Raw genomic sequence first — 140,414 nt, forward strand, 5'->3', positions numbered from 1 at the left:
GGAGCTGTTCACTGCACCCAAATAAGCTGGTTTCTCCTTGCGGATACACATCTCAAGTGAGCATCTTTTGCCTTCTAGGCAAACATGTTTGACGGTAATAATGATGGCCAAATGCGAGCAAAATCTTCTACTGGAGACGAGGAGGTGAGCTGATCGGTCTCTTCCAGCCAGGATTCTCGGTGGCTTTATGAGGGAGTGTGTTTGTGACAAGGACAATGGTTCCAAATCTATATCAGCAGTGCTTTGAAAACTGCTCCAAGCTGTTCTAAAACTAAACAGGGGCAGTACCTACCCTGCTGTGGCTAGCATCACCATGGGAAGGAAGGGTGGGACTTTTTCACCACTTTAATATCTTTCACTGGTTAATTAGCAGCAGCACAAAATTCTGGGCTGCTTGCAGTGGACAGTTATAAGTGTGCTACTGTAAAAAAAGAAATGCTGTGAAGGGGTGTCGGATGTACCTGGCTTTGGCATAAGAGGGTTTCTTCCCTGTGACTTCTGTTTAGTCTCTGATAAATGATTGCTCGATCAGCTTGTGGTTGGGTGATATTCATGGAAGCAGGGAAAATGTCACTTTAAGTGGAGTAACTTTTGCAATGCCATTTGTTAGCATTTCAAGCTCTTTAACCACAAGCCTTGAATGCCAATGTAGACATGTGTGAGGTCTTTCTGCAAACTGAAATGGACCTGCACAGGTTAAAGGAGGGAAAAGAGAAACTGAACTAATTAAAACAAAAAGCAGTCAAGTAGCACTTTAAAAACTAGCCAAAGAGTTTATTAGGTGAGCTTTCGTGGGACAGACCCACTTCTTCAGACCATATCCAGACCAGAACAGACTCAATATTTAAGACACAGAGAACCAAAAACAGTAAGCAAGGAGGACAAATCAGAAAAAGATAATCAAGGTGAGCAAATCAGAGAGTGGAGGGGTGGGGCGGAAGATCAAGAATTAGATTGAGTTAAGTATGCAGACGAGCCCCTATAGTGACTCAGAAAGTTCACATCCCGATTTAAACCATGTGTTAATGTTCCAAATTTGAATATAAATGTCAATTCCTCTGTCTCCCTTTCGACAAAGGAGCAATAATTTCTTTTCAGTAACACACATACCTTGAGGTCATTGACAGAATGGCCCATTCCATTAAAATGTTGACTAACTGGTTTGTGGATCTGGAGTGTTTTAATGTCTGTTTTGTGCCCGTTGACCCTTTGTCTAAGGGAGTTAGAAGTCTGTCCAATATACAAAGCATCTGGGCATTGTTGGCACATGATGGCATATATGATGTTAGTAGAGGAGCATGAGAAAGTGCCTGTGATTCTGTGAGTAACCTGGTTAGGTCCAGTGATGGTATTTCCAGAGACGATATGTGGACAAAGCTGGCAGCGGGCTTTGTTGCAGGGAAAGGTTCCAGGACTGGTGTTCCTGGGGTATAGACTGTGGCTGTTAGTACGGATCCTCATGAGGCTGGGAGGTTGTCTGTAGGAGAGAACAGGCATGTCACCCAGGGCCTTCTGGAGTGTAGCATCCTGATTAAGAACAGGTTGTAGGTCTTTAATAATTCGTTGCAGTGGTCTGAGTTGGGGGCTGTAAGTGATGACCAGTGAACTAATTAGTGGAGGAATGGCTCATTACAACCAGCCAGAGCATTGTTTGCACTAGGGAAAATGCTTTACTATCTGCATTGTGCTGTACACTGAGGTGCTAGCTCAACAACAGAGGCCAGCAACATGGCAGGCTGGTTGTGCATTGGGTTCTAGGAAGGGACGAGCACTGAGGGGTGAAGCCTCCTTTTCCTGGCCTTGAATTCAAAGGAAGTTTACAGGCGTATTTGGCCCGCCTTTAAATCATGCAGCAGAGAGGTTTAAGTGACTTGCCAAAGGCCACTCAGTGGTAGAGCTGGCAATACTATCTGGGAATCCTGACTCCTTGTTCCCCTGGTGCCAATTCCTGATAGAAATGCCTTTGCTTAAGTACTTGGCTGACTACTGGTGGACTTGAGCATGTACTGGATGCAAAGCGCATCTTGATGTGTGTGGTCGAATCTGTGCGTACGAGCTGTGGGTTCATCAAGTCTCTTGTCCCTGTCCAAAGCATCAGTCACCACTAAGGGGCACTGTTTGTACAGATGCCAAAAGCAGGCTGAGGTCCTGTGAGGGAGAAAGGACTGGGAAGCTCTAGGTATGACTGAGAGTTCTCTCTGGCTGCATCCTGCCTGCCCCTCTTGCTGGACAGCAGAGCTGGAATATCTCCCCCTGCTCTCCAGGAGCAGCAAAAACTCCGGAGGCCTGTGTGAGCACTCCCTGGGGAAGCACATCCCAGCTGAAATTAGGGGAGGTCAAGAGAGAGGTTGTCCCCGCTGGTGGAAGGGGCTAGGGGGGTGTGATTCAAAACCTGTCTGGTGTTCATGTCCTTCATAGCAGGGGGAAGCATTTCCTGGGCACTAGGAGGTCAGCACTAGCATTGTGCTCAGGAGTGGAGAGAGAGAGCCTCCACTGCCATTACTGCCAGCTCCACACCAGCCACCGGGAGCAGAGCGTGACTGCGTACACCCCCAGGGTCAGGACATACGCCCAGAACAGCCGTCTGTCCAGCCTGGAGGACAGCATGAGCCAGTTGACTTCCAGACGTCTGGGCCCATCCAGTGCATGGAGCTGGGATCTAATCAGCAAGAGCTGGGCCAGGATCTTCTCCAGTTGGACCATCTGGGTGCTCGTCACTGTCCAAGAGCCTTCTCCTTTCACTTCCTCCTTTTCCCCATTCCGCAAGACACCTGCGGTGACAGCAAAGCATGTTCAGCCAGGCAGCGGTTCAGTGGGCTGAATGTGCACAGGGTGCTCAGAAAACCCAGCCTGGCATGTACCTGGAATCTCTCTGGATGCTTGGGAGTCCTCACCAGGGCCTCCCCTGTCAAAGGCACTGCCCGCCCAGCAGCAGGAGAAGAGCCTTTCCCGCACAGGGTCTTCCCCAGTATGAAGGAACTTGAGTAGCAGAACAGACTTGGAGAGGCTGAGCACCAGGAAGGCCATACAAACTGTGAAGAACACCCCTGTGGCAATGAGGGGAGAGAGAGGAATGTTACCGAGCGCAACAGGCGAACAGAATCCCAAACTGCAATGGCTGAAGTAGTCCGTAAGGGTGTGTCCACACTGCGGTCACAGGAGATGACTGTTGAATGGGTAGATACACCTACGCAATGTTTGATCTAGCTCCGGCAAAGCTAACTTGAGGACCAACAGAAAGGAATCCATGGTGGCTACAAGGCATAGCCACTCGTGCACGTTCCTAGGGCCCTCAGTGTGTGGGGCTCGTCTGTGCTGCCACCATTTTACTGCTAAATCAAAGCGAGCTTCGGTACGTCTGCGCGCGTTGTAATCACAGCTCCTAATTTACAGTGGAGACGTACCCTAAGGCTCTGCCCGCACTGGGGCATCGAAGTGTTTTCAAACACTGCAACCACAGCCAGGCAAAGTTTCCGACAACTGTATTTAAAAGAATATGACTCCCCAGTATAACCTCCGTAAGCCCAGCTTCAACTAGCCCAGTGGTTGAGAAATAGAAAGGTAGTTTCCTCTGGGTTGGCAATCTGCTACAACTGGAGGCTGAGCATCAAGCAGAGCCATGCCTGATGATTGGCTGGGTAATGCCAGCGGGGTTTGCAGTGCACGCAGGGTGCTGGGCTGGCAGCGCTGTCGTTCTTTTCCCAGAGGTACGGTTAGCAACAGGTGCCTAAAAAAAGAACAATACAGGTTGAACTTCTCTAGTCCAGCACCCTCAGGACCTGACCAGCGCCAGATGGGAGAATTTGCTGGACCACAGGAGGTCAATATTGTCTGGCAGCATTTGCAAAACTTCACCTGCTTACTGGGCTCTAAGAAGACATTTAGGGGCAAATTAGAGCTAAATAACAGCACAGAACGCTGACAGCCAGGACTGGTGGCTGTAAATAAATTTTATGGGACTAGGGGAAACTTGGCCACACCCCTGAGAAGTGGTCGTCCAGCTAACTAAAATCATGCCAGATAAGGGATGTTGCCAGATGAGAGTGTGCCGGATTATAGAGGTTCAACCTGCACTGGCACCAGTGACTGGCTGCCAAAGCAGCCCCACCACGTCAGAGCAAAGCCCCAAGTCAGCAGGGAGGAGCTGGATAAATGTGGCTCAGTGTTTCCCTGCTAGAGGAATGATTAGACCATAGAAGTGTCTCCTCAAGGCAGGTGGCCTATTACTGTCCATTTTAAGCCTCGTCTGGAGACAAAATAGGTTAAACTCCTGAATCTTCGTCATTGCTGGCCTGTAGCATTTCCAAATCTACAGCCCTACGTGTTCCCTTGGGATGGAGTCCCTACCCTCACAACCCAGCCAGTCTATGATGCACCGGCCAAACCCAGCTCACCAATCAGGGGGCTGCTGATGGCACTGCCCAGAAGTTTGTCTGACATGTTGACTTGGAAGACAGTATAGCCGACCAGCACGCTGGTCTTGAAGGTTATCCTGGTGCCGCAGTTGGGTGGCAAGTAGAAGCTGGCCAGGTCGATGAGCATCAGGAATAGACTGGGGATCAGCAAACTGACTACATAGAGCAGGGGCCGTCTTCGGATAACCACCTGTGGAGGAGCAGAGAGGTCAGAGTCAAGCCTAAGCAGGACCTGAAAACAGTGGGACATGGTATTTTAACATTTTCTAAATTGCAAAGATGTGGAGGCCACTCGTGACCGAGACCTAAGTGCTGCAAGGTGAAGCAGAGGCCAGCATTGTTAATGGCCAAAGACTGATGTCGCCAAACCTTTTGTGACTTCACAACCAGCTTGAATTTTCTGCCCACAAATCTGGAACATTTTGAAGTTGGCAGCAGTTTTGGGAACGCCTGTTCATATCTCTCCACGTGATTTCTTTGCCTCTGGGCTTGGCAGAATCAGACAGAAGCTGAAATAGCTGAACACCAAGAATGGTTCATGTTGCCTTATTTGTGATCCAAGTGATGAGACTAACTCTCCCTGCCGTTCATCGTGGGTACCACTGTGCAAGCCTTCTTTCTGCTAAACCGTTAGCTCGTTGAATTTACCTAGTTTGGGGCTCAAAGGGGAAGCACAATCAACTGTAATTCATGCACTGGCTTTTTATGGCCCTGCGAACTTTTAATGAAAATTCAAAGCCAAACATTCGACTCTCTTTCTCTGTCTCAGGCTATGACTACGCTGTAGCCATAACGTAAAATAACTTACACAATATGCACTATGCAAACTGCATAAGTTATTTTGAGTTAACTTATTTTGAACTTGGTGTGTCCAAATGGCACCAGAGCTCGAAAGAAGTGGCTATTTGGAAGTTTCTGCTACCTCTGTCATGATGAGGAGTAGCGGAAAAGAAATACTACACTCTAAATAGCGCTACTATTTCGAGCACAATGTTAAGCTGCACAGTTGCTATTTTGGGATACGAATGTAGCCATAGCTTCACTGGGCATGACTTTTTTGAGACTCTAGTTCATGGCTTTGTAACTGGGTCCTTCATGAGATTTCTAGGTGGTGGAGTAGTATGTTCTGGGTCCACTGAACATTTCCAAATCCAGCCATAATGCAGTTTAACTCAGCTTGCTGGGTTTGGCTTGCTCGCCACAATGAGTCTGAAGGAACCTGAAATTTTTTAATCCAAGTCCCTGGATCTCAAAGCACCCAATGAGAGAACATTTCCCTCTAAAAAATAACTGCTGCACGCCAGAGAACATCTTTCAGTGGGAACTGTTTCCATGCAGAATGTCGGAATAAAAACCCGAAGGGATGAAAGTAATCCTAGGTAGGCTTCTCCCCCACTCCACTTTTGAGGGTCTGTGTGTATTTGGTCGGCACTGATCTAATTTGATCTCTGATGTCTCTGTCTGACCATTGGCACCATGCACCCCGGCATGGCTTTAAAGAGCAAAATGTCGGCCGGTGTGGCATGTGGAGATCACAGTTTGGATCTCACCCAGGAAAAGCAGGAGCCTTGCATGAGTTTTATGAGCGCAGCATTTGCAATTGGCTGGGGCCCTGCTCTCAGGTTCACAGGCAGCATGATACAACAGATTCCTACCAATTTCACTGCCTTGGGTGTGGTAGCCAGACACCAAGGAAGATCTAGCTAGTCAGTGGGGCTCTCAGTCAGACATGGGATTTGCTGTGGCAGCATCCTGTGTACTCCATTAGGCTCAGAACAGGAGCTAGGTGGTGCGTGGACCCCGGTTCTTCTCTCTCAGCCACCAGGAGTCAGCAGGGGGTTACCTCCTCCTGCCCTGGGGGGTAGGAATGGCACTGGGCTGACCTCACACGGAGTCACTCTTTGCGGATCTTGCAGCAGCAACATTCCTTCCTCTCTAACAGGCAAAGAAGTTGATGCCTTTAAATTCTCCAGCACAGGAAGGAAAGCACTTGAGTTTCAGTTGTGTTCTCCATTAGACACCCTTCAGGTGTTAGCAATATTATGCCACAATTTCATTATCCATTAAAGCCAGGTAATAATAAGTACACAAAGGTATTTGCAGCCCATTGATGTTAATGAAAGAGATCAATCTCATTCCAAGCATGTACAGCAGCCGCACATTGGAGATGGAATATTACCCAAGGTGAGGCATGAATTGTCTCCTTGATAGCACAGCCCACCAGCACTTAATTTTGCATGACTGTCTTTATGGTGCAGACAGAGTTTGACACCTAGACATAGGTTGACTGCTAAGTTTGCTTCATGCTCTCCCCCCACCTCATCTGCAAGTGCTGTGATTTCTCTTGCAGACAGCCAACTTGCAATGCTCTCCTCTTGCCTGGGCTTCCAGGGCAGTAAGGAGTCAGAAGTGACTCCTGCCTGAAAGCTGCTCAGTCAGCGTGAGCTGGCTGGTGATGTTTTCAAATGAGATTGGCTCAGGACCAGGACTCCCTCTATTTTTGTCCATCCATGGGCAGAATAAATTTTATGTGCACCACCAAGAGCAACACATGCTGCCGGCTGTCAGTGCTCTGCCAATCAGCTGGGCAGCACCTGAATCTCTCCTGGGTAGCTGCCCTAGCACTCAGCTTACATGGAACACTGCTCAGTACCCAATGGGACCCTGCATGAGTGACGTGGGGCACAGCTCCCTTGGTTTGCTCTTGGGGAATGGGAGGGCAGTAACTTCAGTGTCTGTCAGTTCAGTGCATCCCTCCACCCCCAGATTCCTAGGGCATATCCCTGAATCTGTCACTCTCTAGTCCACTTACTGTCCTTCTGTCCAGGCTCCAGTGTTTTATCAGAATCATCAAACATTAGAACTGAAAAGGACCTCAACAGGTCATCAAGTCCAGTTCCCTGCCCTCTTGGCAGGACCAAACACCATTCTGCTGCCACCAGGACTCAGAGGAACAGGTCCCAAGCTCGGAACTGGCATCCTTGTCATGCAAAATTTCTTCACGTGGGGTTCTCCGCCTAAAAGCAGCCCCAGCTTCCGAACATCGCCAGAGTCCTGTGATGTACCCGGCATGTTCTAGGCGCAAAAGTGAAGGTGAGAGGTTTGCTGGGACCAAACAGGGCAGAAGTGGGTATATGCCGTCAGTAAAAGGGCAGGAAAGAGGGCAGCTTCAGTGGGAACGTTATACAGGAGATATGCAAGTTATGAGATAACTTAAGAGCAGGTGGTTCAAAACTAATGCATCTTAATGTTCACCCTACCAAGAGCAGGCACTGGATTTCCATGGAAAACCACACCCCCGGGTCTCATCTCAGCACCAGCGATGGAGCGTGAGCCACCAGAAAGGCTGCAACTGCCCCTGTCCAAGGCTGTGCTCTGTGTAGCTCCATGGTGCCAGCGTGCAGGTATAGTTCTAGGGGCGTGGGAGGGAGATGCTCATGATTTTTGCAGGAATGCAAATATGTAAAAAAAGTTAAATTCCCCATGGAAAATTTTCAGTTTGTCAGCAAAACCTTGGAACCAAAAACTGAAATGCTTCCACATTAGAGTTTAATAAACTGAAATCTTGTTTGCGAAAAGGATTTGTTTTTATAAAAACTGGACATTTTTAATAGAACAGGTGGAAAAATTTAACTGTGTCTTTGAAAAAGCCACTTACTGTCCAATCACCTTTTCAAGAAAATCAGGCCCTTTTTACTGGGACAGGCTGGACAGTTGGGAAGGCAGTTATATGAGCGTGTTGAGGTCAAGCAGCGTGGGCCTGCTTCCTCCGGTCGGAGACACTTGGGTAAATTGCAAGCGACTCCACTGAAGTCAGCTGAAATATCTTCTAGCCCAAACCTGGGCCTTAAACTCAGTCACTGTTCTCAGGATCCTTCCTGTGTGGTCTGATTCACCAGACAGGGTGGTGGTTTGCCTCTGTGTTTATCTGGGCTATGAATGGCAAGTGGGGTGAGGCTGAGCTTGCGGTGAGACTTGCTGGGAAGTTAGGGAGAGCTGCACAGCTGCTGGGGAAATGCCTAGGCTGTTGTCTGGGGCCCAGAGTCTCAGGGTTCCCAAAGCTTTCAGTGTGGCGTTTGGTGCTTCCATCAAAGGGGTGTCTATTACAACCGAGACCCACAGCCCTTCTCCTCCCCAGCACAGTTGCTGCTCTGAGTGCTTTTACCTTTAAGTGTTCTTCATTATTCGCACCGGCATTAATAATGTTTGGAGACGGCTCTCTTTAAAATTAATGAGGTGTTTAACTCTTAGTCAAGAAGCTCATCAAAACAACAACACATTTTCGTCCTCCAACAAGCAGTGTGGACAAATTAGCTGCTTCCCCTTCTCCACAGAGGAGACGGGAGTTGCAGGCTGTCTCCTAAACGCTGCTGCTTGGAATGTAGGTGCTCTAACACACATGACATCGATTGACAGCAAGTGTCCCTGCTGGTGCGACGGGGGGACAGCTGAAGCAGAGCACCTACAGCAGCCCTGCTCCGTGTCAGCACCAGCTGCTTGGTCCTGTACTACACACTGGAAGCCTAAATCGTTGTGTGTAGGTGTGATGATCCAGGGGCCCAGAAGCAGCAGTGTGGGTTCAAGCACCTCCGGCTGTCCCACCCATACAGGAGCCTACCACGTGTCTTGACTGCCTTAGGCACAGCCCTTTAGGCCGAGAGGAAACATCTGGAAGCTGTCCATGCAGCTTGGCACCTCCCTGGCTCACTGCAGCAAACAGACCTTGCTGTGCACTCCTCATACCTTGCGTTGCTCCTCCTTCCTGGCCCCAGCCCTGCTCCTTGTCCTTGGCCACATGCCTCATTCCTAGTTCTTCTACTGACTTCTTGCCCTACCAGCCCTCTTTGGCTGGCTCATTGGCCCTGATCCAGTCTGGTTCGTTGAGCTCAGCTCTGACTAGAAGCTATGGTGTGATGTGGTACAGGCGGCTGCTTCTGACCTTGACTCTCTAGACCAGGGACAGGCCATTATATTTTGTCATGGTCCAGATTTCTTCGACCAGGTACAGCCAAGGTCCAGACTTGAGAGACACAATTTCACTCCACGATAACAATACAAAGATTTTTCCATTCAAAAGCACGTGAACTTGGACTGCAGTGTTGGTGCCATTCAGACCTATGCCTCCTTGGCTGGGGATCCGGCGGTAAGTCACTACAGTTAACACTTTGATATCCAGCAGCCCTGCAACCAGGAGGTTGCCAGATATTCAAATATTATGGTTAATGGAGAACAGCTGGAGGGGGGAGGAACAGGCAGTGGGCAGTGCCCTGCCCAAGATCCTCCCACCCCTCAGTTCTAGCTCCTGCTCAGCTGCTGCCCTGTTTACATTTTGGTGGTGGCAGCAAGAGCTGCTTGTGGGGGGACATTGTCACACAGCCCCCAGGGAGCGTGAGGAGCATGGGGGAGGCTCCCACTCAGTTGGGGGGGCTCGTATAGCACCCCTGGACTCTCAGGGGGAAAAAAATGGGGAAGCTGCGTTTTCCAGCGTTATGCCGGTTATCTGAGGGTGCCGGTTGATCAAACAGTGGATAAACAAGAGTTTGTTGTATATGTGTCTGGGCACCAGGAGCAGGTGCTCGCTCAGAGCTGCTGTACCTCAGCGTTGGTCTAAATTTCACTTTCTCTTCCCTGGGAGTGAATTTGGGGTATTCAAGGACCAGGGCAGAGCTCCTTTCTTCAGACTCTCTTTGACTATTTCTCTCTTGGAGTTTCCCCAGCCTGCCTGACAGCTGGGGACAGGGGAACCAACAGCCTTGGAAAACGTGGGGGAAGGGGGTGACTCTGCACTCCTGGAAGGGGTGGGGCTTTTGGCAGAAGCCAGGGGGGCTAGGCAGTCAGGCTGAAGCATGCTGTGCTGTGCTCCCACACCCGAGCCATTCCTTAATACTGCCCGGAGAGCGCCACATGGTGCTCTGGTGGTGATTTAAAGGGCACGAGGCTCTGGCCACCACTGTTGCACATTGAAGGCCATGAGCCCTGGGCCCTGTTGAATTGCTGGGCTCTGGGGCAACTGCCACTTTTGTCTCCCAACTCCCCTTTGGTGAGCCTGGACAAGGAGCCTGGGCAAAGGCTGATGCTGACTCGCTTTGGAGGTTGATCTCCAAGAGCCCCGCTCTGGGGTTGGACTGTGTGGTAACCAAGTACATTCCCAGCATGCAGCTGGTGGTGCCTGTCTCATCTACTTCATCCTCTGCACTGGTACGGGGGCGTTTTGCAGAATAACGTCCTGCTTTCTCCCTCGCTGCCCACCTCCACTTCTCATCCACAGGGCAAGCACCCTCTTCCCAGCGGACCCCCACCCTTCCAGAGGCAGGAATTGCACCATGTTCCATGTCAGTGAGAACGTGAGGCACAGCAGGGCCCATATGCTCGTGATGGGTTTGAAGACTCTGAAGCCCAGCACGAATGGCTGAGAGAGAGAGAGAGAGAGAGAGAGAGAGACTAAAAGAAGGGAAGGGGGAAGATGCCAAGTGGAACGAAATCAGCAGATTAAAGGCAAAGGAGAAATTGTCGATACTTACATTAAACTGAATCTGGGCGAATCGTCCAGTCTCCATGCACAGGACCCGGGGATGTGAGGACAGAGAGAGCAGCTCCCATTCACCGTCATCCAGGAACAACATCTGGTCATCCTGAATGTCCTCATGGCTTCTCCATAAGGCCAGGTCCACATCCTGCACTGAGAATGACACAATCGAAGGTCAGGGTCTCAGAGGAAGGGAAGGACTGGTGAACATAGGATGTTCTCACACCATTTCCTCCACGAGCTGGCAGCGGCCACAGGACTGGGGAAGGCACTTGACTGGCTTTCTCCATAGTCCTGGAAAATGGCACAAGCTCCCTCTGCTCAGGACTGAACCGCTCCTCTGTGCAGCATGGATGCAATTTGTTCTGAGCGGTGCCTGAGGAGACCTGTTCCATTTTCCCTCGATTGGCTTTTCCAGCCCACCATGCTGTGGGATCTTCACTTTGGCCACTGCAGATGCAGTTGGTCACTTGTCCACCAGCGGGATCTCCTTTAGCTGCTAAGGGATCCAGAGTAAAGACAGAGTCAGACTTACAATGTCCCCCATGAGACGGAGCCGGCTCCCCCAATTGATATAAGAGCTCCTGCTGACTTGTGACATGCCTGGTATTGATATTAGCACTGGACCAGCCCTGGGTTCTGAGGGGGCGCTCAATGGGGCAGTGCTGCACTAGGTCCTGCAACACATGCAGTCACGTTCCTCTTTATACTCCCTCGTTGTGCCTCTCAAGAACACGAACCTCCCTGTCCGTGGGAGGTTGGCTGGCTCTCGTCTGTGGAAATCGGGTGTTGGATTTGCACGTTTCCAAGGCTGTCCTGCCCACCTGTGTGCCAGATGCTGCTGAAGGTCAGGCTGCAGTTCTGGGCATCCAGGGGAAAGGCACACATCTCCAACCGGCACGCGGACGCCGCTTGCAGGGGCTGGTAGTTCTTGATCATCCCAGCAGCATTCACAAAAACATAGGGGAGCTCAGGAGACCTACTGACGTCCACGCTACACAGAACAGGAGGGTTTGTTGCACGAGGGCAGAGTGGGAGAGACACCTGATGAGTTTGTTACACAGATACAGACCGAGAGGCGTTAAGGCTTCAGGAATAATGGCTGAGATTTTCCAAAGTGACGAGTGATTTTGTGGCCTGGCTGGGGACCCGATTTCCTGAAGAGCAGGTGTTTGGCTTGTACTGAAAATCAGGTCCCTTTCCAGTACTTCAGGTTGGGTCCCCAAAATTGTTTGTCCCTTTGAAAAATGGGAACTAATATCAGCACCTGCGCACTGCTCCTAACTCTCCCCCAACCCACCCACCCCCACACAATGAACTTTTCAAGCCACTCCGACAGCACCAGCATGCTGGAGCATGGGGAGAACAGTGACTCAGGCCCGCATGGTGGGCGTAGAGCAGAACTTGGGCTAACACCCTGTGGGGGATATGAAAAATGCTAACGATGTTTATCATATCACAGAATCCCTGGGCTGGAAGCGACCTCAGGAGGTCATCTAGTCCAGCCCCCTGCTTCAAGCAGGATCAACCCCCACAAGGTCATCCCAGCCAGGACCTTGTCCAGCCGGGACGTATGTCCATGCAGAGTGGGCAGGAGCTCAGGACTTCAAACTCTCTTGTGCTGCTACTGGTGCAAGGAAGGTCCAGTGGTCAGGGACTTAAGAACCCCCAGATTTAATTCCCTGCTCCATCTGGGAGACCTTCGAAAGGTCCCTGAGTGGTAGCTATGTTAGTCTGCACAGGAAACAAGCAGTTCTGTAGCACCTTAAAAACTAATTTAAGTATTAGATAATTATCTTTTCTGGGTAAGACCCACTTCTTCAGTCTTACCCATGGAAGCACATTACTTAAATTTGTTACTCTTTAAGGTGCTTCAGAACTGCTTGTTTTTAGGGAGGTCACTTAGGTTTCTGCCCCTGAGTGCCTCATCTGTAGAATGGTCATAACAGCAGGTCTGTGCCTCGCTCCAAGGGACACTGCGAGGATGAAGCCGTTGAAGTTGGCGAGGTGCTCAGGCACGACCGTCGTGGAGACCAGATACGTGTCAGTCAAAGAATCCCTGTGGCACTCAATGAATGAGGCTCAGCGGGATGAAGGGCCAAGCAGTGTTTGGAATCTCTAGCTCCATGGTGGCTAAGTGCCTCAAACCTGAGGCTCAGGCTGCCCATCCATCCCCTGCAAAGCTGTCATATAGCTAGTCCAGAGCCATTAGAAATAAGCAGCATTCTTTTCTTTCAGATGGAGCTTTGAGTTCTTGCTGTGGGCAGAGGGAGAGCTTGCACCGCTCAGCCAAAAAAAAAACCTGGAACCCCCTCCCCCAAACTACTGGCATGCAGGGAGACTCCGACCCCGTCCAAACTCACAACTCGTTGATGACGATATCCGGAGACCAGATGGCGCTGAGGGGCAGCGAAGTCTCCCTGATCCCACCATAGAGGCTGGAATTCCAGGTGAGAAGGTCATCTTTCCCCATCTGGAGGGGAGAGGACGGAGAGCATGACTGCCTGGGTAGTTTCCCATGTTGTGACTTGGCGAGGTGGGTTAGCTGGGGTGCTGCAGTGAGTCTGAACCATTGGCTTGCTGATTTAGGGGATGCTTTGTACAGAGACTGTCCCTGTATTGGGAAAGTGATTATCACATGATGGCCTGGGCTAAGACCCAAGAAAGAGAGGCTCATGCTAGCAAGCAAGTCCTTCTCCGCTTTCTAGGGGGCAGGTTGGTTTAGGTGTGCAAGCAGATATTATCATAGGAGCACAGCTGCTTCACCTATCACAGGGAGTCTGTACAACCTGGTCTGATGCAGCCACTCCTCTACTGCTTCACCATCCCCATTGCCAGCATGGCTCAGAAAATGATGCATTTCTCAGAGCCTGAATTCACTGAGATGTGCCTGCGTCCGGGGTGTGTTTAAATGTGAAGTGGACATTTGTTCCCCTTTTTTTCTTTTAGGGTTAAAATTTGAAACTTAAAAAATGCTCATGAATGTTTGAAATATTTTGAGCAGCACTGCCTGTGTGCTTGGCTCATCTACCCTATCCGATGCTCTAGAGAAGCCTTTTAAAATGCCTGATTTCTTTTCAATTCCCCTGGGAAGGGAAAAAGGCATAGATGTGAGAGCTAGACCCTTCTGCAGGTGAATCTGCTCTGGCTCCTGGAAGAGCCCTGCAAAAATGTGGTTGAATTATATCAAAGGAATACATTTTGAGCAGATCATAATCAGAAATTCTGCAAAGGGAAGAAGTTCAATTGGTTGCATCATTTATTGATTCCCCGCCCCCCAATTCTGTTCAGAACACTGGGGAATCTGTAATGGCTGGTTTAGGGTGTGCCCAGTGTGTGCAGGCATGGATGTACAGGTATGTGCTTTTAGAACATTGAAATACTTTTAATGTCCCAGTAACACCTTTTTGCTTTCTAAAAGCATCAACTCGGGCACACACGCGCAAGACTCAAAACTTCTTTCCCCTAAACCCACGTAGACAGATGCAAACAAGATAACAATCTCGCATTGTCTGTTGGTGAAGATGCACTTGGCACTGATCATTACAACACTAACTGAGTCAGAAAGTAAACTGTATAGTAAATGGTGTAGATTCAACAGTCAAGTTCTCTATCTGCTTTGGCATCATAGGTATTTGGAACAGGAAGTATCCATTTACCTGTTGAAACCAAATGCTTGTTGTTAGCTTTTGATTCTCTGTATCCTGTAGGGAGAAAAATCAAATCAAATGTTTAACAAATGACATAACCCACTGAATGAATTGCAAAGAGAGAAGGCAACTTAACAAATCACACTGTTCTCAGATCAGAGAGGCTCTGCTGTGTGTTTTGGTGCTGTGCACAAGATCTAAGGTTGCTCAAAATGAAAGAGATGGGCAAAGTGTGGCTCATTATTTCTTTATTGTGGTGTCTTGTACATTTCACCCATTGAGAGTCATTTGGGTTTTGTGCTAAATCTATCAGGGGATTTTGAAAATCTCTTCCACTCATCATTTCAAAAATACTCCCTCACTAACCAGGTAGCTCCTGCAATCTCTCCTCCTGTCTGTACTCTGCTACAAAGGATAGTCCCATTGCCTTTTACAGGATTACTCAAGGTTGGAAGCAGTGTGCCTGGTTACAGCAATTGGTAATAATGGGAGTTTCTCCTGTGCTTTCTGTGGGGCTTTCATGCAGTGACATGGGATTGAAGGCCATTTATGAAACAGGAAAATAGGGTGTGAAGGAATAGGATAAATATCTCTTTAAACAGCTGTTGAGCTCTCCAATGTTTCTCAGTGTGCTCCATGGTTTAGAAGCCATCAAAACCAGCCCTGCGTTTGCAAGTTTGTGTGTGTTTCGTAAACATCTTTGTCTGGGACTCAGCTATGCTCTTGTGATTCCTTCCTGTTGCTTTTGTTGCATGAAGAACTAAAGAATAAAACCACCAAACCTGCCAGGGGGCGCTCATGAAACACTTTCAACTCAGGTATTTGACTAGGTTTCAATTTGACTGCATCCCTGTACATTATTCTTTGATAAAGCCAGGCCACATAGAAGGATCCTTAGGGTTGTTTGGCTGTCACCTTGCTTCACGCCTGCCTGCAGCTCCCATTTCTTGTTCCTCTGTGGCTGAGCAATCCTCACCACAGTAAATTATCTTTGATCAAATAGCACTTTCACTGCACTTGATGCTCTAAATGAATCATCAGTCTCTCTTTTGCACCCTAATTAGTGACTGTGACATTAATCAGGCTGCTAAGCGTAATACCATATTCTCAGCAAATCCCGGGCTAAAAATATGAGGCTGAGCTTTTATTTGTAATCAGGATATTCATAATTTTTCAAAGGGTGTTTCTTCAGCTGCTACCAGCAGCCACTTGTGCTAAAACTTTGTGTGGATTTTCCTGCATAAAAGAATCTGTGACCTCAAGCGAGGTGTAATTTTATGGTACATAGAAATTGCCTGCCTTTGTAATGATTCCACTTATTTTCTTTTTCTTCTCTGGTGGTATTATTTGTACGGTTGTAGAATGCAGGGGCACCAAATAAACAAGTAAGTTTGGCAGTATGAGCAGGGCTGCTATATTACTAGCGTGATTCAAGTTAGGCATGTACTAATTGTGATATCAAGGCCTTAGTAATTCCTGAGGGGAAAGGTTTTTTCAAATGACTAGTATCTTGGGTTGAAGCAAAAGCATAAACTGAAGAAAGAGCGCTCCTTTGGACTGCAGGAGATCGTTTCTCCCAAAAGAGAAGGAATAAAGATGCTAGTTGTTAATGAAGTGTGACTCCCATCTTGGGGGAATAAAAGAGAATAGCAGGAATGCTTTGGGTCTGCTGTGGTATTCACCTATCTGTGCCATTTGGAAAGTGGATTTATCTCATTTTGCTGTGAAAAGTGAGGTAGGGGATCACCAGCAACAAGAGAAGGAAGTACAGCACATCTTTCAGAACCCTTGGCTTGTTGCACAAGAGGCTGCATTGAGAATTGAGTGTGCCTAATCAAACACTTTTGCACAAAATACAAATGACCTGTTTCTATATGTCCGTGGGGGGGGCGGTGGTGCTGCATCAGCATCCCAGACAGGACTTTCTTGGTGTATGCATGTAAAAGAAAAAAAAGAAAAGAAAAAGAGAAACTCACTTTTGTTTGGCCTTTTGGCTACTCTTCTTTGTTAGGGCTGAATACCCGATATGTCCTCTTTTGGGGAGCTAGAATTTGCCTGTCAAAAGGATGAATTCAGTGATCTGGCAGCCCCCCACACCCCCCCCCATGCATTGAGCATCTATGATGCTATGAATATGTATGATCTGTAAAAGGTGAATTAGATGACCGTAGCTTGGGCGAAGCAGGCTGCCATTTGGCTCCACTGATCGAGTTGCCTGCTACGGCCCACAGTAATAGTCCTATGCTCGATCAATGCCAGGCCAGATCCAGATTTGGACAAGGGATGGACTTAGCTCAAGATGAGTCACTTCTACCGTGTGGTCAACGAACATAAGGGATTCAGTTGACTTGCTGTGAAGATATTGATTTTTGCAGGAGAAATCAACATTTAACGCTCTTTCAACCAGTGTGCCCTGAAAGCTGTGCACCTGTGGGGCTGCTCAAGAGAGATCCAATTGCCATCCAGCCGATTAGCAGCGCACCAGGAGCAAGGGACTTTCTTTTGTTTTGATTTTGTACCAGTGGAGCACATTTGCACATGCCTCGGGAGACGCAAAAATTATTCAGTAGGGGTATGGGGAAAAAAAACCCACTATGAAAAGAAAAGATGAGAGGGAACTTTGCCTTCAGTCCTCTTCAATCCTTTGTGATTATACCTTGAACCAAAATGATCAGCTGCAGGACCGTCGGCCCACAAAATGCCAGAGCGACTGGACCAGCCCTTCCTTTTGTGGCACCACTTCTTCCATCGTTCCTGCTAATGTGTCTAGCTCTTGGGCACGCCTCCACTGTCTGCAGCGGCAGTGCCATCACCATTGTGTCTATTCCTTTGGTTCTCGCTATAAAAAGGCGTGTGCTAGTAGCTGTCCTGCACTTCCGGCTTTATTCCCCTCTTGGCCCACAGTGTTGGCGCAGGGTGAGAGAGGAGGAGAAAAGACATCTGCAGCTCAACTTGACTCTTATTTGTCAAGTGATACACGAAGTTCCTCAATGCCAGCTGGCTGGCGTAATTGGTTCTCTTGTGGTATTATTCACAGCTCTTCCCTCTTTCTTCTTCTGCTACCTTCCATCTTGCTTGTTAAAAGCGAAGGATATTTGGGAGAATTGGAATTGATTAGTCTTCCTAACAGAGGGAGACTACTTAGACTTAAATTGGTGGTTAGCAAATATACAGATAATTCCCACACATGCTTATTTATCGTCTCCAGTTCGGCAGACTATAGAAACAGATGCCTCAGCGTCTGTCTGGGAGGCTCTAGTCAATGGAGTGGAATACAAAGGTATCTGGGATTTGGAATTGACGAAACTCAATATAAACAAATTGGAGCTCTTCTCCGTTGACTAGATTATCTCCCTAATCAGGTTTCCCCAAGGTACTCATAATAACTTGATATTCTCAGACAAGACTAGTCTTTTATGTAGATGAAACAGGCGGCAAAAGATCACAATAGAAGTCAGAGGCAGTGATGAAGATGGGGTAAGAGCTTTTCACACAAAAACAATGGTTGCTGAACAGTTCGTCTATTAGCACAAGCACCTGCTGAAGTCTCTACTGCATCAAGTCCTTTAAAGCCGATAGCTTCTTGATGACATTGGCTCTGGAGCCAAGTCTCTCATTAGATTTATCTAACATGAATAACATGAATGTTATCTCACATGAATAACAATATTTTGTGTGTGCATTTGTTAGAGCCAAGTAAGCAGAGAACACTGTGACTTTTTGTGCTACTGTACTCCTGGTCTGGTGTAATCATTTTGCCCGAACTCCCCTTCAGCTGACATCTGGTGAAGTGAAGATGAATTGAGAATATGTGAAGGTTTTGCTTGCAGACTAGGTAATTTACCATTATCTACTGAGTACTGAACATAATGAAGGACTCGTTACAGCTGAGATGGATAAATGCAAAATCCTAGACGGCTGCTGTTGGAGTTCTTTCATTTTAGTTACCGTAACCAAAAGGCATTTTTCAACTCCCCTGTTTCCCATTTTCTCCTTGGACAATGCTATTGGAAAGTACATGGCAGGAGGAAGAGGATTCTGATGTGCTACACGCCTCTGGAAAGAAAGAGGTCCAATCGCTCACTTTATTAACACCCTAACTTCAGATCTTCACCTGCTCTGAATTGTAATCTCAATGCATAAGCAAGGAATTATATAGATGCACTATTAGAGGCAATTACAGTGCCTGTAGTTATTTGTTAATTCATGTAGCATATTTCATTTAATTAATACAGTGCCCTCCCTCTGCCTATGTTAATACGCTTGCCTGCTCCTCAAATACATTTCGGCAGCTCCCAGAATATCAGAGTGTCTCAGGTAGTTTAGAGGAGGCACTTTGATTGGCACAGACTTTCTGACCAGGCTTAAAGAGAGACTACCAAAATGAAAATTCCTATTTTAATGTGTGTGGCCGATCTGCACTATTAAGGACATTTTAGGTTGTTAAAAAAGTACACACTTCCGTAAGTCTAATTTAAATCAGGCTGGCTATTTTGGTTGTTTCTTTTGTTACTTGTGTTTTCTTCAGGTCAGATGGTATGATTGCATTGCTCAGTTTTACTTTGCTTACAGCCAAGTGTTTTCCAAATATATTGCAGGACATTGCCATATCTGGAACAACATCATTCCCAACGCACCAGCCCATGCACATTACTTTTTGGGTGTGATTATTTCCCTCTGTGTTCTGCTTGTGAAATATCAGGGGTAATAGGCTCTGAATGTTGAGTTTGCAATATCATCAATAGCACCCATGGAACACCTACATATAAGACCAGTAGACCCTGAGATACCAATGGGAACAAGTGATCGAGGAACTTTTGCATCATATCCCAGTAACAGACTCCTCTGATCTGATCCGATCTGATCTGGCAGCTGATGCTCCTTAAAAGAAAAGGCAGAGTATCATTTGCTCTCTCTCTGGTACTGAGGACTTTACATATAACACTCAGCACGTTGGGGCTCATTTGATCTTTTCCTTTCTGCTCTTTTCAGTTTCCCTGTCAATGGGGTCTTAGGTTTCTGAAGTCTCCCCAGTCTGTGTCTATTCACATCATTTTCTGATACCCTGACACACCAAAAGCATCCAAACCGCTTAAGCCAATGTTCATTATATGATAGCCTTGTCTGCTCTGAGCTCTTTGTGAAAATAGCCCTGCCTAGTTTTCTTAACCTACCACAAAGCTGTTTGACTGTGGGTTTCCAAAACTGCAAGGGTTGCTTTGAACCTGGGGTTTTCAACATAGGTTAAGGAAGCTAACACCCAAAAGATAAATCCCATTCAACTTGGAAGCCTGACTTTGTTTGGCTGTTCAGTAAATCCCGAGCCTCACTCCTTAATGCTGTTCTAAAGGAAACAAATCAAAATAGTGGATTTACAGAAGCCTGTCTGTAATTTGTCTGTGCAACCTGTTGTAAAACAATGTACCCGAAATATTTCTTCCTTGAACTGAGTAGTCAGGAATTATTTATACTTATTCTCGGCCTGAATTAAATTGACCATGCTGCTTTTAAAAACCTCTTTCTAGCATTTGGAAACTCCAGCAAGTCTTATTTAAAAGGAGCCGGGTAGCAGGAGCAAAGTGGTGTGTCAATAAACACACAGCTCCTTCTGCTGAAAAGGACCACATGCAGCCACTGACATGCATTCAACTCCGGTCTCCACCCAGCAGATTCTACCGTATTGTGAACAGCGGGACGCTGTTGCAAATGAGCTTGAGGTTCAGTTTACCACATCCAGCACTGCATGGAGAAAGAGATCAAGGTAAATGGTGGTGGCTTTTGACCAGTTTCTGACGGGTCTCACTCCTTTGCTGTAATTCCGTAAAAGGTGCCTGGTCAGACGGTGCAAAGTAGAATTTCTGGGCTGTTGGGCATCTGGGGCTGAGCTTCCTGAAAAACAAATGACTTTGGTTAACTAGGCCTGGCAGGCAGAAGAGGAATTGTTGTTAGTTCTTGTTATTGCTGAGGTTGGGTTTATTTTTGTGCAGGCTGACTGACTGGGAAAGGAGTTGGGGCAGAGAAGGCAGAGCTTATTGAATTTAAGTGATGTAATATTTTGGACCAAGACGGCAGGAGAACACATGACAGAAGTGAGGTCTGGGAATTTGGGAAAAAAATATTGATAATATACCTGACAAATGTGGACTTCTGGGGCAATATATGTTAAGTGGCTTGCCGGGACATCCCTAAAGACAGGTTAAAAAAAGTTCTTCATCCTTCTGATTAAGGAACTACCCAGCCTTTCCCAAGTGCTCTTGAGCAGTGTGGGGGTGCGGGGTCATGGTCTGACGTGTTACATTGTCCGTAAGACCAAGATCAAAGGCCCAAGCTGGACAAAGAAAAGGCTGATCTGCCTAGTCCTTGTTCTGGCTTCAGATCTAAATGGATGAATTTGTAACCACAGGGAAAACCCAGTTCCGGGCTTTCAAGGACTGACTCCCACCAGGGCCCTATTCTGGAGTCAGGGGTGATCTCTGTTAAGATTTTTTTCCACCTGTGTGTAGGTTCTGTTACTATTTCTGTTTTCTCAGTAATGTTTTTACCTTAAGAGTAATTAGCTTGTTTATAAGAGGCTTGGGGAGCTTGAAACACAGGTTGTACCTCTGAAATCCAGGACACTCTTGTCTGGCAACAGCTGTGATCTGGCAGGACCAGAGATTCCTGATGGCGGGAGGTCAGAGCGGGGCAAGATGGGAGACTGGTAGCTGGGAGCCACAGCCAGGCCAGCAGCAGCGTGGCCAGGAAGCAGGCAGCCCATGGCCGGGAAAGTGGCAGCTGGGGAACTGCGGCCAGGAAGCCAGCAGCCCACTCCTGGGGTGTCCAGAGGACCAGCAGCTGTGGCTGAAAAGCCACAGAAGCTGGAAGTTGCAGGCAGCTGCTTGGAGGAGAACCCAGAACTGGGGGTGGCAAGCCAGCATTGATCTTCCCGGGCCAGCAAAATCCCTCATATGGGACCACTCACGTCCTGAGGATACTGGATCAGGGCGGTCAAATCTGTACAAGCGATATGCTGGTCATAGACCTCAGAGTAAAAGTGAAGCTGAGATGCTGGCCTTTGCTTGCTGTGAGATGGGAAGCTGCGAAGCCCTAAAACGCCACTTTGGAGGAAGTGTCAGAGGGGCAGCCAAGCTAGTCTGTATTCTCAAAAACAACAAGAAGTCCTGTGGCACCTTCTAGACTAACACACATACTGGAGCATAAGCTTTCGTGGGCAAGCATCTGACGAAGTGGGTCTTCGCCCACGAAACCTCACGCTCCAGTATATGTGTTAGGCTATAAGGTGCCACAGGACTTCTCGTTTGGAGGAAGTGAGATGTGGGACCTTTCCCAAGAAAGGTGACAGCTGGGAGCCAAAAGCCTTGGTGTGGGTGTCCTCCAGGGAGCACAGATGGTGGACATACAGGTGTAGTTACCCTGAAACTGATCCAGGAGTGAAAAATCACTTTACATTTAGGCTGTTGGTTGGCTCTAGCATTGGTTTAGTAGTTGCCAAAAGTTTTCAGCACCTAATGGTAGTTTTGTGGCCTTTTGGAAATGAATTCGTTTCTCAGTGTACAAAATGTAACCTGTTAAAACAGTATCAACCCACCGGGCCGTGATTGGCAGCCTCAGAAGGGGAGCCTGGCCCAAAAGCTGATCTCTCCCATGCAGCTCCCTTTCGCCCCGCTGCAAGCCTGTACGGCAGCGCGTAGAGAGCGTCTGGTGCTGTCTGTGCTGTCGCTGCCCTGGGGGTGCTTGGAAAGAGTCGGTCTCCGGATGAAGTCACGATATTGTTCACTGGTGCTAAGATCACTGTGTTTATTTATCCTGATTGGTAATTGATCGCCTTCCTGTTTACGAACTTTTCCTTCTGTGTTCTGTGGATCTCATTGAAGAACTAGATGAAGCAGCAGCATGTGAGCTGGAATTTAGTGAACCCACGAATTGCTCTGATTTGGAAGCTAGTAAGGGTCTGATCTCTCTTCCTCACCCCTTTAACCCCCACCCCACCTTACAGACATGCTAATCAGGAAACCAAAAGCCCTGCTCGCATTGTAAAAAGAAGGAGAGGTGGGGGGGAATTCAGCTTGCGTCCTGCAAGAGGCCTCCCTAGCCCTCTGAGTGGTACAGGTGGAGGGAAGGAGAAATGAAGACCAGCAATTGTAAGTGACATATGGCTGAGTGCTCCTTCTGAAATGCAAAGCGATATTGTGCTCATGAGCTTTGCCAGGCCTCGGGGAGCACAGCCTCACCAATGCATTGGGCTGAAGCAAATTGCCCATGTGCTTGAAGGAAATCTAATCTGCGGTGTCCTGCATAGGCAGTTGCCGGAGTACTCGGTGCTTTTGATGGCAGTTTTGATGAGCTGCTGAAGGTATGAGAGAGCCAACAGAAACTGTAAATGAGATCTCCTTTCCCTGCATGCCAGACCTGCTTCTACCCATTCCTTTATGAAGCCCGTGGTGCCGCTAACTGCCAGAGGCAGCAATTTCTATGATTTATCAATGTCATAGAGAACAAAATACTACAGACTGTGCGGTAGGTGCCCTGGCGGGAGCAGGGAAAAGTCACCTTCGATCTCGTCAGAGCTATGGGCCAAATGAGAGTTTCATTCTCTAGTTACGCTCTCAGCAGCAGCCTCACCTGCTCAACACCCCCTGAGGGGGGCTCCCCTGAGTTTTCAGATATGGTCATTTAAATAAGAGCAGCATGTACAATCCCAGCTGAGGCCCCCCCTCACCATGGTTCCTGCCAGCTCAGCTAGGGGATAGGTCTCCCAGCTGAGTCCAGCTCTTGTATGGCTCCGATCAGCACTGGTGGGGAGGGGACAACCTCCCACCTGAGTCCCTTGCAGTACAGTTGTGAGCAGCATAGTCCAAGTGTTGTTGCCTTTGAGCTCAGCAAGCGAAGATGCTGCATATTGACCACAAGGATCTGCTTTGGGGTCTGGGTTTTGGAACGCCCATGCAACGTGCACAGCTGCCAGAGGAGTTTGTCTTTACATCTGTCCAGCTGACGAAGGTGAGACACAGCTCTTTGCAGTTCTTACCAATGCCTTTTGAAGTGCTTGCGAGCGGGAGCTTTGGACAGTAACATGAGACAGAGTTTTTCCTCCAGGAGCTGATACTGCTTCTTGTGTGAGCCCAGAGCATAAGGCCTAGTGTATAAGACCATGGGCTGTTGACCCAAGTTGCACAACTTTAGCTAAGTGAATAACATAGCTGAAGTTGACATATTTAGATCTGCTTACTATGGTAAGTGGACAGAGGATGCTCTCCCAACAACTTCCCTTCCTTTTCTGGAGGAGTACCGGAGTTGCCAGGGAGAGAGTTTGGACATGATAAATCAACTTCTGCGGGATCAATTGCAGTCTGTTGAATTGGGGGTTATTGAAAACATGTACTAAGATAACAGCAGGGATGGAGTTCCTCTGGCTGGAGATCATGTCAGCAGACACCCATCCTGAGGAGGGAGCATAGAAATTACCAGACCAGAGTAGATTTATCCATCTAATCCAGCATCTGTTCTCCAACAGTGGCCAGTACCACATGCTTCAGAGAAAGGTAGGGGTTTGGTAGATGTGTGATCATGTGCCCCATGTAAAAGTCTCATCCTTATTCCTAATGATTAGAGATTTGATTAAACCCTGGATCTTTGGTTTTTATCTCCCATCCAATACTTTCTTTTGTTAATATAGAATAGTCAATTGAAACTCTGGATATTCTTATCCTCCACAGAGGAGTCTAATCTCTTTGATTCTTGCTATGTTCTTTGCGTCCACGATACCAAGTGGCAATGAGTTCCACAGTCTAATTACATGGCAAGTTTAAAAACATGATCATGTGCCCATTTTGAAACAGCAGGAGCAACTTCAGGATTCACAGCCCCTGCTTAATCTTTCAGAAAACAGAGCCAATAAGGAGGTTTTTCAGCACCTTTTTAGCGATATCAATTGCAAAATAATAGCACTTCTGTTAGGAAAGCAAATTGGCCAGAGCAGGATTAATTACAACAGAGACAGATTAAGAATGTAAGTGACCATTAAGTAACACTAAATTATTCCACTGAGAGCTAATGTGACATTCACGTGAGCATTAAACCAATCCCATATCAGCACTGTCGGAACAGAGACAAAGAATCCATGAAGAGTGACTCACCAAGGGTATAGCAACTGTAAATTCTCAGGGCATATAATGCACTAATCCACACTGCTTATGATTGTTAGGAAGGGTCACCTGGAAATGGAACATCTTTGTATCATTGTGGATGTCAAGGGGTGGGGGTAGGGGTCCAGGGGACAGCAGGATGGATGTGAACGGAAACAGACTGGAAATTAGGCTGTTTTCTAATCCATCTTTTCGCTTGTGGATACTTGAGTTAATCAGTGTTGTCTGGGTCTGCCTCAGGCTCCTTGACCCAGATCCACAAGGTGCTTAGGCCCCTAACTTCCAAGTCAATTAATACAGTATAGATCAGAGTTACACACAACATTTTCGGGGAGGCTACTCCCAATGTGGCACTGCCTGCAGAGGGGAAGGGAGCATAGATCCTGGCAGGGTGGGCAGATAACTCATCCTTTTACACAGATCAGGATCAGTCCTGAGAGATGTACAGTACAGATGAAGGAAAGGACATTCTTAAATCTTCTGGATTTCCTGGCCAAACAGGCAAACTGTTAACATTGCTTCTGTGCCCAATGCCCATTAATTTAAGTTGGTTTAGGAGGGGCCTAAATGCCTTTTAAAATCTGGCCCAAAGTCCTCAGTACCTTGCAGAATTGAATCCATCAGAAATAAGTGAGTCTGTGCCTTCCATATGATTTGGAGGTAGGGGGAACACATGCATACTTTTTTCATTGCCTTTCAATCAGCTCTCTCTGGACCCTTGCAGGGTAGTTTGATGTTCATATCTATGCGACTGGGACGGGATTGCCATGACATTATAGTTCCTGTCTTCATTGACCCTGCACAAGTTCATCAGGTTTACATGAGTACGGTACGAGCCACAGGTCTTGTCGCACAATTTCACAACCACAGTGATCAGCACCTGGAAACACTTGGATATTGCCAGATCCTCAGACTACTGCATAACTACTGTATAGCCCACAAACAGAAGAATTAGTGAAATACAAGACCTACTCTGACAACGGCCACCACAGCACTGTCACTGTCCATGCAGATGGTTCTGGTTTTCAAGTGACAGTGGTAACAAAATCAGCAAGGAAGAAAACTCCAGTTGCACTTGTGAGAGAAACAGCCTGATACATGCAGAGTCAGATGCATGGAATTTCTGTAGATCTCTGCCACAAAGGGAGGAAACTGTGCGAAGATTTCATCTGTCTTAGAGGTAGCAAAGTTAGGTCCTGCAGAACAATTCCAGCCTGTACGTGGATTCTGAAATGTACGCTGCCTCTTCTCCACCCTACAGGCCAGTACCTCTCGTTGCTGCATGCTATCTTCTGGCTTCATAGAGTATTGGGATAACTGCACTCAAGCCTCATCTCTGCTGTGCTTTCACCATGTAACCCGTGGAACACAACTTCAGCCACGTAAACAACATAGCTGAAGTTGACGTACTTAGATCTACTTACAGCAGCTTCGTTTTGTTTTGGCCTCAGTTTCCCCATTATAAAATGGAGCTGAAGATACTTGCAGTGTACCTCTCAATATCATGCCTATTTATTTGAGTTCACGAGTGTTTGCAAAGAACTTTGAGATCCTCAGAAAGGCCGTTATTCTTTTGTGTGTTCACAGCTGTATGCATCTTCAGTTCTCCCTCTCTCTCTAACATGACATGCACAGTGTATAAATTGTAAACTCCAAAAGGAATCTGCATAGCAACATCAGGAGGCAAAAGCTCCCTTCAGATTTCACGGGGAGCATTCTGTTAGATGGAGTTAATGACAGCCCTAAAAATGATCAGTTGTAGAATGCTGGCGTGGAGTCCAGATTCTAAGCCTCTGCATCCCCCTGTCTCTCTTGTGGCAATGCATGAATTCCAGCCTCAGTTCTGAAAATGTTACAGGCTGAAACTGAAGTGAGTCCCATTTGTAGCCCTCCATAGATTCCAGAACAATCAGGATTTCTAACTTGAGCAACGTCTTTCATTCGACTGCAGAAGAAATATTAAAACCAAAATGAAACTCCATCTCCTTATTTACAAAGAGAGCTAAAAGACACGACTGCGTTGAGCATAAGTTTGGCTTAACCCCATGGAAGACCAACAATAAAATACGGGGGGAAATGGGTACTTTTCTGTGAAAGGAATGTCATTCAACATGAGATGTCTTCTTTCCCCTAAATTTTAACATGGACCCATCCACACCTCCCATCCTGAAAAACTGGTGATGAAGTGGAAAATAAACCATTTACACACTACATTTTAGAATCCTTTCTTTGCTCTTTTACACACCATAGACAGTCGTTTCCACATATACCTGCCCCAAGAGACCTCTGTACTACTGTACCAAGCATGTCTTAATACGCTGTACTTTGGTAGCTTGCCCATTGAAAGCACTGTAATTTTCCAGACTCCAAGTCATAGGAATGCTTGCAAAGATCTCGTACATCTGAATTACATCACAAAATAAGGCCAATCAGAAAGGAAGCAGGACCATGGGGGTCACCTGTCAGGGTGAGCACAAGATGGTCTCTTCTAATATGTATGCTAGTCTAAAGATGTACATAATCTGCGTGGGTAAAAATCATATGCTGTGTTTGCAGGCCTGGCTAACAGCATACATCTTATCCAATAAACTTACCTGAGGCTAAGAGGTTAAGAAGGAAGAGGGACATGAACACAGCTGCCATCTCGTCATCTGACTTTGTCCAGCACTCCCCGCATCGGAGACTTTTTCAAGTGAAAGGTAACAGTGTCCCCCGAGCGGGCTCCATTTCCCCCAAGAATGGCATTGTGTCGAAAACATGCAACAGGGGCTGAAGGCAGAAGCAGCTGTTCCTGAACGTTTCTGGGCTCTCCGCTAGCTCTGAAATACCCCAGCCCCTACCGATCTGGAATTGGATTATAGGCAGCATTTTAATTTCATTGACGTTCTAGCGCTAAGTGAATAATGGAATCCAGGACTGGTTCCCCTGGAGAGGAAATACCATGCTAATATGATTTCCTTTAGTGCTCTTACCTGCAGCTGTGCCTGTCGCTAACTTACAGCTTGCTAATTCCATTAATAATTGAGGCCCAAATAGCTGCCTTAAATCAGACATGTGCAGCAGCATCTTCAGCATTTGACAATAGTTACTGCACTCTTGAATTACCCTGGATAATGGAAACCTGCTATTGTTTAATGAAGAACAATTGCTACCAGTGCAGGGGGAAAAAATCCTGTCTGCTTTTTGTCTTTCCTGGCTCTCTTTAATTAAAAGATGTATTGCACTGTGATTAATGGGAGCACTTGTGCAGGGGTTTGTTTGGCACATTTCAGAAAGGGAACGAGACGCTACCTGACAGCATTTCAAAGCCCGCTTCTGAACCAGCATCTGCGAATAAAAGGCGGATTAAGTGGGACACGCACACTTGTTCTCTGTCTGGGTTTATGGTAAAAATGGCCCTACACCCAAACACCTCTATACCTTTGCAGTTTGGGCCCATTGCTGGGAGGATATGATGCTGGTTAAATCAAGGAAAGGAAGCTGGCTTGGGCACCTGCATATCTGTGCTGATGATGTCAAGTAGAGCTCCTAGTTCTGGCAGTAAAGTTTTCTCTGGACAGCAGAAGGCATGTTTCCAGTGCTGATTGGTATTCCCCTAGGCTGCCAGTGAAACGACAATGTGCCTTTTTCTAAACAGCTCCTAGTTCTCTCTGGACAGTGCATGTATCAGTCCAGTGGCTCAGAGGAATCCAAGTGCCCCTTCCTCTTGTTTGGTACCATGCCCAGCTGCCCCATCGCCAGGAGTGAGTGGTGGGCAGGGCATCTTCTGAAAGATGGCAAAGGCCCCTCCAAGAGACCGCGTCCGATAAGTCACCAGTATGGCAACTTGGACAGGATGGCAGAGTCTGCTCCCTTGCTTTCCATTCAGACACGCCCACCTCTCCTTTCTTTTTCCAAGCCCCATCTTCTTTCGAGATCACCAAAGACTCACAAGTTCATGGCATCATCCGTGATCTGCAAACTCTCTTCTCTGGTGTGTCCAACTCCCACTCACTCTGTCTGGGATGCTGATTGTCACCATGCAAAGGTGGAGGGGGTAAGTCTGAGAGATTCAATATAGTGGCATGCAGGGACATAGGAAACATTTCTGTGCTCAGGAACCTCCTCAGAGTGTCTGCACCACAGTAAAAGACGAATGGCATGGCTGAAGCTGGTCTGGGTCAGCTGACTTGGGTTTGTCCAGGGCTTGGGCAGCCGGCCTATAAAAAAGCAGTGTAGAAGTTTAGGCTGGACTCTGCGACTCTGTGAGGAGGGTGAGTCTGAGTCTGTGCGCCAGTCTGAGTGCAAACATCTATACTCCTATTTTTAGACTTGCAGCCTGAGCTCACGAAGCCTGAGGCAGCTGCCCTGGGCTTCAAGGCTTGGTGTGCTGAGTCTTAATTTCAGTGTAGTCATACCCTTGTCCTTCAACATCCTGCGGTCCTTACTTGGGCTAAATACCCACTGAAATCCTCCCAGTGACGTCAATGGAGGATTTTCCTGGCTGAGTGTGGCAAGGTCTGAATTAAATTGCAGGCATTTTGCTCAGCGTACAGTACGATTTTAAGTCCAGGCTCTCTGTGTTCTGTTCCTGTGTCACGAGATAAGTATTCCCTCTATAGCTATGCTGAGATCTTCACAGAGATACGTAGAAAGCCTCTTATCTGCCCTTCTTCAGTATTTTCTCTTGACTGTCTGCTTGTCACCGGATGGCCTTGGTTAATGATTTCCAATCCATCACAACCTTCATTAACTTAAGTACCACTAGCCTTGTGATCCCCAGCATTATCATTCCTAGTGGGTAGACAGTTGTTGCTGGAACTTGTTTAGCTTTTTGGTGACATTGATATCAAAGCAGTTTAGTGGATGCTAATCCCACTCTGTCCATCATTCTGGAATACACCACGTGAACTTGGCTTTCCAGTTCTGCAGTCATCTGCCTCTGCAGTTCACTTCCTTCCATAGATCCATTGAGCACGTCTCTAAATCAGTTGATATCTCTGTTGGGCATTAATTTGATGCAAGTGTGGTTTATGCAAAAACAATAAGGAGTCCGGCGATACCTTAAAGACTAACATTTTTATTATGGCAAAAGCTTTTGTGAGTTGAAACTCATTTCACCAAAGCATGAAGTGAAAGAAAAAGAAGTTGACAGTATCAATACAGAGATACATGTTGTACATCAAAGCTAATTCAATCAGGGTGGATGTGGATAAGAGAGTGACAATACTAACGTGGAAAATAACTTATTGCAATGAGAGATCCATTCTCGTTCTCTGTTCAGGCCCCTTCTGATGGTGTCATATTTTCATATGAATTCCAGCTCAGCAGTTTCACATTGCAGCCTGGTTTTGAAGTTTTTTGCTTGAGGATGGTAACTTTCAAGTCTGCAAATGTGCATCCAGGGAGGTTAAAATGTTCTCCGACTGGTTTCTGTATGTTGCCATTTGTGAGCTGTTCTCCTGGACTCCTTTACATCCACCCTCTCGAACCAAAGAGCAGTCCTGTCCTCCATCGATCCTGGCTGTGTTGGGGGAGCTCTGCCCCCTCAACACAGAATTCTCCAGTGCTATGTTCTCTCTGTGCTGCACTGGCGGGATTGAAGAGGGGGAAAGGAGAGGTTTTACTTACAGTAGACAGCTTCAGGAAAAGGTTCTGCTTGGCTTTGGAAAATGGCAATTACTGATGTCCTCTCAGAGGTTTCATAAGGGATCTGCTCCCAAGAGAGGGCATGTCCTGGAATCACTGTTGCATGCTGAAGACGAACAAGACTGGAGAAGGTGTCTGGAACAGCTTCTTCCCTCTAAGCGCTAACGCTGTCTTTTCTGATTTCCATAGGAAGGAGCCTGTGGCCGTGAGACTGTGCTGAAAGGAGAGGAAGCGTGCAACACTGGGAACCTGTAAGGAATGTGCGGCATTTGGTGCATGCCCTAGAATGGAAGTGTGTGGCAGGGGACGGGAGGTGTGACTGGGGTCTGCCAGCTGCTGTCTTGAGTTACTTTCTTCTTCTTCATTTCCAGGGAAGGTTCGACAGGCTGGGGTAAGTGTCCTCCATCGCTTGATGTTACCTGTTGATGGACACGAGCAGCAAGGTTCAATTGTTCACCCTCTCCCATGCCCGAACTATTTGAGATTAGTTCTGTCATCTTGGTTTTGTTCTCTGACACACATGCCACCCGTGTTTTCCTCTTCCCTGTGGGTTGCACACTGAGGTCGCTCTGTCCTCCTCAGCTTTCTCCAAAGCATGTCAGTAGTGCTCCTGATCTGACTGGCTGCAGAGCTGTAAGGTGTATCTTCTGCCACCCTCTCAAGAGCTAAACACACCTGTTCCTGGAAGCATGGGACAAGAGATGCCAGAAGAGCGCTGCACACTAGGACTACATCTACACTAGCCCCTTCCTTTTGGAAGGGGCATGGTAATGAGCGAGTTCGGAATATGCTAATGAGACACTGCTATAAATATGCAGCTCCTCATTTGCATAATGGCAGCCACGCAGGATTCAAAAGCCCGTGTAGATGGGAGCCTTCTGAAAGGATGATTTGGTTTTGGGAAGAAAGGGCTTTCGATGTCCGGGGAGTCCTTTTGAAAGGCCCCACCTACATGGATGGCACTCGATTCGAAATGCCTCATTAGCATCTTCCCAACTCACTCGTTACCATGCCCCTTCCGAAAGGAGGGGGCTAGTGTAGATGCAGCCTAGCTGAGGTGAGGTACTTGGGAGCTTCCCAAAAGAAACTGAATAGGTTACAACCACATGGGTCACTGTCTAGACCAGGGTTTCCCAATTTTATTTGGCCATGGAACCCTTTTAAACTCAAAAGGATTTTGTGGAAACCCTAGTAAGTCTTACATATGTTTAACCCCTCTCAGCCCCAAACCTACCTCCCCATCCCCAGAATTACCCTGCCTCGGCACCAACCCAGCTCCCAGGACTAACCCATCCACCCAAAGAGGCCACCTGTCTAACCCCGCCTGAACAAACGCTGCCCAAGTTATCTCCTCCCGTTACCTCATCCAGCTTGGTGGACAAACCTACCCGAGCCACCGCTGCTCCTCCGACTCTAGTCCCAAGGGCCTGATTTCATTGGATGCCTTTGGCAACATGAGAGGCGAGTCACAGCCAACGGAAGGTGAGGACAACGCAGGTACCACAGGACCTGTCTGGGCCCCCTTGCAGATAGCCATTGGCTCCCATTGCTCCGCCCCCATTGCGGGCACACCTGCTACTCTGCGAGTGAGGGACTCTGCACTCCCTGCCCTGCTGCCACTGAAATAATGGAACTAAATTCATTTGCTTTAATGGTTGGATCCTTCCCGCCGACCGTTTAAACCAAGCAAATTTAGTTCTACTGTTTGGGAGGCGGCAGGGCAGGGAGCCGCAGAGGAGTCAGTGGCAGCAGCGTGCAGAGTTGCAAATGACTCCTTAGAGCTGCATGTGGTGCCGGAGCGGCAGGTTGCCAGCCCCTGATGATTTTCTCACAGAACCCTTTTTTTCACTTCACTGAACCCCAGAGTTCTGCAGAACACCATTTGGGAAACACTGGTTTGGACACTACAGCTACGGGAAACAGGGAAATGCCAGACACTGGGTTAATTTACACTGCATTTAAAGGCCCGTAGCAGACCATGGTCTCCTAATTCACTTTTGTGGGCTTGAGTTCCCACAGCCTGGTCTCCAGACCACGCCCGAACATCTACACTGCAGTTTTTCATCCTAGAAGCCCGGACAGTCATGCTGCAGGTCTCTCACTGTAGTGTAGACATACTGATAGGGGTCACTGCCGAGTAACATGGGACATCTTCCTTCTGCAGGGGTTGGTTGTGCTGCCATTCTGGAGCCAGAGGGAGCCTTGAAGCTGCCCCCTTGTCTACTGCATGGTGCATCCTTGCCAAGAGTCCAGGGGTGAGCCCCGCTGGGAGTGCTTCCTTTCATATCCTGTGTGCAGTTGCCCTCTGCATTCAAGTTACTGTGAAGACAGTGAGGTAGCTGTGGCCCCTCTTAAATGGATGGCTGCCTTAACAGGCTGCCAAAGAGTTTATTATGCAAACGTAATAAACATAATAAGGGATGTGTTTATTATGCAAACAGCAACTGAATTATGTGTCTTTTAAGACTACTAAATAGTTTTTAATTACTGCTATATCAGTAAATCCCATAAATATGCAAATGCAATTAGTTCACAAAATAGGCCCTAAATATCTTTATTCCTCTCCAACAAAGTTCTTTGAAGTTAATCGCCAGCTCCCTTTGTTCACTCCCTTCGCAGTTGTGCTGAAATTGATAGGAATTATGGCAGATGTACGAATTCAGGGGAACCAGATTTTTTCTGAGAGCCACATCTGGACAGAAGACTGGGCGGGGCACACAGGGAGGTTGAGGAGTTGTTCCCTTCTAAACACCAAGCTAGATCACCTTGTTTTTGTGTGTCACATTTGTGCTCTGTGATCTTCAAGACCTGGATCTCAAGATAGCCCTCTGTAATGCACAGCTCACAATTAGAGCTGACCCAAAGGTGAACATCGTGGTTCTGGACAAGTTTTTGAGGCCTCAGAATTTGTTTGTTCTGCACTGGAATAAAAATGGAACCTTTCAAATGACTGCATGAAAAGCCAGTGTGCCAAAGGGCAGGCTTTCAGATTCTCTCTTGCTCCAGTTAGAAATGAGCAGAAAGCCTGGGGCCTCAGAAATGGTCCCAGCAAAAGCTTAATTGAAAAGGATGTGTCTGCGAAAATATTTTAACTTTGACAAAGCATCATAATCACTCACCCCGGGTGAGGGGCTTGGTGGTTAGTCCCCTGGGGCTCAGCATTCCTCCTGCCCCTTTGGTTTCACTCTTTTATGCATCTAACATGGAGATGTGGCTTTTTAGGGATGGCAAATCTCCTTAGGGTATGCCTACACTACAAAATTAGGTTGAATTTATTCAGGTCAATTTTTTTAGCACCTGAATTTTATGAAGTTGAAGGTGTATGTCCTCACTGGGTACATGAGGTCGATGGAGTGCATGTCCAGTAGTGTAGATACCTTCGACTTCAACAGGGATGCACCGTGGGTACTCATCCCACAGTTCCTGCCACTTCTTTGTGTTCTGGGTTAGGCTCCCAGTAGTGCCTGATGGGACAAATATATTGCAGCGAGTGGTTCTGGGTAGATGCCCTCAGCTTCCGGTTAGGCGCATTTCTCCTCCTCCTCCTCCAGAAGAGCCCCCTTCTGGAATGTGCTTTATTTACAGTGTATCAGCCATATTTTTAAAAAGCATTCATTTAGGCATTTTAAGGTGTAGACAGGAGTTACAAAAACACCTTGGTCTCTTAACTCAGTGGGACTCAGTACTTTGAAAAGAGTGGCCCTTTGTGCCTTGGAGGGAGAATCAGCTATTCACTAAATCTTACCACCAGTGAGTGGTTTCATGTATGCCTGGACTTAATGCATCTGACTTGACTCAGCGGTGTCTATTTTATAAACTGCATCTTGTCACCCTTTTCAGTTCAAGGTGATGTGAGCAGAGGAACCAATGCGGTTGAACGATAGCGCCTGACTTCGCTGAGCTCTCACACATCACTGAGAGATGGTGACTTCCCAGGAGCCTGAGGCCTACCCCGAATTTGCATAAGATGGAGCATGTTGCAGCTACCCATGTTTATAGCAAGGCAGTGCAACCTCGGGGAGAATCTCTCCCAGCAAGCTGTGCTTCATCATAAGTGGCTTCATGCTTGAACTTTCCACTCAGGTGCAGCTGAAGCCACTGGCACTGGAACCGGAACCATTTTTAGGGGAGGTGGGGTGCGAAGCTGCACTAGTTTTTATCCAGGCCCCTCGCTGCCCCAGGCTGGGTTCACAGCTTGGGATGCCTATGGAGCCCTGACCCTTGAGCAGGAGTGGAACCTGGTGGAACCCCAGGTGGGGCTGCCAGTACCCAAGCCAGTGGTTGTCAGGCCAACAGGTAGGACTCTGCGTGAGGAGGTGGTGGTCAGGACAGTGGAGTCCTGGGGCATGGGGCAGCCCGAGACCCCAGGTGGCAGTGGAGCTCCGAGATAAGAGCTGGTGGCTGGGACTCTGGCATAGGGGCATGCTGAAAGCAAAGCCTGCGGGTGTGGCAGCACCTCTCAAACTCCAACTACCCATGCCTACACCTGGAGCATTGAATGTTGGAAGCAGCAGTTTGCAAAGGATGCACCTAAATGAAGTAGAACCTCAGAGTTATGAACACCTCAGGAATGGAGATGGTTTGTAACTCTGAGGCAGCTGGGCTCCTGGCAGGAAGATCCACGCCTGGTGTCCAGTTGGCTGCCCTGCTGCTGGCAGGGAGCTAAGAAGCCCAGTGTGGCTGCCTCCTGGTCCTGGAGGAGGGAGAACCACACCCACAGGGCAGTCAACTGCTGTGCTCCAATAGGGAGACAAAAGCCGGAGTGTCAACCCAGCTGGGAGAAGGTAACTAAGATCCCTGAGCCAGGAGGCTGGGCAGCAGCCCGGCTGGGAAGCTGAGAGCCAGGCTTCTTGTCAATTTCACAGCTGCGTGACGACAGCCAATAAATGTAGGTGGTGCAGGGACACTGTGTCGTCACACACGCACCAATGGCCCTTGCAGTAGTGGGAGCGAAGTTAAGGTGTACGCTGACAGAATTAAGTCAATGTTAGGCAGCTTAACACTGTTGTTTAGATCAGGCCTAAATGGAAGTACCTGTTAAGCTAAACTCTTTGTTTATGAAGTCAGCGTTATCAGAGTGCCATCTTGTGGCCCAAGTGACAAATTCAGCTTTTTTTGGCTGTTACCATCATGAGCACCCCTAGAAAAATGCGATCAGTCTTGATTTAATTTGCGAGCCAGTGTGGAAGGGTGATCCCATACTGTGGAAACCAACTACATGAAATATGCTTCTTTTTGTGTCACAGGAAAGAAATCACCAATGACACGTAAGAAAGTGACCAAGAGAATCTGGATAAACGTATATGTCTTATTACGTGAGAGCGGCTGCATTCTCTGTGGTTATTGCTTTCATTTTCCTTCCCAGAATTGGGCTGATATGTTCTTGGGAATAAGGAGGGGTTGGACATGTCCCTGTAGATCCTGGACTGGGCAGAAGGTGGGGCTCAAGTAGTGGGCTCAAATATTGCCAGGTCGTGTCTAGTCATTCGACTGCATGAAAAGACCTGGGCTCAGGCCATTCACCAATGGATAGGAGTCTGCACCAAGTCAAGCCACCAATACAACCGGCCCTCTCGTTGTCCGTGCCAACAGGACTGCAGCATGTATTCCTCTCTCAACCTCGAGAGGACTCCTCCTGCAGTTTAGGAGAGAGGATGCAAGATGGCAGGAGCTTGCACTGCCTGTGCTTGTGCTGTATGTCCCTCCTGGATAAGAGGATTCTGCTCTCTGAGGTTATTTAACTGCTGTCATCACTGGCATGATGCTCACGTGTCTGTTTGAAAGTGAGACAAGAGAGTAAACCGGAGCAGCCTCAAGTTAGTGGTCAGTTATGTAACTTTTCTTATTACCCCTCCTGTGGGGCACAGCTCCTCTGCCACAGTCCTCTTGACAAAGGAGCTGTAGCTACGGAAAGGCGGTGGGCTTGATCAGTCCCAAATGCCTGATTGCCCCGTCTTGGCTGCCTAACTTTACACCACTGATTTCATCGGGCACAAAGCCAGCCCAAGGTCAGGAGCATACAGAAGGATTAAAACTAGTTTGACATCCCATCCTGTGGCCTATGCCATCACCCATAGCAGAGACTTTAGCTTCCGTAAGTATGTTTATGCAAATACACGTGCAAAACTGATTGAATTTTACCATTCCCCTTTACTTTCCCCCAGTGATGCAGGCATGTTTTTCACTGGAGGCAGCTGGGCCCATGAACAAAACAGATCACTGTCATTTCAGTTTCCTTCTGGATGCTTTCCTAGCTTTCCCATACCATCCCCAAGCTACCCTGTGTGTGTTTTCCACAGGGCAAGGGGCTGTTTACAAGCAAACAAGCATTGTCTTCACTGGCATGTTTTCAAAACAATTTCAGGACAATATTTTTGGAAAGATTAGATGTTTTCAAAATATTTTGGAACAAAACCTCATGTGCCAACTGCTGCAAGAGGTGAAGGCACCTGAAGCGGGCATGTTGCACCAAAGCTCTGAGAATTGCATTTTGTTAAAATGAGAGGACAAAAACTCAGCAACTCAACAGTCACAGTCCCACAGATTAAAATCTGTTGTCCTCCGGTTTAACATACCAACCAACAGAGAGTGTTTTTCCAGGGTCAATTCTCTCCCCGTTATTCTTTATATTGCCATTGTACCCAGGACCCCCAGTTTATGGGCCAGCACTGACCAGAAAAGATGGTCCATCCCACAGAGTTTACAGTCTCAGCAGGGAGTGTTCTGCTTTATATTTCTCAAAAATACGTGCAGAACTGGAGCTCGGCTTGTCGGTAAGATAGTTCATCAGCTCTGACAGTTGAGGATGTTTTCAGGTGATGGTTAGAAGCAACTCACTCAGTGATGTAACAATGCAGTGGTGTTTGGCCAGTCTGAACTAAACAGCATGTGCTGACTTTCAGAGAGTAGGGCCGGGCCCATCTTTTCATGAGGGATGTCGTGGAATGGAATATGCGTAAGGAAAGGGGGACATGGGCAACCCTGGTTTAAATCCCTGATCTGCCACTCATGATCTGAAAGATGACTGGTAGGAAAGTACCAAAGGCATTAAGGGACACGGAGATTGTCCATAAAATGGGAAAACAGCACTTCCCAACTTCAATTAAGGATTGAGAGGTGCTCAGATGGTGGAGGAACCAGCTAACTGCCTTAGATAGGGAGCATTAGGCAAACTATTAGTCCGTGTGTGCAAAAACAATGAGCCCCATGGCACCTTCAGAATAACAGATTTATTGAGGCATAAGCTTTCATGGGCAAAAACCTGCCTCATCAGATTCATCAGGGGTGTGCAACCTGCGGCTCCGGTGCCACATGCGGCTCTTTAAGGACTTCTTTGTGGCTCTCGATGCTATAATTGCAAAGTAAAAAAACAAAAACAAAAAAACCGTCTGATTATGTTCGATAAATGGTGAACAATCTAAAAGCCCAAAGATGAACGACACATACTGAAATAGCAAATGATATGTGATCTCCAAATACTGGATAGAGCCACCGTAAAATACTTGTAGTGCATTGCAGAATATGAGACTGGGTTTTGACTCTATTGCTAATTAAGTCTCGATTCTGAAAAGGAAAAGGAAGCTTGTGGTATTGCTGCTCTGAAGGGCAACATGTGTTTTAAGAAAGAACCCTCAGATTAAACATGAAGTAAAATTGGCATAATTAAAGTGGGGTTGGAACAGCTCCAAGAAAGAGGAACATGGAGGGTGAAAACAGAGAATTTCAGACTGAACTGGAGCCAGTAGGTCTCATTTATATTGCGTTCGGCTGGGCTCCCTTTGTCTCATCTGCAGTGGGCAATTCGCCAACAAAAAATGCAACCTGGAGAGAATGTGCAAAAAGTTTGTGAACGTCCTGCAGTAAATAGGAATCACGTTACAAATAATTGGGTGTGCGGGCTGCTCTTAAAGTAAGGGTTGCAAATAGGGGTTTGACCCTACTGATACAGGACAGACTCGTATTCACGTGCATTGCAGCTCTTGAATTACTGAGGCTTTTTTCAGTGTATTTAGGGGAAAAAAGGTCTCTTCTCGCTGTTGTGGTTGCTCTGGTTGTTTCTACGGCAGCTGGCTGCAGGGTGCTTGTTTCTTTTCACCTGGATGACAGAAGCGGAGTGTTCTGTGAGCTGCCGGGGGCGGGGACCGGGTCCTGCAGGCGCGGGGAGCACATGGCACTGACGTGGTGCACGGGCCCTGCTGGGGGGAGGCAGCGAGGTGACAGGAAGATAGAGCAGCGCCTGGGGGGGGGGTACTGGGGCCAGCGCTCCCCACTACCCGGGGGAGGTTCAGAGGCTGATGGCCCCTCTGCTTGACTGGGGCCTGGCACTGGCCCGGGGCGGGGAGCTCCGAAGGGCCACCCTGGGAGGGAGTAAAAGTGGGGTGAGGGCACCCTGTGAAGTGTGGGGGGGGCCCCCTCCTTCCTGACTCCCTCCAGGGCTGGGGAGGGGCTGCGAGCGGGAGGCGCAAGGGGCGGGGCTTCCCGCAGGCAGTAGCCAGCGGGGGCGCGCGGTCGGGGTCGGGGCCAGGCGCGCGCGCGCGCGGGGCGGGGCGGGGCGGGGCGGGTAGCGGCCGAGCGGGGCCCGGGATGACGGCGGAGCTGCAGGCCACGGCGGAGGGCGGCGGCGCGAGCCGGAGAACGGTGAGAACCCGGCGGCAAGGGAGGAGGCCCCGGCCCGCCTGTTGCGCCGGGCCCCGCGGGTCCCCTTTCCTCAGCACCCTCCGGTCCGCTACTCACCTGCCGCGCCGCGCGCAAGAGCCCCGCGGGGGCAGCCCGCCTCCTTCCTCGTCCCCGGCGCCTGTGCGCGAGAGCCGCTGCTGCCGGGGTGGGAGGGGGTGAGGCGCGGCCCCGCCCGCGCTCAGGGCCCCGCGGGCGGCGCGGTGAGTCTTCCCGGGCTGCCCGCGCGCGTGAACCGGGCGGGAAGAGCACGAGCACGAGCACCCGCCCCGCTGGGCTTTGCTATGTCCCCCCACCCCCGGTTGTGACCGCCCCGTCCTTTCGGCCCCAGGGGCGAGGGCAAAGTCCCAGGGGCCTCATCCCCCGCTGTGGGTTGCGGGGGGGAGTGTGGAAGGTGGTGGCCCCTCACCTGTGGACCAAACAGGAGGAGGGGCGGGGCGGCCGGATCAAAGGTGAGGGAGGTTTGGCTGCTGACCAAATCCGGTCCAAAATATTAACAAGCCCCAGTAATTCCTTAAAAAACAGCAAGAAGTCCTGTGGCACCTTATCGACCAAAACATCTGTCGTCCCCCCCGGCCCACAACACGTATGTTCGTTTGTAAGGGGCGGCAGGAGTTCTTGTTGATGTTGAAGTTATAGACTAATTCAGCCACCCAAGTAATTTCTGAGCGTCGTCCTATTTCTTCTCAGAATTTAAACTAAAAAAGTGTTCCACACCAGCTGCTAGTTCAGCCTGTGCTTTTTTTTTTAAATCCGTTAAATTAATAAATTGAAAGGTTAATAATGTTTGGCACTTGAGCGGTATGTGTCTGATCAGTGCATTTTACAAACTTCTTCGCTTTACATGCGTCTTACCAAGTTAACCATGTGGTGGCATTTACTTCGTCAGCCTTTCATGATGTAATCAATTTATTTTTTGAAGGGCGAGAGATCTCATTGGCAGACTTGCAGCATTTTTAAGGGAGGGTGATGTTTCTTATACGAAAGGGATGATTTGCTGTCTGGGAACAGATGCTAACGTTAGTCACGTTCTCCTTTCCCTGCGCTGCAGTAACATCCATCTATTTGTGACTTAAAGTTGTATGTGATTTTAAGACAGTCAAGATTAGCTCGCTTATGTCAAATTGGAAGAATTTTAAGAGTTAAGCAGTCAAAGATATTAATAAAGTTTTCTTCAGATAATTATGAATGTTATACTGCTCGGGTTGGACTGAAATTTTTTGTGATGGCTTCGTTTTCTTCCCCCTCCAGTGCATCTCGGATGGAATGGACCCAGCTTTGCTAACACCTTTACTTTGGAGCTTCATGTGTCTGTTGGAGATCTTGCTTGGGCGTGACTGTACCAAAAAGGCACACCCTTGTAATCACACCCTACAGACTGTCGTGAAAATCTTTTCACACAATGCACCTCATAAGGGAATGAGAGGGCAGCCTGCAGTCTGTGGACCACCTGATTGTTCCCCTCCTATATATGCCTCTCATGCACCAAGGCACTGGGATTCCACACTTACCTGCTTCTCCCCCTTTCTCCCAGCACTTTTGGAGGCACCACGAATCTCCTGAGATTCACATTCCGTCTCCACGCCTCCCCATCTTTCCCGGAGCTGGAATGCTGCAAATCAGCTGTTTGTGGCGTTTCCACTTCTGGGAGGAGCAGGGACAGAGAGCAGATCAGGCAATTGGCAGGCTAATAAAATGCTGGGAGTGGGAGGAGCAGGTAAGTGCAGGATGCTGGTGTCCTGGTTCAGGAGAGGTGCATGGGGAGGGAGGCAGCCAGGTGTGTCTGCAGGCTGCCCGCCACTGCCTTACAAGGTGTGTAGTGTGCAAAAGTTATTACCCTGGGGATCTGCAGGCCTCAGGTGGAGCCGCACTGGGCAGTGGACTGCTGCGGCCGACAGAGGAGAAGTAGGGCCACTCATGCAGCCCACGCAGTATTTGGGGTTGCCCATTCTTGTTGCAGAGTGTCATTAGAAAACTAACAATCTGCTGGTTAGTCATATCCCAGTGAAATGTATGTGACAACAATATAAGTAGAATTATGAACATAAGCTTAAAATCATGACTGAAGTGTGTTTACCAGACAAGTTTGGAGAGCGTTACACCAGTTTCTCAAAGACAAAGCTGATTACCTAGTCAGGTGTCATCAAACTGATGGGCATTCATTTATCACATGCCCCTTCTTTGGCAAAGAAGCGGGACAGGAACAAGCAGATCTGCCTCTTAGCAGACATCGCTATGGAACCTCGTTCCCCACCAGCTTTTTTGTTTCTAACCTCAGTGTAGGAATGAACTTTATTTAGGGGGCAAGCCTCAGGAAAGTGCATTTTAAAGGTTGATTTAACTGTAAAGGCCCAGAGCAAAAACACCCCAAGTTATCTTTCCTGATCCATTTTTCTCCTTTCCACACAAAACCCAAAAGAAACAGCCATTGGACTTGTCAGTGTTGCTGGAAGCAACCATTCGGTATCACTGGAAACAGTTTGGATTTTCTTGGGATTCCACTTTTAAATTGTTTAGGTATATTAGTAAACAGGGGTAAAATAATTTGCCAAAGAGAACTTTCTGGAAACCTCCTCTATCCTTCTAGGTCACTGCCCAACTGGGAAGAATGTTTGGGATTACCCGAGGGGAAGTAGCTATAAGGGAACAAATATTTAATATGTGCTTCTCAGTCTCATAGAGAAAGGCAAAACATGATCCAGTGAATGGATAAGCCATCCAAAACTTGATCCAAGTTAAAGCTAGACAAATTCAGACTGAAAATAAGGTGAAAATCTTAACAATGAGTGTAATTTATTATTGGAACCATGTACCAAGGACTGTGGTGGATTCTCCGTCAGTGGCAATATTTAAATCCAGATTGGATATTTTCTAAAATTCTAATCTAAGAATTTATTCTTGGGAAATTCTCTGGCGTATGTTATGCAGGAGGTCAGACGAGATGACCACAATGTTCCTTTGTGGTCTTAGCATTTGTGAAGTCTGTGGATGCCATTTCTGTCGTTAATTTCCCCTGTCCCCAGTTTATTTTACCTCTTGCTTTTATTAAAACAGCCGCCTCCAAGTTCAGTCCCATGTACAAAAGGTCACCTTCTAAAATCTTTTTGAATGTAGGTTATATTACTTGCACCACAATTAAAGGACCCAATTAAAATTGTTCTGAAGGATGCAAATTGTATGACCATAGACATCTGTAACATAGAGAAAATATGAATAGATTCACTCTGAAGCTCCCTTCAGTTTGAAAAGTCAGGGACTTGCCTAAGTACTTTTTTAGGAGTTAGGCCCAATCCAAGATATTCAGGGCATCTACGTTCCTGAATTTGGCTGTTCCTTTGCTCTTCACTTTGCTGTAAAACTGTGACATATTTCAAAGATGTTGCTGTCTCTGCATTAGAGAAATCAGTATTTGTGTTTATACAGAGTTTAGTCAGTCCTTAGGTTGACATAGTACAAGACTGGAAGTTTGTATATGTACAGTAAAGCCAGAGTCTGCAATTTTCATCCTTCCATCTAGCAAAGTATTGGATTCCAAAAGATCTTACTGCACAAATACTGAAATTGTTGTTAATGTCCATCTGTAGATTTTTCATCTTCTTGGTATCTGTTTTCCCGGCATGATATATATAAAGGAAAACTGAAATGCGTGAAGGTCACCTATTTTATGTGCTGCTTCCATGCAGGCTTCTGGGTTGTCCTTCATGCACTGTTACTTCTGTAGTCCCTTACTGAAACATGTATATCCTTGGATTATCCTTGCCCACTTTAAATCCCTCCTCAAAGCATATTACTTCAGTAATTTATATGCCATAGTCATTTTAAAACAAGAAATCTAAGACACTCATCATATTCTTCTTTGCACATCATTTGTTAATATTGGCTGGGCCTACACTTGCCCCCAACTTTGAAGGGGCATTGTAATCAGAGTGATGGGAGATTAATGAAGTGGTGTGGTGAGTCTGCAGCGCTTCATTAGGCTAATTCTACCCCCACTGTAACTTTGAAGTGCCGGCATGCGTGTAGTTGCGGGCACGTCCAAGTGCCTTTACTCCTCAGAATTTTGGGGAGTAAAGGCACTTCGAAGTGCCCGCAGCTACATGCATGCTGGCGCTTCAAAGTTTGACACTTAGAAGTTGCCACAGGGCAGAATTAGCCTAATGGAGCGCTGCATATTCACCACAGCACTTCATTCGTAATCTCCCGTCACCCTGATTGCCATAACCCCTTCTAAATTGGAGGCACGTGGAGACAAGCCCATTCTGTTTTGCTGCTGTGTAGACTTAACTTACATTGTAAGGTGTTCTGGAAGGGGCTTCCCTTTTCTTTTGCTGTAATGTGCTGGCAAATATCTGGTGCTGCCTTCAATTGTTTCCATTACTAATGTCTGGTTTCCAAGGTGGCATGACACAAAAAACAGAACAGAGAGGGATTTAAAACCTTTTAATACATACCACACTTAAATAAGCGAATGCAAATGTGTTGGCACCTGCCAGTGCTTGTCTGCCGTGAAAGCAAGCCCTCTTCATATGTTACACAGAGACAGCCTTCAGTTGCTAACTCCTAGTCTTGTGATTGACATGCTAAGGAACTAAAGTGTGCCCTTTAGCACAACACCTGGTGGACCATTGAAAGCTGTTTAGCAAGTAGAAAATATTTTTAACTAAAAAAGGTTTGGTAAAATTGCACCAGAAGCATTCGGGATAGTTTCAGAAAGGTCACTTAAGGAAGAGAGTTACTTGTTGACTCTAGGTATTCAGTCCTTCTTTTATGGTAAGATTGTGAGCACATAATGTGTCTTGTCCTAGCTTGTGTTTAGCTTGTTGTGTGTTTTTTATTAAGGTGGGTTAGATGGAGATAATTTTCTTCCAGCACCACTCCTCCCCTGGAAGAAAGGAAGAAAGGGAGGTGGGCGGGGGGGGAAGCCCTGTGGCGCAGAGTAGAGTTAAGCAACAGAAATATGACTTGGTGTGGCAGTAAAATTAACAACATGGTATAATTGATTTGCATTTGTGAAAGGCTTGCAACCTGATCCTCAGAATTTTGGCATTTGATCAGCATGTAATTTCCCATTGTACTGTTGCTAGTCGTAAGAATTTACTGTCTCTTTGCTATCAGCATTTGCTTTGGGGGTGGGGAAAATTTTCATACAAGAATTAACCTAAATGTATGGGCAGGCCCGTAAGATTGGTTTTTACTCAGTGTTTTCTCAAAAATTGTAATTTGTCAGTTGTATTTTTATATATTGTAGATTATGAAAAGGAGAAAGAATGTGAGTTATTCCAGGCGACCACTGTGCTTCCCTCATTTCTTCTGCCTCTTGTGCATGTACTTTGGCATTTTCATTTAGTAACAAAATTTTCCTGGTTTGTTTCTAAATGAAACAGCAGCAATTGAACGACTGCTGTTTGTACTTTTGATGGGTGGTTGGAAACAGGTGACTTGCGTATTTCCCATTGGAAAGCATGACCCCAATTAGATCTGAATGTGTAGAATTACTCCTAGTCTTATCAGATTGTGGGAAGAATCTAACAGTGGAATCAGAGCAGTACTTTTAGGTTCAAATAATTGTACAAGCTGTTGAGATTAAAATCCTCTGGATAGGACTGAGGGGAGATTCCAAAAGAGCCTCGCTAACACCAAGAATCTCAGAAGTGAGTGTAGGGATTTATCTCTGGGTGCTATCCTTCCGACATTTGTGATTGCAGAGCTGCATCTCACTCCATCAGTTGAAACCAAATGCTAGCACTAGAAGGATGCTGAAATGTTTCTTATGAAGGAAGAATTGTCGTGGACTTGCATAGTCAAGAACACTGACTCTTTGTGGAAAGTTGCCCCCTAGGTCACTTCTATCTCCAGTTATTCATACCTTTAGATGCTCAGACAGTAAAGCTGATGACCGCTTCTGCAAAAGAACAGTCCTTTGATTCAGTGTTTGTACCAGAAATGGCAGTCAATACGAAGTAACTAGGTCTGTATGAAACATTCATTAGGTTTCAGGTGTGCGGTGGGTGATTTTCATGAGGGTTGGCATAACTGAGTTCTTGTGTTTTTTTTATAATTGTGACGGATAATATTATTTTGATATTTTATTTTTGTCTGTTTAGATTTTCAGTTGCAGGAAATTGTGGAGCACCAGACAACGGTTATTTAATAACAGTAGATATTGAGAATCAGAAAGGTAAAGCTTAATAGCCATTAAATCACAAATTGTCAACATGATATGTCAGAATATGTAAAGTAAATATCTGTACTTCAATCTCTCATAAATTCTCAATCAGCCTTTTTCTCACTCTATTTGCAAATTTTGATAATTATCTGTGAAATTATTTTTGTCCATTTGTGCCTGTGAGATGAATTCCAAGTTCAATATTTACCAGTAAAATATAATCCTTCTGAACTTATTTATTAGAAAGTATAGGCTTTCCACAACTCATCCAGGCATTGTTTTTTTGGATACTGATCTTTCTCCTTTGACCACAGATTTTTTGCCCATTGATCCACGTGGATTTTGGAATTACGTCTCTGCAGTGGACAAATGTTTTTGTCTGCCTGTAAGACTGAAAGACAACTTTCCCCATTCTGTTGCGACATCCCTCGGCTTGCAGATCTGATAGACCAAATCCTGACCATTCCTGACTAATATTGCTTGACTCACTCTGAAGTGAATGGGAGTGTAGTCCTATTGTAGTTGTAGTGCAATCTGTAGAAAATGGGGGCAATGAGAACCCTTTGGCTAATAACTTTCAGCCGGACAGATTTTGCATTTTGCAACAGCTGTAGTGGTTAGGGGCAGCGCCATCTGCCTTTCTCAAGAATCCATACTGGAGGTTGGAAAAGCCTGGATTGGTCTAACAAGGACTCTCAGCAGAGAGACCCTATCTCAACTTCACACCAAAGGCCTGACAACTAAAGGCATCTGCTGCTTCTGATCCTTTTGCTGCTCCTTGAATTCCTCTCAATTGCAAATGTAATAGACAAAAAGTTGCTGTCTCCCAACATAAGAAGAGCATATACTGTCCCCACCATACTCTTGAGCTGCTTCTGCAGTCATCCAGAATCCCCTCCATCTTATCATCCCTGGCCATCTCATTATTATTCCAGCTCCCGTTTTGGCCGTGCACTGCAAAAGTAGACATGCTGATCCATCCAGACTCAGTGGAAAAAGACCTGTGAAACTGCATATCATCCCCGTATTGACAACACCACCACCCAAACTGCCCTGTTATCCCCCATAGCAACCTTGGACACACGTAAATAAAAGAAATAAGGAATAAAGCCCAGGAGAACCCTGCCTAGGGTAACATATGTGACATTTCTATTTTTGTGTCATAATTTATTCCTAATGTTAAGAGAAAAAAAATTGAAACCTAAAATAATGATTTTCCTGGTTGTGGTCTTTGCCTTGAAAGATTTTGACTTGATAACTCAAACAGCAAGCAGCTAGCTACCCAAAAATTCAGAGCTTCTTGTGGGAGGAGGGGAGGAGGATTCTCCAGAACCACTGTGCTGTATATCTCTGGCACCTTACTGTAAGTGAGAAGTGACACACACAAGTGGCATGTGTAACTAGGCTTAAAATAGTCCCCCACCAAACCCCCACAAATTCCTTGGACTCCTTATATGTCCTAAAACACATGCTGCTTCTCTTTGAGAGGATTGATTTACATGGGGCACCGGTGCCCTGCCCCTCTCCCCTGGTGTAACTAATGGTATTTTTACCATTTCTTCTCAGATAGGCTGTTTAAAGTTTGCTTTGAAATATAGACAAAAATTAATCTTAATCTGGGAACAAATTGGAAGAATTCTAAAAAGTTCAGCTTGAAGTCTGACTGCATCTTTATCTCAGATTGTTGGGTGTTGCGTCACTGTATTAGTCAAAATCATATATGAGCCCCTGGCTAGCTCCGTAGAAGCTCAGTGTCTTTCTCATTCACCTCTTTATTTGAGCTTTCTTTGTCCTTTGTAATACAGAATTGCCAAATGCTTTTAAACCGCTTGCAAGAAATCACCGGAATTCAGGATGCCTCATTCCTTCATGCAGCCCTGAAGGTTAGTATGGCTTTGCTGAGATGCTTTGTGACTGTCATCATTGTTCTGTTGAATGGAAATCTTTCCTGACTTTGTTTTGTTCTTTGTAGTAGTTCAAGCTTTATTCTGTGAATAAGTTTTCAAGAGCTTTCTGTAAATAGCATTTAAAGCCCCAGTATTTGTTTGGTATTTGTAATATGTAAATATTAGAATAATGCCTTGCTGGAAATGCTCAACACTGGACTTGACAGAAGTCGTAGAATATGTGCTATAGGTCACAATCCTGTCCATAGACCAAGTCACCCATTGAGTTATCCCCCGTTTAACTTCCGTCATTTTTAAAGGCATTAGATACTTACGTGAGTTGATAGGTGAATGAAGCATATCATGTTATGGATGAAAGGCAGTAAGTCATGTTCGTATTAATATTCATTTTTCTAAATTTTGACTCAAACTACAAACAGGAGAAAATTCCATACTTTTCCTGCAGTAAGTTCTAGGAACTTGTTCTGAAACTACAGATAAGATGAGATGCTGTAATCTTTTCCAGGAAACATGGAGGTTTGGCTTAAGTGAACTTTTCATTTATGTACTGAAGCATTACAGTACATAAAATTGTGGGGGAAAATAAGTTTTCTTTTAGCGAAACAGTCTTCACAGCTGAAACAACCACCACAGACTTGTGATTTGTGCTTTCAGAGTTGTGGTGGTTTTGCCGGGATTGGGAGCACAACCTATGCTACAAAGAGAGGAACACGAGTGGTCCTGGGTAGTTGTACAGGTTGAACCTCTCTGATCTGTAACTCTCTCATTCAGTAACATCTGTAATCTGGCATGATTTAACTAAACAAGATGACCACTTACCATGCGTGTGGCCAAGTTTCCCATGGTCGCATAGAGTTTGTTTCCAGCCACTAGTCCTGGCTCTCAGCTTTCCGTGCTGTTACGGAGCTGTAATTTACCCCTAAATGTCTTATAAGATCCCAGTAAGAAGTAAGAGTTGGTAACGTGCTTGACCGTATTGACCTCCTGTGGTCCAGCAAGTTCTCTTGTGCAGCACCGGTCAGGTCCCGAGGATGCTGGACGAAAGAGTTTCAACCTGTATTAGAATAAGAAGAAACACTGTTCTGGAAAGATCCCTGCTAGTTAATCTTAGTGCACATAATACATTGAAATGGAAAATTGAGAGGAAAAGTGCGTAGTACAGTAGTAATATTATCCAATCTGAGACCCCCGGCGATAGGCCTTCTCTTGAGGCCTGTCAGCCAGAAGATGACTGTTGATGCTGACTGTGGGTGAGGAGACCTTTTTTTTTTTTTTTTAAAAAAAAAAGGAAACAAACAAAAAAGACCCCTTGTTGGTGTTTGTTCAAATTTGAATTGTTGTAAAAGATTATATTCAAGGGAACTGATTACAGAGTTTTTCCGGGGAGGGAGCATTTTGTTAGTAAATTTTAGCATTGTTTTGTTCCCTAAATCTACATAGGCCGCCTCATGTTGTTATCAGATCCTTCTCTTGTGAAATGGGCCATACTGTCAGTATTTAACATGTATCAGAAGGGTAGCCATTTTAGGCTATATATGCAAAAACAACAAGAAGTCCTGTGGCACCTTCTAGACTAAGAGAGATTCTGGAGCATCAGCTTTCACGGGCAGAAACCCACTTTGAAACAGGTCTTTGTCCACGAAAGCGTATGCTCCAAAATATCTGTTTGTCTAGAAGGTGCCACAGGACTTCTTGACGTGTTTAACGTGTGGTTCTTGTCGATCATTTACTCATCCTTACAGTTATAAAGTATCAGAGAGCTACACTGAGGACATCTTCAGGACCCAGTGCTCCTACCCATTAATATGGCCCAAGCTGAGTGAAATGCTTGAGCATGTGCCAAACTTTAAGCACAAGTAGTTTCATTTCTGTGGGCTACTGACATGCTTAAGGTTAGGTATATGCTTCTGTACTTTGTTGACAATAGAACCTGTGAATGCTCTAAGCTCTTTTAAGGGAGCCAGGGTTGACTTGCGGACAGTTGTATAGATCAGCTGAGAAATTTCAGATTTAAAATCTGGCAGTTGGCTTTTTCCCATGGCTGGAGGCAGCTGACTTGGTGCCAGCCTGTTCTATTTCACGTGAATGGTCAATTTTCATTCAGATGTATATAAAAGAATCTAGAATAATGGGAACTTGGCAATTTCTCTCCCCGCTCCCCCGGCTCCCTTTCTTCCCCCAGGCCGCCAACGGTGACCTAACAGATGCAATCAGCTTCCTCACTGAAGAGCGTGCTAAAGAGCCGGCCCAAGAAGCAGTTGCTGTGGAACCATCTAACTGTGAAGGGAGTGCTGTGGGCAAAGAACTACCCACCAGTAGGTAGTTCATTCTTCCTGAGAGTGTTGTGTGCATTCGTGGTCTGCCTGATACAGAACGTCAATGTTATAGGGGCTTATCAATAGTAAGAAATTGCTGGGGGTGAAATATATTCCTCGTGGGCTAGCACAAGTCCTGTGCCCACTTAGACCGTCTTTGCCATGCTGAATTTCTGTAGCAAGGCAACAAGGAATAAATGAGTCCACTTCATAGCTTCTCCTTTTGGTTTCACCCTTTCTTTTGCCTATGCAAGGTAGCGCTGGTGACGTTTACTTGCTATTTGAAACCAGTGTCGGTTAAGTGAAGTGGTTAAAGATATGTAGTGTTAACAGGATTTGATGTTGCTGAAAATTGGTTCAGTTTTATGGGCCTCTTTATTAGACGGTGCTTATTTGTCTTGCACAAGTATGTGCTAGACTCTAAGATTATTGTTCTTTGGGTGTTCATTGCTTTACAGCATACTTTTTCTCATCAGATATTGGTGTGGCACAGTTGTGTAAATCAAGCAGTAACAGATTGCTTAGTGACTGTCGGCCCTACTTGGACACTGAGCATTTTAAATTGATTCTCATTTATAAGTTTATTTAACTCTTGTTCGTTTTCAGGTAGGTGATATTTCTCATTCAGAGTGATTTCTTTTGTCTTGAGTTGAGTTTTAATTTTGCGGCTCGCTTGTCTTTGAGGCTCCTGGGGTCAGATTCTGAGGGCCCAGTGTTTCTGAGGCCATGTCTGCACTTCTTGGAAGATCTATGTTGCCGTGGTCTTCCAGAATTCGATTGTGCCTCTGCTACATGTACTAAATCTAACTTACGGGGCACCTGCGTTGTGCTGATACTTCTGCCCCTCATTAGGAGTCAGGAAGGTCAACAGGCTAGAACTGCGTACCTTAAGTCGACTTTCCACTGTGGTGTTGACTCGCCCTGAGAATACTTGTACTTGACTGACATTTTTTCCCAGGTCAAGTAGACCCTCTGAAGTAATTGGCAAAACTCCCTGTCTTGCGTGAACTGTGAGTTGCATGGTAAAACAAACAAACAAACAACAAACAGTGGTTGCTGATAACATGAGGCTAAGACGGAAATCAAATGAAATAATTTCCAAGTAAGGTCCTGCCATCCCACTGGTCAGCACATAAAATACAGGTGGCCATACTGTACAGGGTTGGAACAGTTTGGTATCTGAAGGACCTTGGCCAGGACTGGATCTAAGAAGCACACATTGGAGTGGGAAAAGAGAGGGGGGGAATCTTGTAACTCAGCCATAAGGAGTTTAATGTTTTCCATCCATTTGTAGTTCTCTACAGGTAAGGGAGAGCTATACCAAAGACTGGACTGCATAACCATAAGCAGTGGTCAGGGTGCCTCTGGCCTGATAGTATGTTTACTTTTAAAATCACTTGTCTGCTAAGAAAAGTCTACATTTGTAACGACTGTTCCTTGAGGGTTATGGCCTTCACTGATCCCTTCCCGCAGCTTTGATAGCCTTTTGTGACCTTAAGGCACTCATATACCATAGCACAGAGAACTGAGCGTCCTTGTTAAGATATGTACTACTTCCTATGGATACCCCGTGAGCAGTCTGGGGAAATCAAATCCCTTCATCTGGTGTTTTCACAAATGTTGAAGCACTTTCTTTGAAGCTTGTGTTCCATTCATTGATCTTTTCCACCCACTGAACAACTCACTTCTTTTGTTGCCAGGACTTTCTCCTTATTCAGTTTCCTTTTTGGCTGGGGAAGTAGTTCCACATTCACTCTCTCACTTTCCATTTTTGAGCTTGCTCTAGCCTCTAGGGCTCCAAATACCAGCAGAATATTAGTCATAAGTACATTTGGGTGTGTCTGTATTGTAAAATGATACTGATGTTAGGGCAACAGTGAGCTACACAGGCTCTAACGGTAACATTTTCAAAAACATCTGAATGACTTGCATGGCTATAGGTCATTGAAAATCGACAGGGCTTAGCTGATTTTGAAAATTTTACCTGGAGCAACTGATTTAGACAGGCTTTGATGGCATAAGGTAAATAGCTGATGCTCCATGTGCATTATATATTACACAATCTCTACCACAAGCACAGCTGCATTGTTGATGTTAATTGCTGTAAAATCATTATTGATTTTTTTTTTCCCCCTAAGAATGTTGCTTACTGCAATCTCTTCCTGGAAACAAACAAACAAACACCAAGCGCTACTTTTTGACAGAAGTGTCGTTGGAAAGGATAATATCTGGCAAGGGCTGGGAGTTTTGCTTCATTTTTCTACTGATCAAATAAGTATTTTTAAAGTCTGGGCGGGGCTTACTTCACTGCATTTCAACAGGTTCAGTGTACTGCACAGCTGAGTAATGCTACTGACAGCTTGAGCACATACAGCCAAAAGGCCAGACAGGTTATTGTGAACTAGGAGTTTGATTATGTGGAAATTGTTTTAAAAGGAATTGCATGTTTTGAAAGCAAACAAACAAAACCAAACCCCAAATATAAATAAAAGGGAACTTGTATATAAATCTACACACACAAATAACTGGAAAGATTTTTTTTAAGACATGTAAAAGACAAATCTGCTGCATAACCAGTGTCTTCTCTAATTGAGCTGCCTGTTCTGTACTGAAGAGGTTTACAAATTAAGAAGCTCCATATTCAGGAGTAGCGGCGGGTAGGGGGAGGGCACTCACTTATATTTTGTTCGGCTGTTTAAAGCCCATCTGCTTCAAAACTGCTGCTTTCTTCACTCTATTATTCCCGAATCGGTGGCAAACAAAGTGAGCTTGTGATTGGCTGAGCATTCTTAAGACTCAGTATGGGACTGGCGGTACACAGTTTCTGACGTGAATTTGATTCCAAATCTTAGCACCAACCTGTAACAAATGAAATCCTTTACTTTCTTAAAGCCATTTTAGTAACTAACTCCAGGGGTGTGCTAAGTAATGAAGATAGTGCAGAGCAATCTGAATTTGGTATAGCCAAATGTAAACGTATATATATTGGAACAAAGATTTTGGACCATACAGACAGCACGAGGGTTATCCTAGGAAGCAACGAGTCTGAAAAATAGTTCGGGATTCTGTTGGATAATCAGCTGTACATGAACTTCCAGCATGATGCTGTGACCAGTAAGGTTAAAGCAATCTTTGGATGCATCAACAGAATCTCAAGTAGGAGTGGAAAGGTTATTTTACCTCTGTATTTGGCACTGGTGTGACTGCTTTTAGGCAGTTGTCTGGTTCTGGTGTCCATGGTTAAGAAAGTATGTTGATAAATTGGAGAGCGATCAGAGAAGAACCACAAGAATGATTCAAGGATTAGAAAACACACCTTGGAGTTATAGACTCAGAGAGATTAATCTGTTAAGAAGGAGAATGTTGAGGAATGATGATGATCAAAAAGTACCTAGGTGGGGAAAAATATTTCATATTGGGTTCCTGAATGTACCTGAGAAAGGGAAACGTGATTCAGTGACTGAAAGTTGAAGCTAGACAAATTCATCCTGGAAAGAGGCATACATTTTAGCAGTGAGGGTCATTAACCCTTGGAACTAATACCAAGGATTGTGGAGAAGTCTCCATCACTGACCATTTTTAAATTAAGACTGGATGTTTTCTAAAATATATGATTTAGGATTTATTTTGGTGGGGAAATCCTATGGCCTGCAGGAGATCTGACTAGGTAACTGTGGTGATCTGTGGTACTAACAGCTTCAGTTAAGACTCTTTCACTTTGTTGCCTTTTCTTAGACCAGTCCAAACTGTTTTTTACCCAGCTGCCATGTCCTAAGCAAGGTGTAAGGAAATCCTAATCTTTAAGTAGAACTGTGGAGTCCACTCTTTTTCCCTCAGATCACTTCCAGGTTAGAAAATATTTGTTTTGTTTTTTAAAGTAAAGGGACATGGATTTAGTTTAATTTTTCAGAAGAAAGATATGATGTTTCTACATTTTGATTTAATTGCATTCCTGAAGCAAAACTTTAATGTTGTTTGGTCCTTGGACGACTTTTAAAAATATTCCAGTGCTTTTAGTGTAGAACTGACAACTCCACTTCGATTCCCAGATGCGATTGATTTAACTCCTGATAACAAAGATGACCTCCAGGCAGTCATTGCTCTCAGCTTATTGGAACCTCTGGAAGTTCAAGCCGTGGAAAGAGATGCTAACAGGTCAATTAATGTGGATGTTTTTTTGTTTGTTCTTTGTGGACCCTGGGGCTTTATGCAGAGTGTCCTCGTATCAATTCAACTTAAGAGTGCTTAGTGATATTGGAAGGTGCTTAAAACATTGCCCTCTGGGGCCAAGATACATGTGTTAGTGTGGCAGTGCCACACTTAAGGAGGGCCAGTTCCTGTCCATGCCAATCCTACTGATGTGACCAGCATAGAGGTTTTGTGGCAGTTGTCCATTAAGAACTGTATGGAGGCCTGCCTCAAGTCCATTTTACATAGGTTATAAAGAGCCATTCATTTTGTCCCATTTAAACTGGGCTGCATTTGTAGAATTAACTAATAAAATATTCTCTGTCTACAAATGTCACGTAGGTTTGTGGGCGGAGGGGGGAAGCTATTATGCATTCTACCCCCCAAAGCCCCTCCGAGCCCTATGTGATTCACCCACTTGTTGCTGCATCTCACCTTAAAGAACAGAAGCTTTGTGAGGCCGGCGCAGTGGCTATGAGAGGATATCAGCACAGTGCCCAGCCAAAGGAGCCCAGGACTGTAATATAATAGATTAATAACAAAATACAGTAAATTCTTTCATATCCAGCAGTCCCAGGACCAGGAGGTTGCCAGATATTCAAATATTCCTGATTATAGAGAGGTGTACCGAGTAATGCATCATGCTTAAAAAAAAAAAAAAAAAAAAGTAACAGAGAGGTTAGTCTGTACTCCAACAAAACAAAACAGCAGAAATGTAACACTTTAAAGACTAATAACATGACCCAACATTTGTTGTTAAGGAACTAACAAAAATGTATGCAGAGTACTTTATTTACCAACAGTCCTGTTGTACACTGTAAACTTTGTTGTCAGATGCTACCAGCGTGGTGCTCTGCTCTCTCCAATGTTGGTATCACTCGGCTGCGTGCGTGTTCCCTCTGTGTGCTGCCCCAGCTCTGCAGATAGCCGACACAGCAGACCCGAAGAGAACCCCCCAATGACCACAGAGTCGAGTAAGGTGCGAAGGCACGTCGGCCAGGTTTATTGCCGTATTGGACACAATAGTAGTTCCCTGTAGACTTCTTAGTCTAAGTCAGGGCAGGCTACAAGTATGCACCCACGGTCAATGGACTCAGCTCAGTCAGTGGCAGGACTTTCCACTGCCCCCTCGGCTGGACCCAGACGACACCCCAGGGGTACATTCTTATCCAAACAATTTACACAGGTACAAACAATTTACACATCACTCTTGAAGTATTGAGGTACAACCCTTCTACGTAGTCAGGTGCCGCCTCTCACCTTGTACATGTTGGTTCAAACAAAACAACTCCATCCATCATATTACCCTTTTGCCCCTGTCATTGGGATGGGTCGGCCTGTTCTTTCTTATCTGTGGAAAGTTCCAGGGTCGGGTGTTCTGGTGCCATGTTCATACTTCAATATGCTAGGTAGATATGTTTATGCAACATCAACCCTCTTCTTGCCAACTTCTGTGAGCAATGCATTCCTTTAGCTCGCAGCTGAACTTTGCTTTCTGTTAGCAAAGTCTTGACCATTACTTTAGTTCAGGCCTAAGGCCTCATACTGGGCCTGTACTTACTACAAACTTCTTCCTATTTACTGTATTTATTTGCATTTACTTTCACTATCCTGTACCTATGGAAAACGAAACTAAAATTTACTTATGGTTAAAATGCCGATTATCTGAGAGGTCCAGATGATAGAATGCTGGATATGAAAGAGTTTACTGTAATAGTCCTAGAGGTGACAGGCACCGTATGCCAGTCTATGAGCCAAGACTATGTATGTCTTCCGTTTGGGACTGCAGTAGCATCCAAGTCCTTCTGCCTTGTTCTGTTGCAGTTACTTGACTAGCCAGGCTCACTTAGCAAAATGAGTGTTTTTCCCTTTCCACAGCAATGAAGGGTGCTGTGGCACCTTATAGACTAACAGAAAAGTTTTGAGCATGAGCTTTCGTGAGCACAGGCTCACTTCACCTGATGAAGTGAGTCTGTGCTCACGAAAGCTCATGCTCAAAACTTTTCTGTTCGTCTGTAAGGTGCCACAGGACCCTTCGTTGCTGTTACAGACCCAGACTAACACGGCTACCCCTCCGATACTTTCCCTTTCACATAGCTCTCAAGACTCTCATGTGATGCTTTCTTACAATGTGGTGTTTGCATTCTTCTACTCTGACAGGGCCCATAAAGGAAATGCTGCTGACAACAAAAATCGCCCCAAAAGGAAACGATGTGAAGTCTGGGGAGAGAATCCCAAGCAGAATGAGTGGAGGAGAGTGGATGATTGGCCTGTTGGCATGAAGAACATTGGAAATACATGCTGGTTTAGTGCAGTCATACAGGTAATGTGGTGGTAAGGGTAATTATTTACACTTTTGTAATACCTGCTATCTCGGGTTTCAAAACACTTCTTGCAATTAAATAAGCTTTGTAACATCTCTGTGATGGAAGTATTGTCCACTTTTTGCAGCTGGGCAATTGTTGGTACAGAGAGGATAGCTGCCTTTCTCAAGGTCACAGAGAGGCCAGCTTGCTATTCTGTGGTTCTCCATATTCCTATCAGTAACTTGACATTACTATAACAAGAAAAACTGGGTATCTTCACCTTGGGATGCATTTTTTCAGAGACTTCATTACAGAAATAAGATTTGAGAGCAGATTGTGCAGGCCTGCCAGGTTTCTGCTTCAGATTTTAAACAAAAATGATTAAAAGTGTATGTTTCTTTGTGTGGCAGCATATTTTACTCCAGTCCTGTTCAAAAACAGTAGCCAGGTAGTCAGGGGAAAAATGAGATACAGAAAACATATCCATGTCTTTATTATTATTTACAAGTGTGTGTTCTGTGTCATGGTGCAATGATAAAATACCAATGTCATAAAAGCCAGACTGGTAAAGTGGTGATAATGTAATTTTAGTGGAACGAATGCCAACTTCACAGCACATGGTATATCAGATTCCAGTTAATGGAGTACAGTGGCTTCAATGACTGAACTAATAAGAAATGAGTCTGGGTACATTATTAGGAATTATTATTAGTGATTAGTAAAATGAAAAGAGACAGCAGAAAGAAGCAAACACACTTAATTCTTCAGGCTTCTTTTTTGCATCAGCTGATAAGTGTTGGGAGCATTTCTTGTCCACCCCCTGTTTTGGGCGTAAAGGGGGAACAGTTACATAAATGCTTCTCTGGAGGAATGTGATAGATTCTTCTGCCCCATGATGCAGATTTCCAATGTGAAATGGAAGAGGAGCTCTCTTTCCCAAAATGTTTTCTCTTAATTACATGTAAAAATGGAGGTGATCCAGAGGGAGGGAATTGAGTTATGGGGAAGGGCAGAACTGTAAAAGGTTTTACTTCTTGAGGAAAAAGTCTCTGAAGAATTGGGGGGTGAGTAAGAAAAATATGCAGTCTGCAAAAAAGTGAATTGGACTGGGAAACGAAGATGAGACCCAAGTCTAGAGTTGAGTTGACAGCGTCTTTTAATGCTGCTTTTCTTTCAGTCTCTCTTCCAGCTGCCAGAATTTCGTAGGCTAGTCCTTGGTTATGCTCTCCCGCAAAGCATGCTTGAGAATTGTCGAAGTCGCAGTGTAAGTTCCCCTGGAAATGCCTCATCCTTCTGAGGGAGTCTGCCAGCATTGGTGACTCTGTAAACACTGATCTGCTTCTGGTAAGAAGGCTCTTTGGCTGAATCTGCACTAGAGAATTTCGTGGACAAAACTTTTGGAGTGTCCACACTAAAAATGCGTTCTGTCAACATGCTCTCAAGAGAACTCGGCACTTCTGTCGACAGCCTTCTGCTGCTTCTCCGTGAGGCAGAATGCCTTTCTCAACAGACTCTGTCGACAGAAAATCCCTGTGGACCCTCCAGAGGGCCCTCTGTTGACAGATAGGGCTTTCGGGTCAGTGGGTAGCCCTGTCTGCTGTGCTTCTGGCTAGCTGCTCTATTGAGAGAGTGGCTGGGCAGTCTGGCCGCTCTTGGTTGACAGAATGATCCGCCTTGCTATGTGGATGTACTCTGTCGACAAAAGTTTTGTCGGAAGATCTCTTCTGACAGTAACTTCTGATGACAGATCACTCTAGTGTGGATGTAGCCTTTGAGAATAATGAGTTATCGCAGAGGTGTTTGAGAGTCTTTCCTGTAACTTTTCTTAAAAATTTAGGCACTGCAGAGAGTGGAAAAACTGTCTTGTTAATCTCTTTTGGTGACTCCACAAATACAGAACTTGTTTCCATGCTGTCTTCCCCCCTCTCCCTTTAATGCCTAAAGTTTCCAGTTCAAGTTTGAACACCAGAATATTAGAATACAGCTTGGCTGCCTTGTTCTAGATGCCATATTACTTCTGGCACCTCTTCTAATCTCATATTTCTCACTTTGAGGAACCACTACAAATCCTTCAGTTCTTCCATGTGTTTAACTTGAGACCAAATCTGCTCTCAAGAAAGATCTTTACGTCTTTGGGAACGAGATACGGGTTCCTAAAACAAATCGGTCTCTTCTGAAACAGTCAATTGTATTGATATCCCTTGTGTTGGCCCTGTTAATTTATCTCTTCATATATGTCTGCTGCTTCTACTGAGTATCTTGTAATATACGTTCTTCTGAGTTGCTCTTATTTTTGAATTGTGGTAGCCTATTGTGCTCTCTTCTTTTTAATGCAGGAAAAGAGAAATATTGCATTAATGCAGGAACTTCAGTGTCTCTTTGCATTAATGCTGGGGACACAGCGTAAATTTGTAGATCCCACTGCAGCACTGGAACTTTTAAAAGGCGCGTTTAAATCACCTGATGAACAGCAGGTAAAATGTACAAACTGCCTCTTTGCTTTCCTTAGAACAGACCTAGCAGAGATAAAAATCATGTTTCACTCCATGCTACTGTAATTCCAAATGATTACCTGTCTTCATTTCACATATATGTAAAAAAAAACAAAAAAAAAAAACAAAAAACCAACCCACCTCTTAAGGTACATGACAGTGAAATGCACATGCAAACCAGAAAGACAATTTAAGTAACCAATGAGAAATTTCATGTGCTGGTGGGGACTGCCGGATTTGGAATTTGACTTCTCTGTCCCCAGCATAGTTTCCTGTGACTTAGTACACGGCTGGATAACTTGTTCGTCTTTGACCTAGAATAATGGTAATAACGTTGAGCTCGTCTAGTTTGTTCACATAGCTAGAGATACTACAATAGTTTTGTGAGTTTTGGAGATTTTAATAAAACCTGTTTATATCAAAACATTTTCTTTGTAGACTTTTTCATGCTCCAATTTCTGTCTCTCTTATAGCAAGATGTGAGCGAAGTCACGCACAAGCTTCTGGATTGGCTAGAGGATGCATTCCAGTTGTCTGTGAACACCAAGTAAGGTTTTTCAGGTTTGGGGTGTTCTTACGCACTATCCAGAAAAATGGGTTTTTAATGAGATTGTGTGGCTAATAAGTGCTAGAGCTTAAATTAATATTTTAGGCACACCCCCAAAAATTTCTTGACTGCACCAGGGAGGATACAGTAAACCCTCAAGGTACGTGCAACCCAGTTGCATGTGTCCTGGGTTCACGTGACTGCTGCCCCTGACAAGAGCGGGAAAACCACTTCTGTCGGGCAGCAGTCTGACTCTTGCTCTCCCTGACAGGAGCGGTTTCCTACTCCTGTCGGGAGCAGTAGCAGCAGCAGCCGCCACGGGTCAGGCTGCTGTCACTGACAAGCAGGGAAAACCGCCTGATCAGGGGCAGCAGCCTGACTCTTGCCACCTCTGACAGGAGCGGTTTCCCAGTCCCAAAGTGGCAGGGCGCTGGGAACCAGGTGGCAGCCTGGCTTCTGGCTCCCTTCCGCTTGCAGAGCCGGGAAACTGAGCAGAGCAGGAGCCCTGGTTAGTTTTCTGGCTCCAAGGAGTGAAGGACAGCCCAGAGCCAGACTGATTCTGGTTCCTGGCTCCCTTCCAGTGCCTGGAGCCAGGAAACTGACCAAGTCTGCTGTCCTGGTCAGTTTCCAGGCTCTGCATAGGTAGGGGAGCAGGAAGTCAGGCTGCTTCCTGGTTCCCAGCTCCCCACTTCTTGCAGAACCCACGAACCTGACCGGCTCATGGCTGGTCAGTTTCCCGGGTGCCCTAAGCCGCAGGAATCTGGGAACCAGGTGGCAGTCTGGTTCCTGTCTCCCCTTGACTTGCATGGAAATTTGAGTTGAGTGGGGATTGCAGGAACACAACCCTTGCGTAACTCGAGGGTTTACTCTAATCCCTTTCCAATAATATTCAGCACTGTGTGTTTGTATCAGCATTTCTTGACCAGATAGATGCTTTTATGCAATGTCATTATGATCTACAGAGAACAAAAGCTTTTACAGAACTCTTCAACATGTATTATCCACCAGGTAATAAACTCCATATTACATTATTTAGAATTGTGAGAGCTTGTGAGCTAAATCCATATTGAAAAGTGTATTAATTTGTAGTGTGATAGTTACAAATGTAATAAAAGGTCTTGACACAATCAGGGTCATGCTGCACGAAAAGCAGCTGTTTTTCACACTTCAGTAACTACGTATGGATTGTTTTAAATGCGGAAGAGTAATATTTTTGTCCTGAAGGATTAATAGGCATATTCAGTGGAAAGCATAACTTGAGTTCTGAGTGCAAACTTCTCCAGAAGCAGCAATTATGGGTTAGAGAAAAGGCTAAGTATCCAGGACTTGGGTGGATTGCAATCTTGATCCTGCCTCTGGTATACTCTGTAACCTGATCTAGTCAAGTCACTCCTACCTCTGATCCCTATCTGCGTAAAAGGGATATTTATAAAAGCACCACCTAGTTCAGTGGTTCCCAAACTTTTCAGCATCACGCCTCACCTTTTGAGTTTTGAGACCCTCATGCCCTACTGCCTCTTCTTTACCATCGTCCAACCCCCCTTCTAACAAAAAATTCAATTCATAATGTAAAATAAACACGCAAACTTGATATAAAAATGTTACTTGAAGTTAAAAATAAGAACACACAGTTTTTCTTGGCCCAAAAATTTAATAAAAAAGTAATTTAACATCAGAAACAGGAGAAGCAAAACTAATTTAATGTGAAGGATGATGCTGCATTTTTTTCACAAGCTGGGAAATCCTAGATTTGAAAGACGAAATTGTGCAAAACAAATGGCTTGTGACATCCAGTCAATTTCTTTTTTTCCTTTTTAATGTGACTTAACTTAAAAAGCTTTTTTCACAGAGGTACATTGACAAAAATGGAAGAATAATACGTAGCGCTGCTTCTTGAACTTTCAAGTACATTGGGAAATATTTTATCCAAAATCCCTCCAAGCTTGAGCTTTTGAAATTGTCTTTTGCACTTGAATCATATTTTATTTTGAGTGCTTGTTGCAGTACTTTTGGCAATGTATTGACATCAAAATTCAATGGATTGCTTACTAATTTATGAATGGGATTGCCATAAAAGTTGTCTGGAAAAAAGCGGATAGCAGACTTAATGGAGCCAGGCAGCCCTGCTCTAAGCTGCATGCTAACCACTGGAGCCTTATTGCCCCAGCTCAGCCCTGGCCCCCCCTTACCTCCTGCTGGACCTTGACCCCAGTGACAGCCCAGCCACAGGCTGAAGGCTGGTTCCAGCCCTGTGCTGGACGTGGCCCTGGCCCCATGGGAGCCAGCTCCGTCCTGAATGGGCTGCTGGCCTGGCCCTAGAGCTGCAGGCATGGCCTGAGCCCTGCAGAAACCAGCTGCAGCCCTGAAATTTCTTCAGGCCCCCAGTTTTGGGAAACGGTGAGCCTTGTAGCTTCATTTTGGGTCTTTTGGCTACCTTTTCCTCCAGTTACATTACTTTTGGTTATATTTAGTTGATGCCATCAAAATAAAAATCCTAATATGTAAGTGTGTGTGTGTGTATGTGTATATGTGTGTGTTCTTGGGAAGGCAGGCGTAATGCTCTCTTTCTGTCTCATAAATGTGTACATGCTCATTTTTCAAGCAGCAGCCCTCAAGACAAATCAGAAAATCCAATGGTGCAACTCTTTTATGGGACTTTCCTAACAGAAGGGGTCCATGAAGGTAAGTCAGGAATTTTTAGTTTTACTTTTAACTTCCTTTGCATGTTTTGATTGTTGCTATGTAGATTTATGATAAAATTTGTGACATTGTGTATTGTTAAAGTTTCTTGTGGGCTTACTGGTTTTTCGCTATTGGTGTAGGCGTAGAGATAAGATTATTACTATATAGTTGTCCTAGTGTGTTTCATATATGGTGAAGTCTGTTCTCCAAAGTGTAGAATCCTCATTAAAACCCAACCTTCACAAGCTTAGATTTGTAAAGGGTTTCACCTCTAGGAAAGATCAGCTGTAGGGAGCTAATTTCTTAAGGGTGAAGACATATCTCTAAACTGCCTGCCTGAGGAAGGATCTTGAGTGATTTGCTGGAAGATCTCTTCAAGTGTTACAAGCAGTTGTTCGAGTGGGAAACATGTACAGGTTACAACTCCCAAAATCGGCATTCTCTGGTCCGACAATGTCTGTGGTCCATTGGGACTGTGGATGTCACTGGACCAGAGATCCTGGGTTTGGAGGCTATTCGGCTAAGGGATGGTGTCTGGGAGCTTTGGCAGGTGGGACCCCAACAACACGGGAGCCAGAGGCCCTGTGCAGGGAAGCCTGCAGGGCCTGTGTCACTGGGGCTTCGTGAGCGTCCCCGAACTGAGCCAAATCTGTTTCCAGCAGCCTGGCCGGGGCTGAAGCCAGCCTCTGCAGCTGCGTCGGCTTTGTCCGCGTCCTGGGTCATGGCTGTGGTCTGGGGCCAGGGACCAGGCCAGAGGGAAGGGGGCCACTGGGACTGGAGTCATGGGGGCCAGTGGGGAGGAAGTGGAGCTGGTGACAGGACAGCGCAGCAGTCAGGGGGACTGGAGGCAGAGGACCTCCCATTGTCCAGCAAATTGCCATTTTCGGGATTGGCCCGGTCCCAATGGTGCTGGATGAGGGAGGTGCAACCTGTAGTTGCATATGATAAAATAAGTGACTGTTAAGAGGAGAGAGTTTGTTTTAAGGTGGCTTGTATTTTTCCTTCCACCTTACTCAGGCAAGACCTTTTCCAGGATAGAGACCTTTGGCCAGTATCCCCTTCAGGTAAACGGTTATCGGAACTTGAACGAATGTTTGGAAGGGGCCATGGTAGAAGGAGAGATGGAGCCACTGCCTTCTGATCAGTTAGTGAAGTATGGACAAGAGGTTGGTTGCATGTATCATTTGCTCCTCTTCAAAGGGTGCAGTCAGTGTAGTGCAGGGAGATCCCATTGTGTTCTGGTAACTTAAAATGCTGTCTGCAAACATTCTCTCTTTACCAAATGTAAAACTTTTCATGGTCAATCTCTTAAAGATACACAATATTAAATGTGAGTTGCTGTCTCAGCCACCAGGCCCTAGTTTGTTTGTAAAGACATTGATGTCCCAATATAACTTACTCCAGGAGTTCACCCTTTTAACAAGGTGCCTGCTGCTGATGTGTAAGTGTGAAACAGTCTCTCTCTTTCTATTGAAGCCTACCCGTACCTGAGTAGGAAAGAACCACTGCCTCCATATTTTTGGAGGGTAAAAGTACAGTGCTTAACTTGATGGTACGCCATTTGAAATTTGTACTACTTTCCTTCCTCTTATAGTGTGCATTTTTTCTCTCATTGTAACTCTTAGCCTTCTGCCTGTGCTGATGTTTTTTTCCCCTTCTTTAATTACTCAAATCATGAGCCATCGTAACCTGCTAAACTTTGCAACGTTGAATTTAGTCTTATTATATAGATCAGAGTAATGGGAAAATTAGACTGCAGAGAACGATTACTCAAATGATAGAAGATTCTTGTGTTGCAAAGGCAGACTGAGGGAAAAGAATTTGTAGACCATGTTAAAAAGCTGCTGGAAGACAACACTAAAGAGACTTTTGCAAGGGGTTGAGGTAAAAGTGGGAGGGCAGAACAGATTCGCTCGTAAGAGGAGTGCCTCAAAGAAGAGTGGCAGGGGGTTGGGGGGAAGAGAGATTAGAGTTGATGATGAGCTTCTTTACAAAGCCCATGTAACATTGGAATTGACTGCCTGATTGTAGTGATTGCTTCTCTTATATTAGTACCACGCAGACACAGCTGATGCAGACTTCTAGTTGGATTGGTTAGTGCAAAATCTTGGGCAGTGTGAGCAAGAGACAGCTCAACATGTCAAAGACTTTTAGATGGTCTAAGTTGTTAACTGAAAAGTAGGGGAAAGTGTCTGAAATAAGGCTGCAAGTCAGGGGTGGGGAGCCTATGTCCCGCAGTCCTAATCCAGCCTGCAGCTTGCCTGGATCCAGGCCGTGAGGCTCAGGGCTCCCCTTCTCTACCCCCACCTCCGAGCATCTGGCCTGCTGTGATGTGGGGGGTTTGGAGCCCCAAGCCTCACTGGCTGGAGTCAGACAAGCCAAGGCTGAGTCCAGCCCACTGACTCTACTTGGCAAGGGGGAAGAAGCAGCCTTGTGTGCTGCTGCCGCTGCTGCCGCCGCTCCCGGTCACCCAGCTGGAGGAACGGCAGCCCTCAGCACTGCTTGGCTTTTTCCCCACCACTAATTGTCTGAACTTGCAGCCAATAGGAGCAACGGGTTGTGGTGCCTGGGAGCAGCAGGTGACATGGAGTGCCCCTTATCGCCTAGACCCTCGCTGTCCACCCAGCCTGCTCCTCCACCCTCCCCTCCTGCCCATATCCCTGCCCTCACCCTGCTTCTGCTCAGACCCTCACTCCGCTCCTGCACTCCCCTCCCACCCAGGTCCGCCGCCTCCAGCCTGCACTTGCACCCCCCTTCCCACCCAGACCTCCAGTCTGCTCCTGCACCCTCCCTCCTTCCCAGACCCCAAAACCCAAGCCTGCTTCCTAGCAGCCCTTTCCTACGCTGACCTCCCTCAGTTTTGGCCCCCCCCCCAGAGCCTAAGGGGGCCCTGAAAATCTACTAGCCCTCCCCCTGCTAGGCTCTGGCCTTGGTGTGTGACAGGAATGTTTTTAGGTGGGGGCCACATCAAGTCAGCTGTGGTGGGTCTTTTGTGTTTCTCGCTTATGTCACTCCTGATGAATTTTTCTCGGGGTCAGTGGCCCTGGACCCCGGAAAGGTTCCCCACCCTTGCCCTCAGTCAAGGACTGTGGCTTTTATTTTTAAGAGATGTGAATAGAAAAACCTGTGCTCATTAATTTAACTTCCCAGGATACTGTGACTAGAGGATGTACTTAGGTGAGTGTTTTGAAGCCTGACATGCAGGAAGGTTAACTAGGAGTCTGTTTTTTCACCTAAGTAATGTGTATAAATACTTCCTGACTGGTGTTCTCTATCAAGGTGTTGGCTGACTTTTCTCAAAAGGGTCAAGCAAAATACAAAGCTTTCCTCACTGTCAATATGACTGGTTCATTTTGATTGTGTGGATGAATTGTGCCCTGGTTTTCTGATATGGCTCTTTCAGAGCAATATTAGTGTAATGTAATGTCAGGAGCCCCAAAAAGGGGAGGGTAAGGTCTCTCTGGCACTACGGAAAAACATGTGAAATAGTCTTCCTGCAATGGATGTCAGAAATATTGTTGAAAGCTAGGAGCCCGGGAAAGTATCACTGCTAATACAAATAAACTTTCCAGTGTGTTATTAAAATACCGAGAAGTTGGGTCTGTTGTCTTTGCCTGTGAAGCTAGAGAGTTTCTGAATAGACCAAGAGAATAGTTAAATGCAAAGAAGTTAGTTAAGGGCTGCCTTTGTTGATGTTAAGTAATTCTTTCTTTCCAAAAATTATTGCAGTGTAGCATCTGCCAGTTTTCTACGAATTTGCTCTTTGATTGGATGGTTGTCTCAGTCTGAGTGGCCTGGGCATGAAATATTTACATTGTGGAGTTTATTTAGTTATGGTCTGTATGGTGAAGGTCTAAATTGGAAGTGGAAGTCTTATACTTTGTAAAATTAGACTTTTTGAATAACAACTCATTTCAATTTGCTACACATTTTGTAAGTTTGGGGCGAAGGTTATTTGAGGGGCAGAATTACTTGTTGATATAAAACGTGCCATTCAGTAGTCCTCTCACAAAATCTATGCCCTTGTGGGGGCATTTCTGTTTGTTACAGCGTTGGTTTACAAAGCTTCCTCCGGTTTTGACCTTTGAACTCTCTCGGTTCGAGTTCAATCAGTCACTAGGACAGCCAGAGAAGATTCACAACAAACTAGAATTTTCCCAAATGATTTATATGGACAGGTGAGATGTTAAAAGACTGTGTTGCCCATCAAAGCTGCTGCTTCACACTTTCTCTGTTTATTCTAACAAGAGAAATGGAGGGGCCAGGGCTGAGTCTGGGATCAGGGGGATGTATGCATATGGGAGACCATGCAGAGTTTTAGAGGTGTACAAATCTCACACGGTCACTTTTGGGGTGGGGGTATTTGTTTAGGTACTTGTATAGCAATAAGGAGATTATTCAAAGGAAGAGAGTGGAGACCAGGAAGCTGAGGAAGGAAATCGCAGTTCTGCAGCAGAAATTGGAAAGGTAAGCAGATACTGTTACTCTTCTCCAGAATTCATGTTTTTCTCTTTAAATAAAGCAGGAAATTAAATAAGAGCTGTTTGCGTTCAAGTGCAAAAGGTAGTTATTAGCATAACCATCAGTTACAAGGCCTTTATTTATATTTTATAATAAATATCATGGCTTGCTCCATATTATTTTCCTTTTAGTTTAACATAAGTTGTGTGAGGACTCAGTTAACAGAACGCTGCGGTCTGCTTTTTTCGTTTAGATACGTGAAATATGGCTCTGGCTCAAGCCGCTTCCCATTGCCTGATATGATGCAGTATGTTCTTGAATTTGCCAGTACAAAGCTACCATTAGTGGTTCCCTCTGCTCAGGACTCTCAGAGGATGCCAGCACAGTCCCAAGTTGAGTGCTGTAGTCTAAATGAGCCTCTGCGCCAAAATAGGTGAGTAAAGAAAAAGGTCAGTTAGCTGAAGAGAGAGCTTTCACCTTTTGGTGTTACGGTCCTGGATTGTTGCTCCAGTATCTGTTAAATCACCTGATTCAGTTGTCTCAGAACCATGGGGAAGTGTACAAGAACTGACACAGATAGCCCATGCTATCGGGTATCCTGTTCCCAGATGAGTGAACATAAGAACAGCCATACTGGGTCAGACCAAAGGTCCATCCAGCCCAGTGTTCTGTTTGCCGACAGTGGCCAGTGCCAGGTGCCCCAGAGGAGGTGAACTGAAGACAATGATCAAGCGATTGGTCTCCTGCCATCTGTCTCCAGCCTTTGACTAAAGGCTTGGGGCACTGTACTTTACCCTTAGCTGATAGCCATTTACGGACCTAACCTCCAAAAATTTATCAAGCTCTTTTTTAAACTCTGTTAGAGTGCTTTGACTGTGCGCTGTGTGAAGAAAAATTTTCTTTTCTTAGTGTTGAACCTACTACCCATTAATTTCATTTGGTGTCCTCTAGTTCTTATATTATGGGAACAAGTAAATAACTTTTCAATATTCACTTTCTCCACACCATTCATGATTTTATGTACCTTTATCATATTGCCCCTCAGTCTCCTCTTTTCTAGACTGAAAAGTCCCAGTCTCTCTAGCCTCTCCTCATGTGGGACCCTTTCCAAGCCCTTAATCATTTTAGTTGCCCTTTTCTGAACTTTTTCTAATGCCAGTATATCTTTTTTGAGGTGAGGAGACCACATCTGCATGCAGTACTCAAGATGTGGGCATACCATAGTTTTATATAGGGGAAGTTTGATATTCTTCGTCTTACTCTCTATCCCTTTTTTAATAATTAGTGCAACCAATCGATGCAAATAACACTCTGCACCTGCTTACAGGTGTTTTTTTCCCCCTTCCAGAAACAAAGCCAATGTGTTAGGTTTAAGTGTAATCTTGAGATAAATTATGTGAAATCGTTGCACTGTGTTGTAATCTTTTGTTTCATCAACCAATAAAATAGTGCAATATTGAATTATTACAAATCTGACCGCCCTGGTTGGCTTGCACTTGAAATTTAGGCAAGCAAATAAATAAGTTCTCCGGTACAATAGGAAGGAATTGTTAGTGTTGTGAATTGTGGCTCTGTGCTTCACCGTGGAGGCCTGTAAGATGTTGAGCTTTTACATCATATCTTGTCTTAAGATCCAGTCTTGTTGGAATTGACTTCACTTTAAAAAGCTTATAGGCTGCCAGGCTGTTTCCTGGCTAGTGAATAAATATAAACCTGGCATCGCCTCAAATTGGAAACTAGCTTGTTTAGATCTTGACTATTTTTGAAAGCAATATCAACTTGAGCATGTTCCCTGAAAACGGCAACCTGAATAATGTGTCCATCAATGAATGGCTTTTGTTTCATAGTATACGGAAGAAAGAAAGTACTGAGAGCATTGAAGGTGCAACATCGACTGTGGTAAACCCTCTGCCCCAGCAAGAACGTATGAACAAGCTGCCCCAGCCCTCCTATTTACCAGCAGAAATACCTGAATGCCCAGCTCCCCATGTGGCCACAGAGGAGGAGGTGAGCCTGGTTAGGACGTGCCTGCAGCGATGGAAGAGCGAGATTGAGCAGGACATGCAAGGTTGGCCCCAAGTATTTGTGTATTTCTGTGTCTTGTTGACCTAAATTCCCTCTGGTAATTTCAGCTGGTTAAACCTGAACCATGCTCCACCCAAGAGGTGGCCGCTCTTCAGCGGTGAGTGTAGAAATAACCCATTTATTGTGATGTGTGGTATGTGCACGGGGCCCTGGTCTATTATAAGACATGTATGCACAACTTTCCATAAATGTCTGAGGTAGTAAGTGCATGATTGTGTCTGAGGGCTCTCTTGGGTCTGTATTCTCATTACCTCCGTGCTCCCAGGTCTTTGGGATGAGGAGTAGGGCTATAAAAACTAAGTTAATGATCAGTGTTTTCTCTCAATAGAGCTGAAGGACTGTACTACCAGACTCAACCAATCCATTGATCAAATGTATGGTGACCCTGTCCTCTGTCAGGTAGGAAGCATGGCTTTGCTAAGTTTACATACAGGGGCACATAAAAATGATATATTGCTGCTGGTGCATGCATGTAGTTCTCATTAATATTAGGAAAAGATGCATGTATGTACATAGGAGGGGGCCAGAAATGTCTAAAAATGTTTTACTGAGTTTGCTTTGAAACCAAACACAGGCCTTTTTCGGAAGAGAAATAGCTTATTTTGGATTGTGTTCTTGTTCGTTTAATACGATTCATGAATTTGAAAACAAACGATATATGATGTGTTTAATATAAGTTTATATGGAGACACACATCTCATAGAGCTGGAAGGGACTTCAGGAGGTCATTGAGTCCAATCCTCTGTCCTCTTCACAGGACCAACCACCATCCCTGAGAGGTTTTTTTTTTTTTTTCCCCCCCCCCCCCAAAAAAAATCTATTTGTCCCAGACCCCTAAATGGCTCCTCAAGGATTGAACTCTCAACCTGGGGTTCAGCAGGCCGGTGCTCAAACCACTGACTTATCCCTCCCTAGAAATGCTGGTCATTGTCACTTTCTCCCATTAGCACTCAGACTCCTGCATATGCAAAGGTGAATTTTTTAGGGTCATACACGTATCTGGATTGGTCAAAGACCCTGAAGGATGAGCTCCCTGCGTCACTGTAGGGTGGCAGGCTAGTTATGCTCCAATACATTTATCATTTGAAAAATGTCTATTGTATAAAGTGAAATCCAAGTATTTCCTTTGGTCAGTTGACTTTTTCTGCAGCTACATATTTCAGAAATTTCCCCAGGGAAATTTTGGCATAAGAAATTGAAAGATTTTAAAGAAACAGATTTTTTTTTCTCTACTAGCTTTTTTAATAAATTTTGAGGTAAACGATAAACTTTATTTTGCTGCACTTTCCCTTTTACGTTCTTTGTTGTGGACAGTGTTGTGGACTTGGAGTCGTCTTTGTTGTAGCCAGCTGACTTCTCAATGCAAGAAGGGCCTAGAATTCTCTCTGCTAAATCACAGTTTGTAGTTCTAACCTACTTCCGTGACACTGCTTTGGTTGACCCCTGATGTGAGACCTTCTTGCCCTGCCACACTGACTGGGCCCTTTTTCAAAGCTGTTGGGGTAGGGTAAGAGGTAATATAGTATGTCAGTGAACTGTCCTGCAGAGTTCTAGAACCAGGAGTCAAGAAACTCCTCCGTTGCCAGTTGTCTCATTTCTATGCTTTTCAGTCTCCATCGATGTAGAACCTCGTCCTCTCCCTGTATTAGTGTTTGAATTTAAAAAGTGGGGTTGTGGGAAGGGAGATTGTCATGAGCTTTTTCTTGTTTTGTGTTCGGACTTTTTCTGACGATTATATTTTCTGTGCCTGGGAGAAACGGTCAGTTTTAAGGACTAATGTTCCGATAAAGCCATCTTTAATGTTGATGCCCTGTAGCGTATGGCACCTTAGATTGGCAGTCGCTTCATCTGCCCACCAACCAGAACTGCATTGCCAGTAAGTACCGCAAACAAATAATAGAGGCTTTCTGTCCCACAAGAGTTGCCCTAGGAATGAGCATGGATCTTGGGCCCAAATAAGTAGGATGGGACTTTCAGACCAAAAAATGCTTTCTGGTCTTCGCTTGAGAAGTCTCTCATTGATCAGAGAAAGATGCAGTTATGTCATACTGAGTCTGAGCCCCTCTGGAGAAGGAATTCTTGTATCTACCAAGACAAAAGGTCTCTGAATCTTTATGTTTAAGCATAGCAGCCAGGTAGCAAGAGTCCCAGGCTCTTGTTGGATTCATCTTCTGTTCTGTATTGAACAACAGGAAGCATAGGGTGAGAATTACGCACTAGTCCTCTGAATCTGGTTCTCGTTATCCTTAGTGGAGATGACTATGTTAGATCCCATGAGACCAAATACATTAGGGTTTTATGTGCAATATGCTTCGATATGTATTGGAATTTGAGTGTTCAGGGAAGATTGAGTGAGTGTCCCTCAGACTTGTATCAGAGTCCCAAGATCTAAGAGTGATAAAGAATCCTCTGATCCATGTCACTCGGATACTTTGGGCAGGAAGGATCTGAGGAACAACCTTCCTCTGAGTGGATTCTATAGAGGGGGTGTTATTTTTAAATCAGTTTTGGGTATCAGGCCAGACTTTTCTGTGCTCTCTGGCATAGAAGGGGGTATAAGGATAATGTAGTTTGCAAAGGTTCTTTCTCCACATAGCAGTACAGATAATCTTGTATTTTGGAATTCAAGATGTATTCAGAGAATCGGAGACAGTGCAGTAACTTAATTTTTAAAATGTATATGACAAATACTTCTGGGGTGCCGCTTCTCTTAGAGTCCTGAAAATACTTTTTATGCCAGGTACAAGCACCCATGCTGTGGTGCTTGAGAATTTTTGTTACAGATTTGAATGTGGACAGGGACGGGAGTGTGGGGGTGAGAGGGAGCAGGCTTCAAGTTCCAATTACCTTACACACCAGAAATAGAAAGCCCTGTCTGGCAACTCCTGGGTCCTTGGCAAACATTTTCGAGAGAGCAGTAAGAAATTCATTAAATGAGATATGACGAGTTTGAATACCTGTGGGGTGGTCAGGCTTCAGATGACACCGTGGTAGTGGATTGAAGTATTTCTAAGCTAAGCTCGTGCCTGGGAAGAGAATCTGTTTACATCAGGAAGTTGAATATACGAATGGGCAATTTTTAAACATGTGACAGCTGTGAACGTCTTCATAGATTTTCATAAACTCAGATGACTTCATTCGTTAAAGGTAAGCTTGAAATCATGCCCGTGTGAATTTTCAGGTTCCGTATCACTTGCATGCTGTCCTGGTTCACGAGGGTCAAGCAAATGCTGGTCACTATTGGGCCTACGTATATGACCAGCCGCGGAAGAGCTGGCTCAAATACAACGACATCTCAGTGACAGAATCATCCTGGGAAGAACTAGAGAGAGATTCATATGGAGGTTTGAGGAATGCCAGTGCCTACTGCCTGATGTACATCAATGATAAGCTGTCCCACTATGTTGCAGGTACTAGAAGCAAAGCTGCTGGTAACACCTAGTCACTTGCATAATGTTTGTTGCCTTCGTAGCACTGGATTATCATTCATTTCTCAACACCATTCTGTGGGTGGTGAAGCTGTGTCAGGGGTTTTCATTTGGCCATAACCAAAGAGGGACTTGAAAGCAAAACTGAGATTTGTGGTGTGATCCTCCCAGTCTTGACTAACGAGCCCAGATGAGTGAGTGTTCAGACCTTTTGGGTTGATACTGAATACTGTCTGATCAATGTAGGCTCATGAGAATTGCCATACTGGCTGAATCACCCTGTCCATCTATCCCTACTATCCTGTCTTTCTGACAGTCAGCAGACTTGGTGCTTCTGAGGAAGGCAAAAGAAATCATGCAGCAGACAGAAGCGAGCTAATTGCTCCACCATTAAACTGAAGATGTCCTAATCCCTAATTGAGGGAGATGGTCTGAACCGCATGAGTCAGGGTTTTTCTTAGCATTAACTGGATCTATTCTTCTTACCCATCTAAATCTCTGGTCCTGCATTTCTGTGTCTTTCAGTCTGCATGTATTTTGGCATTCTCATTGTGTTTGGCTGCGGTCTGAAAGTAATTTAGAAGGTCAGACAGTGATTCCCACTTTGGCCCAGCCATTTACATCTTGCTTTCTGGTTTGGCTTCTCTCGATAGCGGTGATATAACATAGTGCAGCTGGTGTATTGCAAATGCAGGCTATGGTCTCTCTTGTTGTATGTGAGCGATTGCCATCTCTCTCTCGTCTGAGATGAATGATCACTAATTATAACTGATCTTTGTAATTTTGTGTTTGCAATGTGTGAGTGTATAAGCAACTACTTGCAAACATTATCATACATGTGGCATCATACAGCTGTTGGCTGTCTAGAAGAACCTAGTCGTTTCATACATGGCTAATTTTGGTATAATAGAAGCAAATAATGCAACAAGTGTTGCTGTAGAATCTATTTAATGGGAATGTGGAAGTTGAAAGAAGTTCTTGATTGTCTTCCTATGACTGAGACATTTCAATTTCTTAAATGAACATATCCTGCACTTCTAATGGAACTTAATGTACATTTAATGCCTTTAAAATTTCTAGTGCATTTGAATATGTTTGTAAAGGAAAGAGCCCAGGATAGGGCGTTGTTATTCATTGTTAGAGACACTCATTTAATAATGTTGAAGATGTAAAAATCAGTACACCTTGTTTTCCATTCTAATTATGTTTTCCCTTAAGCAGTCCTATACAGCTGAAATGCCCGTATTAACCAATGTCCCATTTTATCTTAATATTTTAGTACATATGAAAAAAATCACTGCCTGCCTTCGAATCTTTGCAGTTTCTTACCCTTGCGGTTCCCGTAGTTTTGAACTGTAGCGTTTTATGCTGATCTCCCAAGTTTTTTGTTTTGTGTCATTTTAAACCACATCTGTAGCTTCTGGTACGGAGAAATCTATACCTTTTGCTACTTTGAGTGGGTTTACTGAGCCCAGGAGAGCCATACAGCTATGCGTTTTTTCCATGCTTAGTTATTGTTTGTGTTAGCCCATAGTCATGGATTAGGACCCCATGGTGTTATGTTTTGTATAAACACAGAACACAAAGATATTTCTCTACCCAAATTTTCTTCTTGTAGCTTCTTTATACAGCACCTCGAATTCAAATTCCAAGGATATTTTTTTACTTCCTTATTTTTCCGAACCATTTGATCAATCTTCCTTAACATTTCTAGATGTTCCTCATTTGAATCAATATGATCAGGCCTCCCAACTGGGGGCAGTTTCAAAGGAGGGAGCATTGCGGGGGGGGCGGAGGAACGGGGCAGAGCTGTCTGCCTTAAGCCCCTGCACCCCTTCCGCTTTCATCCCTGCCCCTTCCAGGGCTCCCCTTCTACTGTCAGCCCCTCTGAGCATGATCTTGCTTCTTGCTGTGTGTTTCATTGCCAACTAAAAATCTGGCTTCTCTCCAGATGATGCTTCTGAAGTGGGAAACTTTCAAAGAGAAGTAGAAGCCCTGCCACCTGAACTGCAGAACTACATACAAGAGGACAACTGGAGGCTGGAACAGGAGGTAGAGGAATGGGAACAGGAACAGTCCTGCAAGATCCCTCAGATAGAGTCTTCAGTTAATTCTGCATCTCAGGATTTCACTTCTGAATCAGGACAAGGTAACAGAAGATCCTTGTGAATGCAGGTCACGTTTCCTGTCTCTGTAATAACTTCCCTGTTATAAATTCCACTGGTTCCTGGCCTTTCAGAACAATTTTGAACACCTGGGCAAAGCTGCGAACTAAGCTTAGTTGCTAAGTTCCCATCAGCAGGCAAAAGCTAATGTTCTGTTTCTTAAGTGAGGCGGTGCGGATGTCTGTGTAGTTCTGGAAATGTCAGGTTTGATCATATCCTGTTTTACATTCAGCTCATGGCAATGATCTCATCTCACTTCGATTTAATTATGTTACTATTTTGTGTGTTTGTTGCAGAATGTTGACGTAGTCACCTTTTGAAAGTGAGACCTCATTACAGCAGCTCCTTATAGCATGCATCTTGTTGAGCTTCACAGATGTGGTTGTGTATAATATTGCCGTTGAAACACTGTCACTTCTGTTTAATGGTACACAACAGTGTTCTATCTTTTAGGACAGGAAGTGAAGAAGAATCTCTTGGCAGTGCTGGGACATTGCTCATTAAAATATTACCTTTGGGGTTGCATTTCAAACTCCAGAATCAGAATTGCAGCTGTGCATCCCAGTTTGCTAACTGATACTGAAATCTCTCATCAGGAAAGGCTTTCTGCCATGTGTAGTCCATAATTCTGTCCACTGAAGTCACATACTTATTGTTCTGAGCAGCAGAATGTATGAGATACTGATCCTTGAGCAAGGGATCTGTTGAGCAGTGTACAAAAACCCGAGGCCCTAAGCTGTGAGAGCACTGAGACACCTGTTTAACTTGAAACGGGAAAAACGCCATTAACTTCAGCTTTACTATTTGTGTGCTGAAGTGCTTTGCTAGATAGGTCTTTTAGGGTATATCTGTGCTGCAGCTGGGAGCAAATCTTCCAGCCCACTAAGCAGATGTGTGCTCATGGGGTGCAAGCGAGTGTACCAAAAATGGCAGCACTTTCACAGAGATTTGAGTTATCCACCCAAATTAAGGTCTCGGGGGCCTGGTAAACTTGAGAGCCTGACCTGCCGCCCAAAGCACAGCATCCCCACGACTGTTTTTAGCATGCTAACTTGAGGCCCCTCGTAGCCCAGATTTGTCTCCTTGGGCTGGGAGGCTTGTTTTCAGCTGTTGTGTAGGTGTGTCTTAATGGTTAACCATGAGGCAGAAGTTGGTCCCTGTGCCTGGTTCATGCTAAGGTATTGTGCAACCATCCTAGTTACTATTTGCCTCTCTCCCGTTTGGATTTGTACCTAATCTCTCTCTAAATGTCCAATCAGACCAACCATTAGGCTGTGAACATAGCATATGCTCGCTCTCCTCTGAACATGCCAGGATTGCAAAGGACCAGACTGCGCAAGCCATTGCAAATACAGCTGATGCCTATGAGAAGAACGGCGTAGAGGCTGCTTTGTCTGAGGTGAGAACTCTGGAACACAGAGCCCTTGAGTCAGCTCGCTGTTTTCGGATCTTCGGGTGAACAAACCTCTGTTTCTCATGTGCTTAGAGTTCTGCAGCGCTGCTGCATTTGGGCCAACTCCTTTCTACTTTCCTGTTTGGGTTTTCTTTTCCTTTCTTATTTTCTTTGTCTTCTTTCCGCTGCCACAGCTGAAGGAGACTGAACCAGTGAAGTCCCAGCTGAGTGGAACAGCCCTTACGGTTCAGTCAGACCAACAACGAGAGACTAAGAGGACAGAGGCTGCTGCCCAGCCTAGCTCGCAGGTCTCTGAAGTGGAGATCCCCAGAGTGGGGAAGATTCTGGTTAGAGCTGATGCAGATGGATATAATGAGGAGGTACAGAGCCTAGTGCAGGCACTAATCTTTGCAGCGCAGCTGTGTGTTGCTTTAGGTCTTTCCAAAGATTTATGGCAAGTAGTGTTTTGGGCATGAGACTGCGTAGTTCAAATGTATTTTTCTCTCTGTAGTAAGCAGAGAGGTTGGGTCCAATTATTTAGCAATGTACTTTTTAAAACAATCTCAATTGTTGTCAGCACATAAGTCTGTAAAAACATACTCCCACTTCTTTCAAAACCAGAAAGCAGTAAAGTAGCATTTTGAAGACTAACACCAAAGGAAGAACAACTCTATGTGGACTCCCCCTGACGGTCATATTTATACATCCCACTTCTTTTTGCACAATAAATCCACTCATTTTGATTTTAAGTCCTCTTCTTCTTCCTGTCACTCATATCTAAAGTGTTTCAAGAGTATCTGGCTCCACAAGAAGGCTTCTGCGCTTCTCATTTGCCAGTATTCAATGGCTTTGATTTTACTTTTCACTTTATCATTATAGTTGTCAATGCCGTGTGATTCTTCCAATCTCAGGTACTGTATCAGATGCTGGTATCTCTGTTACGCTATGAGAAACACCAGATCAAGCATCTTAAAAATGTTCAGTCTTTTTTCTAAGTATAGTTGCACATCACTTACACGTTACTGTCTGCAAGAGAATTAATTTGTCCAGACAATTAGTTTACGTTGGTGTTGATAGGGTTCAGTGTGGGTTGAGTGTTGTGCTTTGCATAAATCAACGTTAATGTTTTGTCTCAAGTATTGTGTCAGTGCAACAGCTCCATCTGTTGAGCTGGATGTGCCCTGATTGCATTACACACACGCTTGCATTGTGATGATACCAGAATAGAATGCTCTGCCTCAGGCATTGCTCCTCTGTGAAATGATACTTTTACAAGTTTCTCCACAGTCACGTTCAGTGTGCTCTGTATTTTTACAGTTGATTTTTGGGGAGAGAGAATGCAGGACTAGCTGGGATGATACGGTGAAGGGCTCAGACATGTATAGCAGCATGGGCAGTGCATGCAAGAGGTGGACTTCTAATTATTCTGTTCAATAAAATGAAGTTTGTACAGGTTGAACCTCTCTAATTGGGGTGTCATGGGTGTGGCCAAGTTTCCCCATAGTCTCATAAAGTTTGTTTCCAGCCCTGAGGCCTGGCTTTCAGTGTTCTGTGCTATTATTTCGCTGTAACATTGACCTCCTGTGGTCTGGCAAATTTGTCAGGCACTGGTCAGGTCCTGAGGGTGCTGGATTAGAGAAATTCAACCTGTAATCAAATGGCAGCTCTGCGGTGTCCCATCTCCATTCATATACGGACAACTTTTCCTTAAAACTTTACCTTTTCTGAATTTTTTTTTCTTTTATCACTACAGCTTTTCTTCTGTTCCTCTCTGTTTTTGTGTGGATTTTTTGTTGTTGTTGTGGTAGGTGATGCTTAGTCCAGCCATGCAGGGTGTGATCCTGGCTATTGCTAAAGCCCGTCAGACCTTTGACCGGGATGGGTCTGAAGCAGGGCTTGTTAAGGTACCCTTTTATTTTCCTTCTCTTTGACCTTTAAATGCACAAGTCTGACATTTTCAGTGAAAAATGCATGATGTTTCAGCTATTGCAAATGTGAGCTGCCTGGTTCTCTTGCTTCTTGTGCAGCTAAGATTTCTTTTTTCTCCTCCATATTTCTATTTACTCATTTGGTTACTTGTACTGAGAGGACTCTATTAAATAGAGATTGTCAGGCTAAAACCATTACATTTTGTAACCAGCCATTGTAGATGATGCCTTGAATTGAAATAACTGTAAGATTTTCAAAACTCTGTTTTGTCTTCCATTGTTGCTACTCCTTGCTTTTCTATTTGTAGGTCTCTCAGTTTAGGCAAGGACAACAAACTAAGACAGATAATATAGAAATATTTCCAGTAGCCCTGGGTTGGGACAGCTCTGTTGTTGCTCCCTTTCCAAGCCTGCATTTTGGGCCAGATTCGACCTTCTGGGTGAAAAACCCCACAATATTTATAGCTAATGAAAAAGTGGAGTGTGGGCAGGTGTGATAGTCCAGGTCTGGCGAATACTTGTGGAGGTGTTCCCTTTTGTCAAATTTGTCAGTGCATCCCTTGAGTAAAGTTTAGCACTGCACTTGCTGTAGTTCAGTTTAAAGCAAAGGATTGAGAGTCGAGACCTGTGTTCTTGTCACAGCTCTGATCATGACTTGGTGGTGGGACCTTGGCCAAATTTCTCCACTTGTCTGTCTCCCCAAGAGCAAACATGACACTATCTCTCAGGAGCTTGTATGATTTAATTACGTCTGAAAAGCACTTTGAAGGAAGGTGGTTTTTAAGTGCTTGATATAATTATTGCCAGAAAGTACAAATTAAATTTTAATCATAGTCTGGCCATATGTGGTGCGTAATTAAATTTGGACCATAAATGTCCACATTTACTGGAGGAATTTCTGTAAAATATGTCCTCTTAAGCTTGTTTACCTCAGAGGTAAATATTCCTGAACAGAGAGTGAGTCATTGCTAGTTTGGGCTAGACTTTGTTAGGTTAACAACCAAAGTTAAGTAAAAGTTAAGTAAAAAGAAGGCGTAGGAATATTACCATCCTATTGGCTACCAATAGTCATAAATTCACACCAGTGACTTTGTATAGCTGCAGCTGAGAACAACAATCAGAGGTGGGCTTTTGGTTTACAGCCTGTCATGTATTATTGCTCAGAGTAACATTTTGCCAGCTGCATTCTTAATCCTCTCATATCTTAACAAAGGCTTGAGGTGTCTCTAAAGAGTTCCTTAAAATGAGCACTTGCAGCGGGATATGTGAAAATGTTTAAGAGAGTTCGGCTCCCCATTGAAAGTCGGGAGCTGGTGCCTGCCTTCCTTGGATTCTTATATAAAGATAAGGGTTTTGTTTAAGGCTTAAATTATGATTCATCTGTCCTTATGTAGTGAGAATAGTATATTAGTTGGGTGGAACAGTGCTCTGAGCTGGTACAGAAAATCCTCTAAGATGTCTGGCCTAGTCCGTCTTGCTCTCATGCCCAGGGTCAAACTTGGTGTTCCCTGCAAACTAAGCACTTGGGTGCATGCCCAGGTGATCTTCAGATGCCGCCCAGCTCACAGTGCCTATAGCCAGCAGCATGTGTTTCTGCTGGCGGCGCCCATCTCCACGTGCCTCGGTAAAAATAACAACATTTATTCTGCACATGGAGGGAAAAAAATGGAGGAACTTTGGTCAGACTGATCATTGTACTTGGAGGGAAAATTCATTTCTGACCCCAGCCAGTTTGACAGGGACTTCAGGGGATGTTTTGCTTTTTGTTGCCTTATGGGACATAATTTCCCTGCCTGGGGCGTCTGTTCATATCTCACCTAGTCTCTTCCCTGACATCCAAAGAGCCTCGGGCATTGGTGGCACCTCAGTCTCTCTCTCCTCTTCTCTGCCTGTAACACCCGACAGTGTAGTTTCTGGAGCACTAAAATACAGTAGTTTAACTGTTTTCTGGGCTCAGCGTTGGGTTATCTGGAGGATATATAATGGCATATCACATACAGGGCATCTAGTGAGCGCACCTAAGGGTCACTTCAGGCTTTAAACTCTAGAAACTGTGTACCTAATGGAAGGTACCCTAAACAATTGCTAGCTACTATAAGTAGCAGTTAGACTTCTCTGCACCAAATCTACCAAGTTACAGCGACAGTCATAGCCTTGTACTCAACCTTCCTGCTGCCAGTTACAAATTCAGTATGCAGCAATAAAAAGGAACAGGCGTTCAGTGTTTGCTTGACTTTGATAGGCATTCCGTGAAGAGTACTCCCGACTGTATCTGCTGGCCAAAGAGACCCCAACCCCTCAAAACGACCCCCGACTGCAGCACGTGCTCATATACTTCTTGCAGAACGGTGCTCCCAAACAAGTAGTGGAGCGGACCCTCCTGGAACAATTTGCAGATAAAAACCTCAGCTACGATGAAAGGTAAGTACCAGGGGATCCACTGTAATTACTTTCTGATTTAGGATTCTGTAGCTTTACCATTCTCAAATTTTTCTGTCTGTTTCCCTGAACAGGTCAATTAGCATTATGCAAGTTGCACAAGCTAAGCTGAAGGAGATTGGACCTGATGATGTGAATATGGAGGAATATAAGGTAAGGGACTGAACTTTTTCCTTTAGTCTAATGTCTCAGCGTTGGAGGTATACCAAAGCAGCGAGCAAGATGGCGGGTAGGGCACAGTGCAAATACAGCAACAATTACACACCCTTTGGTAGCAGTTGCATAGTCAGAAGCATTAGGAGCTGTTTCTGAGGAGTGATGACCAGGACAAAGGGGCTTTGGCTTAGCACTATATAATTTGAAAAGTACCGTGAGGTCTTTTAACCTGCTCCTGGAGCAGCTGGTATATATGATCAAAAAGGGAGCTTTGTAGCTGACCTCTTCCCCTGCCCCCATAACACAGCATCAGCTGGTGAAACACTTGTTCCAGAGAACAAGTTCTCATTTGGATGCTTTCACTTTGGAATAAAACACTGCCAGAGACTCAGTTGTCCTGGTGAATGTGTTCTTGTGCTGTACACGGGGAAGCGAAGAGGATGAGCATGGTAAGAATGTGGCTTGAGCTTGAGTGAGCTCATGTCCCATGTAAAGTGCTTTCCCTGACAAACGCTGAGTGAATGAACAGACCAAGTTTTGCAGGCTGCCAGGGGAGCGTGTGGGTAGAACTGTCCCAGACACACATGCACGAGGAAGCATGCTGTTGACTAACCTGTAATATTTCCTGTTACCCTAAACAGAAATGGCATGAAAACTACAGTTTATTTCGCAAAGTGTCTGTTTACCTGCTGACAGGATTGGAACTCTACCAGAATAGAAAGTAAGCTTAATTTAATTACTTTGAAATTTTGGGTGAAGCTATGGGATAACTGGTACCTAAAAATTGCCTGCTCCTCTCTGTATGGCAGTTTGGGGCCCCTTGTGTTTTTCCCAAGGTACTTTGTTCCTGACCTGCCAATACCCCTTGCTGGACAGGCTCAGAACTGACCTTGAGCTGGAGTGTAACGACTGTGCTGAGTTAATTGTGGTTCCCAGATCATTTTCCATGAGCAGAACTTTGCATTCCGGTTTCTGGAGAGGGTTTAGTGCAGGGGTCTCAATACTCAGGGCCCACAGGCCATCTGTGACTGGTGCGTTTTTGCGATCCACCCCAGGAGTCCATATCTGTCCCCCAGTCCCTATCCCTTCCCAACACTGCCCCCAACTCTCTCACACCCCATTGCACCCCTGCGCCCCAAGGGGTGGGTGCCTGGCTCTGCGTGGCTACAGTAATTGGGTCCTCCCATACTCAGCTGCAGAAGCCCCAGGAAGCAGAGCACCTTTTTCCCTGCCTCTCCTGCTGATGCAGGAAGTGTGGAGGGGCCTGAATGCTTCTGCTGCTGCCCTGTGCCAGACCCCCCTTCGAGGATGGCGTGCAGTTCCGGGGAGAAAGGACAGGGCGGTGGCGGAAAGGGGCAGGGCTTTGGGGGCAGACGTGCCCTCCCACCCCCCTAACCACCAGGACTTCTAGGTCAGATTGTGAAAACATTCTGGCTACCGATGGCTTGCGGGCCATGAGTTTGTGACCCTGCTTTTGTGCATATTGCTTAGCTCTCTGAAAAGTGGGCTGAAAATGAAACTCTTGTGTTGGAAAACGGTTCATCTTCTACCTTGAAACAAAGCCGCTTGGAACAATACATTGAAAAGCTGGGCTTTTGTCCCCTTCACACCTCAATCAGCATGTGGTTTGTTCCAGAAAACCCAGAATATTTTGGAATTCTCAGCAAAATGGGGTAAACCCTGGCTATGGAAGAGCTTGCTTGGCAGGCTGTCCTGGAGCCATGGAGCCTGGAAGCCCTGAGGTCCCCAACTCCGAGGCAGTCCAGCAGGCTGGTAAATTGGCAGGATATAGGGCAGGTCAGGGAATTCTCCGCCAGAGCATGATTGGAATTTTTTGGGACAACTGGGAAAAACCCGCATGGTGATTGAGGTATGAAGGGGACAAAAGCCCCACTTTTCAATGTAATGTCTCAGAAAAGTAACAGAGAGGTAGCCGTGTTCATCTGTACTCCAACAAAACAAAGCAGCAGAAGCGACCAGTCTCAGAAAAGGTTGAGATGTGGATGAACTGGTGAGTTTTGGCAAAAACAGATTTCATTAGAATATTTTCAACCAGGTTTAAATATAGCCCTTGAATCTGTAAGGCAAGTTCTGTCCTCCAAACTTCTCCTAGTGCCTTTCCCCTCCAAGTTCCCACTGGCACTGGGAGAAACCCGAATGCCAAAGCCTCCCTGATGCAAACCCGACTAGCATGAAGGCTCCTCCAGTGAGATTTGGTGAAGAAACAATAGAGGAGGGAGAAAATAATACTGTCTCTACTGGTAGGAAGCAGGGAATCTGGCCTGTGGGTGCCACCTGCCATGATGGGTTACTAACCCCTCCCCACTATTCTCCTCCTTCAAGGTACCAGGAAGCACTGACCTACCTGGTGTACGCCTACCAAAGTAATGCCACCCTGCTGATGAAAGGACCCAACAGAGGGGTGGATGAATCGCTGATTGCTTTGTACAGAAGGAAGTGTCTCCTGGTTTGTATCTTTGAGTTTTTAATTGAAAGTCAGCAGTCACGGTGGCAGACTGGTCAGCCTTAAATACTCAGCCCCTCTAGCTCAGTGATTTCGGTTCACGTCTGCACATTGTTTCTTTGCTCACCGTTGCCTACAGAGGCAAATGTGTCGTGTACCTCTTCACAGATGCTCTACAAGAGTATGTTGTTAAAATAGTCTCTCAGAGAAGCGGTGGGTGCTTTGGATTTCCAGCTATCTGCTTTTTGCAAAGAGTATTTCCAATTCTTCCTTCTCTGTGGGGAACCAGCATTGCTGCTGCTTTTGTGACCCATGTGTCTTTTGCTGGACACCGAGTGTTGTGTCTTGCCTTAGGGAAGGAATAAGCAGCCGCAGCAGCAGACGGAGGCTCATTTTTTGGTTCCTGCTTCACTGTGGCTGCTGACACTAGTCTAATTATAGCTAAGGCACTCATTATGATGGCATCTACCCCTTCTCTAGTGCCAGCACTAGTGTAAAAATCTTAGAAGCAAAATTCGCTGAAGTGATTGAGTTTGGCTCTCGGGGAATGCATTTGGTGTTTCTGGGTCGGAATCTTAGTGTCTCAAAGCTAAAGGGATGTTTGTACTGTAGAGAGAACTCTGGAGCAGTTTGTTCTCTATGATCTAACCCTTCTAAAGGAGAGGTCCTCAGACTGTGGAGCATGCCTGCATTTGGGGGGAGGGGCAGTGGCAGGGTCTGGTTCAGTCCTGCAGAGGGGTGGGGAGAGTGCACCACCTCTCTCTCTGTCTCAGCTTCGTTCCAGCCATACGTACCCATCAGAGTGAAGGCGTCATGGGGTCTTGTATAGTTTGTTTTTTTTTTTTTTCAAATGTCTCTGACCCCTGATTCTCCGACAGAAGCTGAATGACATGGCAGCTGCTCTGTTTGTAAGCCGTGCTGAGGCAGACGTGGTGGAAGGCACCAACATCCTGAATGACCTGATCATCCCCTGTATGCACCTCATTATCAATAATGACATCTCCAAGGATGACCTGGATGCCATTGAGGTCATGAGAAACCGCTGGTGCTCTTATCTGGGCCAAGAAGACATGGATGGTAGGAAATTGCTGCCTTGCTTGTTTCTTGTAAAATCCTATGTTCTGAGTGGTCAGGATGTTCATAGGTCTAAAGTACAAAAGTACTTTAGTGGCCAATTTAAAAGCCTTCCTAGCATTCTTAGGATTTGCCTTGTAAATGTTGTCTGTGTCTGCATTTGCAATTAGACTTGTACCAAAAAAACATGTGCTCTTATTTAGAGTGAACAGTGTTACGGACTAATTTGATTGTCCGACAACTGTAGAAAATAGATTTCTGGCTACTGAACTGTATGAAGTGAATGATTTCCAGACATGTTAATGCGGTCTCAACTGTTCTTTGTGATCAGTACTTCAAGCTACGTTTCAACCAGTGTGACTGCATTAACTAACTAACATTAGCCAATTTTGTTGGTTTGTATGTGAAATAGTGTGTAAATGCTTACCTGTAAGATAAGAGAGAAAAGGTTCTCAAATGACAGCGTGCATTTGTACTTCTGCGAATCCAGTTGGTATATGAAGCACTCTGACTTCATGCTGGAAATGGGAGACACTGACAGGAACTTATTCTAGTAGCGTACAGATCTGTCTACAGTACCCAGAGGGTTGGAGACATGAATGGGGGAAACTAGCTGTGTCAAGCTGTGAAGAAGCTTTGCAATGTATTGTCCATTAACCACAGGGTGTAATGAGGAGATGCTGGTCATTGTGTGTCTGAAGTTCAGTTTTGGATAACTCCGTTTGGTTCTCTGTTTCCCTTCATGGGCCAAAGTTAGGCCGTCAAGACTCTGCTCAGCGTGAGTAAGAGAACACGCTTGAGACTCTTACCAGTGCTCATTTTAACCAGCAGAGGGTAAACTTGCTGCAGGAGAGTGAGGTAGAAAGATGAAGGGCTGTTCGCCAAATGCTGTTGCAAAGGAGAAAACTGGGGAAGTTCAGGAGCTGTGTGACTTGCTCAGATGTGATCTTGTTGTGAGCTTCTCCCATGTAGTGGAATCCCAAGCAGTAAAACGGGAGATTTGAAGGGAGTAGATCTCAGCAGCTTCCATCTCTGGTTGTGTTGTCAGGGCCAAGTCTCTTGTCACCAGCTGGGCTTTTCATGTTGCGTGGAAAGCGGTTGGGGCATTAGGTTAATTCAGTTGATTTTTAATGGGTTAGAAGAGGAACAGGGTGTTGTGATAAAAGTTTCTAGAACATTCACCTGGAAAACCTTGAGTTCCTCACATTAATTACCTTAATTTTTGTACAGTAATTGGCAGTTCCAGTTAATATCATTACGCAGTACATCACCAATTAGAGGTCTAAGCCCTTTCCTGCTTGCTTTTCTGCTGAGGCTACAGTATTGTATTCCCATCACACACTGGGAGGGGGGTGTCTGCTTTTAGTTTTGCATTTTCAGGTGGTTGCAAGTTTAACTTGTCTGACATTGGAGTTTGCTGGTTCAGCGCTGGGAGGGTAGTTATTTGAGAATGACTAAATAGTGCCTGGTCCATACTAGCTCTAGTGCATAAATCTGATCACAAAAGCTGACTTGTAAAATGGAGCATGAGTGGACATGACATTCTGACACTCGAAGGGTAAGAGAATTCAGTTTGAGGTGACACCGTAAAGTGACCTGGATTGAGAAAAGCCAGAATGCTAGTGGCAGTGCTAACATAATCCAGATATATGCCTAGTAACTTCATCTTGCTGGTTTATGATATACAGTAAACTCTTTCATATCCGGCAGCCCCGGGACTGGGAGGTTGCTGGATATTCAGCTGTTATGGATGATAGAGAACTATACCCTAGCAATGCAAAACACTAAAGAAAAACAAGATTAGTTATTAAGAAACAAACAAAAGTGTATGCAGTGCTTTGTTTACCACCAGTAGTATTGTACACTGTAAGCTTACACTGTGTCATTATTTGTATTTACTTCCATTGTACTGCACTTATGGAAAACATATTTAAAATTTACTTATGGTTAAAATGCTGGTTATCTGCAAGTTCTGGACAACAGAATGCCGGATATGAAAGAGTTCACTATCGTTGTATATGTGTGCGGGGCTGCGAGAGGGGAGGAGTTTAGTTTGTGTTTTCTGTTTTTGCCCCGCTTTGAAACATATGGTATTGGCTACTGATAGCAAAAAGATACAGGATTTAAATAGGCCAGTGGACTGGTCTAGGCTGACACTGCCTCCCCACCATAAAACAGTACTCATCTCTGTATACTCATGGTGAGCAGTTTTGGGCTGTGATAGATAATTGCCTACAAAGCACAGCAATTTTTTTGCTTTTGCCACTCAACTCTGAAAATAGGTGCTTGGTAACTGCCTGTTCCAGTGCATTTGACTGTTGCATCCTCCTCCACAGCAAACCTTCAGCTGAAGCTGGGCGAATTACTTCCCAGGCTCCTGGACTCGTCTGCAGAGGTCATCATTCTAAAAGAACCCCCGAAGATCCGGCCCAACTCCCCCTATGACCTCTGCAGCCGCTTCGCAGCCGTGATGGAGTCCATTCACGGTGCCTCACCTGTGACTGTCAAATAAACATCCAACTTTCCAGCCCTAGATGCAATACATAGTATCTACCTACTGGCATAGTGACCTGCTGTCAGACAGTATTTGAATGGAAGAGGGAGGAGAAAAGGTAGATGATTCACATCCAGATACAAACCAAGCTCTTGGTGTTGATACAAAGGAATGAAAAGCAGTCCTGCATTTTTAACATACAATTGTCAAATGATAACGCAGAAGACAGGAACCATTGTGGTAAAGTGGCACAACACGTGGCTCACAATAACAGCTGCTTCTCATCCCTACAACAACAACAAATGGGTTCTCTCTCCATTTCTTGCCACTTTCAAAACACGTGCCTTCGGCACACGTACTAGGGATGGTGACGAGAGCCGAACAGGTTCATTGACAAATCGGTAACACTTGTTAGCTTGGTTCTGGCAAATATGTCCGCACATCTCTAAATTCTTAGCTGAAAGAGCTTATCAGTCCAGCTCTTGCCAAAGTACTGCTGGCAGGAGACTGAGCTGGGAGACTGAGAGACAGACGGTGAGGATGGATGGAACGCAGTGTGTATAAGACAGGTAGGCAATCATGCATGCAGATGCATATTTTCGTTGAGTGAAGTCAGTCAGGAAGTTAAGGTGTTCCCTATCTGTTTCACTGTCAAAGAAATATACAGGACTCTTTTTGTGACAGGCAGAAGCAAATACTGACAGTGTCGTATGATGAAACCTAGTTTTATAGATTTGTCCTCTGCACCATGTCACTGTGATAATCACTCACTGGTTAAAGCAAAAGCCCCAAAGGAAATTCCTGTTTCAGATCTGAAAATATTTCCTCCTTTGCCAAGGTCATTGATGAAAAAATTGAGCATTGGACAATAAGTTTAGAGTAAAAGAGTGCATATTTTGTATTTTTTGTAAAAGTGTACTGAAGGCACGAGAGGAGAGAACCACAGATGGACATATTTTAATGGCATTCTGTGTTTTATCTGAATAATGACAAAATTGTATGGGGGAAAAAAATTCCTATTTGATAGGATTCATGTAGATTTTATACATGTGCAATAAACCTATTTGTTTTATTTTAAACTGAAAGAGCTCCCTCTCTGTTTTTTTTTTTTTCATTTGCCATCGAGTTTTAATATACTTCTGTGACTCGGAATGAACAGAAGAAATAAAAAGGTCGGCCCACAAGATCATTTTAAACATTCGTAAATTACAAAGATTGAAACTGCAGGACAGCTTTTGAGCCTGACTTACCAAACCAGCATCTGATGAAGTGAGTCTGTGCTCACGAAAGCTCACGCTCAAAACTTTTCCCTTAGTCTATAAGGTGCCACAGGACCCTTCGTTGCTGTTACAGATCCAGACTAACACGGCTACCCCTCCGATACTTACCAAACCTGTGGCAGTTCCTCCATGAATAAAGAGCGACACCTAGTGGTAGAGAGGCTGCTATGCTTTGCTTTTTGTTGAGTGGTGTGTTGGAAATTTTGTGTGCGCACACGCGTACATTGCAAATGGTTCTGTAGAGTTTCTGTTGTGAGCTCAAGATTGTACTGTTGGTTTAACCCATCAGTCATTGACATTTAACAAATTGATCGCTGAAGACTTGCACCAGCATAGTTTGTAATCGCATATTAACTCTCTGTAGCGTAAATAAAGAGAAAAAATGGCACTAGATATGTTCTACTCTAGGGTTAAAAATGGCTAGTAACAAACCTAGAGTTTAAAAGCAGCCAGCATAAGCATTTATTATTTGAGTGCACTACAGTTTTCAATCTTGCTTCACACATTGAAATCATGATTACGAGTTAGCAGAGCTGTGTCTTTGGTGTTTGAGTCTCTTGCCTTCTCTTGAATGCAAATTAAATAAGGGTGAAGCTAGCTGTAATTTTGGGTTAACTTTGAGTTGTATTTTCTCCTGGTTTGTTTTGTGCCCAAGTCTTAAGAGTTGGGTTTTTCCTCCCCCAGTTTTGAGATGAGTAGTATAAAAAAGTGTAACTGCACATTCCCTTTTGCTTTGGATTAGTGGTTTTTTTTTTTTGTAAGAGACCCATTTCTTGAATCCTTTCTGTGGTTGTATTTTTTGTCCTGATATACATCAGCCCATTCATCAGGAATTGAGTTCTAGATAAATAGAGCCACTTGTAGAGAAGGTTGGTGTATCTTACCTCTGGGTGAAATTCACCCACATTGAATCCTGGGTCGCCTGAGGATCTTTAACCTGCCTGTCCTCTATTGTACATATTCCAAAAACTTTTACACATGCATTGCTTTTTGATGTTAACTAGTTTGTCTTGAAACCTTTAGAACAGGGCACCCAAGAGAGCTTCCTTTTGAGAGTCCCACTTTGAACCCCTTTCTATTTTGAGTCATTCTGCAGTAGGCTTTATGTATGCAGAATGCCTTCAGGGAAGAGCCATTTCCAAGCACACAGCAGTGAATAATTCAGTTGGATTAAATTAGCGAAGAGGCAGGAGAAACACTGTAAGCTCCTGCAGCCAAACTGTTTATCCATTTGGGACTGAAATGTTTGAGTTTCATATTCAGTTGCTAACATAAATCTACATTATAGCAGAACCATTACCCTTTTTATAGTTAAGCTTCTGTTAGCATTTCCCTCGCAAAAACATAGATTTATTCAAATAGTTCAAAACACAGCTGTAAAAATAAAATAAAATACCTTCCAGATGGGGACTCAATGGGCAAGTTGAAGATAGATATTTATAGGATTGGGTTAAGAGTGCAAAATGGTAATAATTAGTGGAGTTCTGTTTAAATCAGACAGGTGAGGATTAGTTGTCAGTGACAGGGTGACTCACATTGTCTGTTTCACCGTCACCTGATGGTTTTAGATGGTGGCTTCTGTGCTTTGATCTCAGTGTCACAGAATTTATTGTAGGCAAAGGTTTTAAAAAGAACAGAACAGTTGTTAAATAATACCGTAGCATGATATTTACTCCTGATCGTGCTAAAAGAATATTTAATAGGTTTCTTTCAGGTAACACTATTAGTAGCAACAGTAAGTGCAAACAACCAATTTTTTCCCCTTTGGAGCCAAATGGAAATTTAGGAGGTCTTTAAAGGAACGGTTCAATTCTAATTGTTATACACAAGTGATCTAAAAGAGAATTAAATTGTTTAACGTTCTAATTGTGCGTCTGATATTTTCGTGATTTCACTGACTAGCAATTATGGGTGAGATACTGCCACTGACTTTGCACCTTTCATAGATGTGGAAAATGCACTTTGTGTATGAATGACAATCTATAAGGAAATATTGCTAGATGAACTAAAACATACTGGTACTGCAACACTGCTTTTTGTAGCTAAAATCTTGTTCCCCTCGCCCATCTTCTCCTTTTATGCTGTTCAATATGAAGTTACTTTTGGAGCTCCCAGAGACGTGTTGCCATCAGACTGTGGTGATTTCATCCCTGTGTATAGATAGTATTGACCACATTGTCTCCTTATCACGGACAATTAAGGAGCAAGAACCATCAGAACCATGTACAGACACTACTTTCTGATCAGAAATTTGCAAAGCTGCTCAAATTGAAGAATCAGTAAAATGCTGCATTTAAAATGTTACTAGAAATATGAAGTGCTATATAGGTTTCTATGTTCACCCTGCTAATTTTACAGTCCTAAGTTCAGTTTGGAGGTGTTGCAGAAAGAATGCTGCTCTTTAAAAGTTACAAACGCACAGGAGGAGAAAACAAATGGCAAGACTTAATTTCTTATGCACAAAAAATAGCTAATTAATATGGGAACAGTCTCAAAAATCTGAACAACCAGGGAACAGAACAAAAATCTGTGCTGGAAGTCTTAGATTACCAGGTCCGTGTTTTTGGGGTGTGCACGTTTGCGCCAGTTTGGCTTTGCTACTGGATCTTGCACCTGTGTTGGTTCATGGCAAGGTCCTAAGGGCATTGATGGCATTTCTGTCCCTTTCAAAGAGCTCGAGCAGATGAGGAGAAACCCGCTTACAACAAGGAAAAATCCAGCAAACCAACCTAGGAACAGTGCTTCCCCGAATTCCCATCTTGGTACGATTTCTGAGACAGTTTCATCCCAAAATTCATTTACAGTGGTATAGGCGACCCAGGAAACTGGAATGAGGGTCATAATTCCTGAGATGCCAAAAATCACTCCTCCACAAAGCACTAGCTGTTTCTTTAGAGTGGATTTTTCTTCCCACGCCTTGCAGCAGTCCAGCCCACAGCTGCAAATCAATAATCCAAGAAGTCCTGATCCATTTGAGAGGGACATCAAAATCCTGGACACCCTCAGGTCCAGTGGTAGAGCCAAGAAAGACTCGTAGTTTTTACACTCCATAACCCCTTCCTCTTGCGTGACGCAGACCTGCCAGAGCCCCGTGGTCCAGACCTGCATTTCGTTCAGTTCCAGATTGAGATTCTTCCAGAGTGGCAGAAAAGTTGTCACGCAGGATGAGACCCATCCAAAGAAGGAGAGAAATATTCCCCCCACTTGAACCTTGGTGTGACAGCTCCACGCCATCCCGATGCTGTGTGAGGGAGCTGTGTGCTGGTCAGGATGAATTTGGGTGTTTGAGCAAAAGCTTTTGGTCTTAACTCATTTGAAGCAGTGCTCCAGAGTTGATTTCCATGAGTTTGCAGTTTCAATTGACGAGCTATTGACTGAGAGCTGCTGTTTGTTTCTAGCTTTCTCAGGAGTAGCGTGGGGGAAATTCAGTCTTATACCACTAATTCCTGGGTGTGGCCACAATTATTTTCATGTTTTGTTGGTTTTACCGGATTAAAAAAAAAAAATCTGGCAGCAGTGCCGTCCAGCAGTCCAGCTAATTCAGTGCTGTGCAGCAGGGTATCAGATGAGCAGTATGTGAAGACAGCACCTGTGTGACCCTGCAACTGCAGGTCCCAGCCAATGCATGCAAACGTAGCCCAGCTCAGCACTGTGGGCAGGTTCAGCTGCTGCCAGCAGGCTGCAAGAGTCTGCTGATAACTGCCGCTGAGGGTCCAACCTGCCAGGGGGTGTCCACCATGCATTCGGCAACTGAGGGATGGACAGTTGCAATTTTTGGATCAAGTCTGGTCTGGTGTCTGGTTGCTAAATGCTTTCTCTCCCTTCACTTTGGCTACTCGTTTGGGGGCGTTGTCTGGCACGACTGGCCAGGCTTTTAAAGTTAAAGACGGCTCTTGGAGCAATTCTTTAAAGGCCTTCTGTTGACTTTTCTACCTCTTCTGCCTATCCAGCTGATCCTGCTGTGAACCAACTGCTCCAGGAGCTGGGTGTGAGGGCGGGTGGCGTGAGCAAGCAAGTGGATGTCAGCAGTGAAGATGAGGAGAAAAGAGGGAAGCACTGTAAAGAACAAATTGGGAAAGGGGGAAGATGAGCATGTGGAGAAAAAGAGGCAGTGGAATCAGGGGATCTGTTTCTGGGGGGGAGAGCAGGACGGCAATGCAGAGAGGAAGAACAGAATTGGTGCGATTAGACTGCTTTCAATCAACATGTTTGAGAGGAGTTGCCACCAAAAGTTTTCGAGGGCTCAGAGGAGGGCCTGGCCCTCTCTAGAGCCTGTGCCATTGCATTAAATACAATCTTAACTACAGCTGGCACCAAGTTCCATGGAGTTCAGGCCACCCCTCTAGACACAAGAGAGTTAAGCAGAAGACTGATTAACTCCACTCCCACCAGGCTTCAGAACACCTGCAGTGAGAGGCTTGGCAGAGAAAGTATCTCTGAACCAATAACAGCTCTAAGAAGGACTAAGGTGGGATGGGGTGTTGAGAAGAACACCTGAACAGCTAGAGAAGAAGAGGAATACTTGAGCCAAATACATCCCCCACTCTCAGTGACTCCAGCCTGGTGGTGAATGATTTTCTGTCCCCTTCTCGGAGGCTTTTTAAAGTGTTGGCCCTTAATCAGTGAGTAAATAAATATGGAAGGAACTTGGAGTGCCACTGAGAAATCATTTGTGGACAGGCCTTTACGAGAAATCCCTTTGGCTGCATCTCCGGTGGCTCTCTGGACGCACAGAGGGGAAACACTCTCTCTTTGCTCAGGGCGGAGGTTGGACAGCGCTTTCATGATAAGTGTAATGACAGTAATCGGCTCAACTCTAGCACTTTGCCTTCAAAGGGCTGGAGGCCGTTTACAAACTCTGGAGAATTATACCTTGCAAAGTGCATGAGAGGGAGGTGCAGAGCGCGCTCTGAGATCTGATGCCAGGATGCTGAGAATGATGCAAAGATTTGAAAGGAAAGGTGGTGACATTACATGGATTGTGCAGAACAAGGCAAACCTCACTTGCCTGAGGTCCAATCCCCCATCAATGACAAGAGCTGGAAATTCAAGCTCCCTGACCCCCAGGCCTACTGTTTTAACCACTCAGAAAACTCACGTTGGTGCATATTCTTAGAAAACCAGTCTCTGAACTCATCTCGTTGTCTTGTAGGTGGTGTTGTCGTCTCAGTAGATGATGATAGTGTGGGGGAGGGACACCAGGGTCAGCGATCATTCAAGCTGAAGGGGAACACCAGTTTCCAATCAGAAAAATCCATCTGTTTTGCATGACTGTATTTCTGAGTCAGGTCCATTGGTCCCACCAGCTCCACCATCCCCTCTTCAACAATGACTCTAGCCTAGTGAATGACTGGTTACCAGTCGCTTCCAAAGGCGGCAAAACTTCCATCACACTGTTGGCCATCTTCATGCCTCCAGCTGATGAATAGCTTCTGGCTTGAGACTGTGCGCCAGGAGGTGGTGAAACCCATTCCCCCATCACTCCTTCAGAAGCTGAAAGTTTCCACCCTGCCACCAGAAACACTTGTCCAAGCCCTGTTTGTATAGTCCCACCAGGTGGCAGCCAACGTTGGCCATTCTAGAGGGGGAAACTTGAACGTTGAGGATCCCCAACTTTCTCTCCTTTCTCAGTGGGATCTCAGATGGTTCTGTGGAGTGCAGCTGCCTCTTTGGACTTAGAGTCTAATGGCACGCCTCACCCTCAGAAGATGTTTTGCAGGCATTCATCCTCGTGAGAATCCCAGTGAGCTGGTCTGTGCTGTAATCCCCATTTAAGGGACAGCGCGACCAAGACGCAATTTGGTGCACATGTATCCTGGGAGTTGGCAGCAGAGATGGGAATAGAAATGAGGAATTCCTGGATAGGGGACATGTTTTGCTGTTGGAACAAAACACCCAGTTTTTAAAAAAAAAAAAAAAAAATGATGAAATACGTCATCGGGAAGGTCTTAAGTTTCTGTTGACAGTCATTCCCCATCTGTTCCTCCATGCACAGACACACACAGGGAACACAATGTCCAGCCTTTAGCATTTTGTTTTTATTGGGAGATTAGTGACTAATCTCTCGCTCATCTGCTCCTTTGTTAAGGAGAAAGATATTAAGGGGCAAGACTGGTCAATGATTGTGTCTCCCTTGTCAGGGCGGTGATGCGGGCGATGCTGAAGCCATCCAATTCCCCTTGAAGGGTTGGTCTCAGACCGTCTACAGCTTGGGTCTTGTGGTTGCATGGGTTCCCCCTCCAGCCACCGATGTATTGAAGTGGGAGGTCAATATAGCCCTGAAAATCCACATGTGGCTGGAACGTAACCAGCAAAACAGAAGCTCCAGGGCTGTTTGGCACAATGAGGCAACTGGCTGCTGCTCAGGTCCTGCCCCCCTGAGATGTGGAGGGCCCTTTGTGGGTTGGCAAACATGTGGCTTCTTGCAGGCTGAGGCCTTTGTGCTGCAGGAAGGCCAAAAGGAAAATTCTGCTTGTTTAGCTGCTGCTTTGCATTGGATTTCTAAGGGCTCAGCACCTGCACCAGGGATCAGGTTTTTCCAAGGCGCTCGGTGTCTGGCATGTGCCACCATCAGAAGAGATCAGCCCCTCCTCCCGGACCCAGTGTGCCAAGCACCTAAGGCAATCTGGCCACTTACTTAGGAGCTACATGGGAGCAGAACCTTTCTGACAGTCCGCCCCAAGTTCTCCTGTGTCTCAGCTGAGACTAGCCACTGCTAATTAGTACCGCCATCAGGTGAGCTTTGGCACGGTGCAAAGGGCTTGGAAGGACCATGGCAGCCGGGGGAGGGAGGATGCCTGCCTCCCAACTGGCATCGCTGCCTTTATGCATCAGGTCTCTGTGCTGGAGCCTTGAGACGCTCTGCAGGTGCAAACCCTTGGGCTGCTCCCTAGGGAAGTAATTTAAGAAAAAAAAAAGTGTGCATCAGGGTGTGTTTGTTTTAGTTCGAACCGTTGCTCGCTCCATTCTTTTGGGTAAATAAGCCGTGTTTTCTAACCTCGTTGGAATGGTTTCTTTCTTCTCGCTTTCTGTGTTTGTTCTCAATTGTCAGTGCAGCTGCTTTCCTGCTCCCTCGGCCAGGCTCCCAGCAGCCTCTGTGGCGTCATGTCAGAGGAGAGCTTGGAGCCCGTGGGGTGGCTCTCGGCCAGCGTGCGGCACTGTATGCTGAGAAGCAGTTCTGCGGGGCGCAGCGAGGTGAGGAGACAGCTCTGGGGTGTGTAGCTTGGCATTCCTTCTGGCTTGTAAGGTGTGCCCTGACTCCATAAACTGCAGCAAGCTCCAGCTGCGCACAGGCATTCAGCCTGAAGACTAGCTGGTGCCTCAGCCGAGTCCAGACTGCCACTGGTGTCTGTGGGAGCCAGGACAAACCATCTTAGGGAAGTGCAGCTCCTCCACCCGCTGCACTCAGCCATGGGAGAGCCATTTCCTCTGACCTTTGGGGGAAAGGGCTCTGGCCAGGGAGTGTCAAAGGAGCCAAAAGGAGTTAGGTGCTCACCTGCCCACTCCCTGGGGAATTTCAGCTGGATTTGGAAGGCAAACGCCCCTCAGGCCCTTTAGGAAAGCCCAGCTTTTGTCACTCTCGGGGTTCAACAACCAAAGGCCGAGTGCAGCTGGGATCGAGGAGGGAGTACAGACGGGTCTTTGCAGACAGGCCTCCCCTGGCTTGTGGGCAGACAGATGGAGTCAGGAAGCACAGTAGCATGTGTTGGGGGAGTACAGTCCCTGTGGGACTCCTTAGGGTCAGACCAGCATGATGCTGTGCAGCTGGGGGGCCATTCCATGCAGCTGAGCTCAGTGAAGATGAGAACTGCACAAAGAATTGGGACAGGGGAGGAGCTGCTGCCTAGAAGCTCAGGGACAGCTTTGCTCTGGCAGCATTCAGGCCCCCTCCAGCAGGGTTCCCTTAGATTTTTTTCCATCCATGGGCAGAATAAAGTTTGTGATGCGCACCAAGCTGTGCGGACGTGCATCACGAGTAGAAGCACAGGCTGCCTGCTGGGGGTGGCTGTGGTCACTCTGCTGATTAGCTGGGAGGCATCCGAATCTCTTCTGGATGGCTGCCCCAGTGCTCTGCTTACAGAGAACAGTGCCATGCAAGGAGTGTGGCCAGAGGTGATGCTGGGAGTTAGTTTGTAGGTGTTCCTTAGACCATACAAACAAAACATGATACCCGAGGGAGGGTGCTGCTTAATGGGGGTCTCCTGGGACCGTTCCCTCTGGCTTCAGAAATTGTGGCCCTTCCTCTGCCTCTGCTCATGGCAAACAGCTCCACTCTTGTCTCTCCGCCATGCCTTGAGAGCAGGTGCTACTGCCAGCCCCTGCAGTGTGTCTTGGGCTCCAGGTTTGGTCAGGATCCTCACAGGGGGCTGTTCACACTCTTTTTATATTCTTTGCAGAACAGATCAAAGGCACCGGAACTGTGACGTTCACGAGCAAATCCTCCAAACTGATGCACTGGGCGATGGCTTCTGCTCCCCTTGTGCTCACAAGAATGCCGGCAGAGAAATCGGCACCAGGGGCGTCTCCCCACGGCTGCCTGCAGAGGTAAAGGGGACTGGCTGGGTGCACGTACCCCAGTGAGGTGGGAGGTGCTGCAGAACTCTCCTGAAGCACGAGAAGCCTGTTTCTCTTCATTTTTCAGCCCCGGCTGCCTGTCACTTCATTTGCAGTTGACACTTGGCTCTTTGTCTTGCTCACCCACCCATGCCTGCAGAGAGGGGCTGGCGCAGACTCTTGGGACTGAGCTTTGCTGAAAAATGGAGAGAGGCAGAGTCCTCGTGCTCCATGGCACCTCCCTGTCAGTGGGGTTCAGCCCACCCCCATTCTGAGCTTGGGGCAGCCCTGGATCACTGGGATCCAAGAAGAAGAGGGGAGTTGTTGGCCAGGGTGGAATTATAAGCGGCTTAGTTCCAGATAGCTCCCTCCTCCAAAAGCACCTGCAGCAGCCACCTGGGACAAGCTCTGAGGGATCTGGTCTGGTGCTCCCCCACAGATGTCACAGCAACCCACAGCCCTCTTAAGCCCCTGCTGCGCTGTCGGCATTGGGCCCGTGCCCGGTTTGTGGTGTGTAACTTGGGATCTCACTCGTGGGGAGGAAATTCTACATTCTCTTCTGGCATGGGGCCGTTGGGCTTGGATTTGGCAACTTTTCCGGTCAGAGCACATGTTCTGAGGCCCAGAATACAGGTGGGTGGGGGGGCGGGCGGTATGGGGGGCAATGCCAGACAGGGAGGGGGAGCGGTTCCTTGTGGACTCTGCAAGAGGCTCATTGAAAAGGGAGCCAACCCGCAAGTTGTCCCCATGATAGATCTGAAAGTTGCCCTTTGCCACTGGCATCGCAGTGTGGGTCGCTTCAGTGCTGCTAGGTAGCCCAGGAGACCCAATCTCTCAGCCCCCATAGGACAGATTCAGCGCAGGCAGCAGCAGAGCAAACTGCTGTCCTACCCCATCCCTTTGCTAGTATCGCTTATCCCGAACCCAAAATCATCCCTCTAGTGTGAGAGCTCCCTGGCCCCTTTTGGGCTCAGGATTCGCAGACGTGCCACTGTGTTTTGGATGTGGGCATCTGCCACCCGCACCAGGACTTAACTTCGCACAGGCTGCTGAGCTGACACCACTGACCTGGACAAATCAGATCTACTGAGCATTGAGTCCAGCTCATACGTCCCAGGCCCAGTCCCTTGTGGCCAAATGCTCACTTACTAGGAAGCGTGGTGTTTATTTCCATGCTCCCCTTCAGCCCCATGATCCCAAAGTGCATTGCAGGACTCCAGACTCTTCTTTGGGAGTGTAGGTTTAAACCTTACCGCGAAGGTATTAACCAGGAGGAAACTCTTGTCTTCCATACTGACCTGTAAATTCAGACTGAATCTGCTGTCTGATTGTTGACTTGAACTCTGGCTGAAAGTTACTAAGTGAAATTAAATTGTGCTGTATTAATAGCCCTCGAGCTATTTAAGGCACTGCTTAAGCGGCTATTTTAACTGGGATGCTACCTGTGCTATTTTTAACCTGCGCTCTGTGGGGAAGTAGGTTTAAATGTAGCCTCTGGCTACTTTTAACAGCCGGGGTAAGCTTACACTGCATGGAGATGATACTGGTAGGCTACAAGCTGTTTAGCCATTGCCAGCGAACACAACGCATTCGGTTTAGATCCGGGGTCATTAGTCAAGTCGCTGGACCGGCCTATCTTAAGCAATCATGTGGTACAATGGAAGTCATAAGATGTCAGTTCTCTGTGTATGCCCCAGGTGAGTGCTGGTATTAGCGGGGCACTGAGGGGTTGTGTTGTGTTTCCTAGCAGCAGCTGGCACCTCTCACTCAAAGACAGAGGGGGGGATAGCGGGTGATGGGTAAGCCTCTGAATGTCAGAGTAGGGAAAATCTCCTTTGGGGAACTCCGTCTTAGAGCTGGGAAATCCCTTCTAGTCCTTTCCCAGCAGGCCAGGGCCCTGCCCTAGCGACACATGTGGTTAGGCCACATACTGGGGCAGCTCTGGCCCGCTACCTGCTCTGACTGCGGCTTGTTACGCCCCCTTGCCGCTTTGTGGGGCGGAGACTGACCCCTCCTCTGGATGTGCGCACCTGCACAGCAGCCAGCACCATGGAGGCGCCTAGCCTAGCCAGCGAATCCAGTTGCTAGACAGTATGTCGTGCTCCCTTCAGGGAACGCAAGAGCTGCGTGGGGAATCCCCAGACATGCCGGAGCTGAACCTGTAGCCCCTCCCCAGGGGTTCTTTCCCCACCTGTCCCTGCCCCTTTGTGGCACTTCCCAGCCGAGAAGGAGCTCTGCAGTCCTGCTGGGTGGTTTAATCCCACTGTTCACAGCTGGGGAAATGAAGGGTAGAGAGTATAATCCCACAGGTGTGTGCAGCACACCTAGTCGTAGTAGGTGCTATCACAGCACAAAACCTACATAATAAACAGCACCCCAGAAGTTGAACCGAGAAGTCCTGTCTCCAAGTGCTTTAGCCAGAAGCCCTCTTGTCTCTGTCAGCTGTGCATCAGCAGGGTGCTGGGAAACACATGACTTGTTTCTTGGAGGGGGGTGGAAGAGGGTTAGCTAACCTTTTCCTCAGGGGCAGTGGCAGCCCCTTCTGTTTGCTGCACATGCTGGAAGCATGGGGCGATTAACCCTGCAGGCTCTGGCATCTCCCAGGCAGCAGGTCTCCTCCTGGCCCAAGCCTTCCTGGTTAAATCATCTTGAGGTAATTCTGCATGTCATTGAGACAGATTAACGGGTGACCTTCTTCTCCCAGAACGGGATTGGAAGCGGATGCCGAGCTCCCTTACGCTGCCCGCTGCGAAGGGATTTGCATCCAGAAATGATGGGAAGATACGTGGAGGTGGATGGGATCCTGAACCCTAGGCTGGCTCTGGCCCAGTGACCAAACTCTGGATTGAGTGGAGAAACTGAGCAGGAGAGCCGTCTGGAAGGAACAGGGTTGCACATCTTGGGCTCACCTGTTCCTGCCCTGGCAGGGCACTCAGCTGAAAAGATGAGGTAGGTGCCCTGTTCCCCAGGAAGTCTGCAGGCTGTGGGCTCTGAGCTGCTACTGCATGGTTCCCAAAGGGCTTCTCTTGGCTCATGCCAGTCCGGTGGGATTTGTCCCAAGTGGAAGGTGCCGGAATGGATGTCTGAGCTGACCTCGGTTATGAAAACTCCAGCAGATCTGCAGTGTTACTCTGTTCTGCGGGGGGAGTCTGGGGAAGGGGTGTCAAGTGTAGCTCAGAGGACGCTGATGCATAGGAGGGGAGCCTGCTAGGTGGGACAGAGTGGTTTGCAAGGCCCTTATCAGGTGCCAGTGTCCGTGGTTTCGCTCGGCAGTGCTGGGTCGTGTCCTGGAGGGATGTGGGTTGAGGCTAAAGTGCGGCTGCCTGGACAGAGAACCCCACTCATGCTATCTGAGGCCCAAACCAAAAAGTCCCCCTCTTTGTCCATTGCTACATGTAGCACTGTTTCCCTGGACTATCTGAGTGCCTGGATCCCATGGGCTGCAGTGTGGGACACCTCCCTATAAACCCAGCCAAGTCTTGGTAGGACACAGCTCGGGGAGCTCTCAGGGCGCTGTCCTTGTGCCTCTGAAGTACTTTGCAAGCTGGTGAACCTGGCTTAGTCCCAAGCCATTTGTAACTCACTGCTTAGTTTGGTGCACAGTGGGCAAGACCAAGGTCTGAATGGAGCCTGCTGCTTTGGGCCAGGCGCACGGGGGGGGATATTCGGCAATTGCATTGGCACATGGTTTCCCAAACTGGCGATGCGTGAAGAAATTCCGGGGGCAGGGGCCGGTGCACAAGGCAACCCTGACCCCCGGTGCCATCATACCCCACACCTGAAGAAAGATCCGGCCTTTGCTTCCGGCTCTCAGCCCCTGCCATTTTACGTGAGCGACCTGGCGCAGCCGCTATTAAAAGCAAGCAGCCGGCAAAGACCCACGTGGAGCGAGCTGCCTGCTGCAAATGAGACTGAGTGTGGGTTGCAGGGGAGGAGGAGAGAGATGGTGTTAGAGGGGGGTTTGGGGGTGCCTGGCTTTGTGGGAGTGCAGGAGAGGGGCTCAGCTGGGTGGCTTGCAGGGCTCGGGCAGACAGCCAGCTTGCGGTAAGTGTGGGGCTCAGGCAGCTAGCCCTGGCAGAGCAGGGCTTGGGTGGCTGGCCCCAGCAGCGTGGGCCTTGGGCAGGCAGCGCAGTTGGCTGGCCTGTGGCTGGAGAGGGTGGCTGGTGGGCAAGTAGATGGTCCTGGCAGCGTGGGGTTTGGGCAGCTAGTGGGCAGGTGGATGGATGGCCCCGGTGGCTGGCAGGCGAGCAGGTGGCTGGTCCAGGCGGTGTGGGGTTCGGGCTGGCAGCTCTGGCAGTGCAGGTCTCGGGCGAGGGGGTGGCTGACGCGGGCAGCTCTGGAGGCTGGCATGGGCTCAGGCAGCTGGCCAGCTGGGGCTGTACCAGGCACCCGAAAGGGGCAAAGAAAAATCATCTGTGCTTATTTGTAATTTTAAATAACATTTTTATATCAAGCTTTTGTGTTTATTTTACATTATGAATTAAAGTTTTTGTTAAAAGGGGGTTGGATGATGGTAAAGAAGAGGTGCCGGGACATGAGGGTTTCTCAGAAATTAAAAGGGGGGCATGATGCCGAAAAGTTTGGGAGCCACTACAGTAGCGGCTGTAGTTAGAACCTGGTTGTAGCTCCTGCTGGGACTTCCCTAAGTAGCAACTTAAAGTACAGGCCAAGCCGAGGGGGAGACAGTTTCTTCCTTTCTTACCAAGACTGAAATACTGCATCTCATGTCCCTTGTTACATGTGACCTTGATCCCTTCTCCAAAAATACATTTGGGCCCAGTTCACCCTCATAGGAATGACAGAATGTGGCTGTAGAGAAAACAAACCCAGCTCCCAATCAGTCCTGGGTTTCCAGAAGTGGGGTGACTCTGACTCATGGAGGATTGTTGAATAGAAACTCACAGGAAATCTGCCCCTAGCTGGGATAGAAATGTACAGGGACTTAGAATCCTCATGCTTCAGGGCATAAACAGATCAGCAGCTTAAAAGAAAGATGGCCCACTTTAGAGGGGGCGAGCCAGGCCCAATTGTCTGTCCTGCACAGACTTCCTTTGTGACCTTGGGTAAGTCACTTAATCTCCCACGGGCTCATTTTCCCATCTGTAAAATAGGTATAACAACACTTCCCATCCGTACAAGGGTGTTATTAATATCTGTAATAGGTCCAGATCTTAATGGGTGCTACATATGTACCTTAGACAGTAGTTGGGAACATGAAAGCTTTTCTCCATGGGGTTTGCTGGTACTGACCACTGAATATAAGACAGAGCTGGGTAGACCATTTTCCATTATGGAACTACTTGCTAAGTTACTGCATGGTGCACATAAAGCACTACTGCCAAGTGGCGGTGTGTAAGGACAGCTCTCAGGAGGCAGGATAACCCTTCAGGGAGGAGACAGGCTATCAGTCTTGAGCTGTACAGAGCTCTCTCTCAGCTCCGTCTCATCTCAGAAGCTTGTCTCTTCCACTAACAGAAGGTGATCCAGTAAAGACACTGAGCCACCTTGTCTCTCCGAGATCCTGGGGCCAACATGGCTACAAACACATCACGGAGAGCTGGAGGGGACCGTCTAAAGACCGGATGCCCAGCCTCTGTGACGCTCAGCATAGGGTCTCTGTGCTTCTTTGCTCTGCAGTTCTTCTCTTTGGATCTGAAGCCGATCATGGTGGTGACTGGTTTGGGGCACTGTAGACCAACCAGCTAATGTTGGGGGCAGGAGGCCCAACAGCTTCTGTGGGTCCCGGGGCAAGGGATGTGGGCAGGGTGTCATCTCTTCACACTGGAAGGTGCGGGGCCATGGGCAGAAGGAGCGGGAACCACAGCAGCCAGGAGCTCTGGGCGCCTTTGAATCGCCAGGCCCCAGGGCAGCTGCCCTCTTTGCCCTGCCCGTTGGTGGGCGCAATTGAGGATACAGCCCAGCCCCTATCCCACTAGAGCACGGATTGCCGTTTCACTCTCTCACTTTCCAGGGTGGATTTTCAGGAACTTGGCATTGGATAATATCCACCTCCCTGGGATTAAATCTGACACAGCTGAGCTGAGTGTGGAAGAGAGGAGCGGGAGTTTATTGGCGCTGTGCGGTGCAGATTGCCCTTCCCCCGGCCATGGCCTGTTGGATTTGAACCACAATGCTGAGGTGACAATTCTCGGGTAGACGGCCTATGGGGCAGCACACAGAGATGTGGGGGTGAGCGTATTGGAGCTACCAGCTCACCTTCTCGAGCCTAAACTGGGTCGGGTGAGTGTTGCTTTGCAGCCAGGACTGATGGATGCAGGAGGGGGAACCTGCACTGAGCTCGCTCTTCTCTCAGCGAGTGGGGTGAAGAGAGCGTCCCAGCGCAGCTGGGCTCCAGGGGGCTTGGCCGAGGGGAGGCCACTCCCCAACCAAGGCCAGCTTTTAAACACAAGGTGGCAAATCTTCAACGCCTGAGGTGCTGTTGGGAGCTGGGCCAGGGGCTGTCCAGGCGTGGAGCGATAGGAACAAGGAAGCTGGATTTCCATCTGGGATTTTGTCCCCTCGCACCGCTTTGCCCTGTAGAGACGTCCGCCACATGAGCCTCGCGTGTGTCTCCTGATCTCCCCTCGGTGAGCGGGTAGCACACCAGTGTGAAGCAGGAGAGTCGCACCAACCGGCGTTTCATAGCCTCAGTGCCGGGGTGCATCAGGGAGGTTAAACCAGGAATGGCATGGTGCTCAGAGCTCTGTCAGGGATGTGGTGGACTCTCTCAAGGGAGACAACATGGGTCCGTGTAGTTCCGAGTCCCTGCTGAGTTTTACAGGTCATTGACCTGCTTGTGTGCGCAAGTGAAATTTAAAACGGATAACGCTGTGCGAGCTGTAATCCTCTCCCGGCTGAGCGCCATGGCTTGAGGCTTGCCTGGATGAAGGGTCTGCAAGCTGGGTGCCAGCGTCCCGAGCTCTCACCTGCCATGCACGGTCTCTGCGGAGGCTGCTGCCATGCACTAGCAGCCCCCGAGTGTGCGTTGGAAAGGGAGCAGGTCAAAGCAGGAAGAGTTAGTGTGTGATGGCAGGGTTCACGTGGCCCTCTAGCACACAGCAGGCCAGCATGCGACACCCTGTGTGTTTGCCCAGACAAGGCCTTGGACATGCAGCACCTCAAAGGCCTGATAAGTTAGGTGTGGTATAAAATAGATAACCAGGAATACTCCCTTATCTGAAGAGCTTACAGTCTAAATAGACTAAAGGAGACAGGGAAAACAGTCACAGAGAGGTGAAGGGATTGGTCCCAGGTCACTGGCAGAGGAAGAATTGAGGTTTCCTGCCTCATGGAGCCATCAAGCCACACTGTTGTCTACAACAGCCCTATAGGCTGCATTTTCTGCAAGACAATCGCTTCCCTGGCACTGCAAGTCAGATGAGACAGCTTTCCCAGTGATCTGTGAGATATACGTGCACTTGTCTGGTCTTAGCTGGTCGCTGTGGCCAGGGAGAGGAAAGTAGTTCAGGGTGACAATTATTTCTGAGGTAAAATACCTGTCCCAAAGGACCTTGATATTCAGCTGTGCTCTGCACCATTATAGCTGCACCCAGCGCTTTCCGGCTCGGTTTGCACGTCAGAGCCCATCGCTGCCGTGTGCGAGTGCTCTGCCTTTGGGCTGTGCCTGTGAACGGTGACGGGGGAATTGGGTTACTGACTAGAATCAAAACGGGGTGAGCCCTGGGCCACACTACCTATCCTGAGGCTCTGCCCGCTCTGGCAGACCCAAGAGCAGCTCCTGGAGAAGGCCAGCTTGCCATGGTAGGATGCAGTAAGCACCCAGGCAGTGAGTCACTGCCCCCTTTGAGTCTGTGCAATGCTATTGTCATGTAATTGGCTTAGTCATCTGGTATCACACTGAAAACCTCCCCCCTATAAGTTTGAGGGCTTCCGGCAGAACTCCCTGCATAGTCCTACCCGATCCTGCACATCTGGCAGTGACGGGGGTGTCGGAAATGGGGTTTCGGGGAGGCTTGAAGTACTCACGCTCTCGACAATTAGCAAACATTGTAACTCCATTTTGTAAGCACCCTATAGAGAGCTCTGCTGGTTCCACGGTGGCGTTACTGCTAAGTGTTTTTATTGCTCCTAGCAATAGTTAGGATTATTTTATTATTTGTTCCAAGGAAGCAAATAGAGGCCCTGATCAAGGATCCTGGCTGGCTTCCCCTCTGTACAGGGTGAGTCTCTTGGTCTTTCTGTCCCTCGCTGTCCCATTATTAAAATGGGAATAATAGCACTGACTACCTCCCAGGGGTGTGGTGCCTCTTGGGCTCACCCCTTAAAGGTGGTGAAGTGCTGGGTAATGAGAGCCGTCTGTGAGCCATAGACAGAGGATGTTGAGAACTGCTGAGCTACATTCCATGTGCGGTGGATCTGGGTTTTAAATGGCTTTACCCCCTGGTTCTAGCAAACCTGCTTCAGTAGCTGGCTGGCTTTCAGGTAGGAGGAAATGTAAGCAAACCCTGTAGTTCTCACCCAGAACCAAGTGCCAAAGCCATTGTGACCTGCCACTGTGACATTCTTCTGGCTCTCCTTGGGACTGTTTGTACTTGTAAGTAACAGTTTGGGCTGCCTCCAGCTTCCCTTTCTATGAAAACCTCCAGTAAAATAAACACAACTTTTTGGAGCCAGTGAAACACAATCTTGAGATAAAGCACTCTCGTTCTATTGACGTCAGGAAGCTGGCAAGGGGGCTTAGAGGTCCATTTTCTATCAATGAAACCCTTCTTTATTTAACCTGTGGCTTTGGGCAAATAGAGGGGCAGTCATTAGGGAAGGGCCTGTCCCTTTCCGCCCCGCCTCCACTGAAGCAATCATGCAGAATGATAAGCCCAGGGGACTGATTTACTGGGGATTTGTGTCTTGCTTTGTTAATCCACTTCCCAGCCCCGCATTGTGTCCCCCTCCCTCTCTCCTCCCACCCAGATTGTGTCTGAATCTTGCGCAAGGTGCTGCCTCTGTGCAAATGAAAAGTCTACAGTTCATCTGGAGCTTGGCTTCCTGCTTCAGAGCTGGGGACAGATGCTATGTTGTTAATGGCTGCAAGTGGGGTGAACCGCTGGGGAGCTTTAGCTCTGTGGCCTTAGCACATGTGCAGAGGAAGGTGAGGGGGAGTGTCAGGGCACCTCACTCAGAGAGACTGGACTCCAGTGTTGGTGGGATAAGGCCCGGGGCAATGTTTGCCAAAAGATCTAAAGAACAGAGTCATTTAGGTCCCGTTTTCAAAAGAGGGTCGGGCACCTACATCAACACTGCCAAAAAGGATACACAGCAGCAAGAGTCCAAGTCAACTGGCTTGGACTTCCTGGGCTCCCGTTATGGGGCTAACCATAGCAGCGCAGACACTTGGACTGGAGCTAGTCTGGGCTCTGGTTGCTTCTGCCCTTGTTGCTTTCCTTGCCTAAATGCCAGCCCCTGCCTGCACGGCTTTTTTCAGCCCTGGAGCCAGTGCCCGCGCCCATTGAACAGGGCTTGGAGACGTGCTGTTGTGTTTTGTTGTTCTGGGATTTGCAGCGTAAGAGCCTGAGGCCTGGTGTACACTGAAAACTTGGCTCAGCCTTGTTGTCTTGCTTGGGATTGTGAGAAGGGATGTGCCCTGTGTGATGTAGACAGGTTGACCTGTCCCTCTCCCCCACCCCCCAGTAGACTCAGCCAAAGCGTCTCCATTACCATTCTACGCTGGAAGAACTACAGCAATAGCATTCCATTGGTGCAGATCTCTCCAGGCGAGGCCTGCCCTGAGGCTGGCTGTAGCTGTTTCCCTTAGAGAGGAAGAGGTTGTTAGGGCATTCGCCTGAACACCTGGGTTCCTATCCTTGTTCTTGTGTGACTTCAGGCGAGCCACCTAGCCGCTCTGTTGCCGGTTTTTCAAAAAGTGGTGAGGGCTGCCTTCGCTCTGAAAATCAGGCCCCCTAAGGTGTCTCAGGGTAGGCTTGTTGTTATCTCTTTAGTGATTATAGGGGGGGGATTCAGCAATCTCCAACCGATCATGAGGAGGGCTACAAGGGACTGTGGTGTTAGCACTTAGAACTCAGGGATTCATGTCCCAGATCTTCCACATGCTCCCTTTGTGACCATGGGCAAATCACTTATTCTCTCTAGGTCTCCGTTCCCAATCTGCAAAATATCAGAGAGGTAGCCATGTTAGTCTGTATCTTCAAAAACAGCAAGAACGCCTGAGACCCCTTACAGGCTAACAGATATTTTGGAGCATAAGCTTTTGTGGGCAAGGACCCGCTTCGTCTGACAAAGCGATTCTTTGCCCACAAAAGCTTATGTCTTAGGTTCCAAAATATCTGTTAGTCTGTAAGGTGCCCCAAGACTTCTTGTTCAATCTGCAAAATGGAGATCACGCTCCTTCCCTCTCTCTCAGCAGATAAAGCCACTGATGTCTGGGACGCACTTGGATGCTGCAGTGACAAGAGTTACAGAAGCAGATAGCTTGAGACAGACAGATCATCTGAACTTCCCTCCCACCTCAGCAATACTGGGTTCGGGAACTATACAGCTGCGACAAGTTTGGGGGCTTCTCTGCAGTCTGTCTGAGAGCAGGGTGCCTCCTGGCACTGGGGACAGCCTTTGGTACACCCGCTCAGTGCACCCAGCTCTAGTCAGCAGGACGAGTGTCTCTGCAACACTAAGCCATGTTCAGAGGTGACCATCTGGACTCTGCCAACCCAGCCAGGCTGCCTTCTACCCAAGAGGCAGGCAGAAGAATCTGACTGGGATCCATGTTCTGGAATAAGGACCCCATTGATAGTGAGCACTGAACTCCTTCACTTGCTGGTTAAAATAAGCCCCACCCCTGCTTCTTCTCTCTCATGGCAGGATTTCCCACTGGAGAAGGTGCAAAGCCCTGGGGTAGCTCCACCCACCCAGACCAGCCATGGTGCTGCCTGTGGCCAGCAGCAGCATGGAGCTGCAGCAGGACAACGGGCTGTGCGTCCACAACAACATCGGTGGCTGCCGGCTGAAGTACGAGGAACCTCGGAGCCGGAGGAACTCAATCCCCCCTGTGCAGACTCCCACCGCCAAGCACATGCTTGCCTACCTGCCCCGGCCCCCGACAGACAGCAGCAGATACGGCACCTTCCCTCAGAAGGTAAGGTAGCTTCCAATGGTAAAGGGCTTGGCGAGGCTGGGCCCCTCCGTTGGACAGGCAGCTCTGCCTGGAAAGCCCACAGCTTCTCCTGCAGCAACCCTGCTGAGTCCTGTCATCCCTGTACCCATATAGCTAAGAAGGCAGACAGTGGGACAGCCCTGGCCTGGGGCTCTCCCCAGCTCCTCTCGCTGAAAGGTTTTTGCCACAGCTGAGGGGCGATTCCATTCTGCCTTGCTCGCTTTACCCCCGAACTCCCTCATCACAGTGTCACCTCGACCCAGGACTCTTCTGCACTTCCTGTCCTGTGTCATTTGGCAGCTGGAAAATGGCCACCGGGTTGCTCTCCAGCAGTGGCTGCCTTTCAGCAATGCTATATAGGTACAGATGTTTGCAAAACCCTTTGGCTGAAGGGCGCCATGCAAACAAGATTGGCTGCAGCCGTGGTATATTGACTATAGGTGCAGTCGTTTGACTGCACTTGTGGTTCGTTCTTGAAAATGTTCAAGGACCACGTAACCAAACCAAATTTCTTGGCTCGAGGCAAAGCAGTACAAGGCAACAAGGAGAGGTACATGCGCTCCTTCCTGAAAGTAAGTCTTTTCTCGCAAAACATGTGCTGCAGGCAAATGTGTTTGTCGGTAGTATCCACAGTGTGATTTTACAGGTTACAAAGTTTTCTGCCCATCTAACCAACCAAGTGGCAGTCCCTCCTTAGATTACTTCTTCGCGTGTTTGCTCATGTCCATTCAACGTAGGTGTGTGTGCTCACCCCATGCACCATTATGGGAATATTGTTCCCTTAGCAGCATCCATAGGGGAAACTGGCTGAGGCACCCCCTGGAGTGCGGTGCGCATGCGGCACTGCAGAGGGCATATCTGGGGACACCCTCAGTCCCTTCTTGCCACCAGTGACGGTGCTTGGAACTTGCTCGTCTCGGCATTAGCTGTCACTCCTTTTTGCACTTTGTTGGACTCTGTTTTCCCTGTAAATAGTTGCTATTGTTACAGGTTCGTTTACTGTTCTTAGTTAGTGTTTGGTCCCATAGAGATTTAACCTCAGGTTGGGGCAGGCCCTGTTCTCTGGGCTTCAAGTCGCATTGCTGTTGCAATTGGCCCATGACAGGGAGCAACCCCTACTGCAAATGTTTGTGGTGCCTAGGAGAGGCACGTTACTGGTCAGTGCCGCATTTGCAAATTGCTTAAGCCTTGCACCAAAAATGAAAGGGACATTGGTCTACAAGCTCTCCGAATGGAATCCACCTCGGCTCTGGTGCGTGACTGGTTGGACTCTGCAGCGAGCTCCTGTTCTTTAGCATCGTGCAACCCAAGGCAGGGCTGCAGCAGATTGCCAGGGCCCAAGGAGGATAAGACCAAGATGCTGGCCTCTGAAGCCCCTTAGGAGCAAAGCTGTCCTTCTCACTCCCCCACGGAGTGGGTCAGATAGCTCCCTATGCCGTTGATGCAGGAGGCCCTGCAGGGGACCCAGGACATCCTGTTGATGCCAGTGACGCCCCACCTGGAATCGCAGGACGCTGCCAAAAAGAGAAGCCTACCCAGGCACTGCCCTGGTCTCCGCAGAGAGACTGCGCCCTCTTGAGGGGGACATGTAATGCTTCATCTCCACGTGGGTTCGGCTGCAGAGGTCGCAGCCCAGTGTGGTCCCACAAAGGGAGGCTCTCTGGGAGTGAGGCACAGATCTCCAGAGACATGCGCCCCCGGCACGGAGGACATACTGTGGCCTGGTGCTCATCATGGTTTGAACATTGTGCAGGACAGGTTGCTGGCACCCGAGCACTGTTCCCCACCACCGGCTTCCCCACAACACGTCCAGGAGTAGCGTATGGGTCAGCAGTCCTGTTCTGCAAAGCAGCACCACTCCACTGGAGATCAGCACCACTCTCACAGTGAATCTGCTGGCCACTGATGTCCATTCCACAGGTCTCCCAGCAGTCAACGTTCTCCAGGGGACCATTTGCACCAACCATCCATGTCTTGGGTGTTGGCATCCTCGGCCAGTGCACGGTATTGCACCGATACCAGCCCTCGCTCCTGCTCTCTCAGCATGACACGCTCCATCAGCTGGGCCTCGGATCAGGTCTCGGTTCCTCCAGCTCAGGCAACTTCCCTGATGTGTTCCTACCACAGACGGGTTCCCAGACTGCTGAGTGGCTGCAGGCCTGCGCAACCCAATGGTGCCCCTGGAACCCATGGGGGTTTTCTATCCTGATCCAAGTACTGCACTCAGTAGCTGGCCTGTTGATGGCACAGTCAGCCTCCTCTGGCACCGAATGTTTCGAGGGCTGCCATCCCCCAGGTGAAACTGGAACTGGAGTTGCAGCCTTCTGCCTGCCCGAGCCCTGAAGAGCCCTCCGCCTCCTGCTTCTCTGTGCAGGCCTGCTCCTCGCTTGATGAGGCCAGCATGGGATCCCTTTGGTGGTTCCCCAGGTCAATGCATGGGCTTATCAGGAGTTCCTCAAGATGGTGGCCACCAGTCTTACTCTTCAGGTGGAAGGAGTGTCTTTTCTTCAAGTACCTGCTCACGTCCATTCAATGTAGGTGACAGCAGGCAGTAGGTCGGGTGGATGGAGGAGCTAAGGACATATCGACTGCAACGCGGCTCTTCTCACGGCTGCTGCTTCTTGGGCTCATTGCACCTGGGCATAGTGAAAGCCTGCACTGAATGCCATGTTGCAGCTTTGCAAATCTGGACAGGAACATTGGCGAGGAAGGCCATAGAGGAGGCTTGTGCTCCGGTCGAATGTGTCTTGACAAGCAAGGGCGGCTGAGCACCCACCAAGCAGTAGCGCATCCAAATGCAGGAGGCTATCCAGTTAGAGATCCTCTGGGCAGTTATTCGGAGCCCATCAGTCTCTCTGTGCATGCGGCAAACAGCTGGGATAACGTACAGAACGTTTTTGTTGTGTCAGAGTAAAAGGAGAGCGTTCTATGAACGTCCAGAGTGGGCAGCTGCCTCTCCTTGTTGGTCACGTGAGGTTGTGGGAGAAGTCCGGGAGGAAAATGCCTTGACCCACGTAGAAGGCTGAGACCAGCTTAGGTAGTAAGGTGGATTGTGCCTACAGCTGGACCTAGCCTATACAGAAGGCAATGGAAGGGAGCTCTGAAGTCCAGGCACACAACTCAGAGACCTTCCTAGTTGACATAATCACCACCAGGAAGGCAACCTTCCAAGATGGGCGTAGAAGGGAGCACATGGCCATGGCGTCAAAATGCGGCCCCTTAAATCTGGAGAGGACCAGATTAAGGTCCTGTTGGGGAACAGGAGGCCCTGCATGTGGGAGCCTTGCAAGACCCCCTCAGGAACCTGATAGTCATCTCATATGAAAGACGGACGCACCATCGTGCGAGTTGCAGCATCTGCTATGTCCACAGCAACATGGAGCACTGCTTTAGCTGCCCTGGCACCGTCCTCTCCCAGGGCCCAAAATTCTTCCAGGTCCTTCAAGGCTCAAACTTGACTATCTCCTGCAACATGTTGACATCATAACAGGCTATGAAGGCTGGTGATTTGCCACCTGGACCTGCAGGCTAAATAAAGTTTACAATCAAACAAAATGAGCCTCTTTGAGTCTTCATTTTTTGGGGTTGACCCTGCCATTGAAGGAGGTTGGCAACCTTCACCACCAGGGAATTTGGGGCAGGGTTGGAGTAAAGGTACTTGTAGGGATGAAGTACTTGTGTTGTGCTTGCTTGGAGATGGGGGGACTAGAGGAAGGAGTCTGCCACAGGGCGTGAACAATCTTGGCCACCCGGTTGTGGAGTGGTAAAGCCACCTGGGACACGGTCACCTGTCGCAGCACCCCAAAAAGTGTAACCTGTTTCCATAACTAGTGATCTTTGAGACGTATCGCTCACGCCCATTCAACGTACCACCCTCCTTCCCCACCGAATGTGGAGCGGGCCCGGAGGTGCTCTCTATATATGCATATGCGTATGCGCACCACTCCAGAGGGCACCCGAGCTCGTTCCCCCACGGGTACTAATGGAAAAATCTTCTGGCAATGCTACGTGTCGCTAGAGCACACACCTAGGCTGAATGAATGTGAGCAATGCCTCTCGAAGAACACCAGTTATGGAGAATAGGTAATTGTCTTTCTTCTTTTTATTCTATGCTTTTCTTACCTCTGCTTTGGATACTATGTTCAAAACCAGCTGGGACACACCATTCACATGTGATCGTCTTGATGGGCTTCCTATTTTTTAATGCCAAAACTGACTGTTATCATGGGTGAATAGAACTGTAGAGAGAAAATAATACTCAGTTAGCATAACTTCCCAACTTGCCTAATGGATCTCTCTAATATATACCGCATTCATATTGTATGCACAATACCTATTAATGTACAGCATGCTGCCGATAGCATGTGGGTGTGGGTAGGTTGGTGGGTGGATGAATGGATAGATAGGCTAAGAGATATTTATGTGCTGTACAAGTATTAAAGATCTGACTGCAAGGAGTTTGCCCTACATACAAAATTCATGCAGTGTCCGCCCTCCTCCCTTCTTTAGCTCTTGCTTCCTCCCCCTCAGTCATTGGTTGTTCCTGCACAGATGCTGCTATTGGAATGGGAAAGGCTTTATCATCGAGATGAGGCTTTTATTTAACTCTGTCATGGTGAGGGCTGCGGACTCAATCTTGTAACAGTATTACTAATTATGCCTATGAAGATAACACATCGTGGCCGAGCTGAGATTGGGGCCCCATTGTGCTGTATCATACAAAGAGCTTAAGGTGCATTTCTCATGACTGGTTCATTTTCCCTTGCAGCCTGAAGTGATGGTCATCTCTTCAGGTCTGACAGAAGAGAGCCAACAGCAAACAGACCCTGCAGCTGAAAAGAAAAATGTCCTGGTGTCAGACTTTCTCCCTCACTCCTATGGCTCAAACATCCCCAGTAACAGGTCAGTTCTGCAGAGGAGACTCAGCTTGGAGGAGCAGATCCGTGCAGCGGTGGTCGTACCCATCAAGCACCAGCCTAGCATCGCCATCAACCCCAAGGAGCTGCCCAAGTATCGTCAGGCAGCACGCCATGATCCCCTGCCTCCACTCCGGGACACCAACGCCCACTGGTATCTACAACATGCCCTGAGTGTGCCCAACATCCCCAACTCATCACGGAAGAAAACACCCACCCGGAGCGTCGTCTCGGCACCCCCCACAGAGAAATCTCGGACCCGGCGCTGCAAGCTCATCGATGATGATCGGCAGTTCAGCTTGGCCAACAAACATCAGCGGCAACGCTACGTGACCAAAATGGGCAAGTGCCAGGTGAATCTGGGCCACATCCAGGAAAAGAAGAGGTTCCTGTCTGACATTTTCACCACCATTGTGGACCTCAAGTACCGCTGGTTTCTCTTTGTCTTCATGATGTGCTACATCATCACCTGGTTGGTTTTTGGCATCATCTACTACTTCGATGCCTGGATCCGGGACGACATGAGCCACATAGGAGACCCGGAGTGGAAGTCTTGCATCGAGAATGTGGACAGTTTCATCTCTGCCTTACTTTTCTCCGTGGAAAGTCAGAGGACCATTGGGTACGGCTCCCGGATTGTAACAGCCAGTTGCACTGAGGGCGTCATTTTGCTGATGGCCCAGTCCATCGTGGGGTCCATGATAGACGCCCTCATGGTGGGATGCATGTTCGTCAAGATCTCCAGGCCCAAGAAGCGCGCCCAGACCTTAATATTCAGCAAGAAGTGCGTCATCTCCCACCGGGATGAGAAACTCTGCCTGATGTTTCGAATCGGAGACCTCCGGGACAGCCACATGGTAGATGCAAAAATAAGGGCCAAACTGATCAAATCCAGACAAACAAAGGAAGGGGAGTTCATCCCCTTGGAGCAGTCGGAGCTGAACCTGGGCTACGACACGGGAGAGGACAGGCTTTTCCTGGTGGAGCCACAAATCATCTGCCACGTCATCAATGACCACAGCCCCTTCTGGGAAATGACGGCGGAGTCGCTGAAGCGGGAGCAGTTTGAGATCATCGTGATCCTGGAGGGCATCGTGGAAGCCACAGGTGAGCGCTCTCAGGAGGGCACGCAGGCGGGCTTGAGAAGGTGTTGTTTGCCACCAGCTCGGGTGCTACTCCATACTACCAAACTCATGGGTGTGGTGACTGGCTTACCTTCCTTTGCCAAATGATCAGGCAATGGCTGGCCACAGGAGTCGGGGTTCAGCATTGGCATGACAATGCTCAGTTCTCATACTGCCTCCGTCTGTGTCCTCAGCACCCCTGTCAGAATAACGAGCCTTCCCTGCCACTCAAGCTGGGCTGCGGGGGTGATGTTGGAAATCTGGGAGATTAGTATTTACGCATTGTTCTGATCCAGGGCATTGATGCCTCAGAGAGACAAGTGGGACAGGGGGGTTGAGGGCTTGCCAGTGTGATCTGGCCTAATAGGAAGTACATACCACCACAGCACCATATCAGACACTATCACCTGACCTAGTTCTGCAAATGAGACCTCACACTCTGTGGTCCCTTCATCTCTTGCAGCGAGGCTGAGTAGCTGGTCTGTCCCCCTGCTACAGGCTGGCGGGTGGCTGCATGACATGAATGTGGCTGTATCTCGGTTCCTGTGTTCCCATGACTAATTACTTAGGGCACTGAGGTAACTCCAACTTCGTTTGTTTGAAAGACTTCCAAAATCAACCACCCAGACAGCTGTTGGCACCAACTGCTTCCCCCACCCCCACGGGGCAGGTGGGCAGACTTGGATCCCACATTACAGAGCCTTGGGCCCATTTCACAGGCCAAGCAAAAGAGTAGCTGGGGTAGAGCCTGCCCTGAAAATGCAGCTCTAGGTGGTATGGGAGGAAATGCCCACTCACCTTCTGGGTGGAGCTGAGCAAGCCCCAGGTATGTGGGCTCACTGACAGTTGAGAAAAGTTGAAAAAAATCATTTTGGGGCAAACCAAAAATGAACATTGAAAAAACGTTCATCTGCTTAATTTTTCCATCTCCCTTTTAAAAACCCTCGATTTTTGGCTGTTTTCCTGCTCTCTACCTCTCCCTACACTCTTTCCTGTAGCTTCTCTTGGAGCACCCTGTATTTCTCAGACTGTGCTGCCCTGCTGATCTCCTCCCAGCTGCTGAATAGCTTGTCAGTTGATGTGAGCTCCCTCTGCTGGACCTTAACTCCTGGGCTTCCTTAGAGTTAGAAAAATGATGATTTAAATGCACAAGCTGCCAGTTTCCATCCGGTGTTCAAATTTGTATGAGATGGAGGAAGGGTGATAGTGACCTGGATGTCTCCTCTGAAGAGGGGAAATTTAGGAAAATCTTGCCACCTTATGAAGCAGTCTACCCCATTCTAAAGGCAAAAATATTGGTGCTTCACAAGTATTGCAGTAAAGCCCGGGGATAAAACTTCTCTAGCAGGGGCCTTTGCAGAACTATTTCCTTGCCACCTCTGTCAGGGGGTTAGGAAATCACCCTTGGAAACCTGGGAGCAAAAATTGACCAGGCATTTCCAAAACCTCTCCCAGTGTCTTACTGATCTAGTTCCTCCCAATGACCAACACAAGATTGTTCCCTAGAAAAAGTTCATCCTAGCCTAGTTTCATGGTGAGGCATTGGGAACATAAGCATGAAAATGGAAGATTAAATAGGAATTGTTCATCGACAAGAGTCTGAAAGCAATCCTAGGGGTTCTGGATTGAAGAGAAAGCCCTGCTGACCTGAAATCAGACTCTGTAGACATGCTAGTGCAGAGTCCAGGGAGCCAGCATCGGATTGGTTTCCTATTGTACATTGAGCATTTTATTGTCCAGTCTAGTGTTAAATGTCTCAGCTTTGGTGGTCAGATGAGCAGTGTCTAATACATGTTTATCTGGCTCCCACTGGTGTGTTTGTCTGAACTTAAACATCCATTTCATGCAAATCAGTAACTGGTCAAGTATCCCAGGAGCTGTACCCTTCCGAGGCTGAGCAGCCATGCAGGAGTTGCCAGGTTGGGCAGACCAGGGTTAACCTAGTTCAGTATCCTGTGTCTAACACTAACCAGTTGGCTCAGAGGAAGGTGCAAGAAACTCTGCAGCTATGGGATAACCTGTCCCCAGGCAAATTTTCCTCCTGACCCCGTAGTCGTCATGAGGCATGTGGGGTTACATCCATGCTGTGTCCCTTTAAACCGTGCAGTGCAGTACAACCTGCCCAGCTGATGGTCCTGACTGCATGTGTGTCTTTCTCACTGCAGGGATGACATGTCAAGCTCGGACTTCTTACACGGAGGATGAGATCCTTTGGGGATACCGCTTTGAGCCCTGCATGACCCTGGAGAAAGGAGCCTTTCGGGCAGACTACAGCAGGTTTGAGAAGACGTTTGAGGTGCAGACCCCAGCAGCCAGCGCCAAGGAGATGCACGAACTGAAGGAGACGGAACATCGGGATCAGTCGACCCTGAGCTTATACTGGGACCAGCTGGTACATCCCTGCTTCTCAGCTGAGCTGAACAATGTCCTGCAGGATGAGGGTCCCAGTGAGGAAATTCTGACCAGCCTGGGCATCTCCAACATCACAGAGGAGAGGAGTGCCGAGTTCCCAAACCCGATCAGTGTCTGAGCTCCCCCCACCAACACAGAGTGACAGGAAACATCCGACTGGGGATCACTTGTCTGCCCCAAGGACGAGTGCTGCTACTTTACATCCTGAAATCCTCCTAGGGCTAAGAGCGGGGGAAGATGTACTGCTGCTCTCCAGCCATCCTGAACATGCATTTGTCTCTTTGCTATGCAGGGAGCCAGTGGCCCAAAGAAATCCTGTGGCTCTGTTCCAGGCTGAGGCAAGGTGGAACCAGGACTTAAGCTATGCAGCCAAGGGGCTCAACAGCTGTTGGTATTCAGGGTGGAGGACACATCACCTTCCCTGCCACTGTCATGTGATGTCTTTGGCTGGTTCATTAGCACCAGGTTTCTAACTTGAAACCTCTAGGGCTGAAAGTTTGAGTGTTTACTGCCTGTGCCCACTGACCATGTTTCCAAGCCCCAAGGCTGCAGGGGACTGCATAGCTCAGGTTCCAGCCCCCACCCCATGGGCATGGGTCACAAGAAAAATATTAACTTGAGGTAAAAGGATGCAAAACTGGGGCAATCCCACCCTCAGGGAATGCTGTGGGGTGGGGGGACCCCTCCTCTCTGGTTCCAATTATGTCTCAGTCAGTCACTTGAGGGTGTGGCTGCCACCATGCTGTGTCCTTCATGTACTGTAGGTACCCAGGTTTGGTGCTCCCCTTAGACACAGCTCAGGCACTCCTATGGAAGTGTCTCATACTGACAGTGCCATATGGAACTCTGTGGTGTATCCCTGCCTCCTCTGCCCACTGTTCCTGAGCTTTGCACACAATCAGTAGCTCCACCTCTGGCTGCAACTAAGTGGAATTATATTTGCAAAGTCTTTTGTATTAAGGTCATGGAAAACAAAACAATTCAGGTGGTGATTAAAGTCTCTTGCTGCCATGGACACCCTTGTGAATAAAGGCACAATGCACCTATCAGTAGTTGCACAGGCAATGGTCACTGCTTCAGGCAAGAGGACCGGGGCTGGTGCAGGGGGCTAAGAAGGAGAAGTGGAGCCTTTTTACTACAGGGATACTGTTGCAACTCTTACCCCAGATCCTCAGAAGTATCAGGCGCCTTACTCTCACCAAAACTAACAGCAGTTAAGTGTGTAAATAACCTCTCAGGAGTTGGGACTTTGTCCCTCACTCCCCTGTTTAAGAGAGCAGGCTCAAGTAAGGCTGGAGACATACCTGCAGGTCAGTGCTGTGGCAGGAAGAGTATGGGGGAATGCTTCTGCAGCTGCTTTGCATGGTGCAGCATTCTTGGCAAATAGAACCAGCTCAGCTTGGCAAACTTGCTTCTACTTAACCTTGTGTGTAAGAGCACTTCCAGCAACTCAAAGATCCAGTGGCAGCAGCTGCTAACGTTTCTAACGAGCCAGACCTGCTGATGTCAGGAGGGACAATGGTCCTGTCTCCCCAAAGGGCCTGGAGGTCCAAGCTGACACAATAGCAGCAGCCAGAGCCCCAGGCCCTTTTAATCACCACTGTATCCTGAGATGACACACTCAAAGCAGTGCTGAAGGCTGCCTGGAGAAGGCAAGCTCCTAACTCCACCTCTTCCTTGTACACAGAGCCCCACTCAGACCAGGGGCCTAGCCAGTTTCTCTGCTGCCCTGCACCTATCTATTCAGAGCAACAAGATTTTCTTCCTCTACAGAATTAAAAAGGAGGAAATGCATCAATATTGCTCCTTCCAGCAGTCATGGGCCTGTGCCTTAGATCATTAAAGATGATGGAAAATATAGCCTAACTGTTCAGCCCCAACCTACAAAGCCAACAAGGGAGGTCAGCAGATACCCAACTTCCTGACTGAAAGGAACTGAGCATTTCTTTGCAGCAAGACCTGTAAACTGCATTATTTAGCTGGGATTAGCGTATACACACAGTAGTTGTGAGCATCAGACTAGGATAGAGGGATGGGCGATAACCTACTGCCAGGTATTTAATGAATGGTCAAGGAGAGAATATAGGTATGTGATAAAAGCTTATACAATCAAAGCAAATGAGAGAGATCCTGACTGTAACCTGAAGCATTTTCCCCTCCTCCAAGCTGTATTGGAAGGCTTGCCTGTACTGTCTGAGACACATGGTAGGTCTGGTAATTACAGCAGGGTGATAGGCAGATGTACAGATTAACACTATACATCTCCTGCATCCCTTGCAGAAGCAGAAATGCTGAGCCAATTGGACAGCTGCTCTTGTGCACACCCTGCAATTGCATAACAGAGAAGGGGAAGTGGGTTAATCTGTTTCCTTTGCCATTATTCCATAAAAGCAGTGATTGCAAAGGGTATTATCTGAGTCATATGTTCCTGGGCAGGATTATCTCAATCAGCCAAAAAGAACCCTATTTACCACTCCCTGATGCCAGGTTTACTTGGAGCTGGTTTTAGTATTTAACTCTACTGAAGTCTGCAGGAAAGGAATTTTCAGGCTGATGCAGCTACAGGCTGAATGTTCTAGCCACCGGTCAGCTGTATCTTTTAGCTAATCTTCCACTCATCTCCTACTCCACCTGAAACACACACTTTCTCTTTCAGTAAAGCACCAACATGCAGTTGCAGTGTGGAGAAGTGGATAAAGGCAGGTTTCACACCTTAAGAGGTTTCACTACTATGGAAGGGAATGTTCAGGATATATATATATATTATAGCCCCACAGGTTTGGTTTTAGGAGCAACACTGCTCAGATTTAAATGATTCAGGAGCCAATCAGCATTACCCGAAGCAGCCACAATTGAGTGAATTTAATTTTTAGATCTGCATCCATAGTAAATGGGATGGAAAACTTCTGATCTCCAAGCAACATACATGAGCCAGGGCAAATTAACCATAGCGAAAGCATCCTTATTACAACCAATTAAACAGCTGCAGGGAACAGAGATTTTGCAGGCCCTCAGCATCACTGCTGGGTTTCCCTGACCCCTGCTGGATAACCAGGGGAAGTGTCCCTCCGGGACACACGAGCTAGACCAGTTTGCAGGGAAGATTTTACATTCAGCTCCAAAACTGCGTGGGAGACCCCACGCTGCCACCCGAAGCTGGTGGGAAGTTGTGCTTTAAGCCCCACCCCAGAAAGAAAAATCCAGCACCCCTGTGGCTCGGGAAGCGTTTACTGGAGCACGGGACTGAAGTGCTTCTCACCCACACGGTCCCCTTCTCAAGGGGCGCAAGAGCGCGAAGCCGGGGAGTTCGCAGGGCCTCACGCGGTTTCCCCAAGCGCATCCCGCCGCCCCCAGGAGAGCCGCGGACACTCGCCTCCCTCTCCAGACAAGGGGAGAAGGTGCCTGGAAGCGCCCCCGCTCCCCGGGCCTTCGCCCTTCTCCCCCGCGTCACGGGCTGCACCGCCTCGCCGCGGCCCGAATCCACCCGAGCTGCTTCTCTGGCGCCTCCCGCTCCCCTTTCCCCGGCACCGGGCGTCAGCTTCGCCGCACCTACGAAAGCAGGACCGCCCACCAACTTCCGGTTTGTATGCCCCGCTCTCCGGCCGCGACCCAATAAGACGTCGGGGGTGGGGTTTCCTCACGCGCCGGTGGACGAATAGGAGAAGGGGGGGGAACGAAACGCTTTTTGTCCCAGGCCGGAGTGCGTAGTCAGGCCGGCGCGGTGCACGCTGGGGGTTGTAGTCCCGACTCTGGCTTCCTCGGATTCGTTCCGGAGCAGGGGCGGGCGGACTCGCTTTCCCGTGGTGCCGTGCGGTGGCGGGCCGCTGACTGAGGAGCTGGCTGCGGGGTCGGGGGGCTGTGGCCGAGCGCTGTGTCCCCATGGCCGCCCCGTCCGCCTCGCTGGTGGCTGCCGTGCTGGCGCACTCGGGCCGGCTGGAGAAGGAGGATCTGGGCACGCGGATCGCCCGGCTCTCCCGCCGGGTGGAGGAGCTGAAGGTCGGGGCGGGAGCGGAGCAGATGGGGGCTGAGGGGGAGCAGGGGAGATCCTAGGGCTGAGGGGCACAGGGCCGGGGCGCTGGGTGGGGCAGGGCTGATGGGGCGGAGGGATCCGGCCGCCTGGGAGCGGGGCCGGGGGCGTTGGGGGCGGGGGGCGGGGAGAACAGGGTGGCTCCAGGGGCAGGGGGGATTTGGGGGCGTCGGGTGCAGAAGGAAGATGTGGGGGATTGTGGGCACTGGGGGGACAGGAGCAGGGTGCTCACAGGGGGCTGCTGATGGGGGGCAGCCTGGGAGGCAAGAGCAATCCAAGGGACTGGCATATGAGGGGACCCAAGTGCATGTTGACTGGGGCAGAACAGGGGTGCGGAGAAGAGGGGAGGAGAAATGGGCGACCAGAGCAGGGGGCAGCCTGTGGGGGCCCCCGGGAGGCTGGGGAATGACTGTGGAGGGAAAAGCTGGGGCGTAAATTAAGAGCGATTAGAAACAGTGAGGGATCCACTTGGGACACCATTGGACAGGGTGTGAGGATGGTGATACTAGAGTGTTGGGGCAAGAGGCTTTCTAAGGGGCGGGGGGCGGGGGGTGGGGGGACACTGAGCGGCAGTTCATGGGGATCCGGATGGTGGGATGTTTTGTGTCAGTGACTCCTGCTAGTGTTTTCAGGCCGTAGTGGTGGGGAGAGCTGTGGGTGAGGAGCTGTACTGCTCCCATTCGTGGCCTGTGAGATGTTCCCTGTGAGCGACTTGCCTTTGTATCACTGACTGCAAAATCATTCTGCCCCATCTGTACTTTTGGTTGCAGAGAGAGCTGCCACCGGGGTAGGAGGTTTGGGTCCTGTGATTTCTCTCTGTGGGTGTTTGCTGTTCTGATCCTGAGTCCCTCCCTTCTGCTTAGGGCGAAGTGTGCAACATGATTAACAAGAAGTATAATGAGTTCCTCCCAAGCATGCAGAGTGCGGAGGACTTGGTGTCACAAGTGGACAGCCTGTGCAGCAACATTGACCTCCTGAAATCCAGGATCGAAAATGAGGTGACACACCAGGCGTTTTGCTTAATTTGTATCGAGCGGTTCTTGTAGTGCATCATCCCAAAGCCATATAACTCCACCGAGCTGCAGCGTGCTCATGGCTGCACAGAAAGGCAGGAGAGAGGGAAAGAAAGATCTTGGTTAAGGATTCCAGGATGAAACTGCATCTTTTACAAAGAGTGCCCTTGGTGGAAACATACCAATTTATGATGAATCAGAGCTGGGATTTAAATGAAGGGCAGGTTGTAGCTTATTCATTAATTGTATAGCTGTATGGTTCTCCACTGAGCTCAGCACAGTAGTTTCAGAACCCATCATGTATGTTGTTGCATTATGCTCTAAGTGTCCCTGCTGCCCGACTGAGATACAGAGGAATAATCCTTATTTTGCCGTTGGGGAAAGTGCTCCTGTCAGGGATGGCGAGAGTCAGGCTGCTGCCCCTGACAGGAGTGGTTTCTCTGCTCTTGTCAGGAGTGACAACTGCTTCTGTCAGTGGCTTTGGTCAGTTTCCCCTCTCCTGTGAGTGGTGGGGAGCTGGTGCCTGGCTGCCAGCTGCCTGCCGCTCACAGGCACCAGGAAGCTGAGCAGTGCAGCAGCGCTGGTCAGTTTCCCGGCTCCCCTGAGTGGTGGGCAGCCTGGAGCCAGGCACCAGCTCCCCGCCACTCAGAGTCGCATTAACCCTAGATACTCACAGCTCGAGTGCGCGTATCTCAGGGTTCTGCAAAAATACAAATTGCTATCAGATGCACTCGGCTAATAGACTGGAAAAACAGATTTTTTTTTTCCAACCAAATTCTTGCAGTAAGTCTAACCTTAGGTGGTGTTTGTAATTTTGGGAGGTACAGATGTTTGAGGCAAGCACAGTGGTGTTGCCATGTTGGTGTTGCTCCTTTCATTGAAAGGGCCATCACAGCCTTTGGTACTGTAAGTAAACTGATGAAAGCTTAATGTGCGTGCTGCTGTTTTAGGTCCAGCAAGATCTGAATGTGGCTGTCGCAGAATTTACTGAATTGAAGCAGCAGCTAGAACGTGACTCATTGGTTCTAAGTCTGCTGAAACAGCTACAAGAGGTGAGGAAGGAGGTTGGGAAAATGGCTTCAGATTATTAAATGTTGTGTATCAGAGGAGTAGCCATGTTAATTTATATCCGCAAAAACAACAGGAAGCCCTGTGGCACCCGAGACGAACAGATGTTTTGGAGCATAAGCTTTCATGGGCAGAAACCTGCTTCGTCAGATGCATAGGTGGGGAGTCCAGAGGAGGGTCTAAATGGACAGGCTCATGAAAAGGAGGGAGTCCAGGTCAAGAAGAAGGCCAGAGTTGACAGAGTCAATTCAGTCAGGGAGGATGTGGTCCATTTTTTCCACTGACATCTTCCTCTGAGTCCATAGTCAATAAATAATCATGATTTTTCTCTCTTCAGGCCTATAATGTTTTTAAAAGCTCTGTCTAATCTTAGAGCTCAAATGTAGGACTGGAAGGAACCTCAACAGATCATCTCACCCCGTTCTCCACAGTAAAAAGAAGCAAATATTATCTAGACCATCCCAGATGAATGTTTGTCCAACCTGTTCTTAAAAAACCTCCAGTGATACAGGTCCCAGGGTCATACTGGGTAATTTATTCCAGTGCTCATCTACCCTGGCAATTAAGATCTTTTTCCTCATGCCAAACCTCATTGTCCCTATCTGCAATTTAAGCCCCTTCCTTCTTGTCCTGCCCCCCCGGCCCCCTACACTCCCCTCAGGCTTTTTCTTCTCCAGACTAATCAGTCCAGTTGTTTTCATTCTTTTGATCATGACTTATCTTTTAATTATTGCTGATGTTGTCTCCCAATTGTTTACATCTTGCCCAAAATGTGATGTTGGGAAAGGGACACTGTACTGTAGCTTGGCCTTACCAGTGCTAATAGTGTGGAAGAATTACTTCTTATGTCTTGCTTACAACCCTGCTGCTTATGCACCCCAGAATGATGCTCGATTTTTTTTTTTTTTTTTTTTTTTTGTTTAACAGCATTATATTGTGGACTCATATTTAGTTTCGGATCCACTAGAACCTTCAGATCCTTTTCTGCAGTATTCCTTGCTGGGTTGTTATGTCCCATTGTATTTGTGCAACTTCCTGAGTGTGATACCTTCAATTTGTTTTATTTAACTTATACGTTACTTTTTCAGTTTGATACAGCTGTCAAAGACTACAAAACTGCATTACTGGAAAAGAAGTATGTTGCAGCAGCTTTCCATCTAGAAAAGGTACCAACAAATTTCTCATGTATTTAATCATCTCTCTTATGAACATTGTCAATTAATGTCCTGTGCTTCCCCTCCGTTTGCACTTTCATGCCATCAGCACAGTTTGCCTGGTGCCGATACTCTGTGCATAACTGTCTTCCTCTTATTCCTAGGCACGAAGCAGTCTGAAAACTCTTGAATCCCGCAAAGGCTTTGAGCTGAAGGTTCTGAAAGCACTAGGCACAGAGCTGACGGTGCAGACACAGAATATGCTCTATCACCTGGGAGAAGAGTGGCGGCAAATGGTTTTGTGGAAACTTCCTTCATCAAAAGGTGCTGAACATCTTGGTTTGGTTCAGTGACTGAAATGATTCTGGCTCAAAATCCTCTTCAGAGCTAAGAAATTAGTTAACAGAGGTGAGCGAGGGAGGATTCAGCTAGCCCTCTGCCATTGGCATATCCCTGATTGAGACCCTTTGACTGGAGGCAGAGCTCTTTGAATTTCACACCACATGGGGGCAGTTTGGAGCTGTCACAGGTTGCTTGATCCATTTAGTGGCTCTTAGAATGTTTTGGAAATGTTTTGTCTGGCCCATACAGCAGTATTTCCTAGGGACTAACAAGGAGAAGCCAGGAGAGTTCTCAGCCCCTAGGTCCTTTGTCAGTCATGAGGTGAAACCTGACAGGCTGTAGGGTTTCTCCAGACCTAATGTGTAGCTCCTCTGCTCCCGAGTAGACCAGTTTGGACAATATCAGGTTGGGCATTATTGAGAAACTGACCTGCCCCATTAGGTGGGTGAGGCTTCTGAAACTTTTCGTCCTGATGAACATGCTCACCCAGCAGCGACTTGTTTGGCAAGTTAAACCGCCTCCTGTGGCATCCCTGTGATGGGGAGGAGGAAATAAGGGAGGAGCAAAGTGTTGTTTTGAATATAAAACTGCAGTGAGGTTGAAGAATAAAATAGAAAGGGTGAATTTCCTCTGACTTATTTATGACAGAAATTGGGCTGAGTTTGTCAGACTGTCTGAAGGGGTACTGATGATTTAGTACCTCTGGGATGTTACAGCTTCCTTTATGCCATGTAAGAAGACCTTGTCTGTATCCCCATGTTAGCGTCTCTGTTCTGACCGAGCTGTGGGTGTGTAGTATGTCCAAACCGCAAGGATTCTTCCAATTCCATTTTCAAAAGAAGCTCTCATCCAAGGAGATACATTTCAGTTAGGTCTTTCACATGTCTTCCGTTCCATTTTCTTGTCTATAACTACAGCTCCTTCAGCATGTTAGGAAATCCAGATTGCTTAATCTCATTACCCAGCTGGACATTAAAATAGGCTCACCCACGATTACCATGACGAGTATGGACGTGCTTATTTGAACTCTGATGTATATTGAAGGAGGAAAACTAATTTTATTCTTTACAGCCTAAATTTGCACAGAAATTGACACGGGGAAACTACATCCAGAGCTGTGTAAAAGGCCAACAAAGGCAACTTGCAATTAGCTGCTGTTCAGTAAATATGGATTCTGGTGCCAGTTCCCTATGCTGGCAAGGGCTAATTGTTATATGGGGACCAGGAACATGATGCTGTATCCCAGCCATCCTTGAGATATTGCTGGCTTATGATCAGAGAAATGACAGGGGAGAAAAGGGAGCTTAAAAGTTTGCTTTAGTGCCCATCCAAGAAGTCCTGTAGGCTATCAGCTCCTGCTAGCTCGGTTCTCACTGTGACTGAGATGGTTATGCTCTCTCGTAGAAATCAGTGGTGCAGAGACAGTGTTGCAGATGGAGCTGCGCTTATGCACCATGCCACCGAAAGAAGATCAGGTCACTGGTCCACCTGTTGCATCTGTGCTCCAGGCATTTGCTGTCCTAGGAGAACTGCACACAAGACTGAAACATTTTGGTGAGAGGGGCCTTTGTGTCCCCATAAAATGAGTTGTAGAGACCTGCTCTGAGTTAATTTGTTTCAAGAAGCTATTTTCCCATTTCCTTGCCATTCTGTTTGCCCAGCGCTGTTGGTGCTAGTCGCAGTAGTGTGGTTAGCCCTGGTGTGACAGCCCTCTGGGTGGTCAGAGTGGTGGTACTGCAGGTCCACAGAGATTCCAGTACTGAAATGAAGCCTGCAAATACAAGCATCCTTCCATATCCTCTAGGACCTGTCAGCAGTTTTATTACTTCATGTTGATCTGGTTGCAGTCCTCTCCCTGGCAGCAGAGCCAGGTATTAATTTCTGACTGTTGCCGGTGATTATAATCACAGGTCACAGTAAGCTAAATAGCGAGCTCTCACTGTTCCCAACATGCGGTGTGACGTGGCTGTCTTTGTATATAGTTTATAATTTGAGTGATAAAATCATGGGCTCTTTGCCTGAGCCCTGCCTCAGAATGTTGCTATGAATGAAACATGCTTAAACCAAACATGCTGCCTCGAGACCTCCTGATTTTACCGCTGCCCAAGGGGTCTGTTCCTCATCCTTAATCTGAGAAACCCTGAGGCTAAGGTGTCCATGCTGGCTAGTCCCCACAAAGGGAGCAAACAACCTTCTTGTCTGTGTTCTGATGCTGAAAGTCATATCTCTCTCCCTTTGTCAGGCCAATTACTGCTGAAGTATATCCTCAAGCCGCTGATTGCTTATCCCTCCCTTCGGCCCCTGCTGGAGGAGCAGCCTGACACGGCCATCTTGCGCTTTGAGTCTGCGGAGCCGAATCTGGAGCATCCATCCCCTGTGGAGGTTTTTGACAAGATCAGGCTGGTGCTTGAAGCTCTTCACAAACACTTGTTGAGTAGGTCGTTCATCCCCGGGGTGAGACACTGCTTGCTACAGCTGGCTCATCTAGCTGTTGTGGAGGCCTCTTGGAATGCTAAGAGGGAAAACAGCCCTGGTTCACACCAGGGCCTGTGGACGCCCTGCTCGCCATAATACTCGAATGGAAGTGCCCTGAGATAGTCTCTTGTAGCTCAGTGCTGCTTTGCAATGCTTGGGTGGCTTTGAACACAGCAAAACTGCACTTGGCTCCTTCTCCTCCTTTTAATCTTTCCACCTCTGCTTCATCAATGTGGCTGTGCAGAATGGCTTCCCTCCACTTTTCATGAGGGACAAACTCAAAACAAAACTGGCCTGAGAACATCTGGGGGGGAACAGCCTAGCCTAGCCTGAGAGTGATGGGAGAAAACAGCCTAGGCCAGCTTGAGAGCGATTGGAAGAATAGCCTAGCCTAGCATGAGAGCGATGGGGGAAACAGCTTAGGATGCGAGCAATGGGGGAACAGTCCAGCTTAGCCTGAGAGCGCGTCAGGGATAGCCTAGTCTAGCCTGAGTGTGATGGGGGAAAACAAATTAGCCTAGCCTGAGAGTGTTGGGAGGGTGCTGCAGTACTGCAGGAGGATGGGAATTCCTGGGAATGGAGCTGCTTCCTGGAGACTAGTTAAATTTCCTGGCCTCTTTGAGGACTGAAATGAGAAAGTGGGGTGTGAGTGACAGTGGCAGCAGTGGCTCTGAGCACTCGGGAGAAACCCAAACCAGGGAGGGTGCATTCTTTTGAAAGAGGTATGCAAATGAGGTATACATTTGCATATCTGGCACCTCATTTGCATGTTCTAATTTCGAAAGAGGAAAGCCAGTGTAGACGCTGCTTTTTTGAAAGTAAACCCCATCTTCGAAATAATCCTTCTTTCCTTTATTTAATGGGAAGAAAGATTCTTTCAAAGATGGGGTTTACTTTTGAAAGAGCAGCGTCTACACGGGTTTGCTTCTTTCGAAAGAAGCTCTTTTGAAATTAGAATATGCAAATACATTCCTCATTTGCATTTTCAGTCTGCCTCATTTGCATGCCTCTTTCGAAAGAGGGATGCAAGTGTAGATGCACACAGAGTGTTTAGCTTGCAGGACATCTAAGAGGTGTTTTAGCTCTCTAGAGAAACAGTTATCAGCTGAGCTTTGTGAGCAGCTCTGGGGAGATTGCACCATGCACGCCAGCTCTTTTCCTCAATCTATGGGAAATCCTGTATAGGACGAGGCATGCGTGGGGGGTCACTTCAGAGTGTGTGAACGAGGGACGTTCCAGACGCTGAGCAAACTTCTGGGGAACAGAGGGGCAGGCTAAGAGATCTTAAATGCGGTGACTCCTGAAGCAGGCAATTCTGCAAGCCGAGACCAGAGAACATCAGATGTAATGGTTGACCCTTTGACACTTTGTTCTGAGCTCACAACAGCCTGTGGAAGGGAGTGGGTGGTACAAGGAGCTTCCACGTCCTGCAGCATGCGTGTTCTTTCTTTCGAATCTAGGTGTGTCTCTCAGTGAGTGTGGGGAAGATGACAAGAACTCCAAAGTGATATTGTCAGAGGTGCTGGGTGACATGATCTGGGAGGAAATGTGCGACTGCCTCATTCAGGAATGCCTGGTTTACTCAATTCCAGCAAGCAGTAAAAAACTCGTGCAGTACATAGAGGTAGGTCTTAAAACATGTAAAATCTACGTACCATAAAGTCCGGAAATGCATATTCATCAATCGCTGGAATAGTCTGATCTTTATCCTGTGCTACAACAGTCAATCTTTGCTTTAAGCAGTGCCTCCTATTCTTGCAGTGCCAAGCAGGGTGCAATTTTTTTTTACTGTGTGTTTTGCTTGTTTCTGTATCCTAGCATAAAAATCAGTCATATTCAGTTGAAGAGAGAAGCACCAAATCCATTTGCATGGCTCAAACTAGCTTAAGGCCTCTTGCTTTTCTTAGAGAGGCTGCAGTCAGCATAAGTCCCCAAGAAGGAGCACTCGTGTTGTAAAGAAGAAAGTGGAAATGAGGGCTGGGACTTACTCCCTCCCTTCCTCCCTGCCTCCCTTCCTTCCTCATTGGTCCAAAATAACCTAGATTTGTAGAGCCCAGTGCGGATACAAAATCTGTTTCCACAGAAATGAGCTGCAACACTGCACATGGATACTTGCAGACACAAAGCAGGTATCTGCAAATTTGCAGGGTGCTAGATGCAAAATTTGCATCCAAATCCATATCTGTAAGAACAAGCCCTGGATATCTGTAGGTCTGCAAGACTCTACAGATTTGGTGACTTGCGGCGCATGCTGCCAAGTTCCTGTGGAACTGATTTCAGTGCTGTGGAGAGTTAATTTAATTGTATTTATGGTATGATTAATGGTGTTACAGCTGTTAAAGCGTTGGGCAAAGGTCTGCATTGTTTTAAATCGAAAAAAATAGAACTTAAATCTCAGTTCACGGATGGTATTTGGTGCCAAATTCTTGTTGAACACAATGGGAGTTAGGGACCTGACTTCCTTTTGAGGTTTTGGGCCCTCGTGTTGGTGAAAGGTGCCAGCTTGTAATATTTTTGTACTGAACAGATGTTCATGGGCTTCGACTGAAACAGACATCTTCCGTGGGCTCTGGAAGTGCTGTCAGGTGGTTACAGTTTGAGTTCATTATTGACCTCAGCCAGATTCAAAGCTGTAACCTCGAACTGTTCATCCACATCTTGATTACGAACACACTGACTCACAACCCAGAACACTGTGAATATTGTGTGTGTTTCAATCTCTTCTCAGGTGATTAAATCCACAGAGGAATTTGAGAAAAGCTTGAAGAACATGGGATTTTTAAAAGGCGATGCCACGGATTTACTGAAATATGCCCGCAATGTCAATTCTCACTTTGCGAACAAAAAATGCCAGGACGTGATAGTGGCAGCCAGAAACTTGATGACCTCAGAAATACACAACACTGTAAAGGTGCTAGAGATGACAATTTATAATGTACACATTTGTAAGAAACCACCTAGCTACTGAAGGAGAGCAGCTTAGAAACAATATCTGGTTTTACAGAGGTTTGCTTTGGTTTTGTTACTTGTGTGAACTCTGCAAGAAACAGTTGTTTCTTAAAGCTTTGGGTGGCCCTCAAGTGCATTTTTTGTGGAGTTGATTTTCTAACTACCAAACTGAATATGTTTTTTTAAATAACGGGCTGAAGCCTTCCTCACAAGGAGATGGCTGGTCTTATGCATTATTCTGGAGAGTGCCATAGCGAATAGAAATGTAAATAGAAAAGATCTTTTAAATTGTGCTTGAGAATGCGATAGTTGACTGCTGTGTATCCCACCTTCAATTGTTATAAGCTATATAAATTTATGAGCCCCTCAGACTAGGTCTGGTGGAGTCCCATGGAATTCACACAGTGGTGTGTACATAGGGTCTTAGTAATTCATCTTTTGCTGTATCCATTCTCTAGGAACCACATTGTAATGTGTGCCTTTTATCTCCTCTTTTAGATCACGCCTGATTCCTCCATAGCAATACCAAAACTGCCTGATCCTGGCTCAGGGGATCATTTAAAAACACAAAAAGCCTCCAAAACGCCGCCCAATGAGCTGATACATTTGGAGAATGAGACTGGACTGAGTAAGCACACGTATTCCATGCCTTGCTGCCGCATCAGCGTGTCTGTGGAGAAGTTGATGGAGTTGGCTTATCAAACCCTGTTGGAAGCTACAACCAGCACAGATCAGTGGTACGAGCTCTGAATTGGTGGGTGGAGCCCAAGGGATGTTCCTGTTACCAGTTCCTGGTTACAGGCACCACTGCTAAAAGGGCAGAAACTGTAATTTACTTAAAAAGAATTGTTAGTGAAAGCTGCTGACTTGCAAACAGGTGACCATATGCCCATATTAATCAAGCAAACAGGAATATCTGCTGTGCAACCTGCTTTCCAGGTGCAACGTTGAGAAGTGATGGCCCCTGCGTGTCCATTGAGATGGGCTTTTTTAGCTTCCATGGTAATTGACACATGGCAAAATGCTCATGTGAAAAAGGCAGTTTAAGATCTTCATTCCTGTTAGCGGATCAGGGTAAAAACTGGTACCTTGTCCAAGCTAAGATCTTACTGACATGTGGTGAAAAGACGTTTCCACCTCCAGACATAAACTGTCAGGATGTCACTGCAGTGACAGGGAGGGGAACTGCCTGCTTTCCTCACATCATCAGCTGAGTGCAAAGAATCTGAGTTTCCCTTTGGTGGGGATTTCAAGGAGCCAAGCGTTCGAGGCTGTATGTGTTGGGCCTGACAACTGGAGCCTGTGGTTCTGGCAGGGGAGGGAAGTTTCCAGACAAAGTGCCCACCAGTCTGCTACAACAGCGTTAATTTTTCAGGTGTGCGTGTTGGGAGGGTAAATGGTGTCTGTCTGTGCATTTCATTCATGTGACAAAACTCTTTATACCCCTTCTCTTTCCTGATACGTGGTCTGTTCTGGTACCTGCCTCTACCTTGTAAGCATTTTTGTGTAGCACTGCACACTCTCAGGGGTGCAGGCAGTGCCAGCTCCTCACCCTCAGTGTGAACAACATACCAGAGAGTAGCCTTGGTAAGATTTCCTGGGTGTTGCCTTCTGTTGACCTAGCTGTGTACTTAATCAGTCCTCACGATTCGTCTTCAGCAGCCACGGAGAAATTGGACGTGATTTAAGTGAGTTGGTCACGGTTCTGCTTAGGATAGCTTTGTGTTTGCTTTCAGAGCAGGCCTTTAAAAACCTGTGGTCTGAGGGATAGGTTGCACACTGCCTAGCATGCTGTGGTCCTGGTCCATGACAGAGACTCCTGTTCGCTGCTGTAATTCAGATAATCTCCACCAATAGCAGCTGCTTTTCACAAAAGGATGCGCCTCTCGACGTTCCCGATCTCACTGTGATTATCTTTCTCCAGTAAGGAGCGTTAGTGGATGTTCTTTTATCCCCACCCTTGAGGAAGAAAGCACAGGGCAGGAGTCTGTGTGTGGCTCCCGAGTGAGGCGTGCTTTTAGCCGTGTTTGTGCCTGTTGCAGTGCCTGTCAGGGAGAGAGTGACATTTATCGAAGATTTAGTTGAACGCCTTAATAAAGAGGCTGCAGCTCGCGGGAGGACACCGTGGTGAATGATGTATCACATGGGAGCCCCAAGGTACTTGGTGGGATTGCTCTTGAAATTGAACGTCCAGCTAAGTCTCCAAGGGGGAAAGCAGACCTAGCAAGGGTCAGGTTGGCCATACCGGCCTTGACCAAGCGTTTCAATCAATGCCTAAAGTGGGATTTTTTTGAAGTGTCTCTGGAGCTCGGGGTGTGCTTTGCAGCACAAGGGGGCAGACTTGCACTAGCTCGCACTATGCTAAAGGCACCAGCGTAAGCATGGTGGGGCGGGCCAAGCCAACTGGGCATGTGTCCCGAGTTTCTAAAGGGGATGGACTGGGAGCAGCTAGCCCATCTTCTCACCTGTGCAGCTCTGGCTGCACTAGCATGGTCGACTCTGGCCCAGATGTCTTTCCAAGCCACAAATTACACATCCAGCCAGAGGCCTAGTTGGCTTCCAGCAGAACATGTGCTGCTGAGGTACTTAGGCTAATCTAAAAATCATCCCCCTTTCTCTGCGGGTTCTGTCTGACTTCAGGTTCCAAAACACAGCCACTGAATTCTTTCTACTGTCAGCCCTGCATAAGAAAGTGCCAGTTGCTGCATGCATTGGTTCTCACAGGAAGATTATTTACATGAACCCTATTTGCCTTGCAGTTGTATACAGCTCTTTTACTCAGTGCGAAATATCTTCCATTTGTTCTATGACGTAGTGCCAACGTACCACAAGTAAGTGTATGAGTGTTATGCAAGTGCCTGCTTTTTTGGTCAGGGGGAAGGGGAGGGAGCAGAGATGGACGGGACAAACTATTTATTTTTAATACTCCTGCTCACCCCTGTGTTTATCCTGGGCGGTCTTTAGCTTGGAAAACAGATAGTTCATTCTCATTTGGGAAAGAGAGCACTCCATCTCTTTACGCCCCCTTTCGCCCTGCATGTTATAATAAGACGTATCTTCTCTGTGGTGCTTTTCATTGATAGGGTCCCTGGAGAGTGTTTGTCCGCAGCCTAAAAACAAAGGGAAACTGTTTGTACTTTATTCATGTGACTAAACTATTTATGGACTCTGGACTCTGTGTACACTGGAACACACAGTGCGAGTTACAGCTAAAGCATTATCAAACCTGATAGAATAACTTTTGTCAGCTGTCACCGGACATGGCTGAAGCTAGCTTAGCTGGAAGCTTCTTTATGGACAGGGATTGCTATCTGTTAACACAGTCTAAACCAGAGTTTTTAATCCTTTTGAGACTGTGGAACATTTATGAAAATTTTCCTTAAAAAAAAATGCCAGCAATGTATACAGCAAAAACTAAATGAAGTAATTTAGTCGGGTATCATAGCAATGAAGAAGTGACATTGTATTTGGTTTTAATTACAGAAAATATAGTCTTTTTGTCAACCTTTGAATTATATTTCCAGACACGTGCAGCATGCCTGTGAGTTGTTCACAGAACACCAGTGTTCTGCAGAACATGGTTTAAGAAACACTGATCTACAGAACAATTTTTTGGTTAACCTCCATGTGGAAGTGCTTTTGTATGTTGCTCATGTTACAGCTGGGTTGGAAATGTCCTTTAATCCAATTCCAAGCCTCAGTACAGACATATCCCATGGCCTTTCAGCCCAAGTGTGGCTTGTTCATGGTGTGCTTCCCTGCTTCCCAGCTGCTGGCGTCTTTCCCTTGGGGGAAGAGGAGTGGTAGGAAAGGGTTAAAATCCCAGGCTACACCTGGATTTGAGGACCGTGAGTTCTAGTGGCCCTTCCACAACCCAGCCCTGTCCTGTCCTTTTTGACACTGGTGAGAGCTTCTCATCACCTCCCTCCTGTGATTTCCCCTTTGTGCTATCCTCGGATGGCTTTCCCATTTCTCAGTCTTCATATTAATGATAATTTGAATCTTGATCTGGCGAGAGCGTGGACGTGGCTACATTGAAAACACTACAGCCACAGATCTGTGCTGCTTCTGTGTGGACACTTTCTGCTGCCAGCGGGTTTCTCCTGTGCAGTTATGCCAACCTACTCTTCCAGTGTAGCTCAGGCCTACGAAGGCGATTATGTTGCGCTGCCCTCTCAGCATGTGAGTCCAGAGGCCACGTGCTTTTACGCTTACTCTCGCCCGTGTTGCTTTTGATCTAAGAATGGAGGTAGCCCCTTGCCAGTTGAGTGTCTGATCTCTGGCGTGTTTCTGACCTATGGAAGGATATCTGATTCTTCTGTATCTATTTTTAGAGGCCCAGATCTGATTTTTAACAAAATCTCTTTATTTCTTCCCTCATCATCCTCATTCCCTGTGAAGAGAGAACCTGCAGAAACTACCCCAGCTGGCAGCCATTCATCACAACAACTGTATGTACATTGCCCACCACTTGCTGACCCTGGGCCACCAGTTCCGCTATCGCCTTGCCAACATACTGTATGATGGAGCAGCTACGTTCGTCGATCTGGTGCCTGGCTTCAGGAGGCTTGGTAATTTTTGATACTGAAGCACAGTGACTAGCACAACTGCAGCTCATCCCCATGTTCGTTGTTGAGGCTTATGATATAAATCTGGCTTGGTAGTGAAAGCAGTGAACAGGGAATTAGGAATCCTGGCATTGTCTGACCCTCAGCAAGTCACTTAACTGCTTCAGGCCTTATTTTTGTTATCTGCATAATGGGCTAATGCTTCAATGGGAGTTTCAGGGAGGCCTAGCTCTGAGGTGTAATTAAGCTTCATAGACTATTAAATGAAAGGTGTTAGGGGAGCGCTGAGTATGATTAATATTAGACAGAGTGATATTGGTCATAACATGGTGTATTCTGCATCAATATCCAGTGTGGTCTGTCAGTCTTACTGCTTTCAATGGGAGTTTGCTGTCAGTGAGGAGGCTGTGCCAGAGTATGTCCTGGCCAACTTTCACATAGCATTTGAGGGATTCCCAGAGTGCCAGATCTGAACTCCTGACCGGTGTCCGTTCTGGCAGTGTCTGGGGTGGTCTCTTGCTCTGCCCTGGTTTGAATGGAGCAGCTTTCTTCACTGGCCACTGATGGTGTGAATCTTTGTTCTTACATTTCATATTCTGTCCCCTGTATTTGTTGAGGAGGCTGCTTTGTCAGGTAGCGCCCTCGGTCAGTTCTCAAGGTGGCAACGTAGCCTTTGCTTGTAACGTTCCGTATAAGGGCATATGGTTCCAGGAATCATTCTTTGTTTGGCCAGATGCCAAACTCGTGTGGACACTGGAAGTTGCTGTCCTGTGTTCTGAACATTTGTTAGCTAGTTGTAAGACACCAAAAAGCTTACAATGTAGTGATGTGGCAAAATCAGGGAATCTGTAATTAAAGCTGCAGCTCAGATTTTTCAAGTCATTTGTTTTCTCTTTCATTGTAGACATGTGTGAGATCTCTCATGGGTGGGTGGGCTATAGGTGCAGTGTCACCTTCCCAATGTGTGCCTGACTGAATGACACCATGTGGCTGTTCTATGAGAGTGTGAAAAGCAAATACCTTAGTCTTTTAAAAATGGATCCCAACGTTATGGCAGGTTTATGTTCCAAGGCTGAATGCTCAGAATAGGCAAATCAGATTTAATGCTTACATGGGTGATGTCTAACCAGTAGCCACTGTAGTAAACTAGCCACATTATTCTGAAAATACAGTTTTGTTCAAGCCAAGTAGCCACACTCAACCAGGCAAATGGCCACATGTAGCTCGCAGCTAGTGTGTTGGTCACCGTGGGCTTACATCATCTGAGGTTGTGGAAAAAATGGCTCTCATCTTCTGATTTGCTCCCCCAGGGATGGAGTGTTTTCTGGCTCAGATGCGTGTGCAGAAAGGAGAGATCCTGGAGAGATTGTCAAGTGCAAAGAATTTTTCCAATATGGACAATGAGGAAAACTATTCTGCAGCAAACAAAGCAACAAGGCAGGCAAGTGATGTCAGCCAAAGGGCAAAATCTATCTGTGTTGTTCCCCTGGCAGTAGCAGTAAGAATTTATAGTTCAGGTACAATACTTGGAATTAGAGTGGAATTCAAATAACATTTTTGCTTTGTTTCTTTTCCCCTCCTCCGGTTTCTTTCTCTTTTATAAAAACTGAACAATGTTCATTTTGATTCCATTCCCTTCAAATCAGCACAAAAAGTAGTATTTGAGTTTTGAATTGTTTTCTCAAAAATTAGGTGATTAGAGTAAATTTTCATATTTTTTTCATTTGAACTTTCAAGAAAGAGTGTTTGTTTTGTTTTTGTTTTGTTTTAAAAAAACGCTTCCAGATGCAAGCCCAAAATGCTAGTTTTTTTCTTTCTTAATATGGTACTTATTGCCTTCACCTACTTTTGAAAGCTAGTTTATTACTGGGGAAATTGCCTTATCATCTTTTATGTCTTTGCTTGTGATTCTGACTAAGATGGAGTGGTTATCTTCCAGTTACTGCATCAGCTGAAGAGACTTGGCAAAGTTTGGCAAGATGTGCTTCCGGTCAACATCTACTGCAAGGCCATGGGGACCTTACTGAACACAGCACTGAGTGAGATCATTAGCAGAATCACTGCCCTGGAGGTAAGGGGTCAAACCAGGTGCTCTGCATGTCAAGGATCAAATGTAGCTATAAATAAGGCACTTGTTTGCCTTTTAAATGAGCTTGCAAGGGGCAAGTTCCATGGTGTCTAGTGACTTTCACTGATATTTAGGATCCAGTGCAACAGAAATGCTTCAGGCTTCCATCACCCAGAACCCTGGTGAAACCCTGGTACCATTTAATCCAATGGCAAAACTCTCTTATTAGCTTTACAGGAGTTGGTAGATTTTACCTTTAGTGTTAAATTAAGCGTGTGATACCCTTCAAAGATGGAGTTTGAAAGGAGTTTGCAAAGTTTCAGTGATGGTTTATCTAAGTCTCACATTGGGCGGATTTAGTCATTTTGAAATTTCCTTCTAACCAGGGAATTGGAAAATTTTTGTTTGAGAAGCATCAAAAACATGGGGATTCCAGAAGAAAATATACTTCTGGGATCTTCTGCAGCTGTTGGGTGAAATGGACATAAATCGTGTCCATTTTACTGCTGCCCGCTACTGAATAACAACTGTTTAATCTGACATGAATCATGATAACTACTGCAAGATATCCCAGGGTCTGCTGGCTTTGGGGACCCCAGAGCTTCCAAATCCCTGGGCCAGTTGGCTCCCCAGGTTGCTGAATTGATGCAAAGTGGGGAGCCAGCTGGGGCCTGACAGTTCTGTTCTGTGGCATGAAGTCTGGAAACTCTGAGAGCCCCAGTTCCCCACTGCTGTGCTTGGGGCCATATGTGAATCTATCTTTGTCCTGTCTCAGCACTACAGACCAAAATGAGTGCACGATCTCCGTCCCAGATTCTCTGCTGAAGTAATTGGGTTGTTTCAACCTCTTTGTCTTTATTTCCCTGTTCTATATCTGTTAAGCGATTGGCAAGTCGTAAAGTGAGCATATTAAATTATTGAAAGCAAACACCCTTTCATACCGAATGTGAAATGTGATTATCTGTCTGAAACAATTTGTGATCTGTGCGCAAGTCTCCCTGCAGAGAATGAGACAGATAATGCATCTCTTGTTTGTATGAGCTCCTTTTCCGGAAGATTGCTCAGGCTGTATTTGCCAGTAAACTCAAAGCTCACATTTATTAGGCTGGCGTAGTTGGCACGCTTTCCCTAGAAGTGTTCAAGCCTTTATAATAGTGTTCCTTGCTTCTCAGCAGTATGTTCATGTCACCGGTTTGGCTTCCTGGAGAGGTTTTTCCACCTCTGCCGGGTCACTGGGCAGCCACTCTCCACCCCACTGCTGTGGGTACGAAACCCCCCAAGTCAGTTGTCCACTAAACCCGGCCAAGCTTCAGGCAGGCGAGAGGCGATCGTTAAGAAGCCTGGCCTTGTGTCAGGCAGGTAGTGAGGAGATAAACCCAGGCCAGAAATCCTGGCCCTAGGTCAGGACTCACAGCAAACCAATACTGTTAGTGCAAACAAACACAGTCTAGCGGTTCAGAGGCCCCAGGCCCTTGTTCAGGGTGGGGCAGCAAACAAACATTAAAACAACGAGAAGTCCTGTGGCACCTTTATGGACTAACAGATACTTTGGAGCAAAAGCTTTTGCCCAGGAAAGCTTATGCTCCAAAATACCTGTCAGTCTGAAAGGTGCCACAGGACTTCTCATTGTTTTTGTGGCTACAGACTAATGCGGTTACCCCTCTGGTACTCGTCAGCAAACAAACACATTTGGAGGGCCCAGGCCCTGGGTCACAGCAGGCCAACAAACACAGCTGTTCAGAGAGGCCAGGCCCTGGTTCAGGGTGTGGTGGCAAACAAACATTCCGAGGTACAACCCAGCAGGTGGGTGGCAGTGGGGGATGCAGGTCCACTCACGTTACTGCATCCCAGCCCAGGGCCCTGCTTGTGGCAGCGTGGTCTGCCACACAGGTCAGCAGGGATCCACACCATTACACGCTGACTTGAGGTCCTTTAACAGTCCTCGGTACTCCCTGGGCCACTTCTGTTCTCCCCACCCCCAGCAGATAACCTGGGCATGAGGTCAGTCTCTTGGGGGTTCCAGGGGGTCCAGGCCAGTCCATGGCCGCTTGCAGGTCTCGCTGTTCCAACCAGACTTGGGATGCAGGCCAGGGCTGGGGTTCAGGCCGCTCCTCTGGGTCAGGTTGGTCTCTCGGGGGTTCCAGGGGATCCAGGACCAGCTGAGTTCTGGGCAGTCCAGGCCATCTGAGGCCGCTTTCAGGTCCAGCGGTCTCAGCCAGTCCTCAGCATCCCGGATAGGGAGCGCTGGACAGACCTCTGATCCTCTGGAGGCAGACTGAGCCCTCAGGCTGGCCTTTTATAGTCCTGGCCTTACCTTATGATTTCTGGTCAAGTGAATGAGAGGGTTAGGCTCGGTCCAAAATGGCTCCCAGCGAGGTTTCTCTGCCTACAGGTCAGTGGGCGTCCGTTCCGCCCCACTACAGTTCTGCATTCCACGATGCACATGTGCCTTTGAAGCAACGGAAACCGTGCAGAGCAGATGTCGAGAACTTGTTCAAATGCAGATAGGAAATGGAAGAAGCTTCGTGTTTGCATAGTATGTTCAGTATAGTTTTAGGTTACAGAGTTGTTATCTTAACAAAGCTTTCCGTTCCTTTCACGTCACCTTCTGCTCTAAGTACTAGAAGATGCTTAATTGTTCCATTGACAGCGCTCCCCGTGTGTGCAATTGCAGGATATCTCTGCTGAAGACGCAGACAGATTGCATGCTCTGGGCAGGACCATGCTGGAAGAAGGGCCGCTGGTATTCACTCCATTACTTGATGAGAACAAAAATGAGAAATACCAAGAGGAAGTGCCAGTCTATGTGCAGAAATGGATGATGTTCAAAGAGCTGATGATGGTTCTTCAGGCCAGTCTCCAAGACATAGTAGATCGGTAGGTGTCTTTCTTGACTTCTGATGCACATGGAAATTCTTTCGCAAATGTGTGAGGCTGATAGATAACACCATCAAACCACTAGTGTTCCCAGTTCAAGGAGCTCTGTCTGCTTGAAGTGGAGTTTGTTTTAATAAAGGATTTCGAGTAGTTTTGTGTATTGCACCTGTCTGGAGTCCCCCCTTTTTGTTTTCTTGCGATTTTGTGCCTTTTCCCCGTTTCTTTGCAAAAGACTAATGCAAAAGGGAAAATGGCTGACTGTGCAGGGGAGGTGTGAAAGTGACTAACCACAAAACGCTGCCCAGTGCCTTAAGGCAAAAGGGTAAAACCTGACCTACGTCTTTTCTCTATGTTCTCTCAGAAATCAGTGTAATCATAGGCCTGCCTTTTGGATCTATCTCATTGTAGCCACCTCGGTGCTTTGCCCTTCACTTTTGATGTTCTCGCTGCCTGCTTGCTGTTGTGCCAAGGGTCAGGCTTTTCTGTGTGGTCAGTTTGAACTTAAAGATGCCGAGTCTTGTTCCTGGAGACTGGCAAAGGAGTTTCACGTGAATTTTACGTGAAGTTTGGGGCCAAATACCACTGCAGGCAGCAATAACTGACAGTAGACATCTGCAACCAGGCTGTCCCCATCCCCAGTTGATCTGCACACCCCTGTCTTTGGCAGCCTTAACTTAGAGGTGCAAAGCAAATGGGAAAAGTAACTTCTTCACCCCGTGTTCAAATGCGCTGTCACCATCTGACCTGTTTGCTCCTCAGAACGGTTTTGGGTATTTCTGAAAGCTCTGGCTCCAGCCCCTGGCCTTGCAGTCCCAAGCAAGGGTGATTTTTGCTGGACATAGGAAATAGAGGCAGAGCAGGCTGTAAGTTTGTTCTGAGCTAGCTGTGAGGAGTACTATCTGTAGTGCAAACCCCCAAGAGCATATTGCATCAGTTGCTTTAAATCTGACCAGTGTAACATTGGGCTCAGGTTGGGTCCATGTGGTTAGCATGCTGGCAATCGGCTATATCTGAAGCTGCCGGAGAAGGAGGTGCCTCCTTGCCGTATAATTACTTGTAACAATGTCTGTGCTTCTCATTGCTGTAGTGAGAGGAAGTGATGCAGGCTAGAATGGTGCTTGCAATGTAAAGCAAGCAGATCTGAATACTCTCTGTGGGGAGGAAGAGGCAGAGAGCTGCACTGGTTTCATGAAAGAGGTCAGGAGGACTGTCGTAGAAATGGATCTTGGTATTAACCTGAAGTTGTGCAGATCGCTAAAATGATTGCATTCTCCTGTCTTCCAGATGGGCGGACGGCAAAGGGCCCCTCGCTGCGGAATTCTCCCCCACGGAGGTAAAGAGTTTAATCCGAGCCCTGTTCCAGAACACCGAGAGAAGAGCTGCAGCCCTTGCAAAAATTAAATAGCCTCATGTTTCCTTCTTTGCCATAGACCTCTTCCTGGGCAAGCCACAGCAAACCATATTTCAAACTGTTGTTGGGATTTAACCCTTTTTATGCCAATGCCTAAAGCTTTACGAAAGCACTTTCTGGAGGAAGGAAAGTAACTCTTTGGCCCGAGTTGGTCTTACTTCATCCACTACGCAGAAAGTGCTTTGCTGGAAAGCTTTGGCTCCTGACATGTAGTCTATCCTCTGGGACACGTGTGGCAGTAAAGGGAAACTTACTGGAAAGAAAAATGTCGTTGCTGCTGTGTGAAGCAGGTGGTGGTTACAACTTTGGTGGCATTAGGTTCTGGAAGTGGAGCAGTTGCCTTAGGTCACACAATGTTCAAATGGCATCACATTAGGAACAAAATCCTAATAACACTCATAAGGCCACCACTCAGCTGCAAAGTCTAATTTTGACCAAAATTGACAGACGTCTTCAAATGCAATAACTTATGCAACTCTGTACGCAGTGTAGTTCTGCGTTGGAAGGTTTGGGAAATGTTTAGGTGATCCATTTTATCTGTTTCTGTTCTTTTTTTTGGCCTTTAGTTCAATAAAACTCCAGTCACGTGACAGTCAGAGCCCATTTGTACCCTATAATACATCAAAATGTTTGTCACTGTTTGCAGAACAGACTGATTTGAGAAAGTTTTTTGTTCTGTTTTTATGTCGTGATTGAGGTAACACAATCCCCACCTTTTAATTATAAACCAAGTATTTTGTTGGCTGCTCGGCCAAGCCTAAATCCCACATGCTGCGAATAAAATTGGAAAAGCAGGACACATTAACACCAAAAAGAACAGGAATGACTCTTTGTTGTAGAAGGGCTGTGGAATGTCTTGAGTGAATACCAGAGAGGAACCGTGTGCTCTGCATCACTCATCAGTTAGCAGGGGACATGTGAAGATGCTGACTTGTTGCATAGTTGGATTTGGGCCGATAAGTGAGTTTACATATCTCCGATGCTCCTGAAGGAGGCCGTGGTTGGTGGCAGCTTCTCACTGTCCTTCCTAGCAAACATCGCATAGCCCAGCGAAGCTGGTGCAACAGGAGAGTGCAGATACCAGTGAGACAGAGCCTGCTGCTTGTGCGGTGGCTGGACTGCAGGCAGCTGCCTTCTAATCCTGTAAGTGATTCTGAGTGAGGCTACTTCCCTCACACAACACGGGATTCAGGGGCGCCTCGCAGAAGCAGGTCCAGAGGGAAGGAGCAGATCTCCCTCATAAGCTACATCTACACATACGATGTAGCGAAATCGAAATAAGCTATTTCGATGAATAGCGTCTGCACGTCCTCCAGGGCTGGTGCTGT

General features: G+C 47.0%; 5 protein-coding genes and 1 long non-coding RNA gene across 20 annotated transcripts; 3 read left to right on the forward strand and 3 right to left on the reverse strand.

Annotated features, from left to right (window-relative positions):
- Nucleotides 1-2,499: 2,499 nt before the first annotated feature.
- LOC142001604 (5-hydroxytryptamine receptor 3B-like) lies at nt 2,500-20,451 on the reverse strand. The gene is made up of 8 exons (XM_074977012.1): nt 20,320-20,451; nt 14,601-14,645; nt 13,305-13,414; nt 11,766-11,935; nt 10,937-11,094; nt 4,395-4,605; nt 2,862-3,047; nt 2,500-2,771 (listed from the first exon to the last, which is right to left on the reverse strand). The coding sequence occupies exons 3-8, from the start codon at nt 13,412-13,414 to the stop codon at nt 2,500-2,502; spliced, it is 1,107 nt and encodes a 368-aa protein (XP_074833113.1). The 5' UTR covers nt 14,601-14,645; nt 20,320-20,451.
- Nucleotides 20,452-37,578: 17,127 nt separating this feature from the next.
- LOC142001545 (uncharacterized) lies at nt 37,579-42,945 on the reverse strand. Of its 2 annotated transcripts, XR_012642518.1 has the most exons (3): nt 39,098-42,942; nt 37,811-38,459; nt 37,579-37,712 (listed from the first exon to the last, which is right to left on the reverse strand). It is a non-coding gene; the product is annotated as an uncharacterized LOC142001545 (long non-coding RNA). The 2 variants fall into 2 exon arrangements; XR_012642517.1 differs by having other exon boundaries at nt 37,579-38,459; nt 39,098-42,945.
- USP28 (ubiquitin specific peptidase 28) lies at nt 38,934-86,588 on the forward strand. 13 transcript variants are annotated; one of them, XM_074976892.1, is made up of 27 exons: nt 38,945-39,001; nt 45,142-45,215; nt 47,009-47,086; nt 49,293-49,425; nt 53,475-53,580; nt 55,774-55,936; nt 57,097-57,183; nt 58,256-58,393; nt 58,885-58,958; nt 61,561-61,640; nt 62,658-62,806; nt 65,691-65,818; nt 66,012-66,107; nt 66,355-66,534; nt 67,949-68,169; nt 68,515-68,585; nt 71,368-71,596; nt 73,566-73,763; nt 75,039-75,178; nt 75,367-75,552; nt 76,981-77,076; nt 79,343-79,521; nt 79,614-79,692; nt 80,337-80,416; nt 82,039-82,162; nt 83,038-83,236; nt 85,570-86,588. In XM_074976892.1, exons 3-27 carry the CDS (start codon nt 47,018-47,020, stop codon nt 85,743-85,745), a joined length of 3,381 nt encoding a protein of 1,126 aa, XP_074832993.1. In that variant the 5' UTR covers nt 38,945-39,001; nt 45,142-45,215; nt 47,009-47,017; the 3' UTR covers nt 85,746-86,588. The 13 variants fall into 13 exon arrangements, with proteins under 13 accessions (XP_074832989.1, XP_074832991.1, XP_074832990.1 ...); XM_074976888.1 differs by lacking the exon at nt 45,142-45,215 and having other exon boundaries at nt 38,934-39,001; XM_074976890.1 differs by lacking the exon at nt 45,142-45,215 and having other exon boundaries at nt 38,934-39,001; nt 83,041-83,236.
- A 2,917-nt stretch (nt 86,589-89,505) lies between these two features.
- On the reverse strand, nt 89,506-90,241 carry CLDN25 (claudin 25). Its single transcript, XM_074977067.1, has one exon. The coding sequence runs from the start codon at nt 90,239-90,241 to the stop codon at nt 89,549-89,551; it is 693 nt and encodes a 230-aa protein (XP_074833168.1). The 3' UTR covers nt 89,506-89,548.
- Nucleotides 90,242-94,026: 3,785 nt separating this feature from the next.
- Nucleotides 94,027-116,156, forward strand: LOC142001648 (G protein-activated inward rectifier potassium channel 4-like). The gene is made up of 6 exons (XM_074977108.1): nt 94,027-94,201; nt 95,404-95,551; nt 98,265-98,509; nt 106,391-106,664; nt 111,451-112,705; nt 114,888-116,156. Exons 4-6 carry the CDS (start codon nt 106,449-106,451, stop codon nt 115,250-115,252), a joined length of 1,836 nt encoding a protein of 611 aa, XP_074833209.1. The 5' UTR covers nt 94,027-94,201; nt 95,404-95,551; nt 98,265-98,509; nt 106,391-106,448; the 3' UTR covers nt 115,253-116,156.
- A 2,798-nt stretch (nt 116,157-118,954) lies between these two features.
- On the forward strand, nt 118,955-139,890 carry ZW10 (zw10 kinetochore protein). Of its 2 annotated transcripts, XM_074976857.1 has the most exons (16): nt 118,955-119,130; nt 120,025-120,159; nt 121,125-121,226; nt 122,331-122,408; nt 122,561-122,720; nt 124,143-124,292; nt 124,981-125,172; nt 126,674-126,837; nt 127,942-128,124; nt 128,661-128,899; nt 130,922-130,993; nt 132,564-132,733; nt 134,041-134,171; nt 134,670-134,801; nt 137,473-137,675; nt 138,960-139,890. In XM_074976857.1, exons 1-16 carry the CDS (start codon nt 119,014-119,016, stop codon nt 139,078-139,080), a joined length of 2,349 nt encoding a protein of 782 aa, XP_074832958.1. In that variant the 5' UTR covers nt 118,955-119,013; the 3' UTR covers nt 139,081-139,890. The 2 variants fall into 2 exon arrangements, with proteins under 2 accessions (XP_074832958.1, XP_074832959.1); XM_074976858.1 differs by lacking the exon at nt 121,125-121,226.
- Nucleotides 139,891-140,414: the final 524 nt, after the last annotated feature.

This window comes from Carettochelys insculpta, chromosome 25, assembly GCF_033958435.1.
Source record: "Carettochelys insculpta isolate YL-2023 chromosome 25, ASM3395843v1, whole genome shotgun sequence".
Classification (NCBI taxonomy): domain Eukaryota; kingdom Metazoa; phylum Chordata; order Testudines; family Carettochelyidae; genus Carettochelys; species Carettochelys insculpta.

Excerpts from the sequence above, each read along its gene's own strand:
- LOC142001604 (XM_074977012.1), bottom strand. The coding sequence starts at position 13,414 with ATGGGGAAAGATGACCTTCTCACCTGGAATTCCAGCCTCTATGGTGGG. Across the intron at positions 11,095-11,765 it reads CAGCAGCATCTGGCACACAG|TGCAGGATGTGGACCTGGCC; the intron begins GTGGGCAGGACA and ends TGTCATTCTCAG. Across the intron at positions 4,606-10,936 it reads TCGCCCAGATTCAGTTTAAT|GTGGTTATCCGAAGACGGCC; the intron begins GTAAGTATCGAC and ends GCTCCTCCACAG.
- USP28 (XM_074976888.1), top strand. The coding sequence starts at position 38,948 with ATGACGGCGGAGCTGCAGGCCACGGCGGAGGGCGGCGGCGCGAGCCGG. Across the intron at positions 68,170-68,514 it reads GATTGAGCAGGACATGCAAG|AGCTGAAGGACTGTACTACC; the intron begins GTTGGCCCCAAG and ends TTCTCTCAATAG. Across the intron at positions 80,417-82,038 it reads GAACTCTACCAGAATAGAAA|GTACCAGGAAGCACTGACCT; the intron begins GTAAGCTTAATT and ends TCCTCCTTCAAG.
- CLDN25 (XM_074977067.1), bottom strand. The coding sequence starts at position 90,241 with ATGGCGTGGAGCTGTCACACCAAGGTTCAAGTGGGGGGAATATTTCTC.
- LOC142001648 (XM_074977108.1), top strand. The coding sequence starts at position 106,449 with ATGGTGCTGCCTGTGGCCAGCAGCAGCATGGAGCTGCAGCAGGACAAC. Across the intron at positions 106,665-111,450 it reads ACGGCACCTTCCCTCAGAAG|CCTGAAGTGATGGTCATCTC; the intron begins GTAAGGTAGCTT and ends TTTCCCTTGCAG. Across the intron at positions 112,706-114,887 it reads GGGCATCGTGGAAGCCACAG|GGATGACATGTCAAGCTCGG; the intron begins GTGAGCGCTCTC and ends TTCTCACTGCAG.
- ZW10 (XM_074976857.1), top strand. The coding sequence starts at position 119,014 with ATGGCCGCCCCGTCCGCCTCGCTGGTGGCTGCCGTGCTGGCGCACTCG. Across the intron at positions 121,227-122,330 it reads TGCTGAAACAGCTACAAGAG|TTTGATACAGCTGTCAAAGA; the intron begins GTGAGGAAGGAG and ends TTACTTTTTCAG. Across the intron at positions 137,676-138,959 it reads CTCCAAGACATAGTAGATCG|ATGGGCGGACGGCAAAGGGC; the intron begins GTAGGTGTCTTT and ends CCTGTCTTCCAG.